Here is a 118,263-nt window from a genome sequence, read left to right on the forward strand (position 1 = left end):
ATATAAAAGGCCTTTTTTTAGTTAATAATCTTTAGGGAAGAAGAGACTTACAGAAAACCAGTGACAGTGACAGTCATCCACGGTCTGCTGATGCCGCCATAAATCCTAATAACCAAAGCTGGTTGAAAACAGTCTATAGCATAAGGTTATAGATATGGTACAAGGGGGCACAAGATGTATCTGACACAAGTTTAGCGCAGTACAAAGTAAGTTTAATTATTTATAGTCAGCAAATAATAATCACAAATACCTTAATAAAACCATTTTTCTATGGTTTTGAACAATGAATTGAACAATGACTATGTTCACATGTCCTCTGGTAAAGTTGAGGTGAGATAAAAGTTGCCACTCTAAGTAATAGCTTTGCTCATACAAGCTGTTTTCTTGCATCTTCATCTGGACAGAAGGTGAAGGACCATAGATAGAAATGGTGGTTGAAGGGGTCTCTGGAGGTGTTTAGTCCAACCTCCCACTAGGAATTAGTGCTGTTGTCTACATGACACTTAGAAACCTTCTGTGATTGAGACCCTTTCTTTCAGTAACTTGTGCCCAGTGCTGGCATACTCGCCTTATGAAAAATTTTCACCTGAGCTTCCAAGGATACAACCTCTATCCATTCTCTCTGCCTTTTTCTGCCCATCTATTACTACCAGGAGTTTCCTTCCACTTTCTTTGTGACTTTCCTACAAATAATTGAAGTCTACAGTTAGACCATCTCCCCTTGGTCTACTCTGAGCTGCATGGAAGGACTCCAGGAACCACAGCATTTCCCTATAGGTATGTGCCCTGGACCCCCACCTTCCTTCACTTTAGCCCTGTTCAGAACCTTGTCTGATTTCAGGTGCTGCCCCACTCTCTCTGCTAAGTCTGGTTTTTGTTACAATTAGGAAGCCAACAGCAAATTGCCCTTAAATCCTAGTTCCTAAATCTGGTACATGCATTAGATCCACTTTTTTTACAGTGTTTCCTAAATTAAGTATTTTTTCCTACCATCTACATCATAATAAAATAAAAGTAGTAGTTTCATGAGGTGCAGAATAAATGAACCATAGTCCCCTATGGATTTTTATTCCTGAAAATTTGAGTTGTCACTGAAGCTTTTCATGCAGATGAGTACTTATATGTGATATTTTCCTATGTGATGTCCCCAGAGTTTAATACATGCACAGTGCACCATTTTCCTGACTCAGGATTTTTATAGGGTCCCTCTCCTCTAACTGGCTACCTACTACCTGCATGAACTTTGTTTGCTGTGAAATGTATCTAATTTAATTAAAATAGATGAACAGGTTTCAAAGTTACTGGAAAGGAATGGAGGACACACTGAGTTTAACACATCCACAAGCCATAAAAACATGCTTTCTTCCTTTAGGAAACCAGTCTCAAGGATACTTTCATGCTCTTAATGCAAGCTGATCTGGACTTCTGGAGCAGGTCCTTCTCTGAAGGATTCTGCTCTTGACATCCCAGAGAGAAGAGAAACAATCTGGAATAACAGAGTCATTTTAGTCCAGTAGGCACAATCCCCATCTGGTTCCTGCAATTATATCACCCCCCCCCTTAGAAGAAGCTGACTGTGCACAGAGACTGAAGTTAATCAGCTAAATGCTTATCTCTCCAAGATGGTAAATAAATCTCTGGAGTACAGCAGGGAGTCAGACCTGATTTTTATTTGAAGCTATGGCTTGTATTCAGATAGGCATAATGGAAAGTACCACTTCCACTGGATCAGGGGTGAAAGAGAGAGGGGATAAAGTCTTGAAAAGACTGTAGTAGCTTTTCCTCTTTTCAGAATAGAGGTGTTTATTCTTCTGGATGAGGAAGCAAAAGCTTTAACCTTGTAGAGACACTTCCCATCTTGATTTTTACTCAGTAGAGATTATTCTGTCTCTGACCTTTTCCTGTGGGGCTGTTGAATGTCTTCTTCCACAATGTCCCCATGTGTAGTGGACTCTCCCCTGAACTTCTCTGTGTAGCCTGACCCTTTCTGTCCATGTAATCATGCATCTCAGCACTGGGGTTGTGCTCTCCTTCACCATCACTCAATGCTTATTCCTTAATTCAAGAGCTCAGTGCTGCTGCCACCTGCCCACACTACAGCTTTTCTAATCTGCTTTGTGATGTCAAAGTTCTTCCAAAGTATAGGTCCAGGACCATTAGACCCTGGAAGTTTAGAAGCAAGGCCAGTTTATAACAAAATGTGGGGAAACTGAAATAGAGGCAATGTGAGGTGGTATTCATACTTATGTGTGGAAACGGTGCTTTGGGACATGGTTTAGTGGTGGACTTGGCTGTCCACTACAGCCAAGGTTAAGGTTTAGGTGTTAGGTTTATGCTTGGACTTGATGATCTTAGGGGTATTTTCCAACTTAAATGATGTTATAAGTCTCTGAGGTACAGTGAAACACTCTCCAAATACTCTTGTTGAACTACGTATAAAGAGTGAGTCAGCCTAGAAGACATAAGAGTCTCTTTCTCCTCTGATGTTAAGAAGTCAGTATTATACATTAACTTTTAGCTTCCTTGTAGGTGAATTTAAAAAACTCACTCTGTATTTACTGAGGAAGGCCAGAAGAATCAATAAAGGCCTTGGCTTTCTAGAGGTGATCATCTCACCAATCATTCCTTCTCTGTTCTGTGCTAAGGGCTTAGATAAGAAGATTTTGTTTTTGTTTTCTTTCTCCTTAATGGATAGGTTTCTTAATTAGGGTGGGGGAAAAATGACTGCAATTTTGTTGTGGCAAATTAAAACCAAAATGAAGTGGCAAAGAGCAGGATCTAAAGGGAAGGGGGGGGCAATCAGAGACAGCTATTGATTTGGAAATGATTGAGTAGCCAAAAAAGAGCACAGAGCCTGAAAAGGAGACTCATCTTTCAAAGCACTGTTCTTGTTGAAAACAATCAGTCCAGGCAGAGGTGTTGGTTGATGCTAAGGCTTTGGAGTTAGATTTGTTTCCAGACAGAATTTAAATTTTGGAAAGACTCACTGGTTCATAAGGGGAAAATTCTTAGACAAATTCTGAGATTACGAGAACTAGGAATCACGAAATAGAGCTGAAAAAAAGTAAAACTGAGTGGAGCATCAAGACATTTTCAGCAGTAACAAAAAAAAGTTTGGAAATAGTTTCTTCCAAGGACAAAGTGTCACTGCTCACCACAGCCTCGGCAGGCAGAGAAATGGAAAAAAAAACAGACACTGAATATGAGACAAGGACTAAAATCTAACACACCCTCACTACCAGATATTGAGTAGCATGTACCATCTTTTCTAAAACAGAGAGAATTTATTTGGCATCATCTTATCTGGTCCCAGTGGCTGAGATACAACTTTCAGCCACTCCAGTCAGTACCTTTTCATTTTCACTGGCCTTTTCCCCCTTTTCAGACAACATTCCTCTAAGATTAGAGTCAGATGTTAGCTGGACCTTTTGTCATATATAACCAGCACCTGGAAAGGCTGTTGGAGAACTGCACCAATCTTGTGATGACTGGTTTGAGTTTGTCAGCTTGTTCTCATTGCTGTGATGAAACCTGACTTGGGAGAATTGTTGATTGTCAAATGTCTATGACAGGTCAGGAAGATTTTAGCAACACTACTGCAAATAATCTGCAGCCATTCTAAACCCTGCTGAAGGCTGCACACAAGTAAGCCTCTTTTCAGTCCACATAGCTGAAAACACACCTCAGGCCTTTTTAAAGTAAGGCTTTTGTTCCACCTTGTAGGAGAACTTCTGTTCTTTGCAATGACATTGTTCCATCCAATCTTCATCACAAGGCAGATGACAAATTGGCATCCCTTTTGCTTTCGGCTTAGCACGTACCTTAGCATGTCTTCTAGGAGGATCTGCTCCATGATCTTCCCAGGCATAAAGGTGAGGCTCACCAGTTCTCTACTCCCTAGACTTGACCTGTCAAATATGAGTATAGGTATACGATTGCTTCCAAGCCTTTTCTGGCCCAACAGTATAATTATGCTCCAGGAGAAATCTGTGTTTGGTATGCTGTTTTGATGGTTCAGCATTTACTTGAGCTGAAAGTGAAACAAGTCTGCAGGTAGGTCCTGGCTTGCTTAGGAGTCTTAAGCACCCAAGCAAGTCTTGCATAGCCTTATTACTACCACTGTCAAATTCACTAGCACTTATTCCCTTGTCCTAGATCAAAATGATAATGAAGAAATTAAAGGAAAGAAATATGCCAGGTGAGCAAGCATAAAGAAGTGAAGATATGGTATGCTATTTCTGTCCCTGTGGCCTACTCAACCCCACCTGCAGCTGCAAGTATCACTGCACATGATTCTGGAAAAGCAGAGGGGCTAAGTGCTGAAGTCTGCAATCTTTGGTTGGACATATGTTTAATACTTCCTTTCCCTGAATTTCACACTAGAAATGCTTTTTTTTTCACATGCATGAAACCTACTGAGAAACCATGGGTCCTATCTGGAGAGAGACTGTGCAAGTATTGTGTGTTTTGATTCCATGAAGATTATTTTCTGCAACAGAAAAGTGGAAGAGAAAGAAGCATTAGTCACAAACATGCTTAATTGAGATCTAATAGCCAAGGTCAATGTTCAGCCCAGAATAGATAGCAGAAGCCTCCTGTGATATATTTTTGTGATGAGAAGTTCATAACACACAGACTGATCTATTATTGGGTTTCACTATGAAAAATTTAGCTATCTCCTGGAATATGCTCAAATCTATTTTGCATCATTTCCTTGCTTTTTCATTTAAAAATATCTTTCCAATGAGACCTCATGACCATGCAAATTAGCAAGTCTGTGCTGTGTGGAAAGATTGCTGAACCTCCACTGAAGTGCAGCTATTTGTTCTCTTGCCAGCCCTCTGCAAGATGACAATACCCGTTTGTCATTGTCTAGAATGCTTTTCCGTGATTTAAACAAAAACCCTTACAGGGAAAAGATAAGTACTCAAGGGAAGATGCTGCAATGGGCACATTAGTGAGGAGAAGCTCTGGACCTTTGCCTTGAGCTGTGTTTTGCATCTCTGCAAAATACCAGTGCAGCAGAAGTGGCACAACTTACTTCCTGGTCTACAGCACCTCCCTGGTTTCTTGTGGTACTTCAGCCTACAGGACCAGCATAACCATCTCCTTGGTTTCTTCTTTCCAGCTTTTTCACATGGGGCTGTGCAAGATGCATCAGTGTTGCTTCCTAAACCAAGCATCTCCAAACATTTTTAGTCCACAAAACCTTTTCTCCTTCAAGTTTTCCTCACAGACCACAAAGTAACTATCTCCCCAAGCCTCTGAGAACACAGGAGAAATATGCTTTATAATGGCCTCACAGATCACTTAGAACTAGAGAACTGATGAAAGAAATGTCTTCTGAAGATGAAAGGAGTAAGGTCTCTGAAGATGAAATACTGAAGTCTTTGAGGAACACACCTTAGTAACTGTGGTACCTGAAAGATGCAGCTGTACTTTCCTTGCCAGGAAGACAGCATAGTACATTATTTGATCCAACTAAGTAAGAGCAGAGAACATGTTCCATGTGGGCACTAAAAGCAAGTGTGAATACACTAGGTGCTAAAAGGCCTTATGTTCTGGTGCACATTTGTCTTTTGTCTGTCCTTGGAGTGAAACATGGATGAAAAATCAAAACTCTACAATTCTAATAAAGATTTGTAGGGACGGTATGTTTTTATTACAGCACTGGATGCATGTGGGGACTCATTGCCCTTCAATGGACATGTGTACCCTTTAGAACTCCTGATCTTTTTTATTACCCTTAACTAATTTCTGTATGTATTGAATTTCACAATAGGTTCATGTATATTCATTCTGCTGATCTTGTGTTACACTTACAGCTAGTTACACTCATTCTCAGTTTTTGTCAGAAAATACAGAAAGAACTCCTGGATCACTCTGCAATGTCTGTTTCAAGGATCGAGGAGTCTTTCTTATCTCTTTAGTGTGGAAATGTGCATTCTTTCTCCCTAGCTGGGGCAAATTTGCTAGTGCTGCAGTTACCAGACTAAACAGCATATTTCACTTCTGTTAGCAATCTCAAAGTGGCACATTTCACCTAAATCTAAATGGATTTCTACCCTGTTAAATTTTTACTCTGTCTCAGGAGTCTTGCAGTACCTGTTGCTGGTGCGCTCCAAGCTCCTGGTGGCAGCAGGATTGGAGTTGTTCACCATGATGCTCCCTGGAGCACCTCTTACAGCACAGGTATGATGTCCTCCAACACACAGCTCTCTCTTCACATGCCTAAGGGCTGGCAGCTGGCTCAGACCTCACTGCTCCTGGGGACACTGAGTAGACACAGTGCAAGAACCACACTGTATCACAGTAATTCGAATCACAGCCCTTCTGCCTATTACTGCAGTAGGCACCAGTGTAGGAGGTGCCCAGACAGTGGCCCCTTCTACTGAAAGAAGGCGTGTGCAGAAACCACTCCATATCCTGATGTTTACCATTCTCCCAGTCTGGAGATGGGGCAGGATGGTCCTCACCCTTTCTGAAAAGAGGGAGAGAGTTTGGGGGTGTTAGAGCAATGCACAAATATTATTGCTGGGAAGCCTGGCATCTGTCTGGGAGAGGAGTGCAGTCACCATCGTAATTCTTCACCTCATTTAACTGCCAAGTGACCTCGTGTGGGTACTTGTAGCCATTCCCAGCACAGCAACCCCCTGCCCACAGCTACACAACACATCCCTGCTGAGCAACACCACTGTCCATAGATCATATACAACATATATGTGCTCAGCAATTCACACTCCTTCAGCTCTCTCCCCCTCATATCACCTATGCCTCTGGATAACAACACTGTACCTGCTCCTACAACTATAGGTTGTTGTATGTCTCTACTGCACAGACATAAGATGTGCAGGGGCTCTCTGGGAGCACAAGATCAGCACATGCTTAGCCAGGCACTAAAAGATGCACCCACCCTGTCTCCCCTAGCCTTGCCACCACACAGCTCTTGTGCAGTTAATTCTTAGATGCATTTTGTTTTCATGCTGTGGCATGAACAAAGAATAAATTCAGCTCTGTCCCATTCATTTTCCTCTGCTTCTGGCTCAGGGGAAAAATCCCAGAGAAGCAGATCTGTAAGGAGAAGCCTGAATGCCTCTCTGCAGAACCAGCTTATGGGAAGCTGGTGCTCCTGAGTGCACCTTGCTGCTCACATTTCTTGGCCAGTAACTACAGGAAATCAATCATAGTAGTTTCTCCCAAAGCACCATGTGGATCCCTGCAGGATCTCCAGCAGCTCCAGCTGGCAGGGTCCATGGGAGTCAGCAGGCACAGACTTGGTGAAGCCTCAAGTTCCCATATTACATGGCGTTAAGTGTAATTTTCTGCCTTGTGCAGTGGTGAGTTTTAACAAGTATGTATCAAAGGCATGCAGTCAGGAATGGCCCATGACTGAGGGTAGCAGTCACCTGAGTCTGACAGGGCTGCTAACGACCAAGACCCATTTGTTACTGCTACACAGCTTGTGTGCTCTATTCACGTTGCCAACAAAATGCTATTAGAAGTGCTTCAGGCAAAATGTCTCCCTTGGAGAGCTAGCAGGGTTGCCTGCCCATATCCTTTTGGACCTTTATTCTTCTTTGTAAATCTTTCAAGCTTGATGACTTCAGCTTTCTTTCTCCTGAGGTCCCCTACGCTTCCTAAAAGCACCTCAGTGTCACCACCCTCAAGCCTGAATGCCCTAATCTGAGTATGATCCAGCTAATACAATCAGACATCTGTGTATGTGTGAGGAGAAAACTGAAATGAGATTTCACCACCTGACTGCCCATCATTTCTGGACAAGATATCTCCAGTTCTCTCAGGACTGCTCACAGTTGCACATCTCATCCTCCCCTATCTCCAGGAAGTGACAATTCACTTTCCACCTTGCTCCCCTCCCATCCCATCCCCATCATCACTACCTGCACACTTGGCTGTGGCTGATCTCACACACTTCCAAAGGCACTGGCCCTGCTTTTAGCCCTGCAAAGGAGGTATGACCCAGGCAGAGCCATGGTGCTTGCAGAGCCCACAGCCAACACAGCTGGGGCTGCTCCAACCCAGAGAAAGCACCTAATGCCTGAGCACACGCTTCCCTCTTATGGCCATGCCTGATACAGCAACCACGCAGGCCAACATTTTCACTGGAGATGTGATTTGCCTATGAATACTTATGAATTTCCTATGAATTTATACCTATGAAACATTTCTCATGGTTTCCTCTCACACTTGTTGGACACAGACATGTCTCCCCTGCAGTCGAGGCTCAAGCACAGAGCAAGCTTTGTAGCCCTGTCTGGCTGCTGCTGAGCAACACACACTGTGAGCAGTGTGAGTGGGGAAGACATGAGTGCTCAGTCCTGCCTGCAGCATCACACTGTCTCTCTGATCAAAGGCCAAGTATCAATCCCTGGTCCTGGTAGGTTTTCCCTCTTGGGAGTGTACAGCCTCGAACATTTTTCATTTCCTCAAGTTAAGTATGTCTTTTACTTCCTTTGACTTTGAAGGGCAAGTTTTTAACTACCTAGCTATGGGTAGTTAAGGGCCCTGTTAAATTTCTCCTTTGCCCCATTTCACTGTATGGCAAAGTCTCTCTCTTATCTATAATAATATGCTTGCCAAAAGGAGAGACAGCAGCCTTCTGTTTTCCTGTATTGACCTTTTTCTCTGAACTGAACTTCAGATCCTTTCTGTGCTCCCATCACCCCTGATATTAGATTTTGTAATTGAAAAGCAGTTTGCTGCACAAATGGGGTAGTTTCCCCTTATATCTAATCTATGGCTACCTTCCTCCAGCAACCAGTTCAGTTCACAAGCTGAAAGAAAATTTTCCATGGGATAATTTTCTATTGGATGACTTGAATTGACTCTCTCTGCAAGTAGAAAGTTTGAGCACTAAAAAAAAAAAGCTCCTTTAGCCATGTCTTTTGCCAACTTGTCCATCTTCTTTCTTCACTAATTTTTTTCTAAAGAGAGGCAAGAAATAAGAACCTGCAAAACTGCACTTGGTACTGGAAAGGTGGCAAATTGCTCCTTTCTTGCTCTCCAAGCTACGGTTTGATCACACTAAGGCTCAGGTAGCAGAGCCTTGTCCTCAATGTCTTTCTTCTCTGCAGTATGCTGTCTTCTCATGTGCCACCTTTGTAATAGCATCAGTATGGATGATATTGAAATGAACAAAAGGATGAAATGAAAACTATTAGAACGTCATTTTCCAGGGAACACCACTTTTAGTTCTGTTGTTCTCCCAGGAAAAGGTGAATAAGGAAGAACCTGTCCAGTCTCCTGCAGTACTAACAGCACAGTCAGAAGCAGCAGCAGTTATGTTGCCCTTGAAGTCAGCCATAGCAGTTTGATCATGCTCTGCTGGGCTCTGGGCTCTTTACCAGAGTTTCACAGAGCACTCTGCAGCCACTGAAAAAGTGAAACCACATCTGCTCTGAACCTGTCAGGGTTGGAAAGAGGGTAACTTCCATAGTCTCAATAAATAGGTCCAGATCCTCAAAAATATTTAAGCACCTAGAAAGTAGTTAGAAATTAAAATACTATGGGCCCTGAGGTCCTAATGAGGATGTAGTTATATTGGTATTCAGTGTTTTTGCTGATATAGCTGATGGGGCTCAGTAAAGTTCTGCTCAAAAAGACCTTCATTCTGCTGACATAAGCTGCCTGCACACAAGGAGGGCTTCACTGCTACAACTCTGCTGCTACAGCGATATCACATGCATTTACATGTAAATTAGGGCTTTGTTGATAATGCACAGATGCAGCCTTTCATTTCATCCTGGATGGGGAGGGGAGGTGGGGACAGTCATGGTCTCGCTACTGTCATTTTATGGACTAAGAAAGCAAGGCACAAACCAAATGAACTCACGAGTTCAATATCACCCAACATGGGTGTCAAACAAGGCAGAGATCCTGGTCATAGTTTACAACCATGGGACTGTTTTACTGCAGAGAGGGGAAGAGAAGTGAGTCGTCACTTGGCTCATAGAAGCCTCACCATTTTGTGAGGTCCAATTCCCAATGTGTTTGTGTTTGAGTTTGAGATGGAGGCATTAGGAATGAATGCACCAGGGAGCCCTGAACATAAGGCATGGATGCTTGTGTAGATGCACCATCAGAAACTAACCTAAAGACCTAAAGCTTCTAGTATGCTGCTCCTCCACTCACCAACCTGAGTGGAACCAGGCATGAGTAACAAAGAATGTCCACGGAGGATGGGCATGAAAGCTGAAGCAGCATGGGTGATTTACTACACACCACAGGAACCAAATATGAGATCAGAAGCTACAGAGGTTACTTTGCTTCCAACTGGTGCCCCAAGTAAATACAGACTGACTGCACCTCCATTCTACTAGTAGTCCTGTATCTTGACATCAGACCCTGTCAGGCCATATTTCCATTTACAAGAGGCAACATAAACCAAGAATGATGAAATAACTGATCACATTTCAGCCAGTCATTCCCAAACATGTCTCTCCAGTCCCAAACACTGCTGTACTAAACTATGTATCTGACATCGATACAAAGTGAATTGCATGGTAGGACCAATTTTTTTTTTTCCTGTCAAGGTTAATTTGTATCAGCTTCTCTCTGTGGCAAGTACAAGGTTCCTGGATATACAGCCTTTGTCAGCCCAATAATGCCAGTAAGCAACATAAAAAGACACAAAACCACAGAGTTCTGGGGTGATGGCATAAACAAATATCAAAAATTCAGGCTCCAGAAAAAGCAGGTGGTGTCATGAGATTGTGTCACATGAAAAGGGGAGATTTCCTCAACCCTTAGTGTTTGTTTGTCTGTCAACACCCCAGGGAAGCCAAGATCTTTGCACCTGACCAGTCTGCCAGAGCCCTGTTATGGGGACCCTTCACTGAACAGTCCTGCTGGATTGTAGGGTGGTTCCACTGACTTAGCCAGGGACACACACACCAACAGCATAAGACCACCCAGTGGGTCTTTCTCTTTGAGTAAATACCCACTGCTGGTGACTTCCAGTGCCTGCAAAGGACTCACGCAGTTTATGGAATAACACCTTATTAATATAAAACTGTGACAGGCTAAAGTTTGATGAGTGCTGGTGATAGTATCTGACTACAAAAACATATTCAAAGCCATGCACAGACAAGCTCTAATCCCCAATAAAATATTCAGCATGCACAGAATTTGATTCTTACCCAATAAATGTCTCTACAGGGGAGAAGACAGGTTCAGCCTATCAACTGATAGTTATGATGGAGTCTTCCCTAACTTCTCCCTCATTCTCCACTTACTTTTATACTACTTTTCTACATTTAGGTGGAGCTTTGGTGACTGCAGTCATACAACACCTTTGTTACCAATTGGTGTAAAATTCTCTCACTTTATTTTTAAACATACAGTCAAAAATACAGAGCACATGCCCAATGAGAGGTGGTTGTACCTTGGGGGCAGGTAACTTTGGGGTGGAGGTCTGTGTTAATGTTACTATTAGGCTATAATGAACCAAATTCATCCAAAGAGAATGATTTCACCACAGCTGTTGGCTCAGCAGCAGGACATCTTCTGCCTACCTCAGCTGACAGGTTTTATGCAGTTTCTCAGCTGCAAACTGCTGTCAAGCTCCCCTCCCTGCAAGGATTTCAACAGAGCCCAAATGAGGTGTCTCCACTCCACCCTCTGCTCCATCCCCCTTAGCAGGTGCAACAACTGTGTTTTACTCATAATTGCTGTACTGCTATAACCTCTATTAGGCTGTGAATATAACCTTTCAGTTTCCTCTGATATTACCCCCAGTCATTTTTCCACAGCTTGGTGAAATGCAGTGAAAGTGGATGGATGTTACTGCTGGTCTTAAGTTGGCTATAAGATAGAGTCTAGTCCATTGCAGAGAAACAGCCATCTCCATTCCACAATATTGCACAAGTCACTGCCCAAAGGAGGGCCAAATATCCAGAAAATTGAACTGACAAGGGTGGGATGGGAACAGCTATGACAGCTTCTAAGTACTGTTTTGTACAGAAGTCTTGGGGACAGGGAACATAACAAAAAGCAGGTAAAGCACAGGAGGATCCAAATAAAGCTAGGACAACCTTGGTAGTCAGCTCTGACTAAAGCCTAGAGAAAAATGGCTCTTTGGAAAGGTCTGAAAAAAGGTCTGGTGGTGTGTGCTCCCTTCCTCTCCACCTCTGGATGCACTGCAATGTAAGAAATGCTTGTCAGGCCTCAGTCTTGATGGACAGCACCTGGGCTCAGCTCTTCTTGAGCTTATCAGAAACACTGTCTGCTCCCAGAAATTCATGCAGTCTAATCAGCTCCTGCATTTAAACAAGCAGCCTTGGAAACTTAATTCTCTTGCCTGAATAACAACCCAAGTGTATCTTTTCTTTGCAAGCTTGATAGCAAAAACAACTGGAATTGCAGGCAGGATTGAAAATTACTGTGGTTAAAGCCAGCTCTCCTGTGACCCTACAAAGGGGAGTCCTAAGTGAGACCCTTAGAGCTCTCCAGGACTGCAGTAGGCTGTGACCAGTAATCTTGCTCTGAGTGGGATCTCTCTCAGAGCTCACAAACTTTCAAGTCTGCTGCCCAAGTTCCTTCCGGAACTTGCCCTTCTTCCATCTTCAAAGTTCACAACTCACTTCTCTGATCCATGTCCTACGTTCAGGGCTCCCTGGTGCATTCATTCCTAATGCCTCCATCTCAAACTCAAACATGAACACATCAGGAATTTGACCTCAAATAACGATGAGGCTTCTATGAGGCAAGTAATGACTCATTTGTCCCCCCTCTCTACAGCAAAAACAGCCCCATGGTTGTAAACTATGATCAGGATCTCTGCCTTGTTTGACACCCATGCTGGGCGATATTGTTCAGTTGGCAGAGTAAGGCAGTTTGCTCTGCCAGTTCACTGGAGTGCCAGTTCACTGGAATAGTATCCTTGAGACTTAAAATGTAATTGAAAACTGGAATTTGCTCTTTAGATTTCTTTTGGTTTCCCTATTTTGCAACTGCCTAGTCCAGAGGCACAAGCTGCAGCCACCTGTGTACACCGGTGCCTTGTGCACTGCACAAAGCCATATCAGAGTTGCCTGCAGGTGTGATTGCAGCAGCTCTGTGGGATTTGTTTGATGCTGCCTATGGCAGTAGCTGTGCCCTGGGATGGCATCCTTATGCTGTGACTTGTTTCCATGGATATCCTGGGCTCTTCTGTCACTGAAGCCCCAGTGTGAGCATGGCCTCCCATGTCCCCTGCACTGTGCTGGAAGGGACCAGATGCCCCTAAAACACCAGGTGATGCTGGCCCCATGCTCAGGGCAGGGTGAGGTCCCTCTGTGCAGGGGAGCACTGCAGCTGCTGTATAAGATTGTACAGTCCTGCATGAGCTAACCATTAGGTCCTTTAATGCTATTTACATTTCCTAAACCAAAACTGAAAAAATCACATTGTAAGGGTTCATGTTAGTTGGGTTCAAGGACAGATGAAGTGACCAGTCTCTAGGTACCTACACGTGAAAAGGGTTTGTGCTTTAATAGAGAACACAGCAGTGAGATTCTGTGCCTGGCAGGTGAAGCAGCTTATCCTCTCTAGAAGTAAAGCATTAGCAGGTGAAACTCATTCCTCTGCAGGTGGGCAGGCAGGAAGTGGAGGGTGCTGCCCTACACATGCCTTGTCAGTGTAGACTGATGGACAATCTGCACCCCATGGCAAAAACTAGTCAGTGTAATTCAATCTGTTCTGTTCAAAGGGAGAGGAGGCAGGAGGAAAATGCTTATAGTTAACTATGGCAACAGGGGAAAAATACTTCAGGAAGTCTACAGTATGTGATCCCCTAATACATTTTTCTTTCTTGTTCATTTTTTTCACTATATTTATTAGCTCCCTCATAGATTACTTCAACTCTGCAAAAGCCCTACCCTGCTCATCCAGAAAGAAATCACATGTGCCTCTTTCCCACCAGTGCTCCTCACTGCACCTACAGCAAAGCAAGTCCACTTGCACAAGTTCTCAAGTGCTAAGCAGGGGTGTTTGCTGCTTTGATCCCAAGGTCCTTCCTAATAACACCAGTCTTCTCCATGGTCCCAGCCTGCAAGACAGGAGATGGGACATGGCCCAGCCCATCTTAGCTGGTGGCTCTCTCTCGCTGCACGTCAAAACCAGGTGAAGAAAGCTTACTGCTGAGGCAAATGTATACCTGCTTCAGCGGTAGTCCACATATGGGAGTGGCCACAGCAAGAAAAGGAACAAGGTCAAAAGCCACCCTGCACTTGTTACTGCTGAGGCTGTGTTTGTACCCTCACCCTCTTTGTCCTCCAAAGGGGACATGGAGACATGAAGCAGACTGGACATGCACTGCTGCCTACAAATAGGCTGAAATCAAGCTGTGAAGCTTTCCTGTCTTCCTGAGGGAAGAAAAAAGACTGTCTTTCACAGAAGCTAATTCACTTGCTAGGCACTGCATGTTCATACCAAATTTGCAATACGATCCATGACAAAGGCTCCAAGATGTGACTATAATACATAAAAGTAACTATCAACAGTAGCAAATCACAGAGAAAAGGATGAGACCATTCTCTTGAGTTTGTATGCTTGAATCTGATAACTCTTCATTTTGGTTTTTCCCTTGTTGCTAAGTGCAAAGAGAAACCACAGCCCTTCCCTGTAAATGACACTGGAGAAATCAAAGGTCACACTCGTCCATCTTTTCAGTGTGATTAAATGTGTCAGGCTGTTTACTTTCTGCCAATTAACACTCCTGCAGTTCGGGAATCGCTCCCTACTCCCTCACCAGGATGCATACAGGTGTTTAATAGTGCACAAATGCAGACACTTTGTGGCTTCCTTCTGCCCGTGTCTGCCTGACGCTTGGTCACTCAAACTGCATTGAGGCTGGTAACTCCCACTCCCGAACTAAATATACTTATTTAGTTTAGCATTTAGTTTACCTGGTCTTTGAACGAAGCACATATCTTCAAATCCTGTCAGAAAACACGTTTGAACACATACCTAGTACGGTTTTTAAGCAGAGCCGTGGGCAGAGCGAACAGCCGGGCAGCTCCAGCTGCCGGGCGCGATACAGCTCAGCAGGGCGGCCAGGCTCACGCCAGGCTTCAGCCCTGTAAGTGTAAATCCTACCGGAATTGAGCTCTGCCCGAGGCTGGCCTGCAGGCTGCCCTGCAAGGGCCTTCGGTGTCCTGGTGGACTCCAGCCAGGATACATCTCTCCCGAGCCGTGGCGAAGGCAGTACAGTAACTACGCCTGATCCCCTAAACGCTTTTCGGAGCTCTCACCCGGATGATTTCATTAGGGCACAGCCCAAGGCGTCCTGGGACAGCCCTCCAGGTCTCGGAGGACCGCTTCATTCATCAGCTCCCTCAACAGGAACCAGCGAGGGGCTGCCCGCTGCCTTACCCACCCCGGCCCGCTCCCCGCTCCAGCCACCAGCGTGCCGCAGGGCTGCCGGTTTCCCGGCGGGGGTGGTGACGGTGGTGACGGCGGCGGCGGCAGCAGCAGCAGCAGCAGCAGCAGCAACCTGCGCCGCGCTGGCTCCGGCCTCCTCCCCACCACGGGCAGGAACGCGCTGATGGGCGCTCCGGTCCCCCCGGAGCGGTACGAGGAGACCGGGGCAGCGCCCCGCTGCCCACTGACCTCGCCCGCCCCAGCAGCCCCGCGCCCCTTCCCTGCCCGCACCCGCGCCCGCCCATTGGCTGCCGCCTCAGCCGCGCCCCACTCCTCTCTCCGCCATTGGACGGACGCTGCCCCTCGCTCGCGCCCCTCCCTCAGCCTCGCTCTGTGATTGGCTAGCTATTCCCGTCCCCTTCGCGCCCCGTCCCGTCCCTGCCAAGTGATTGGGCAATGCTCACCCTCTGTCTCCGCCTCTCCACGGGCGTTTCCCTTCGCCATTGGGGGAGCCCCTCCCTTGCCCTTGCTCCCCTCCCACCCGGGCGCGGCGCGGGCTCCCATTGGGCGCCGGCCGCCCGCCTCGCACGCGCGCCGGCGCGCCCAGGCGGGGCCCGTCCCCTCGCGTGACGCCCGCGCCGGCGATTGGGGGAGCGCGCGGCGCGCTTCCGGTGCGGAGCGGCCCGGCCGGGCGGGGGCGGCGGAGCGGGCGCGGCGGGGCCGGCGCGATGGAGCGGCCCGAGCGGCCCCGCGCCAACGGCTGCGGCGGCGCCCACGGCGCGCTCCGCAACGGCTTCGTGCGCGGCCCGCCCGGCACACAGGTGTGCGCGGGCGACGGGGGCGCGGCGGCGGGCGGCGGGGCCCCGGGAGGCACCGAGGCGGGGCCGTGAGGGGTGTCGGCAGAACCCGATGGTTTGTGTCGTCGGCTCTCGCCCGGGGCGGGCGGGCAGCGCCCGGGGCGGTGCTCGCTCACCGCACTGGTGGCGGCGTGGGCAATGACTGTCCCTCGAGTCACGGCTGTAACTTTACTGCGAGGCTTTTGAACTTAAACCTCGCTGTAGCTCAGTGGGTCTGGGCTTTAGCAGAAAAGGTTCAGCAGTTCTTCGCCACCGTTTCGCTGTTCCAGGCGGACGCGCGGGGCTGTGGGTACGAGGAGCCCTGAGCACGGACTTCCTCTAGAGCAGAGTTGGAGCTTGGTGCAGCGCTTCCCATCTGCCTGTATTAACGCTGGGATGCAAGTGGGTATTTGTGCTTGCGGACTCCAGCTGTTTCTATGCAAAACACTCAAGGTTTGTGTTATAGTGTAAAGAACTTAAAGGTTGTTATGAAGTCAGCCTCAGCAGAAGGCAATAGGTTGTGTTTCCTTGAACACTTCAAGCTGCTTGATAAAAGCCTTCCTCTGTTCTCATCTCTCCTGCTGCTTCTGTTTTTCAGTCCTCTGCTCTCCCTTCTATTTTTTCAGCGTAGGTTGTGGACTCACTGTGTGGACTAGATTGAGAACTGATGCAGGGTAAAACGAAACTTTTTTCCCCCCTGGGTTATCTTTAACTGAGGATACTTATTCTATTTCTTTGACTGGATAGATGCTCGTAGTCTTTCCCTGGCCCTTGGGAGATACAGCACAATATTGGAAGTGAACAAATGGAGGGAGGTACAGTACATTCATTTGGCAGCAGGGTCAGTTTGTACTTGTTTGGGGAGCTGTGGCTTTGGTAGTCTTGCCTTGCAAACAGCAAGCACTGCTAGCTATAAAACCTTACATGTAAATCTTGGTAATAAGATAAAGTATGGTGCTGGAGAGTGTTCTTCTGTGAGAGTTTTTCCCCACCCTATGCTTTCTAAAGAAGAATGTCTGAATACAGTTATATTCTTCCACTTCAGAGGAACAGAAGGTGGGGTCAGGAAGCATTTCCTCAAGGGCTTTGTTTACCTGTGTAGCTGGAGAACATGGGTGATGTAGTGTGTGAATGAGAAAAACCATGCATATCAAACTGAGGAAACTTTAAAAACCTTGCTGATTTATGCGATGTTCTATTCACTTAGTAGCTTGCATATGATACTATGCTCAGATATGTTTTGGGGACCTGAGGCATTTGAGATAACTATTTCTGAAGTGGGTCAGGGTTCACTGGAGAAATGGTCATGAGAAGTCTTACCAAAAATCCAAAGTATAGCAGCAGTGTGAGATTTAAGAGTGTAGGAAAGTTTGGTATCTTTCTGGCAGCTGCTTGATTTATAATTAGGAGTATTAAATTTTTTCAATTTTATGTGGGCTAACTTTATGTTAACTTTCAAAGTAAGGGTCTGAATGTTACAACTGGACTGGAAGAAGCAATTATTTAGGAGAACTAATTATGTCCAGCTTTCTCAGATAGCATCTGTGGTGGTAAGCTGCCAAAAGATGTGTTTGCTGATATATCACAGATTTGGTTAATTGATTGGTATTTTGCCTTTTCAGTTTTGTTTTTTGAACCTTTCTATAGAAGAAAGGAAACGTGAATGCGCACATTGTGTTGTATATATTTGCTGTGTATGTATATGCTATGTACTTACCACATACAGCACTTGAGAATCTGCAACTGTAAGCAAGTACCAAAAAGGAGGCAACTTGCACAAAAGAATGTGATTGTTACTTAGTAGGAAAAAAACAAACAGAAAAGTGAGGATGCGGAAAAGAACTTTTTCAACAAGGCCTTTCACAGGTTTTGTGTGAGAAATAAGAGGTAAAATGAGAACATGAGATCTAGCTGAAATGATGGGAAGTGAAGGGGAAAGGAAAACCATCAGTTTAAATAAATGTTGCAGTCATTGACAGTTTACCTGGAAAAGCATGGAGCTTCTGAGGGGAGAGCTTAGAGACAGGGTAGTGCATTACCATGTCCCCCAGTAGTGCTTGATAGTGCAGAAAAGCTTTACCCACTTTTAACTATGTGAAAAAAAAGGAGTCCTCTTCTACCTAGGACATTTCTGCTCAGACTATCTATGTAAGTTTGGGTTTTTTTTAATTCTTGATTTGTTAGTTTATGTGGTTTTGTAGGGTTTTATCCTAAAAAAATAAAGCTTAAATTCAAATGTTTCCTTATGGTACTCCCTCCACTGAGGGTGGTATTTGACATATAGAGTGGGTTCTTTACTGTTGCTCCAGGATGCACAGAAGAGGGTGAAATTGTTTACTTAATTTTTTAAGAGGTTGTATTTGTCTCCTTCTGAACTGCTAAACCTCTTTGGTAAGAGGAGAGGGGAAACTTGCTGCCTACTAAAACTGTGCAGTAACAGACCCTTGACTACCTTGGAGATTAATAAAATATTATCAGTGATTGGGAAAGTGGCCATTTGAAGCTAGGGATCGAGCATAGCAAAAACATTCTGCTGAAATACTGAGATAAATACAGCTCTTGGCTTTCCTGAGGTATCTTGCGTTCAAATTACTTGGCTCCTGCTTGAAGTTAATCTGTTTAGAGATTGTTACATTCACTGAATTTCAGTCTCATTATGAACACCTTTATTAAAAGAGGCTGAAGTACCAATGGAATGTTGGAGAAAAGTGACTTTTTTTCTGACTGTATACAGTTAAGGGAGTTAATGGTTAGAAAGAATAGTAATTTATGGAAGGGCTTAAAATTTATCTAGAATTCTGGTGTAATACTGCAGTATGTAAGATAAAAGCCTGACATGTCAAAGGGTATTGTCATGACATGAGAAGTTGAACATAGATAGGAGAAAGAGAGAAAATCTTAGAAACAGAGCTGTGAAGTTACCTCTTCAAGTTGTGCATGATTCTGCTTTTTATGCCCTTCTGCTGTTTTGGGGAGAGTGTTGAGTTCAATATAAAAATGGTGTTTAGGAGCTATCAAGACACTTGTGGGAATAATAAATGGGGGGAAATTGCTTTTCCTTTCTGCAATGCAATTTTAAACTGGAATGTATTTCTCCATTGGAATGTTTTGCAAATGACTAATGGTTTTCCAATGCTGCATCTGAAAAGATTTTTCTTGCTTAGAATAGGGATATTGGTACATCTTTAATGGGAGAAGATACCCTTATTTTCCAGGATAATATATTTGAATCCACCTATTATTGCGAACAAATTCTTAGTAATGTGATTTTTTTTTTTTTTTTTGCTCCTTAATTGAGCTTCTTGCATTCTAATAGTTCTGTTGTGCTAGAAGCTAAAGAAGAAGTTGTCTCAACCTAAAAAAAATAAAATTGGGATACAGATTTTAGATATCAAATTCTTAATTTCTGTTTTGTGCAGTATCTCCAAGTCAGTTAGATAGGAACTGGAATTATATAAACAAATGTTAATTTCCCTGGTGTTTCAAGAAGGTTTTCAAACCCCATCCTATAGCAACTTCCAGATGACATACATGCCTTTGTAAACAACGTCTTGTACTGCTTCCTCAGGAAGACAAGGAATAGTTTGGTTGACAAAAGTGGGAGGACTGTGGGATTTGCATTCCTTTAAGACTGTTAGAAGTCCTGAATTCTAACAGCTTTTAAAATGGCCAGCATAGATATTTCTTTCCTAGAAGTTTTGGTGTGGATATACAGAAAACAATTTGTGTAGTCTTGGATTTGTGCTTGCTCTTCTTAAACAACATAAACTGCTTATATAAGTTCATCTTGTGGGATTGCTTCAGGATGCAGGGGAACAATGACTTCATCCTGATTTCTAAGATACTTTTGCTGGAATTCAGGTTAGTGTAGTTTCTTTCAGAGAGCACACTTAAGATTACTTGCAGCAGATACTGCAAGTTCTTTTTGCCACAAGTGATTTAGTGGTAGCAGTGACGTGAATCGTGTTTCAGATGAAAGTTAGGATAAGATAAATGTAATAAATACCCTATCCACTGGTGTAAAAAGGAATTGGAGTACAGAATTGTGAAGTTTTTTCACATCTGTGTGCAAATTTAAAATTCAGGTATTTCTGAAAGGGAAAAAAAAAGATCCTGAGAATCTTAATCTCATTAACTGCTTGAAGAAGTGGTTGTTCCCCTTACTGAGTTTGGGAGACTGCATTTTGCAAATGGTGTCCAGTTTTGAGCTTCTCAGAAAGATGGTGACATAACCACATGAATCTCTGAATCCAGTGGAGGGTCCCCAAGAAATGAAGAGGCTGTGAGAGCTGGCTGTGCTCAACCTTAGGAAGAGAGAAGGCTTAAGTAGCTGTCTGCAGGATATAGAGAAAATGGGGCCAGACTCTTGGAAGCGTGTGACAATAGTAGGAGAGGCAACACATGTAATTGGGAGGAATAGGAAGTTTTGATTGCACATAAGGAAAATAACTTTTCCCAGAAGGGTGGTAAAATACTGGAAGAAGTTTCCCAAAGAGGCTGTGGGATCTGCATCCATGAAAAAGCTCAGGATGGTTGGACATGCTCTTGACAACCTGTTGTAATTAGCCCTGCTTTGAGTTGGGGCTCAGAGACAATGGAGGTGCCTTCCAACCTTAGTTACTCCATGGTTACGGAGATGAACTCATGGACTGCAGGAGAGTCTGTCCAGGTGTAGACATTAGCATTTAATCCCCGAACCCCTGTAAAGATGTGTGCCTTAGGGCTTATAGCAGGTACTCTGAGGCTTACATCAGACCTGAGGAAAGGAATTGCTACTGACTCTTGCTTGGTTTTCTGATTGACTGTATTTATTGTGTCAATAATGTAAAACTGAAGTGAGACGAAAGTTATGTGATCTAGAAAAGACTGCAACCTTGTTCAGATACTTTAATTGACAAAACTCTATCTTTAAAAAAGTGTACTTGTGCACAATGATCTTTTGCTAGTAGCAAATTCAGTTACAGAAGACTGTAAGCCTTTTTGTAAGCAAGAGCTACTCTGCATTCTCCCTGGCTAAGTTAATAGTTGAGATCATATTAAATTAGTAGGTGTAGTGCCAATGTTGTGCTTGTTGAGAATTTGTGTGTCTGAGCTGGTATGAAAACAAATGCCCATGATAGCTATTGATACTATGGGCTTCTCTGAGATTTGAATATGTTGCTACTGAGAAATTAGTTTGGGTGAAGTGTTAAAATCTCTGGATTGTATTTGGACTACCATTTCAAATTTAGCTGGTGATAAGCCCTAAATGCTCTTAAGAAATTGTATACAAGTTATTTTATTTTTACTGTATTTACTTGAGTGATATGTTGCATTTTTTCTGTCTTAATTGTACAACAAAAACAATGTTCTTCTCTAAATTTCATGTGTTCAATTTGTTGGAGAGACAAAAGCCTTATCTAAGTTATCTATTGACTTTAATTTTGCTAGGCAGAACATAAAGCATTGGCCCATCTTCAGTGAGGTTTCCAGTGTTTTGTTTTGCCATCATTAAGAAATAAATCCTAGAAAAAGAACTGGTTTTAATTCAAAAGTATAGTTTTTGAAGAGCACTTATAGTTGAGAAAGGGTTGGAAAGTTTAGGAAGTAATGGGGTTTAATGTCTATAAAAATGAGAGCAGATTATAAAATATGTCAGGAATGCTTTCAGAAGTATATGAGAGCCTGGAGATTGACTTGTTGCGGAAGCAGTGCAGACCTGTTCTGTCTTTGAAAATCTTTATTGTAAATCATATTTGGTATTCTGTGTGCCCGAAATCTACTGAACATAATAGATAAAGTTACATGTAAGATTTAAGGTAATTTAGGGTAAAGAATTTAAAAAATATTTTAAATTAAAATTTTAAAAATTTAAATATTTTCTTAAATTAAAAAATTTAAGAAAAATAGTATTTTATCAGTAGTATTCAAATTGTCACCTGTATGTAGTAAGAAAAAAAACCAAACAAGTTTAATTGCATCCTTTACTTGCTAATGGGGGGCAGGGGAGAACCCAAACAACTTTTAAATGTTACAAAGATTCACACTGTTTTCGTAGATGTGGTAAGTGCATCTTAAACAAACACTGTCAAATTTGTTGTGACTAACTAATTGTAAATAAAAATATTTTATAGTACCTGTCGAGAAGAACAAATCTTTAATTAGAAATGTACTCTAAAGTCTGTTTTATAAAACAAGTTTATCCCCTGTGGGGTTGTTTTAAAGCTTGAAATGTGATTCAAAACAGTTAATTCTAAATTTGGCAGTAAACACTTTGTCTTTTTACCAATGCAACAGTCTGAGATTTGAAGTCTAAGCAAAGCAGTGCAAGGGAAAGGGCTAGAGGTGACAGTAAAATTTCCACAGGGTATCTTACATTTTAGAGCAGCTGCATTCATGGAATTCTCACTGCTGTGATTTCTGTAGTGCTGATTTCCTCAATCCTTTGTGATGAATGTGCCTACTTTTGCATACAGAGGCACACTCGGGGATGTGGTCTTTCAGTGTGTTTCTAAAAATAGAAGCAGCAAGCCTGTTACTAAAATTTCTGCAGCATGTGCTGTATGTGGCAATGGGAAGCTACTAAATTTTAAGAATTTAGCAAAGTTGTGTTCCAGCATAAATAATCTTTTTAATGTGTTTACATAAATTCTGCCAGGTTCATCTCTATTTGTTCTTCCTGTCAGCATGAAATAAAATGGCCTTTTTAATACAGACTGCTGGATCTTTCCTGGGGGTAACAGCAGTGAGCAGTTACTGTGTATGGCTCTTGAACTTGTGCAGCATGAATTGCACTTGTAGCATCACCTCTCCCTAAAGTTCATGCCTGATGTGCAAGGTGTGTACCCAGACTCCTGTGGTAAATCCTGTGTGTTTTCTGCAGTAGCATCTGCAAATTTTCCTGCGTTTGCACATGGCTTTTGTCTTCTCACTCACAAAGGACATAGAGAGCATCCAAAGGAGGGGTACAGAGATGGTGAAAGCATTATGAAGAGTCACTGAAGTCACTTGGAGAAGAGGAGGCTGAGGGCACACCTCACTGCAGTTACAGCATCCTCACCAAGGGAAGAGGAGGGGCAGGCACTGATCTCTTCATTCTACTGACCAGTGTCAGGACCCCAGGGAAGGACATGAAGCTGTTCTGTGGCAGGTTTAGGTGGGATATTAGGAAAATGTTCTTCACCTACTGGGGGGTCAGGCACTGGAGCAGTGACCCTGGGAAGTGACCACAGCACCAAGCCTGACAGAGTTCAAGAAGCTCTTGGACAGCTCCCTCAAATAGGTAGTGTGACTCTTGGAGTCATGCTGTTCAGGGCCAGGAGTTGGACTCGATGGTTCCCTGTAGGTCCAAACTCAGTACATTCTGTGATTATCAACAGACTCTCATGTGTCCTGCTTAGACCAGTGTAGTCCTTTCTAGCAGTAGCTGTGTGATGTTGCTACTGCTCAATCACTGCTACAGTACTGTTTTATGTGGTTTGTTTTGCCAAGAGTTTGGCCCAACACAGGCATTACAGGCATTACCTGTGGCTGGTTCTTTGCTGCCTTTTGTAAGTGGCTGAGTTGTGCTCTGATTCTCCTGCAGCTGAGTTTTTTAATGTGATGGTGCTCTTCTGCATGCATGTACTCTGCACAGTACAGGAAAGAGAATTGTAGGTGAGCATACACGTACTTTTTTTGATCCCTGTGTTTAAGTGAACTCTGACTGTTCTTCATACTTGGATATGCCATATATTCTACTTCAAAGGTCATGGCTCACTTTAAGCTATTTGAAATCATAAAAGTCTTAATCTTCCACGCCTATTTTCTCCTCCTGATAAAAGGAAATTATGCACTGAACTCTAGCCACCTTTTTTCTTGGTCTCTGGAATTGAAATTGCTGTTCTTTTGCAGCAGCTTTGGAGCTTGCAGCATGTATGCCTTCATTTGAAGGCTTATGTGTGGATTTATAAGGCATTCTTAGAAAAACAAATAGACTTGTATTTAATGTCTACAAATGTTTCTTTTGTAGTCAACTTCTAGAGTTTTTTTACAGTCATATGCTTCATGAAGAGTTTGTAGAATTGCATTCAGTCTGTAATTTTTTTGATTCAGTTAGGATAGCACAAGCTTCTTAGCTGATGTCACAGCTGACGCGCAAATTTAAGGATGTGTTAGCACACTGGTGGAAGAAAACTGAGAGGTGAAATTGATTGGAGTATTGGTTGAATCAATACAGGTATTCCTAAAAAGCCTTTTTTAGTGAAATATTGGGATTGACCATAATGAGTAGTTTTTTTAGTTTTAGCATTTGTTACAAGCACAGTCACCTTCAAAGACCTGGAAAAAATTGGTATGTTTTTATTGTGATTAAGTTTGCATATAGATTTGGTTGTCTAAGTTGTTTTTTTGTTGTTGTTGTTTGTTTGTTTGGGTTTTTTTTCAGTAACTTTTTGGTACCCGGTAACCTTAGATCCATTATCTTAACATGTAGCCTTTCATCTCTTCCAGATGAACTTTCAGTTACCTGGGAAAGACATTAGAAGCTTTGATATGATCTCTAGCTATTCAATACTAGGTAATTTGTGAAATAGCCACTACCAGTTTTCTGTCTGCTTATCCAGAAATCAGCTGCTGGTACAGCAGGCAGGCACAGGTGGCAGGTATGTAGTGTGCCTGCTCCTGAACAGCTGCTCTTCACAGCCTGATCTGACAATGTGAGGATGCAAACTTCAACTTGTAATTCCCCAAGCTGTGAAACTGTGGTGGTTGGAGCTTTGGTGCATGATCTCTCTTGCATCTGGATGCAACAAAATTCTATAGTTTTGTGTACAGGAGCCATAATGATACAGTTAAGCAATTCTGAGAGTAATAGAGAAGAGGTAGGTGGCTTTCATGGTTTTTCCTTTGCGGTGTTGGCTCACTGTGATTGTCATGGTGCTGCTGCCCCTCCTCTCTCTCCAAAAGCTGCTGGCTCTTGTTTGCTGAGCTCTATTGAATGACTGTGGAGCAGTGCTGTAAGGACTGTTAAGGTCTAATGAATAACGTTCTGCAAACGATTGTATTTCCAACACGGATGGGTTCAGTGTTGAAGGGATGCAATGCTGATAATCGGATGTAGTTGCTTTAGTTGTACTAGCTGGAGGCTGGTGCAGATGGCTCATAATGGGAGTGAGTGGGGCAGGGGCAGCCCCTTTGACTGGGTTGTTCATTAAGAGAACGGTATGTGAACGTTTGGTCTGCATTAAAGCCTTAAATTGCCAGCACTTAAGCTGCAATGTGGTAAGCAAGTGTTCCTATGCTTGTGCCAAGTGGTAATTTTCTACCTTAAGCCACCGCTGTATGTGGTGTGTTTTTACAATAATACTTCGGTATTAAACCTGGCCTCAAAGCACTGCAAGCTAGTTACCTGCATCTGTCTTTAACTGCTGCTTCTAAAAGAGAAGTTCCTACTCTGTCTTTGCTATTTTGTTTCCATATATAGACCTATTCTTAAATCCCCACAACTATTGTGACCAAATGAAGGATTTACTTTGCTTAAAGCTGTGTCAGAGGAAGGGAAGAGGTAGAAATGGCTATCAGGAGGGAAGGTACTATTGTGGTTTATACTTGGTGACTGCATAGCTATAGCATAATTGTATTGCTAAGAACAGCCCCTTGGCATCTGAAAAATTGTTTCATTATATTAATGACAGACTCGAAATACAGACTTGCTCTGGCAGGTATCACTTTCCAAATAATTCAGTGTCTGCTGATGCCAGCAAGTATGTGTGCCTTATTGATTCAACTGTTGGTTGTAGTGCTTAGTGTGATTCTACATTACTTTCCCATATGATAATATGAATGACATAGGTGAATAACTGGTTTAATTCTGTCTGCTGGCCCACACTCCTCAGGAATTATTTGCCATTGTCTTTTTTTGATTAATTGAGGTTCAATCTCTTTCCTAGGTGTTGAGGTTTCTTTGATTAGTACCTTTTAAGAAATACATTTCTTATTTTTATATATATTTGATGCTACACAAGGGGATTTATGTCTTATAGAGTATATATATGTGTGTGTATATATATATATATATATATACACATATACTATATATGTATATGTAGCTGTTCTACTATTGTGCAGCCATTCTATAACTTAGCTATGCAGATATCCATTTGCCTCTAATGGCTAGATTTCTGTATTTTCATTCATTAACTTACGAGATCTGATCTTTAACTTAACCATTTTAAAAAGTAGTCGAGTTAAAACTAAAATTATCTTTTCCCCCATTTGCCTTGTAACTGTGAAGTTTTTCTGTAATAGTTGCAAATATTGCATATTCTAGTACTTGAGATAGACCTGCTGTATGCACTAGGCAGCTAGTAAATCTCCTACCTTCAGATGACATGTAAGTAGCAAATGACTTTTACCATGGATTTTATGCAGAAAGCCATGCTTTGTTCTGTATGCTGACCTGCTGCGTTGAGACTCTATATACAATGACTTTTTTGTCTGTGGTGTCATGTCCGCCTCATGGATGAGTACAGTGTTTATGTTAGCATCTTTAGGCTAACAGCTACAGAGACACGTGGATTATGATTGTTTTGTTACACTAATATAGGCTTCCAAGACTGAGACGATATTGTTTAGATCAGTAAAACTATTAATTTATATTTTGTTTTTCTCTGTAGTAATCCTGGGACACGTTGCTGTTCTGTTACTTGTACCCTCTTGGTGAAGGCACTTTTTTTATTCTGGTTTGCCTAGACGTAAGCAATGCTCTATATGTAGCTTTGCAAACTAAATAGTTTCAATTGGATGTTGGATTAAACTGCCCTAGATCGGTGACTTTGACTTGTGTTATATCAGCAATTTGGCAACTTCATATATGGAGACTGGCAGTGTTTATCAGTAATGGCTGAACTTAGCTGGCAGCAGTTTTTGCTGAATGGTGGGGGATGCAGAGCTTGCAGCTGACCACAGGGCTGGGAACTCCTTTGAAATGTCTATCTGCCTTTTTTTCAATTAATAACTCAACTGCCTCTCTTTAAATTTTTACTATAGATAAATCATATTGTGCACAATGGAGGATTATACAAAAGGCCTTTCAATGAAGCTTTTGAAGAAACACCAATGCTGGTTGCTGTGCTGACCTATGTAGGCTATGGTGTTCTCACTCTCTTTGGATATCTGCGAGATTTCATGCGGCAGTGGAAGATTGAGAAGTGTCAAAATGCAACAGAAAGAGAAGAACAGAAGGTAACCACTGGGAAATAATATTCTGTGGGAAATGATGTGGCTGAGGCTTGAGTGTTTCTTTGGGAAGAAGTGGTGTTCCATTTTCTGCCATCCTCTGGATGCCCCAATTACTATACAAGTAATGCTGTATCATGAAAAAATAATCTTTCTTTTGAGTTATTTTTCCTTGGAGTAGTTTCCTCATCTGTCTCAGTGCAAAGCTGCATCCACAGTTACATCAATGTACTGAAAGATCCCCCCCAGCTGCAGAAACAAGAGTTTGGGGAAGAGAGACTGCATGTTCCAGCATCAGTACTTAAAGAAAGGCTTCTGGTTTTAGTTTCACACCAATGGGAGGCTTTCTGATGCTGATCTGGTGGCTGAGTTTTGATTTAGAAATGTTATTAATTCTCTTTATCGGAAGCAGTTGCAAAGAGAAGCTTGTGAGTCAGATCCAGAGCACAAGCTATATAACTTTAAATTCTTTTGGAATCCAGAACACAAGCAGGTTAGCTGGTGAGTAATTTGAGGTGCTGACTCGTGGCTCACTGATAGTGATTAGAAAGAATTAATTCATGTTACAACCCATTCACAAAAGCTTCTGTACCAAGTGAAAGGTCTTGCCTGCTTCAGCAGATAGACTAGAATGGATAATTCTGATTTTCAGTACTTATAAATTATTTTTAGTGATCTTTATTCCCCACAGGAGTTAATTGTTTTTAGGAAGCTGCTGTTGAAACATGAAATTCACAAGCTATTTTCTTGCTAACACTTTAGAAGATTGTGACTACCAGTGAGCTGTCTCCAAAGGTCTCTTGCTGATTTGGGTTCTCTCAAACTGTTTTTCCCAACTGCTTTGGAGAGCCAATGTGACTTATAAAATGTTCAGGGAGTTCCTTTTCCAGTTGCTGGTTTCTGGTTCTCTGTGCAGCCACACAAGCAGTTGGCTAGCAGAAAATAGCAGGGGGCAGAAAGGACATCTCAGTAAGGCAAAGAAATAATCAAGGGTATCAGGGAGGAACTAAAAAAGAGAAGGTTCTGTTGGAGCCTTTTTTTGGAGACAGCACTGGAGTAAAGTGCAGTCTTTTTACAGCTGATTAGCTAAGGACCAGTGCCTAAAATTACCTCACAGTAGCTTCTTTCTGTGAACATTGTGAGGTAGAATTAAGCAGATTCCTAGTAGGGCGCTAAATTCCAAAACGGAAGCATTCTTACAGGAGTTGAATGAGTAAAAGGCATTTCATATTGGTTAAAACTACAGGAGTTTAAATTTACACTATTGCCAAAACTGACTTCTGGAATATGAAAGTAAAAATCTTGGATCCCTTTTAACAGTTAAAATATCTGATTAAAAAATGCTGGTTAGGTTTCAACTTAAAACTTGATGTGTTTGTTAATGCCTTTTGAGCTACTTTGTTTTATGACATTTGAGAACATGACACCCTTATATTTTTCTGTACGTAAAGCAGAAGTTGATACAGCAGAGAACAGTCAAAACAGTTGCAGAAAACTACCAAGACATTATAATAAAAGTGTAAATATTGGTATGGATTCATGATGTTGAGGATTATAAAGGAGTAACTGAAGTGTTGGTGCAGTTACTCTATACTGTAATTGTTACATTTCTGTTGCATGTTTGCTGTGAAAGGCTTGTCCTGTCAGTGTGTAACAACTACTTACAGCAGCCCTTTTCTGTGGGAGCAGTCCTTGCTCTTACATGAGTGAGTGAAAAAAGGGGGCAGTAGGTCTAATTCAGTAACACATTATTGATATTAGGCTCTCCATAAAGATTACCACAGAAGACCTTGAAAAACAGAGGTTGTTAGCAACTGGTTATCCTAGTCCTAAAAGAAATGTAGCCTTGAATTTTTTTGTAAAGTAACTCAGCATTGCATCTTACCCCAAAAGACATTTGCTTAACAAGTATGCCTTCTGGACAGCTGCACTGAAACTCTTTCAGTTTCTGTGTTGGCTTCCATGAGGAGATGCACGTATTCTGGTTTTGTTTTGTACATAGGATGTGTGTGGATGGAGCTAATAAGAAGTGCCAGTGAATATTGCATAAGAATGAAAAGTAGGAAATCCTGTTTAAAGTTTTGGTGTTGGAGAAATCTCAGCCTCGTGTACTTCCCCAAATCATGTCTCCAGCACTTAGAATGTAATAGATGCTTCTGATATCAGACAAATAGAAAAGTGATCACGTGAGATCTAGTATATACAGTACTTATTCTCACCCTTTGCTGCTTTAAGCTTTGTTTGCTTGCAAATGAATTGATGAGAGCACGTTGCAGCATGTCTAATGTGGAAGCCAGGAAGTTATTTTGGTGCAGGAGGTGGAGGGGGAAGTGTGTGCTCAATTACTTGTTTTGAAATTATTTTCACCAATATTTCAGTCTCTCTGCTGCATGACAGCCCAGTTACCTTTTGGTAAGGGAATGCAGGTACTAGTGTGTAGAAAAGGCTCAAAATTCACCTTTTTATTGTTATTAATATGTGCAAATCAGAGAACCCCTGTGGTTACACTGGGGTACTTTCTGGCAGATTTGTGCGAATCTTTTCTCTGTGAAGAAAGTAACATTTTTTATTATTGAAATGCTCAGGAGCCAACTGGGTTATTATGATTTTCTTAAGTATCAAGCAAAACGATTAACTTTACCTTTTTGAAATAATTCATAATTGCATAGGTGCAAAATTATGTAGTGTGACAAAGTATTTTGTAAAGGGCTGAATGAGCCTGTTCTGAAAATCATGGAATTGAAGTGTGTGGATTTTCTGTGGTGTGTTTCTGAAGATGTTTACATTTGAATGCATAACATAAACTTAGGTCCAACATAGTATTAAAAACAAACACAAGGAAAAGATTCAGTTTTTCTATGTTATGGATGGCAGTTTATTTCAGTAGAGCAAGTTCTTCATTAAATTGTCACTTAATAGTATAATCTTATTCCGCATCATAACTAGAAAACTGCAAGTGACAAAACAAATTTAAAGAGCAGAGCAGAATTTTGAAAAGGTTTGAATTTCAGCTCTCTCTGATGGCAGGTAAATTCCTTGGAATTTATTAGAGCTATGCATTGATATGAATGATTCCAAGAAAACCTAATGTTCACTCACTGTTGAAACACAGAAGGGTGAAAAGGGGCAGACTTTGCTAGTACTGATTTCCAGGAAATAGTTTCATGGGTTTTGTCTTTGTTTAAAATATATCCACCTCAGCTTTTCCTGGAAACCACTGTTGTGTAGCACATCCTCTCTGAAACATTACTGGTCTGTTTTAGGCATTGGTAAATAGCAAGATTAACAATTTTCAATTACCCTGGAATCAATTTGTGAATACCCAAATTAATGCGTTGTCTGGTCATAAAATATGGTTGATTCTGCAAAATGCTTCCAGGATTTTACAGGCAGGATGAAAATAACTTTTACCTTTCTTCCAGTCTGATTTGCCTTTTGATTACCTTACATGTTTTATGTTTGGGGGTGACTCTAAATGGGGGTGGTAACTCTCTAATATACTGCTTCATGCTCTGTTGCTTGCCCAGCTAGAATGTGTTTCCAGCATGTGAGGTTTTCAAACACATATTCACAAGAGTTCAGCTGTAGGAATATAGAGGCAATAAACTGGAGTTGTTTTAGCATCTGTGTAACTCATCAGGGGCCTCCTGATGATACAAAGGCTACCCACAGTTATTGCTCCACTTTCTTGACTCGCGTAACAGTGAGATTAAACTAGTCTTTCTGCTTCCTTTTTAGAAGCCTAGAATTTGTTGAAATTGTCTGCTGGCTTTCTGTTCAGAGTCAGTTACGTGTTATTAGAGAGCACATTATGTGAATTGAAGATAAGCCCTGCTGGTGCTTATTTGTTAGCATAGGTGCAATACTGTGAAAACTTGGCTCTAAAGAAGTAGCATAATCACTGCATTTGCATGTCCCTGTGCCCTGAGCTAAAGACTACAGAGCTCTCATTATGACCTTCCCTTGTTGCAATATTAATTTAGAGTATGATGAAATAATGGATTCCCAAATCACCTATGCCAAGGTATTGCACCCCAAGGGAGAATTTTATTCTTCCCTTGACTAGCAGTGCTTTTCATTGAAATTGCTGTGCTTTTCAGGCTTCTAGGAGACCCCTAGTACTTCAGTTTCTTCATCAGGCGTCCCCTCAATATGGGATGTTATAGGCTGAAATTGACAGGAATAGAGCTGTTTAGGATTTTTTAGCTCCATAAATGCAAAAAACTTGCTGCTTTTGCTCCCTCTTTTGGGTACGGTGTTGCAGTTGTTTGTCTGTTTGCTCAGAAGATTGCTCAAAGGAGCATTTCCTAGAATATTTTTCCTCTGAATGAAATTGTTTAATCTCAGACTGATATTTTAGGGACCCTTACAGCTAGGAAGAGTGCTGGATCTGAAATAAGATGAGAACTTGATAGAAAAATAACAAGATCTGAAGGCAGTTTAAAGGTGATAGTGGTTGCTTCCAGCTCTAGGACACTGTTGCAGCAGAGCACTGTGGCTGCATGTGTCAAAAATTTGAAATAACAGAATGTGCTAAGTTAGAAGGCACTCGCAGGGATGTTGAATTCCAGCTCTTAGACTTGCATAGGACATCCAAAGAGTCACACCATGTGCCTAAGAGGGTTCCAGACTTCTCAGTCTCTATCTGGCTTGGTGCTGTCTGTGACCACTTCCCCTTGGGAGCCTCTTCCAGTGCCCTATGGGTGAACACTCTCTAGGTGAAAGGTATGGATTGATAGAGTTCATCCCTCCCTTCCTCCCCAAGTATTTATTTTTTATGGTTCAAAGATTGAAAACACTAAATTAGCATGATAATTCAAGTGGTCTTTTTGTTGTACTATCTGTTCTTCATCTGGAATGCCACACTGTAGAAGGATGGAGGAGGTAAACAAACAAACAAACCAGCAGACCATCTGCTCCTGTATGCCAGCTCCAAATGAGGGCTCTGAAACTCCAAAAGACAGTACCAGTTTATAAAGGCACAATATCCTTACCCTTTATTTTTTACATTCTCAGATGTGTGGGTTGTGAGAACCCCTCAGTGGGGTAAGGATCACTGAGGAAAGAGACAATTTGTTTTTGCATTATGCCAAAATAACACTTCCTGCTTGCCCTATGCCAAGGAACTTTCTCATGAGACCTATCTGAGGGTGGTTTGTTGGCAGGAGCAGTACATGTATAGATAACAAAGGAATTGATAGTGTGCTGATACCTACACTTAAAGCCCTTTACTACAATCCTACGACTTGATACTCCAAAAAACTAAAGCTCGTGTCCCATATTAAACCTTAATTCCCTTACCCATAATTTGTTCCTTGAATTCTTGTTGACTTTTAAAACATATTTTTTCTTTGTCATAATCCAGTAGATTCAGAGAACTTCTCTACCTCACAGTAACTTCAAACTTAGTTCTAATGCTGGCTTTTAAGATCATGCTTGTGTTACATATACTGGTGGTGCTAGCCTGTTGCGGATGATTGTCCTTATGTCACCAGTTGAGCTTGTTACTGTTCTGGCTTTGTCAGCTTGGGTTTCAAAAGAAAACTCATCTGATGAGTAATCTGAAGTGGGATTGGGCTGTATCAACCCAGGCATACCTGCTTGACTTGGTGTAATGACTCATTTCCAGCCTCCCCATACTAGCCAAGAACCTTGGCTAAAATACCAGTTGTTTCTTGGCTAACATAGGTGGTGTGCTTGGCTAACTGTTGCAAAATTGAACTCTTGTGTGTAGATGGTTAAGAGGAGTTGAAAATACTTAGCAGCATCACAGTAGATTATAATTAGACTAACAAATCTCTCAGTTTAATGTGCCAGGGTTTCTTTTTGGTCTCACTTCCCCTACCCCCTCTACAAGTAACATAGCAGAGGGTTTGAAACAATTGTAGGTAATTATTTTGATTTTGTGTCATGAATTGGGACAGGAACATGGAAGAAACAATTGCCCTTCTGTGCATCTTAGGACTTAGAAATTTTATTCCCACTGTCTGTCTTTGAGAAAGGACATACTTGTGATTCTCTGAAAGAGTGATTGCTAGCTAAATTTGAGTTGTTTTTCCATAGCTGAAATTATGGAAATTAATATCTTTGTGCCTTTTCGACACGGGCAGATCAGAAGTGGGTTTAGGTGCAGCTGTATCTGCTTAGAAGTTGTCACGTTTGGGCTTGGTCTTTTCTGTGCAGCTGCTGGTAGGAGGATGCAAAGGTGTGGTCCTAAATGTTCCTTTACTGCAAACTGCAAGGACAATGTTGTTAAATCATTAAAATAGGAAGGTAATGAAAAAAGTACTCCTCCTGCAGGAAAGCATTGTAAGTAAGAACTTCTAAGTGCCTGTTTGTGTTTTTATTAAAAATCTGTCATGAATGCTCCCAGTTTTGTTTCAGTGGTACAAATGTCTGACATGATAGTATTTGGTGAGATACTCTGCCTTTCTTATATTGTCACCAAAAATAAAATTCCCATCACAATGTTTGCATTTTTCTTGTGAAAAACAGGAAGAAATGCTTGGCTGGTTCATACCTTTGTAATAAATTCTGCTTTTTCCTTCTGTAAATGATTAAAAAGGTGGTGATTTTTTTTTCCCCAACAGAAGCAAATGAATTATGCATTCTTATCTCTACTAAATGTCAAACTTTCTTTAATTAAATAGTAAAAAGGAAATCTTGTGACTTTGGGGCAAGAAAAAAATGTAGAGTGCTCAGATGTCCTTGCTGCTACTGTTAGTTTGACATTCTTGTGTTATCCATTCAAGGCAGTCACTTACCTTTCCTGGAAAACATTGGAAGGGAAGCTAAAATTCAGGAAAGGCTCATTCATAAAAATCATGTGGGACTTCAGTGTTGATAAGCTGTGCACAGAGAGGTACCATAATGCAGTTTATTAGTTTCTATTGAAAACAAAAAATTGTGGAAGGTTCTAATTGTAATGTGTAAAATAATGCTAGTGGTGCTATATTAAATGCATTCATTATGCACAGAATAAAATATGATAGAGCATCTTAGTTTTCAAAGTCTTTGTGTATTCAGTACAGCAATGCTTAGTGCGAAAAAGCCATTTCATGACCCCATGCTCTGCTTAACTCAAAGGCTAACTATACTTCTCTTGCAAAGATTATATACCCACAATTTAATGAAGGGGGTTATTTTATGTTTGGTGGTTTTTTGAGTTTTTTCATTACACCAGAATGACAGAAAATAATTATTCCTGCTACTCTTATTTTACTGTCACATATACATTCCTTTTACTTAGAGTGCTTTTGATGTGTTTCAGGACTTTGTCCCATTGTACCAGGACTTTGAAAATTTCTACAACAGAAACCTCTACATGCGCATTCGGGACAGCTGGAACCGTCCAATCTGCAGTGTGCCAGGGGCCAAAGTGGACATGATGGAGAGAGTTTCCCATGACTATAACTGGACATTCACGTGAGTCAAAATTGAAGAAAACACTTGCAAGACCTGTTTTGAAATATAGGGTCTCTAAGAGCAAGTTACAGGCTGTGAGGTTAAAGGAGCAGTGAATTATGAGCTTTATTATGAAAGTTTTTGCTTTCTAGCAGCTTGAATCAATGAATTTTGCTCTTCTGAACTGCATTTAGCCACCAAAGTGATGATTTGTATATAATCTTTTGGCTGCTTTACTGTATTAATATTTCCTGGGCATACACCTTTAATAAAATTAATACCTTTGTGCATGATGACAAGTGCCTGGTGTGGATACATTGGATTGCACTGCTGCTTGTGACTTGGTCTTGATTTAGAAGAAGTTCTGCCACTTGAAGTGAATGCTGCTGTCTGAACTGAATTTAACATAATTGTTTTGAGTCAGAACTGAAGTAGCCTGTAGAAACAAAATGAAAAATACAATAAAGCATTTTTACAAATTGGAAATGACATATCACAGGTTTGATGTGAAGAGGTTTGCAGCATAGTACTTGGTGAAACTAGTTATGTCTCTTCTTGGGTTTCAAGGGCAAAAGAATTAAAATGGATTCTTTTCTGCTAAACTGCTTCCCTATTCTCCTTGTCACGTATTGTTAGCACAGAAGTGCCAAATGTGTTTCCTTTCTGAGGTTAGAGGATATCCCGCTTGAGGCACTGCCAAGTTAATTGATCTAGAGATGTCATTTTGTAATTGAAAGAAAAATTGTATGTTTCTGGGATGGAGGGAGAAACATATAAGAGCAACAGATGGTTTGAGAAGCCTCAAGCAGTTTCATGTGTGATAGCAAATTCACCTGTAAATGGAAACTCTTCTGGGAATTAATTTGAGATTGTAAAATAGAGAGAGAATCTTTTTAACTGATTGTTGTAGTTTGATGATGAGAGGCAGTACTGAAATAATTTAATGTCTGGCTCTATTGAGTTTTAATATTTCAGTGTATAGTCTAGGAAAGTGAAATAAAAATCTTCTGGCGTAAATAATGTTTAAAATTTTGGGTGCCCTAACTTGTGCTGTTTTTAAAACACAGATACACAGGGAGAGTGATAAAAGACATCATAAATATGGGTTCCTACAACTACCTTGGGTTTGCACAGAAGACTGGGGCTTGCCAAGAAGCAGCTGCTGAAGTTCTGTCCCAGTATGGAGCTGGGGTGTGCAGCACTAGGCAGGAAATGGGTAAGTTGAGGATGATAATATGTTCCCTGAATGTTTATTTCAAAGTCTGTATCTTATTACAGGTCTTTAAAATATTAGTTGTTTCAGCATTGAACTTTAGTCTAACTGATAAAGCTTTTACTTCAGTGAAGACAAATTTACTTCCTGGATTTAGTTTATGTTGCACAGCAGTTGTCTTACTTATGTGTTCATGTATGGGGTTTTTTTCAGTGCTCCCCTATGGTCCTTTAAATAAAGCACAGCTTAGTTGGTGGAAATTCTCTTTGTAGAATTTAGCAATAGTGAAAGCTTTTCCTTACTCTTGAGTTTCCCATTTGTTTTATGTGCAGGAAACTTGGACAAGCATGAGGAGCTGGAAAAGCTAGTTGCCCGGTTTCTAGGTGTGGAATCTGCAATGGCATATGGAATGGGATTTGCAACCAACTCTATGAACATTCCTGCTTTAGTTGGCAAGGTATGGCTTAAGTCATGGACAAAAGCTCACCTAACAAAGATTCTAGTGGTTCATTTTTTGAAAAGCTACTTGTTTGCATTTGTTTGTTCTCAGTGGCAGCCCCTGCAGATATTCTCTGTGTTGAAACTGTAGGTCACAGTTTGTAGTATGCACCTCTAACCATTGCAAAAGTCTCTTGGGGAAGCAGCATCCATGAGACCAGTAGCAGCCCAGAGCTTTCTCTTGAAAGAAAGCCTGGCATGTTAAGGCTTGCTTCCTCAGGCTACTCCTTGGTGTGTGAAATGGTGGCTGATTAACAGACTGATTGGCTGAAGGTATTTTGGTGCTTTTGAAACGCTAAGAACCAACTGTGTCAGCTACACAGATAAGCTGAATTGCATGTTGCTACATAGAGAATTTATTATCTTTGAGTGACAGCTAAAAATCTTTCCTTTGAAGAAGTAGAAAGGTTGTTTGAGGGAAATAAAGTTAACTGTAAACCATGTATGCATAAAAACAGTAGACAATTAGTCTGAGTGTCCAGTATCTCCAACAGTGCTATCTTAGTTATTAGAAAATTAAATAAAAGTGAAATTTTTCTTTGCCTCTTCTGATGCAAAATACACATTCTCTTAGCTCCTCCTTAGAGTAAGATAGTGCAAGTACTGGAGCAGGTCTTTTTTTTTTGGCACATGATTCACTGTCAGCCTAATACTGCTAGTCTATTGGAATTCTTTGCCCCTGTGTAGTGAATTGTTTTCCTTTAATTTATTTATTTTTTCACTTCCTGAGATTACTTCCTTAATCTTACATATGTGATATCTACAGATGATAAATTTGCTGCTTTGTTCTTCCTGGCAACTTTTCTTCCTGGTGATTGATTCTCTTTTTCCTGCACGTTTGTTTTTGTTTGTTTTTTTTTAAGGAAGTAGCATGGTCTACATAATATGCCTTTTCTTTTGGTCTGTTAAGTTTGAAATATCAAATGCTTTGCATATTAAAAAAAAACGTTTGGGTCTGATGCTAGAGAGAAATTCAGTGCTCCAAATCTAATCTTTCTTGAGTCAAATACTTCTGCAGTGCTATGAATCTGAGCAACATATGTTACTTCTGAAATATCTTTTACCTGCATTTTTTGCTCTTTGTTTTTCCATATCTCTCCTGTTTTATGTTCAGCGGAAAAATGTTTCATGATTTCTGCGAGACCTTTCAGATTCAGTACACGCTGTCAGGTACATTTAAGCAGATTGCTCATTGTCACTACAAATTACTCATTCCTACAAATTTACTCAATCTTTTTTTTTGTGTGAAGCCCACTGTATATCTTCAATGATATGAGAGAATACCCTTATGAGAATACCCTTGAGATACTTTACTCAGATCCTGAGTTTTCACCTTTGAACTTCAACAGCTTTTACAACCATTGAGAGAGTCTGAACAGTAAATTTCAAGGCGTGTAACATACCTTTTTTATGCTGCTCACGTTAGTAAGCCAACTCTTGTCATAAATGGGTACAGCAATCCCTACTGGGTTAGTCATGAAGATACGTAGTTTCTTGGGCACTTGAAATAAAGTACTAAGAATCTTTTGCCTCATAACAATACAAGTGCCCTTATACTCAAGTGAATACTCCAAACAGAAATTGTGCTCTGGTAAAGAAGAGCGTGCTTGTAAAATGAACCATTTTGCAGTTCAGAATGTTCATTAAATTTTTTTTTTTTTTGCTGTCTGCAGTTGCTTATCACTGCGTTTGATTTCTTCATTGTCTGCAAATAAAGACACATAAATCCTGAATTTTGGCACCACCCAGTACACAATTAATTGCATGTGCACTACCTGTTTGGTAGTGCTTTGATAGTCCTCAGTAAAGGAAAGGGTTTTTTTTTTTTTTTAATGACTGTCTCTTTTTGCGTGTCTTACTTATATTTTCAACTGTAAATCTGCTTGGAACACAAGATATCTTCCAAGTTAATAGTATTTGGGCTCCTGGATTGCTACTTAATTAGCTAAAAACAAGCTACTGAGTATAGTTGCTCACATATACTGGACCACCTGTTCTTTTTCAGCTCTGTGGAATCCTGAAGCACATAGTTTATGTTCCTACTGATTTGTCTTTCAATAACAACATACACAGTCTGACTAGATCCATGTCTATGCCATAATTTGATCAGTATTAGTCAGCAAAAGGAATTCAAAAGCTTCATCATTATTTAGTTTATCTTTATTCACTATGCCTTGTTAACAGCAGCCTCTACTAAGCAGGTGCTGAAAATAAGTATAGTTGATGTAAACTGAAAGTTGTACTTCAGCAGTTAAAGTTAAAAGACGCAATTAAAGCATCACTAAAATCACGTCTTTCTGCATCTGGTGGTTTTCAGCAGCAGAGACCCTCTGTTTGCAGCCAAGCTGTCATGTGCCTGATATAGTCACTGCCAAGTATGTTGAGTCTAGACCACAGATAATGTGATTTTGAGGGTTACGTAGTCAGAAGTTGCTAGACCATTTGAGGCTAAGCTAGACTCTCAAACTTGCCTGCTTTGGATTAACTATCATTACTATAGTCAGTATAACTAGGTAATAACACCATTCTGTACTGCCTTTAGCACAAAGCTTTTCATCATAGCTCTGGATGGAGAGAGACTAGACAACTGAGTTAGAACAATGATGCTTGAAGGATATTTTTTTGTTATAAGAAAGCACATTAATTTCCACATACAGGTGAATTGTAAAATTAAGTGCTTAGGACTGAATTACACAATTCATGTACGTAGCACTCCAGTAAAATGTGTCATTCACTTCAATTGGTCTTGCAGGATGTGGTGGTAAGCCTGAACTTCCCTGACATATTTTTCTAGAGCCCAAGTAATGTTATCTCCAGTTCCTGTTAGCCTTGTCCTGGATGCTTTCTCAAATGTAAATTTGCTGATAAATGCAAATGAAATCTTATAACTGTAGTAGTATAGTATCACCCAGTTTTACCTAGAATCATCAGTGATTGCTGTACTGTGCCAGTGCTTCTTTCTAGTGGCAATCAGTACTAGACTAGTTAGTACTTCTTCAGTTTCAAATTAATTTATTTCTAATTGAATGTCCTGTTAGCAGAGGGTGAAAAGAGGCTGCTGCTGCTCATTAGTTTGTTAAATCTACTTTCTCCACCAAAAGCTCATCCTTGTTTATATGGAAAATATTTGCCTTTTTCTAGGCAATTAATATTTCTTTTTTTTTTTTTTTAATCTATCACTTTTTGTGCTTTCTACTATTCAAGAAGGAAACTAGTACTGGATTATTATTTTTTGATACAGTACTGTTTAACAGCAATGTCCTCTGATGTATACATACTCTGTCTGATATCGTGGTTCCAAACAGCAAACACTAGTTGGAAATTTCCAGCTAGTAGGAAGTTTCTAGTAGGAAATTTAATATGCCAAAGTCTATGAAACATGTAGTGTGAATGTTTGTAGCAGCAGTATTAACACATGACATTTGTTGCAGTTTCTGGGAAAAACCAGTCTCTAGCTTTCTCAGAATCTAGAATGTTTCTACATGCATTGCAGTTCTAGTGTAGACTCTCATTTGTTCTGGAGAAACTACTCCTGTTGTCTGTGACACTCCTTGTATAACTACAGTCAATGCTTTTCACAGTCCTTTCTAGTAATTGCCGTTGCAGAGAAGAAATCCTTTGATTCCTCCCTCCATCAGCTGTTATTAGAGAAGCATGGAATGAGCATGTTTCAGTTTTAGATCTTCAGCATCTTGACACACTTTCTAGATTTTTAACTGAGCAAAGTCACTTCTAAAGTTGCAGCACGTTTGCATAGTAACTGTAGTGGGCCAAGGTTATTTAGAGATATTGTCGCTTCCTTATATATTAATCCCCCAATATACATACATTCCTGTAGTCCACAGTGATAATGCTGTGACTGAATGTTTAGCATATCAGTTATTGATCTGCAATCATCACTGCTCTCAAAACATACTTATCCTGTTTTAATGTTTGTCCAAGGATTTATCTTCTGGGGTTTTTTTTGCAAAAGCATATTAATTCAGTATCATGTTTAATGACTTCAGAAAACTTAGCCAGTTCACCATGCAATTCTGGTTTTCCACTTTCTCTCTCTTGTATATTACCTCCATCTGCACATGGGTTTAGTCAGTGGTTACCTCCTTATGAAAACAATAGTGCAGCATTGATAAGGCCTTTAACCTAGGTCTTCAGTGTCCTGTTTCTTAGCAGCACTGTCAGCTTGCTGACTGAACTGTGGAAGCTGCTCTGCTACCTGTTTTACCTGATCGCATAGGAGGATGAGTACTCATCAACAACATGAGTTATTCAGGCAGATTCAGCTGTAGGACTCCTAGGAAAAATGAAACTTGAGTGTTTGTTTCAGTTAAGAGCAGTTCTGTATTTTTATTTGACATCCTAAGGCTGCAAATTGGATTTTAGCAAGTCGTGCCTGGACTAGCTGGAATTTGCAAGTAGTTGGAGTTGCCTGCATTTATGTTGGATTTTTTTTTCTTAAATGATCTTGAAGCACTTCAGAGCTGAAAGGTGTTGTTACATGCTTGGTTGTGAAGCATAACCTTTCCAATATATTCCTCTTTCTCCTTCTAATTCAGGGGTGTCTGATTCTGAGTGATGAGCTGAATCATGCATCACTAGTGCTTGGAGCAAGACTGTCAGGAGCAACTATTCGAATCTTTAAGCACAACAGTAAGTATCAGGTGGTGGACTCTGCTTTTCTGCAGATGCTATAGATCAGATGCAATATTTTCTATCTTCTAATAGCTGAAAATCCAATTTCATGCAAGGAAATAAATTGCTACTTATGTAAAAGGTCAGAAGACTGCTGCTACTGGAAGTTGAATCATCCTGAGTCAGATTTTTTTAATGTGTTTAGTCCCAAATAATAACACATTTATCCTGAAGCTGTTCTGGCCTACATCTTCTGCATGTGGAGGAGAACATGCTACCCTTTGGCAAGTCTAGGGACACTGGTGTTTTAACATGGTTTCTTATTCTACTATCCTTGGGTAGCTCAGCATGATTAGACTAGTCCAACAGTATGTAACATAATGATGCATTCTTATAGGGGTCTAAGTTACAATTTGGGGGATAAGGAAGTTTAATTTTAGAACTAGATGCTAACATGCTTGTACAGTAACAAAAGCTTATGATTGCAGATGTCCTAGCTAAACTTGACAGTCATAAATTTGTACAATGTAGTACTAAAAGAATTTTTGGGACACGAAGCATAGGTTAAGGTAAATGAATTACTTGATTTAAGTATTTGTTTCCAAAATACACAGATTTTTTAATTTCCTAGTTTCATCTTCTTCCAAAGGAGGTATTTTTAATAACTTTCATGTTAAAACTACCTAGGATTTCCTTCTCTTACTCTTGATGAAAGAAGCATGTGGTTGTTCTTGATTAGTAAGAACTACCTTAATTCTTCAGGTACTCCTAATACTCTTTATAGTGTTAGTTTCTGAGATCACGATGACTCTTGATTTCTTTGAAGTGTATAGTGATAACAGCAAAACTTGGACGACTGTAATTATTTTTCTTTCTTTGTCCTACTTGATAGTGTGGATTCTCTCTTCTGTGCTTACTGTTTCTTTTGTGTTCACTCTTTCTTGTTTTCTGTCATTTGAATAATTTGTTTTACAAAACAGTAGAGCATTTGATAACATTCATTTTTTCTTTTTAATTATTTTAAATTTTGGTTGCTGGGTAAGATCACAAAAGCTTCAACTTCTTGCATTTGTATGGACATACTTCTGAACATTGCATCAGTTGCAGAATTTCAGAGAACATTGGCAACAAACATAGTTCTGGCTATGAGGAGAAGGACTAAGAAGCTGCTGTGATGAAAAATAGATGATTTGTTGGAATGGCTACAATAGATGATTTATAGGAATGTGCTTTCCCCTGGATATTCTAGAAACATTTTAGATAGTGGGTTTTTGTGGAAGAGAATGTAGTGGCAAATTAGAATCAAGGCAAAATGTAAATAATGGTCTTGGCCTGTCAAGATGATGTTCAGTTCATATATCTGTACGTGTTCTCAGTCCTACTCTTGTTATACTCTATGCTGCCTTTTTAATGTGATTTTCTTGAGATGTTAATGGCTTCATTCACAGTCAGATTTTTAGAAAATTGGGGGGCAGGGAATGAAAGCTTCCCCTGAAATCCTTGTTCAATGTTTTTATTTATATCCTGCCTTAATTTGTAGTTTGTCCTTTTTATTAAGCTCAGACTCAAGTTCCCCTCCTTAAAAAATTAGAGTAGAAGTTTATTTTCCATATTTTCCTTTGACTGCACTAACTTTGTCTTTCCTTCGTTGAGAGACCTGTTAGAGACAGGGACTACACTGCAGATTTCTTTATCATTGACTTTCTCAATGTAGGCAGTCTTTTAACAGTACATTAACTGACCTACTTTGCTGTTTAGGTTTTAGTCTAGATCTAATTCACAAGCTCCTCTTGCTGCTACAACTGCACTAGTCTACCAGTTCTCTTTCCATGATTAATTTGTTTTCTTTTTCATGCCCTAATGTTTATATCTATCTCTTGCTCAGCACTTGGCTTTTATGCTTTGATTAATCCCATCTTCACTCCTTTCCTTGGAGGTTTTTTTTTTTCAGGCTTGATTCCACGTGTATGTATTTGTTCACATTAAGTAGATCTCTAAGGATCACATTAAGTGTTTAAAACCAAAGCTTGTAAGATTTCAGAATAAGTTTCTACTAACAGTTTCATCTGTCTGGTTTCTGATATGCTGAACATTGTCCTTTTTCCTGCACTGGTGATTCTCTTTTTTTCCTTTTCTCCTTTGGTTTAGAAGCTTCCTGTTCCCACTTCCAATCCCTTCAATTTTAAACAAAGAAGTAAAAAAGTACACTTGCCCTGCTTATTTTCCTGCACTTTGGTCTATCTTCTACTTATCTTTAATTGATTATCCTTGAACTTATTTTATTCTGAATTATTTCTATCTGCAAGGACATTTTTACTACTAAATTCCCTTCTCTTTTCATCAGAATGAGATACCTTACTTTTTTAATTCCCCCCTCCCCCCACCCCCACTTTCTTTCTATGTGCCTAATGCTTTAACTTGTGTTTTTAGTTTAGAATGATGAAATTCTTCCTTGGAGTTCATACAGTCACCTATTCCCTTCAGTCTCATCCATGGGCCTGTAGGTAGATGAAGCCTGTGCTTACTGAGTTGTATATGGTCTGTCCTCCATGCTGGAGCAATTTATGCCTGTTGCTGTCTTTAGTCATGTCAAAGTTCAAGCTAGTAGCCGTTTTTAACAGTAATTTCTGGTGCAGATATGCAAAGCCTGGAGAAGCTGCTCAAAGATGCTATTGTGCATGGGCAACCTCGTACACGGAGGCCCTGGAAAAAAATTCTTATCTTGGTGGAAGGAATATACAGGTACAAACTATTCTTTATATTCCTAAGACCCTCCACGTGAGATCTAAATGCTTAGTGCTTGGATATCTTTGCCAAATCAAATTACGAGTATTGTCACTTCATAGTTATTTCATTAGTCTCATCTGTTGATTACATTACACTGTGTATGTCTCACATCCTGGGCTCTCTGTTGCTAGAACTGTAGCTGCACCAGGTGTTATCACAATGTTTTCCACATCCTGATTATATTGTAGAGATTAATTAATCAAAACTGATTACTTATATCAGAGCTGAGGTCTTAAGTTGCTTGTCCATTCCATTCAATTCCATTCCATTCTTTCTGTGCTTACTGGATTATGCTAGTGCGATTGGAATTGCACAAATTTAATATTTTTGCTAACAGTGAGTAGAAGCAGTAGGCATAGCTGTGTTAGGCATTCAAATCCTAGTGACTTTCAGTACAAAATGTAGTGTTTTGGAGTGTTACTAAAGAAAGCCTAGTCAGTTCTTAGAAACATCAGGTAAGTAGTTGTTAAATCAGAATACTGACATTAGGGTGGAATTAAAACTGAGATAATTTTATAAATGAATTATCACTGAACACATTCCTGTGCCCTAGCTTCCTGTTGCTGCTACTGTTAGTCTGTGTGTCAGCATCCCATGGATGCTGAGCAGGTATAAAGGAGAGATCTGGGCCCCAGGTGCAAGGAGGAGATGTGCATCTCTGCAGACTGTGATGGGTCTAGCAAATTTTAAGTGTTTGTAATTACTGAAAGAGTGAAGAAATGAAAGGTTAGTGATTTTAGTCTCTATTAGGTGGTCCCAACAATTAAATCAACTTATACTGAATTTTTGTTTCTCAACAGTATGGAGGGATCCATAGTCCGTTTGCCTGAAGTCATTGCCCTTAAGAAGAAGTACAAATCCTATCTGTACCTTGATGAAGCTCATAGTATAGGTGCCCTGGGTCCCAGTGGCCGGGGTGTAGTGGATTATTTTGGACTCGATCCTGAAGATGTGGATGTTATGATGGGAACATTCACAAAAAGCTTTGGAGCTGCAGGAGGATACATTGGGGGCAAGAAGGTAAAAAGCTGAGAATGTCATGGCTGTTGGTAAAGTCCATTTCAGGCAGGTGGTGGAATTCTTCATTAATCATTTCAAATTTAATCTACTCCTGAAGTACCCTATTGTCCATTTGTTTCATAATTTTACATGTTAATACTGTGAAAGTCTACAGTGAAGAGCCTAGTCTAGTAAAATATCTCATAATTATGTAGCTCTCACATGGTTGGTGATGATCTGAGATTGCACAATGTACAGTAGTGATGTAATATCTTTATAGAAAGGGATAGGAGTCAGGAAGCCGGGATTTCTTGATGTTACTTTTAATGAGACTTGAAGGAAAAATGCAAAAAGTTTAAGTTTTTTACCTAAGAGGAAAATCCTCTTAGGTTCATCTGGTAGAATTGATTTCCCCCAGGTGCAAGCAGTTTGTTTTCTGAAAAGACACTTCTTCCCTTTTTCTTTTTTGGCTGGTTGATTGCTTTGGTTTTTGTTTGGCATTTTATTTGTTTGAGGTTTTGGGGTTTTTGGGGGTATTTTTTTGGTTACTGTCTCTTTCTATTGGAAAGTACAGCTAGAAAGTGTTGCACTTGCCAAACATCTAATTCTCAGAAGGATGGTGTAGACAATGCTCTGTGTCACCTTTCTCATATCATAAAATATCTGATCTCACAAATCAGGCTTCTTCAGCTTTACTGGAGGGTTATATAAGCTTTATTGTACCATTTTCTTACCAGGATAATAATTTTTATGTATTAATTGTGATAATTACTTCCACCCATAAATGGAGGTGGAACTTGGAGATATTCCTTGTAGGGTGTTTATTACAGTGAGATTAAAATTACTTCAACAACTTCCCCAGAAAAAAAAAAATTATATAAGTCTTTTTCCAAAGGCAGTGAGCTAGTGGTATTGACTCCATGGCATAAGGTAAAGCAGCTAAGAGGCCTTTGCACCTGTTTTAGCTACTGATTGAGGGATTGCTTCATGGATAAGAGGCCCTAAATCTTCTTACCTAGTTTATTTCAAAGTCCCTTTGCAACTTCCTTTCCTTCAACTCTGACCCTAGGCAGACAGTACAGAACACTTCCAGAGGTTTTTATAATACATTTGCAGCTTCTGATAGCTACAGAGCTGCCATTATTCATTTTATAGTAGCAAAGGACAGAATCTCTCCTGGCATTCGGACTGATGTTTCTAATATTTTAGCATGGTTTTGTTACAGTTAACAGCCTAGATGTGAGCTGTGTTGGTCCTTTGTTCCTATATGAGCTGCTTTTGCCCTCTAAGAGATGTGTTGAAGTGGGAAATGCAGAAGGATTATTCATTCTCAAATGACACCTACTGCTTTATTTATATTGTGCTGATGAACGAGAGAGATTTTGTAACCTGTTCCTTTGTTTAGTGGTTTTGGTGGGGGAAAAAGTATATTGATCATGATCTATAAACACCTATAAATCCTGCTCCCCACTATTTCATTTTCTTTATAGTTGTACTGTTGTAATAAACACTTTTGAAACTCACCCTGGGCACAGGTCAAGTATTGCTAACATAATGCAAACCCTTGTTGCAATGCACTGTTGATGGTATTAGCTAAACAAGTCTGTCATAGACATTTGTCTCTGACCAACACGTTCTTGTACTGTGACATTATTATGAGTTGTCATGTCCCTGCTGTTTCTTGTACTGTAAAATTAATTAATGAGATACTTGTTCTCTTATGGGGCATTCTGAAAGAGGTTTTTTCATGGTGCCCCGTTTTATTGTGATTGAAGATATGACAGCAGCATTTCTCTGAGTGTTGGGAAGGCTATGTTTGATACCTCTTGTTGTGTGTTTTTCTAGGAATTGATTGATTACCTCAGGACATACTCTCACAGTGCTGCGTATGCAACATCAATGTCACCTCCTGTTGTGGAGCAAATCATCACCTCCGTGAAGTGCATTATGGGTGAAGATGGTACAACTATTGGTGAGTCTTTCTAGCAGTAAACATGTAGAAAGGGGAAGCAAGAAACAGCCTCTATCACTTTGACAGATAACACATTCAGTGGACACTTTCATAATTACCTGTTAGTAATTCTGCAGTTGGAATTTCTGGGTCAGTAAACCAGTTTACAATTCTGCTTGGCAGATCAGCCTAATAACAGCATAAAGACTTTTCAGCTAGAGGTAAGTCATCTTAGTCTTGTCTAAGACACACTGTTTTCTTGTACCGATTTTTGTTTTCTGTCAAGCTATTCTAGCTACCTTCTTTTTCTTTCCATTGTTTGTCCTTTGTTATTTGCCCCACTTTAAAAATTGTTTCAGAGTGCTTTGCTGTTGTGTCTTTTACAGTTGTGTGCTGGTTTATTGCAGAGACAGTACTTTCAATTTTCATCTCAACTAAAGTGAATGTGTAAATGTTTCTGAGATCCCTTTTTACTTGGGGAGCTGGAGGCATTTTTCAAAATCAGTGAACTTAATGGAGTAGAAGAAATTTAGCATATTTGTCTTTATTGTCTTAGTTTTCCTGTTTCATTATAGATGTAAAAAAGGTAAAAATTTTACTACTCTCTGGGCATTCAAAGTCATAATGACAGATTCTTGTGTCCTATTTGCCTATGAGTAGCAGCCTCCTTCAGTTACAGCATGAATTAAGTAGCCCTTTAAGCTGCCTTGAAGCTGAAATGGTACAGTTTGCATGTAGGTTACTTTTCCCTCTTCACAGGTTGTGAGCAGCTCACACAGGATGCTGATGTAGTTTGTTGAGGATCATTAAATGCTAACAGATTTAGTTTGGAGGCTCTTAGAATTCTAACTGCAGATGGATATTGAATTCTTGGAGCTTGAGGCATCTGGCCACGAGGTGGTGGTGGTGTATGCTGAAGAAATGAACTGGCTTTTGAACATGCATCATCGGACCAACCAACCTGTTTGATAACTTAGAGTGAAAAAACTCACTGGAGATATGACTTGAGAATTTTCCTGTTATAACAGTTTTCATTTAGTTTGCTTATATTATCTGAGAACAGACTTAAGTGCCAGCAGTTGGTATTGGTGGTTACTCAGTAGAGACATCATCAGTGAGGCAAGTACAGCTGGGCAGCAGCCTGTGTCTGTGCTAGCTTTGAGTGCTACCAAGTGGTCCATGTGAGAGACCTGTACCAAGATATAGGAGGTGACTCCCTGCTCTCAAGTACAGGTATTAAGCAAGCTTCACACTGCACAAAAAGTGTTGATTTGCTGTAGTCTTAAAAGTAATTGTTTGAGGTTTTTATAGCTGGTGAATTACCAACAATCTGTGGTCTGCTTAGGCATTGCTTGTTTTGGGTTTCTTCCGCTATCTATTCTGCTTAATGAAGCGGGAAGCAAGGAATGTGTAACTGATTTCTGTTTACAGTATTTAAACTCAGGCATTTTTACCTCTTTCTGAAGCTACTGTGTGGAATTTGTTCAAGCCAGGAGAATAGAAGTAACTTCCACACTGTTCTCCTGTCGTGCCAGCAAGATCTATTCAAGTTGAAAGGCAAACCAGATTAGGAACCAATATGGCTAAAAAATAAACTCATGTTGCTTAAAATGCATGTTGAGCTACATCCTGCTAATTTGGTGCCAAGAAGTACCGGAATTCCTAGGCATTTTAACAAGAAAACGAGTGGTTTTGGTGTTTGATAGGTGTCTTGTTTCCAAGAAGTCTCTGTATGTCCACTTTCTGGATAAGCTGCATAAGTGATGGTTGTAACAGCTGGACAGTCACAACCCTGTCAAATCTCAAAGGATTTCTCTGCTGCAGGTCTTGTGAAAGTGTTACTGGCTTTTTAAGCATCTAGGTAAACTTTGAGTTAAGACAAGCACCTCATAGGATGATTTCTGCATAAAAGTGCTTTTCTATTTATTTTTTGCAGTGTGTTGTTTCCCAGTCATGCATTTTTAAAATTGCCTTCAGGCTTTAGAGATAATATTTTTCTTTGTTTAAGGGCTTTGACTGAAAAACTTCTGATTGGAGTCTGTGGAATTACAAGTGGGGCTCTGGAGGACCACTGCCTGCAGTGCCTGGTTTGACCACTGCCTGGTTTGACTATGAATAAATAAGGAGTAGATGAGTGCTGGTAATAGTTAACTGTGAAAGACAAGTGGAGAAATAGTGTTAAATGGGGTCACTGGCAAGCACCTCTGAATTGACTGTGTACTACAAAAATTTCGTTGCTTTTAAGTTAGTCAAGCTGAATGAATTGGTAAAGGAAACTGAGATAGGGCAATGGTTTTACAACAGCACAGGATTTGGAGCTGGAATATGAACAGTAGATGGCTAGCTCCCAACCTTATGTTTTGGACCACAGCTAAATAATTTAATAGCTTCAAGAGTGCTTTCTTGAAAAGAGCCTTTGTGGCTTCTTTGTCTGCCTGCTTCTGTTTACCACATGCTATTTGTAAAACCTTCTGTCCTCCATGTCTTCAAATCTTTGTGGAAATTGTCATGTCAGATTGAGATAGTCTGTAGCTGAGGAATAAGTAATAGGAACCAAGTAGTTTTTGAAGATGAAAGGGTTTTTGTAAATAATTTTGCAAGAATATGTTAATGGTCTAGGTTATTTCTAAATCTAAAGAAGCATCTGAAGACTCTAAACTCACAATATAAGGTGTTGTAATTACTAAAACTTTACATAACTAAAAAAGCGAATGTCTCAGATTTTTTCAGCAAGTTGCCAGTGACTAAATAGGATATTGGTAGGAGGCAGCACAGACAAAATTCAGATGTTATAAAAAAACTTTTCTTTGAGAATGTTAGATGTGCTTATGTGTAAATGTGCTGCCTTAGTTGGCACAGTAATTTTCTTGTGTCTTGATTTCTATTCAAATTAATCTGTTAATTCTTTGTAAGGTGAATGCATGTAAGTGACTAGCAGACTTCAGTCACCCTGAAGACAGTTACAGCAGTATAATTATATACAAATATATTGCTTGTTCCTTCATCAAGATTGTAAAAACTATGCTAACAGCTAAAGCAATGGCAGAGCCACCTTACAGGTTCTTAGTAGTGGCACTTCCAGTACTGCAGCTCCTCTACATTACCAGAGCAATGTCTTATTTTACTTTGCATTACTTGTCTTATACTGTAATTGGCTAGAAGACCATCACGGGTTCTTAAACAAAACACACTTGATCTGTGATCCCTTTGAGAATTTCTTCAAAGGAGCAGTCAACCTCAAGAGTGACTATTACATATAGACATATAGGACTCTCTTCAGAGAACTCAGGTGATAATGTATATGAATATCTTGTATGCCATCACATTTGGCTTTAATATATATATAATAGGGCAAGGTGAGCAAGATAGAGAAGTCTTCTTTCTACAAAAACGAACTTTTGGAACTGTTTTCCAATTCAAAGTCTCAATGGTTTAATGAGAAAGTGTTGCAGATACTTGTCAGCAGTTTAGTGAATGTTGCTCTTGCTATGTTCAGCCACAAAATGAATGAATGTCAAATAGTTTTGTAGATAAAGGAGCTTTTTAAACAATTATAATAAAAAGACACAATAATCAGACTTTTCAAGGTCATAGTATACATACATAAAGATGACAAATTGATTCTTGGAATGGCGTTCTGGAAAGCTGTAGCATAGAGCCACTTGATTCTTGCTGTTATTTAAATGGACTGTAGGGAAAATGAGACAGCTTGGTTCTTGTCATGGTAAATGAGACATTGTTATGATTTATGATGTTAAGTACTTGACCTCTCTTGGTGAATTTTTCAGCATCAATGATTTGGTTTGAGTTAAAAGCTAGATTTTTTGCTGCTACAGTTTCACTAGGACTAGGAATCCAGCTGACTCCTTTATGTTATTTACATAAGAGCCAGTGATGCATCCTGTATAGCTGGAGTTCTCTTAGCCTTGTAGCTGTTCAGGACCCACCCTATTTGTTGCCCCGATAACATTGCTGGGGGCAAGTGGAAGAAAATCGTAAATAACCCAGGAGAGATACAGGCAAATCAAAACATGCAAGTGAAACCAGTCTAGGGACTGGTTAACCACCTTCAGAGGTGAAACTTAGTTTGCTCTCCTATTGAAAACTGAAGATGAGCCTTAAATCCAGGTGTGTTTTAAGTTTCAGCTAAAGTTGGCAATACTAATGGCTTGTAAAAGAGATGAACTATTGCTTTCCACAGACCTTAACTCAGTAGTAGTAATTATAACTCTTGACATTTGTAACAAGTTTGACTGACTTCCATGGGAGTTTTGAGAGGCAAATATCCCACACCTAATAACACAGCAATACATAGCATGTTCAGAATAAGTAGTGGATAGATCTTGCCCTAGATGGCTCTTAAATTTTGACTGAATGTTGTCTTGAGCACTGTATAGAAATGAAGGATTATTATCTAGCATGGTTCAATTGAGATAGCAGTTGCATTGGCCATCCCAGCTGCTAAACTATTGGAAACAAATAACTGCTCTTTGAAGTCTGGTCAGTCAGTTAGCAGCACAGAGTCACATATTGGTGTTTGTCTCAGCACCTCAGTTATAAAGAGTCAGTAATTAATTCCATCTCATCAGTGAAAATAGTTTTTTAATTTTTTTTTTAAATTTCTACTCTTGCCATTGCTATGTGCAACAATATTGAGTGAGTTAAATCGGAGAAGGCAGTTAAATCAATTATAACCAGAAGTAATAAGAATGTACATCTGTCTTGGCAGAGAATTGAATATAACTGAGCTGTTCAGAATTCAGGACCATTGTTACACTCTTAATATGCCCAGGGAGAAGCATGCTGGGAAAAACAACAAAAAAAACAAACCAAACTAAGCTTAGATGGTCTGCTTAAATTCTGGAGGAAGAATACTGCAATTAGTATTTTAACTTCCATGTGGTTAATCAGGCCCTCAGGTGAAGATAGGATCTCAGCAATTCAATCATCTGCCTAATCAGAGGTTTCTTGAAGTTGGACATTTTGTAACATTAACTTTTTCTTTCCAAAGATAAACCAGAATTATATGCAACTGCAAACATAAGCAGCAGTGAAGGAATAGCCCATGTTTCAGCACCTGGAACTGAATTTTAAGTAACTTATGGTATATTTATAAATAAAGTTAACACTTTGCCATTCACTGCCAGCAGTCAATCCACAAATGGAAGCAGTGACTGCTCTTGTACTCCAAGGGGGAAATACTCCTTCTGCAGGCTGAGGCTGAAAACCTTCAATTATCATTAAAACCTGTTCATTTGAATTTCCTCCAATAATGCACTTGTTAATGAGGTGTTAAATTATCACCTTGGGAACCTGGGGACCAGTCAAAACTAATTTGAGCAAAGTGAATTTTTTTGTTGTTGCTGCCCTTGAGAATATCAAGCTGAGCTGGGAAACTGTTAGAAAAACAAATACTCTGGGGGTCATAAAGAGAGTTTCCTGCTTCTCTCCAGGGGTCTAACAGTTTTAAACATCATTCTCTGTATTTGTACTTCCAGCTGAGGATCTTTTAAATGCAGCTTGTTGCTGCATCCCTATCTCCCTCCCACAGAGCAAGGCAAGCTTCCAGAAAAACTGCTTTAACCTGGACTGAGCAGGAGAAATCTTTCAGCCTCTGATGCTTTGAAGAGTGTTTACATACATTAACAGAGTTGTACCCTTTGTGTTGTACATTGAAACATGAGAATTCTTCAATGCCTCTTCTTTCGGCCTTTATTCAACATCATAGTGTTTGTATAGAGCTTATAAATCTTTATAAGTGTACACCTGCTTTGTACTTACAACATTCTGGTTCTTTCTGTTTCTGTTATGGTAGGAGCTATCATCCTATGTCTTTAAAGACTAAACACTGATTTGTCATAGCAGAAATACAACTAGAAATGTTGTTTTGTTGGAGTAATTTAATTTTTCTTAATTTCTTGTACTATATTTGATTTAAAATGCATGTCTCACTTTTTACTCTCAATAGCATGAGATGCCAGGTTTCTACAGAATGCTGGAGTGCTGCTCATACAGGAAAAGGAGAAAATACTGGTAGCAGGTTACTAGTATATATAGTATATATTGTTAGCAACAGCACAACTAAATGTTTCTAAATAAGTAACATTAAAGTTAAGCATTTCAACAGCAGTAGTCACACATGAGGTGATGTGCAGTCTTTCTCTGGATTAGTGTGTAATAGCGTTCATGATTCCTGATGGTGGTACACAATTTACTAGAGCAGAGTTTTTAGAAAATACCTGAATGACCCACACAAGCACTACCTCCTATCATGAGTCCTGGTGGCTGCACCAATCTTCTACGTAGAAAAAATAATACTAGTATTGCAATAGTGTCTGCAGCACAGAGACTTTGATGAAGACTATGTAGTATTTGTTTCTATCTTCTTTGGAAACAGGCAGTAGTCAGTAATGAAGCCTTTCTGTGGGCTGTCTTAGAGGCTATGTGGGACTTGCAGGCCAGCTGATCTACTGTCCATGCTTACTTTAGTGAGTTCTGATTGAAAATATGTTTGGCACAAGATCAACTCATGCTATTTTACATCAATGCAGTTGACCTACCACAAATTTCCAAACACAGACAATCCTAACAATCTACAGTGTGTACTTTTGTCCTGCTAGAGTGCAGATGTTTGTTAATGTTTCAGAATTAATAAACTTTCTTAGATAGTACAGATTTAAGTTTTAAAGGAAGAAGATGTCTGAAAAACCTGCATGCCAGTTAATGTGTTTTAAGAGCATATGGCCAGAGGAGAGATTTGAAATTACTTTAAATAAGATTGAATGGATTCTTGATTTCAGTATTGGGGTTTAGTTCAAGACAAATTGACTTGTCAAGGACAGGATAAACCAACCTGTAGGGCTTCTTTCTGCCACAAGAAGCTAAGCTTCTGTTAATGCTCAGGTTATTGCCTAATTGTTGCATAGTGGAAAAGTTGTGGTTACAATACTGCCTACATGGGGGAAAATGTGTTACAGAGTATGCATGCTTCTCAAATTTATGTTGGCTAGCAGCTCTTAAGATTTCTTAACTGTTTGTCCATGGACACTGGGATTGCAAAAAATAAAGAAGAAAAAAGGCGCCAGTACAATACTTCTGAAGATTTTTAAGGCTTTCAAGCATGCCTTCCAGCTGGTCAGCTTAATGTTGTATCATATAAGTGTGTTGGCAAACTCAGGCTCTAAATGGGTGGTGGAGAACTCATTTGTCCTGCAACTAGCATCTCTAAAACTAAGTACTCTGTACAAACAGATGTGTCACTCTTATAGAATAAATATACCAGGAGCTGGAAGCAAAATGTTCAGTACCTCCAATCTGAAATATAGCTTGTCTTTTCCAGGATTACAGCTATATTCCTGACAAGTATATTTTTATTCAGGACATGGCAGCATAGAGGCAATTGTGGGTTTAATATGCACAGCTTTGATCTTTCCAGGATCCTTGGAAAACAGAGTTGTTCAGGAAAAACAAGTCTGTAAATGTCAAAGGAGAGACAAGGTCCCCAGGGTTTGGACCTTTTCAGGCACAAAGCCTGCTCTTCCACCTCACTGCAGTTCCAGGTGGCAGGATACCAGAAGCTTCTTGCCAAATACAACTTACTGACATGGGAAAACTCCATACCATTGCTGTTGAAATTATTGCAAAGTTTTAGGGTAAATCTGAGAGCACACTGTAGGACAAATATGGCTATTATAACAGATATACAGACAGATGTGGGCAACTCTGACTTAGTGGGAAATTTGCAGGCTATAGTTATTATCATAAGCTGAACTTAGCTAGAAGCATCTTTGATGTCAAAGGAGAAACTTGCAGTGTTGTAAAGGACCTCTTACTGAATGGATCAGAGTCCTCACAGAAAGATGTATGAAGATGTGTTTTGTGAAAGTTTCAGAGGAGATGCATTCTCAATTATTTCATACAAAAGCTTCCTATTGCAAAAAATCCAAATAACCAAACCAACTCATTTGGTGAAAGACCTTAATTTTACGACACATTGGTAAAGAGCACATGCACACTTGCAGTATCCTGTCTCTCCCATTGTGCCTTGTGTTAGGTGAAATCTGTTGCAATATTATATTGGGAGGTTCTGTTGTTTCATTCCAGAAGACCCCATTTAGTACTACTGATGAAAGTAGGTATTGAGGACTATTCTGTTTACTTTCTTTAGCCTTTAAAGGATTCTTCTACGAAAAGACACAATAGTCTGTCTGCCAGGCAGGTTTTCTGGATTTTTAGACTAACACGGAAATAAATACTTCTCATAGTACCTTACAGTATCAGTTTCTGGTCAAAGCATACTTCTGTGTAGGATCTCATTATTATCTCAAGCTCATGGAGCCTGTTTCATAGCACTCTTGGCATCATTTCTTTATAGAGCTGGCTTGTGTTCAGTGTGGCCAGAAGATGGTACTTCAGTGTTTATGGCTGCCACCTCCCAAAGGGGTTGCCAAAGAGTACAGTAGTCAAACACATCCCATCCCTGAGGTGGTACCCCCTCAGGGATACTTCACTATCCAAGTGAGAGAATGGATGCCCTAGCTCTATATCTTGCTTTCTAGATGAAGCTGATTATTTCTAAGCAAAACTGGCTATTTCCAACCAAAGGTGGACACTTTATAGGTGGCTGGTGTGTCTTTTCCAGTGGATGACAAGCCTTGCTGTGCTAGAACTTGCTAGTCCAGCCGCTTTTGCAGCAATGCTGTTAGAAGCTTTTAAGGTGTTGACATGGATTGTGACCAATCAGCCAACTTTTGCTGAATGCTGTTTCTTGCACTTAGAGCGTTCCTATGTGATTTTAAATTTAAGAGCAGCACTTCAGTGGCTAATGTGGCTAATGCAGCTGAGGGAATGAGGGAGAAGACTGTTGCTAGTCATCTGCAGTTAATTTGCACTCTTTCTTAGTCTACCTTATTGCCTGTGATTTATGTAACATACAAATCCCTCTATTTTGCTCAACTGGCTTAGAATTTTAGAAGAAGATTAAAACCTATGGATGTTATAAAACCTTGTGCTTTTATACTGATTTAATGTAAAATTCAAAAAAATAATGTAGAAAAAAAAATCTAATTTTTATGACCAGCTAGCAAGAGTTCCATAGGGAAGATACTGTATTAAAACTCAGTCAGAAGAGCTACTGAATTTCTACTCTAAAGCTGAGTACTTGGTTATCTTGTCCAGTCTATGGATTCTATTGTGAATTTAAAAGATGTGCCTAATGGCAGGACAAATATACTGACTAAATGTTAGTACTATTAATAAATAATAACTTTACCATAAAACTGCACAGACTACACTATGTTTCACTTTGCTACATTCTCAAATACACTATTCTAGTATTTGAGAATTTATGGGGAAAATTGTTTTGCTTTTTTTTCTGAACACAACAGAGCTAATTATTTTTTTTCAGGTTTGGTTTTGGGAGGTGTTTCCTGTAAACACAGGTCATTCGGTGACATTGGATATAGTTGTCAGACTCTTAATCTTTTCCAACCCTATAGCTTTGGCTATAAACTGTGTTTTATGCAGTCATTTTTATAGGATTTTAATACTTTTCATTTTTATAGTACTTCATGCTTGTACCTTCTTTCTTCATTATATTTTGAGAGAAGTGAGAACAGTTTGGGATAGAAGAAGGCTGCATAGCCACTTTGGGGTTTTTGGTTGGTGTCTCTTTTTTTGTGGATTTTTTTGTTGCTTTTTGGGGTTTTTTTGTTTGGGTTCTTTTTGTTTGTTTTGGTTTTGTGGTTTTTGTGGGGTTTTTGTTTGGTTTTTTGGATTTTTTTTGTTTTGTTTTTTCTTTGGTTTTGAGGTGCATTTTTTTTGTCTTGGTGTTTTGGGGGGTTTTTTTTGGTGTTTTTTTTTTGGTTGGTTGGGTTTTTTTGGGTTAGTTTTGTTTGATTGTTTTTGGGTTTTTTTTGGTGGGATTTTCTCCATTAGGAAGAAGGTGTTGGTAGCTCGTAGACTGTTGATTATGGATATAATGTCCTAATGTCCTGATTGAGTCCATAGGTTTTGGTACTTAATTAACTCGGAAATTTTAGTACCAAGGTAAACCTTTGGAAAGTGTTATGTAGATAAAAAAATCCACAAGTGTTTGTCTTGTGTAGGGATTAGTTCTTTTGACAATTCATCATGAAGTGAAGGATTTGCATAATGGTGTCTTCATGCAAGCTCTGTAGATACCTGGTAACCATGGGGAATTACACTGGGTTCCTGGAGTAGATGTGTAGGGTGTTTTGATAGTTCTGTTGTAATGGCATTTATTGGAGTGGTAGGAGACACTGCTGCTGCTCAGGCATGGTCTTGGATCCATGTGGTGGTCTTCATAAAATACCTTAAGTTTTTGGATTTGATATGTTCAGTGGGATTGAAGGCTCATGTGGGGGACTTCAGGAATATTTTTCACAGCAGGATTTTTTCTAACACAGGGTATAAATGTTCAATGACTTCCCTGTAGATTTGAGAGTAGTCTAACATGTGGCCACAAGGGCTGTATATTCCATACACATTTGTTTTTCTAACATAATAGTAGTAATGTACTGTGGAGTGTTTCAAGTGCCTTTTCTTTTAAAGTGTTGTCTGTACAGATCACATCTATTACACTTAAGCATTGTGCTTTTTCTTGGAAAAGCTGGTGTGCACTGTGGTTTTTTGTGTTCTGGGAAAAGAAAAACAGTTTTCTACAATATTTCCTGTGGTCTGTGCATGGAGAGAACAGCTATGCCATATAACATAGGGTGAACTCCAGCCTAACAGTGGCAGAATGGCAGAACTCAGACTAATAATATATGAGTACAATAGATGCTTTTTGTTATTTATCTGTTTTAATATGGGTAGATTCAGAAGAAATTTTATGCTATCACTGTAAATGAACTTTGGAGATGGAAGAAGTACTTCCAATACTGGTGGTTTTGTTTTCCTCTAGAAGAAGTACTTACAGTGTTGTCCTTTTTGTTCTCCTCATGCTTGACCTAAAGCTGAGGTCATGTTTTGTACTGACTGTGTCTTTCCACTTTTGATTATAGCTCTCTTAAAATGTGGAAAGGGGCTCCTTTGCTGTTCTTATTGCACATGTTCAACTGAAGGTGATGATCTGTCCAGTTCTGTAAAGTTTTTTAATATCTGTATGATAATTTACAATTAATAAACAGTAATATTAGCTGAAACTAGGTGATTACTACATGATGTGTAACACCTCCTGCTTGAAACAAGATATCTTCATGACATATTTTTATATATATTTAATAGCCATTCATGTCCTCCATCTTCTTTAGTACTGTGTAGGAAAAGATTTCTTTATCCCTTTGTGTTGCTGTTTAAAATCCCAAGGAACAATTAGCTTTGATACTGACTTCCATTGTCAAAAAAGTCTGCACAAAACAGATGGAAAATATAGTTCACGCTCTTTGTTGCTATGTTGTAAAGCTACTGAACTGTCTCCATGGAAGTAAAGTATAAACATCCTTAATATAATATGCTTTGTCAAAGCTTGCACATTCCTTAGTTTCTAAAGAAGTGTGGTGTTTGTATGTGTTCCTGATGTTTTTGCTCTCTGTGGCTTCAATCTGTCATAAAGGCACGCCAACCTATTTGTACTATACAAAGGTTAAAGTCTTTTTTTTGTTGCCTCTTCTTCACTAATGCTTTCTCTTGAGATTTTTAAGAGCAAAGATGTGATTTTTAAATTTCAGTGCCCATAGTATCATAATGAAAAGAAAACACTAGTTTTAAATGCTTGCTTTTTTCATCAGTTCAGTTAAGTTGGCAAGGTAAGTTTTATTGAAACTACATAATTTTTTTCATGGTTCTCACTTCATAGTGAAGGTGCTATAACTAGTTTGGAAGAGCTGCCTGACGAGCACACATTTCTTTTCTTTCTTCTCAGCAAGACACAAGAATAGCTGTCAAATAGGATATGTACAGCTGTCTTTTTAATGATTATGAATGCTGTTATGATATTACAAAATCTGTATGAGCTAATGTGTAAGTAGTGTTAATGAAATCCCACAAATCCTCCCAGTGATTAATATGTACAGTTAGATAATACATTTACCCAGGCAACACAAACTTAAATTCTTTGTTCTGGAGGGATAGCCCTCATCTCATTCCTTAAAATTACCTGTTGATCTGAAACAATGCTTTATAAGTTCAGTGACTGTAAATCATAATTGTTAGGCTGCAGGGCATTTTAGTCATGTGACAACAGTACAACCAGATACAGTGAATAAGGTATAAACAAACAGGAACAGCTATTTTGAGTTACATTTCATAAATTGCTTTCTGGATTCACTAGGAAGGCCAGGGTGGGGAATTCTTGCAGGCAGTACTGCTATTCTTCAACACATCCTTCAGCTAGCGTCAGAGTGAAGTTGGCTGGTAATTGGTGCTTTTGTTCTCACTTTGTCTCACAGTAGATTTTGTTTGTATGGCTAACCTGTTCAGCTGTGATAACTCTATAGAGAACTTAAACTGCTTTCAGTAGAAATTCAGCATCTAGAAAAGTTCTATATCAAAAAATACAGTGGTGCATGTAAGGTTGGAGGTAGGGAACCCTTCTGGGTCTCATGAGCCTAGGCTCTCAGTGCAACAGGGCTTAAAGCATATCAGAGGAGATGAGTGCAATGTGACCCTGAAACGTAATTCTTCTTCCTATGCAATTCTTTGAATAAAAAATAATTTTGTGTTTGACCAGTCTTAATTTTTAGATACACAGGCACATGCTATTGCCTTCTTGTTCTTTTTTTTTAAATGGTAGAATAGAGTTCATGGATAATTTTATCAACTTGGTCAACTAGGCATTATCTTGAATTCTTCTTTAAGTGGAAAGGGCTTGTGTGTTTCTGATAGCCTTCTGACAAGAGACAGTGTTTTGGTTTGGTTTTGTTTGTTGTTGCATTGGACAAGATCCACTCTTCATCAAACACATCAAATCCTGCCTCTGTCTAGGTGAATTTCCTATGAAAAGTCTCACTAAACACAAAACCAGAGCATGGGATCTTTTGTTCTGTGTGGTGTGAACTTTAAAGTAGAAAGTTCACACTTTAAAGTTGCTGTTTCTGCAGTGTCTGGTATACCTTTGGATTAGTACCAAGGGAAAAAATTTAAAAGCAAATTACCACATACACGTGATTCTAGTAGTCATGAAGGAATCCAATGGTACCAGTAACCAACTTTTAGACTTTCCTAAGTGTTTAAAAAAGCAGGCCTCTGTAACTGAAAGGGTATTTTAACTGAAGAGAAGAGGCAAGAGATGGTATTATGACTACCCATCTCTTGAAACTGAGTTATTACGATTAAATTGCAAGTTGACATTACGTTTGAGGATGTGGTTGTCTCTTACATGGAAAACTCCAATAGATAAATTGTACCATGTGGATCTACTATTTTATCGTTTCTGTATCTTTTAAATCAAGAGACTGCTGAAGCTAAACAAGGAGAGCAATTTCATTTTACTTTGCATGCTGTCTAGCATATGATAAAAGCCTGCAAATAGATGTAAATTGGAATTGTGGTTGCATTTAGGGCCTGTTTATGGAAGGGATTGGATTTTTTTTTGGTTGGTCTTTTTTTTTTCCCAATGCTAAAACTTCTTAGTAATTCAGACCTAAAGAAATCAATGCTTGCTGCATGACAGTTTTTGCATGTTCGGCTTACATAAAACACTGATACACAAAGTCTGTTTCATAGCAATCTTTAAACATGCTTTATAACCACAAGTTTTCTGGCAGCCCACATTTTTTTTTAGGTTTAGAAAGAACCACTAGTCCAGCAGAGCTTTTGGAGAGGCAGGCCTACAGGGATGCATGTCCTACTAAATAGTCCTTCCCTCTTCTTTAGGTAATGTTTGTGCAGACTTCAAAGACTGCTTGAGGTCAGCAGATCATTTCCTCTGATTATCACACAGGGATTCTGAGATGGTAATGACTCCATATTCCTGTTGTGTGTCATTTTCTTATCTATACAAAGGGAAAGGGCAGTGTTTAAAATTAGGGTAAAAAGCACTGCAGCTCAAGTGTTAAACCTTGTGAAGGTTGCTGCTACAATCTCAGTGGTTCTTAAGATCTCTTTTAAAAGTTGACAAATGTAAAGAAATGCATTTTGTTGAATTACAGCCAGATGAGGCTGTTGGGATCCCTTTTGCTGTGAATTCCTGAGGGCTGGATGTGTCTTACAGAACAAATAAATAGTCAGATGAAAAACTCCGGTTTCAGAGAGCTGATCTCTTCAGCAACCTGAATGTGTGGGAGGGGGTTCTGTTATGGCCAAGGAATCAACTGATGAACCTCACATAACAGCACAAAACTTCACACACTTCAGTGACAAATATGTAGCATGTCTCAAATGCCAGACTTGCATAGGAATTATGCTGGTATTAAGACAACTGAAATGTTTCCATATTAAATTACAAATAATCCTGTCTTTTGGATGTACCAAAGAGTTGTGTGTTGTCCCTGTTGTGGAGCAATATTTTAAACAGAGGGATTTGAAAGTTCATCTGTTGAAATAGTGGTGTATTCTATTGGCTATATTTTTATCAGAATGCTAAAAATATCTGGTATTTAAAAGAATGCTAGTCAATATGGAAGCCGTGATGTTGCATACCAGTGGAGCCTTTAAAAATCTGTATTCCCCAGAACTGTACTGAAATTCACTTCATTACAGATCACACAAAGTTCAGCAAAATTGATCATTGGTGCCTTGTGTATTTTATTAGTTGTGGGCTTTTCTAGGGTGTTTTATTTAATTACTTCTCAGTGTAGATACCAGTTCATCAGTTCGTTATGGGTGTCAGGAGGGACTAAGGTGTTTCAGTTAATAAAAGAGGCTAATTCAATTGCTGGCTCTAGAAAATCTGGATTAATTAGGTAATCTAAATTGCAGACTAGAAGGAAGAGTCTTAAAACCTACATGAAAACTGTTCAGACATGTTTATCCTCAGAGCTGTATTACGTGATTTTAATATGCTATTAATTAGAAGGTGATATCACATCTTCAGTCACTTACTGGAGCAGGAGAGTGATAAAGAGGAAGATTCTGAACATGCCTCAGTCTGGTTCTGCCTTGGTGTAAGTGCTGACATAATTAGCAGTTGATTATCTGTCTTGTGGTGTAGCCTATGTTCTTTGGCTTTATTTTTCCAAATACTGTGTATCAGTTGATACTGATGATTCTGAATGTATTTTCTTCATGTAAAGACAAATGCCTTCAGTTGCCTTTAGCTTGGTTGGGGATTGACTGGTTTCTGTTTGCTCTACTTTTCTACTAACTTTGCTTTAATAGTAGTGTCAACATTAATGCTTTATAGCTGTCGGGGAACAGCTATAAACTCTGTGTAATATGGCAGAGTTGTGTATACTCTGTGTAATATGGCAGAGTTGGAGATAACAGTATTATACAAAAAAACAGTAAAAATGTTTTGTTATCTAGGTGAGACTAATTGTCATGTGTTGGAAAGCAAGCAAAAGCCTCCAACTTGGGAAGAGCATTGAGCTTTTTCTTTTGTGCATCTTTGCACACTGAGTATGAGTTGCTGCACACGTGTGTCTGGACTTTGGAAAAGCCTGCAAAATCTCCTTTAAGGCTACTGCATAGGTGTAAGAAATGCTTAATAAAAATAGATCTGTATCTGCGTGTCTGTGGAAGTTTATTGGTTGCTGTCTCCACTGTGTTATGCCCCCACTGCATGTGCTTATTTAGAGTGAATAACAAAGAGATTTTGCAGTGATACTTTTAAGTTCTGGTGGGACTGGGCCTGGTATCCTAAGGTAAGAACTACCCTTGCTCATTCAAACAACTTACTCTTTCTCTGTGAAGCTTTTTGTTAATGCATAAAACTTTATGCATTATCATGCTTTATCTTATACCCTTTTTTAAATGAGTTGTGGTCTTCTGGATGGTAAGTCATCAGCTACTTACTGCAGCTTCTGGAGGTGATGAGCAGAAATTTCTCAGCTGAAATTTTTGTAAAGTTTTAGATCCTGTTTAGTTGTTGTGGTTTGGGGTTTGTTTTTTTGTTTTTGTTTTTTTGTTTTGTTTCCTATCATGTTTTGCTTCAATATATTTTGCTTCTAGGGCTGTAAATCACATATAAGATATAAGAGTATCTATAGTAGCATCCTTTAGGCAACTGCTACATGAAGAGATGAATATACTGATTTGATCTTAGCTAGAGAGAAGGTCATTTGAAAGTAAACTGAGCTAAGACATCTTTTAATACATTTGTTACCACTGTGGAACTGAAAGTGCAGGAATATTTCTATTCTGTTAGATGTAATTCTTGGAAATGGTCACACTTGAACTTCCAGCTCATGTTTAATTTCCCAAGCTATACAGTTATTCTACTTCTTCGAGGTGAACAAAATGTTCTGGTGTTATGAAAAAAGGATGTGTTTCTTAACCACTTCATTAAATATGTACTGTTGAAAGAAGGACAAGTTCAGAGTCAGTTTTTGGCATGGAAGTAGGCTCAGAAAATGCTTTGAGTGTTCAAATAATTACTGCTTTTTATTTGGTGAGGACTGAAACTCAAGGGGAGAGTTAGTATACAGTGAAATTCATCCAGTTTTTGGCATTGCTCAAAGTGAAGGTACCGTTTGGTTGCATTGTAACTTGTTTAATTACCCTGCAAGGTCCAGTCCTCTGAATTACTCTGATTGCCATGTGTTTCCAGATGTCAGAGGAGTGTCAACCTAGTAGTATTTTGGTGTGTGACACAGCTGTCTTTAGGATTTCTTGCTAGTAAATTTTAATTCTCTGTGCTTTACAACCTTTCCTCCCAGAATAAATGTCACTACTCCAACTTTTGAGATACAAACATGCAAAGCAGAAGAGGTGCATAGTAGAGCAATGAATATTTTCTATAGTTTACCTAAAAGGCCTGCGGCAGAGGTGGCATTTTAATGAAATACAGCTACTTTTGCTGTAAAAATTTTGATGAAAATAGTCTATGCAAAAAGTTTTGAAGATGATTCAAAATATCTTTACTGTTTGGGGGATTTTTTAACTGTGTGTTATCAATGTCCTCGGAGACACTTCTGCTATGTTTTTAACAAATGGTCTCCTTCACTTCTGTGAGTCTAATGAATCCTGGAGCTGCACAGTGGGAGTCTTAACAGACTGGAAGTTGCATTAAACAGCTTTGGGTTTTTATTGAAAACATTGTCCTTGGTTCAAAGGAAAGGTAATTATTCTGCCCTGGAATGATAGCAGCCCCTCCTTTATTGACAGCACACCATCTGGTTGTGATAAATTACATGGCTCTGGCAAGGCTGCAGCTTTTTGGTACCTATGGGTGACGTAAAAGCTTTATGTCCAGATGGTAGAAAATAAGAAATAAAGATTGTTTGTATAAATGACACACTTCCCTGTGTTTGGTGTCATGGTTTAACCTTCAATGAGTCACTAAGTTTTTGGGGTTTTTGAATGTCTTTTAGATACATCTTTAAAGGAAGATTTCAGAAAGCAAGGTGGTATATAGGATTTTTTAGGAACTAATTCTTGCTACAAGGTAAATTCCACTAATCTCTTGAGGGTGAACTTGAAAAAATGATGATGGAAATCTTGAGTATTTGGCACCATTTATTTTACTTTACCACCCAAGGACTGTTAATGTAGTTCTCACCTAGCAGTAAGAACAGTGAAGATTATTAAAGGGTTTTTCTCAAGAACTGGTTGTACTTAAACTTGTTTGTTGCTGTAGCTTCAGGGTGGTAGGTTCTTTTTCTGAAAGCTTGCCAAGTAGTCAGTTCACATCTATAAGTAAAAGTTCAGAGTGCTGTTAGGTAGTTGCTAGCAAATTTGTTCTCCTGGCAGCTACTTCTTTTTCTTGCTGTTCTAGCCAAAGTATTATTTCTTCTTCTAACTTGTTTAATTTTATAATGCCATTTAAAGATATGATACATTCAGGCTCAGTTCTTGTGCCCTGTCAAAAATAAACATCTGAGCCAATAGTTATTATTAAACAGAAATGTCTGCAAGAATCTTAGAGGATAGAAGGAGTTTTCATTCTCATAATGCTTGAATTAGAACTATAAGACAGGTTTAAATGTTTATGAGTAAAACATACTGCATGTGACTTCCTATAGTGTCTGATTTGTTGAGAATGTTGTCTGATACCTCCTTCCAGACTTTATTTCAGAATGCAATTTTAAATTCTCCTGACACATATTACTGTTTAGGGTTTAGAAATGTCTTCCATTTCTTGTTTTCATTTGTTTTAAAAACATAATCACAGCACACTATGATGAAGCTTATTCTTGACTGTTCTTTGGATATCTTTTGTGAGGCTAATTACTGCAGAGGAAAGTGTCATCAACTAACTCTGCAAAGCATTTCAGTCTCTTTTATCTGGGCTAAGGTAGCGATAATACCACTCATTGCAAGTTCTTCCTACTACTGCTGGTTTTGGAGTTGGATCCTTGCAGTTACATTTGCACAATGTGGCATGAATAACATTTATCTTAGATTTAGACATAAAGAGGAAACACTTTGAACCTGACATTGCTATGCTTGTTATTTCTGTGGCTAGGCAGTTTGGATGTGCATGTGGGGATTGGCTACAGGTTAAAATAACTCTAAAGCCACACTGAGTTGTTACTAATATTCAGTCAAGAATTCTATGTATAATGAGCAAAGTGCCCTGGCAAGTTTGACGCACTGTTTAGCTGCCAGGGTACATAAGAAGCGGATGTGTATTATCCTGGGGTTTGGCAGCTTAGACCTTCACCTTTTGTGGGCAAAATGCCTCAGCAGCTTCAAGCTATTTAGGTTAATGCCTCTATGCACAGTTCATGGATGAACAAAAGTTATAAAATGCTCATTATTATTAGTCTCTCAACCAATAGACTTGAAATTTTATCCTCTATTGTGGAACACAGCTTAAAGTACAAGGTAGAACTAAATGTATGTAATTGTAGTTTGTATTAATTAATGTGTGTAATGAATTGTGAGTCTTTGATAATTTTAGGATTTACCAAAAAGGGAAGGACTTCCTGAAAATGCAAACTTATGAGGGTGCTCAAGCATTGGAACACGCTGCTCATGGAGGTTGTAGAGTCTACATCTGTGTAGAGTCTACATCAGCTTGACACAGTTCTGGGCAATCTACTCTCTCAACCTACCTCCTACAACCTGTACACCTACATCCTACTCTAGGTGATTGTTCTTGAGCAGGCAGATTAGATTGACTGATTTCAAGACATTCCAACCTAAAGAATTTGTGAAAAGTGAGAGTGGTACCTTCCATGTCAGTAACAGCTCTTTTCACCACTTGGGACATTTTATATTTTTACACAGAGAATAATAAATCTGCAGAGCTTCTAAAGCCTTTTTCATGGCCACAGGAAAGGTGCAGAGCAGATGTTTCTAGAGTCATTGTCTGTGTAAGATACATCCTAAAATGACCTCATTGTATTGACATTTGTAATTATACCGATTCCTGGTGCTTCCTAAGTAATTTATATTTGTTTGCTTATGGGCAGTTCCAGCCTATGGTCAGAGAAGCTGACTTGTCCTCTGATGAGATTCCTTCTGATGGTCTTTGACACACCAATATAACATGTCAGTTAGCCCATCCTACTAGACTTGGCCAGGTGAAGATAATTCTAGCATCTCATTTCTTGGACAGACCCTAGATATATTACATACTCTCAGATCTGATTGAGCAGATTCACATCAGAACATCATCAAAGCATTTGGAACCTCTGTCTGGAGTTGAATGATGCCCATGTGTAGAACACTGTCACACTTAAAAAGGATGTGCTAGTTGGTAAGTAGGCAAGACCCAAGGGGACATTTTTACCATGCCAAGTAGGCTGTTTTGTGCCGTATACAAGCTGTTACGTGTCCCTTGCTCAGCAGTTCTGGAGTAGCTGTTTGATTTCTGTCTTTCAAATTAGCCCATTGTTTAGATGGGTTTCGTGCATTTGCCTTATCCACTTATGTCTTTGGGATGCCATTTTCTCTATTTAGTCACCCTGTAGTCCTGAAGTACCAAAGCACTATAAAGGTGTTACCTTCAGTAAAAAAATTTATCTAAGACATAACTCATGAGGGTCACAGTCAGTTTCTCTTCCTTCCCTGAGGATTACTATTTTGGTGATCTTGCTGCAAAGGAATGACTGACAGCTTCTAGGTTTTTTTTTTGGGTTTTTTTTTTTTTTTTTTTTTTTTTTTTTTTTTTTTTTTTTAGTTTTTCTTTCTAATAATTTACTTTCATCCAAATCTTCTTGCATTTGTAGTTTATTTAAGCTTTGTATTTCAGGACTGAAACTTCCAATTATAGAGAGCAATCAAGTCTTGTTAAAGGCTTCAGTTTATCAGTGGCTGCAGTCACTCCACAAACTGTTAGGATTGGTTACAGAAGTCTTCTCTAGTAGTGGAAGCATGCTCTGCTAAAATATTGTAACATAGCCCAAAATAACTTAAAATGCCTTTCAGACACCTGCAGGTTCATCAGTCTTACATTTCAGTTGTGGCTTTGTCAGAATCCCTGCCACTGGTACAGCAGATGATAGTGATGCTGCATTTGATAAAGTAGTCCTCTATTCATATATGTTTTAAAGACTTGGACCCATTGTTGGCTATTTGTAATGATAGGGACTGACTGGAGTCTTCTATCCTGATTTTTAGATTTACCTTTCTTAACACTTGGTATGTTATTTTCATGTAGAAAACCTTCCTCTGAGTTCTAGTAGGTTCCTGAATTCTGTAGTTGAGAGACTGTGGAGGACACATGTAAGGCTGAATATTAGCCTTGTCTCAGTCATATGGGGGAAGATGCAGGTTGCTATACAATTGTGCCAACTACAAATGCAAAAAGTATAGAGGTCGATTACTAATGATGTATGTGCACCTGGAAGATTAAACCTACATGCATACAAGATAATTAAAGAATCGGGTTTTCAAGAAGTAATTTTCTTTCCACTTTAATGACTATGAATTAATAATTTCCAAGTTTCAGTTGTCCATATTTCCAATGGAATTTATTCATTTTATGTATTTGCAACTCTTACTAAATGTTTGATATGTGCTTGTTTTAGGAACCAAGGTTGCCTAGATTTGAGGCAGGATGAACTGTTTACCCGGTTTTTGTTTTTTTTTTTTTTCTTTCTGTAGGATCAATAGAATTCTACTGTTTTAATTTCTTTCAAGCTTGAATTTTCAGGATCTTATAAAAAGTATTTTTGTTGTAGAAAAACTGACTCCTGTAGTTCGATAAACATTGTCTCAGTTTACATCAATTGGTTTTAATACTGCCTTTACTAACTCCTTAATGTTTATTCATGCTTGTCTCTTTAGCACATGTATCTTATTTCAAAGTCTTTCTGCTCACTTGATGAAGCCTGCTATTTGAGACAGATTATGACTAATCAAATAATACTGTCGTGGTTGTGCACAGAGGATCGGCCATTTTAGCTGATTTTATTACAGCGTCATTTTGTAACATCTTTGTGTCCCCATACTGCAGAAACCTTTTGACATGAGCTAAGACTGTTGTGCTCACTGCTGTACACATATTGTCACTGTTCTAGAGAAGTTGAAATGATACAGAGCAGGACAGTATGAAGAAACCAGGCTTGCAGATACTGCTTCATTGGCTACAGCAAGGTTGGGCAATGCTACTACTGTGATATTTGAAGTGCATATGCAGCCAGATCCTTCAAGTTCTTTCATTGTCACCAACACAGATATTCTATTAATAGAATAATAAACTGTGAAATGTGCTATTTTGAACAATTAGTAGGATCCTCTGGCAAAGTGCCTCTGTTGTGGTCTTTCCGTAGGTAAAGGGAGCTTTTGTGAAAGATGAGGACAAACATTTTGGTAGGACCTGTTGCAGTAGGCCAACAGGAGGCTATGTTTTTTAACTAAAAGAAGGTAAATTCAGACTAGATAAAAGAAGGAATTTTTGGTTTTTTTGCAAGAGAGGTGGAACACAGGTCTCAGGTTCCCCAGAGAAGTGGTGGATGTCCCATCCCCGGAATCATTCCAGGCCAGGCTGGATGGGACTCTGAGCAATCGGGTCTAGTGTTAGGTGCCCCTGCTTATGGCAGTGGTGCTGGAACTAGATGATCTTTAAGATCCCTTCCAACCCAAACTGTTCTGGGAGTCTAACAGATTGCATCTTTCCAGTCACATCAAGCAATATGATCTCCTCTTGGTGAGAGCTGCATCTTTTTATGAAGTTCATGGGGAGAGCAGGCTGCCTTGGAGTTCTCTAAATGCAGCTGGTAGTTGAAAACAAAATCAGAAAGTGCAAATATAAAAATACTCCTCTGGGCTCTAGAATATGCCAAAGGCTTCAATCTCACCAGTATATATAAACTCAGTGAATACACAGTACATGCACCCAGCTGTTTTTTGGCATGCCTTTAGACTCCACTGGAACTATTTAGTTTGATAGCAAATGCAATGACGGATACTTTATATTAGCATAAATTTTGTTTCTCTGAGACATTTTAATGCCAAAAATATCAGCCATAATTTTTCTTTCCTCCTTCTTCCGTTTCTGATTCTTTTTGGCTTTACCATTGCCAATTTTTAAAATCAGATTTAGCTGTTTTCCTCCCTCCTTTAAAACACTGAGGATTTTTACCATCACCTCTACAGTGTCTCCATACTGAGTACCCACATAATCCAGACAAATCCCCTGCACACAGTGTTGTTAAAAGCCACAGTTATGGGGTTAATTCAGAATGGTCACGAGCCTAGCCATCCTGCTTCTCCTAAAATAAATTGTTACTTATGCTGCTGCCATATGGCCAATGAACACGAGCTTGTAGCAGTCTCTTGATTTCCTCATCCGCGCTTTCAAGCGTGCTGACTCTTAAACCAAGTCTTCTCCCCCCGTGTTATTTGTAGCTTCTCTCCTAAGGGAAGAACTCGGGAAGCATGCAAGTATGTCAGAAGAATAAATGACTTGACTCGGCTGTCCCGTTAGCATCTCCTGGGTGAATTAAGCAGGGCCTTCCCGTGCTTCAGTGCATCCCATCAGCCGGGGACTCCTGGCGTGCAGCGCTGGCCTCTAGTGGAAGGTGTCTGCTCCTTCTGGGGACCTCGGCTTGAGACATACAGCCCAAAGACTCTTCCCGTTCCCAAAGTTGCTTTAAACCTGGACTCCTCATCAGCCCTGTGAAAAAACCCAGTGACTTGATTCTGTCTTCAGACTGGTTTGCTGAATGCTACAGTTTGAGCTATTAAACAGTAATATAAAGGCACTGAATTAAGGAATTACTCTATTTACTTTCTTTTTGCTTCCCATTGTGCTTGGAGGTTCTCTTGGAATTTGCTGTGAGCACGTTCTTTCTAATATAAAACTGGGGCAATACAGTATTCTGGTCCATACATCTTAATATCTCTCTCTGCAATCTCAGGTTACATTGTTTAATTGTATATAATACTTTTCTGAAGCTCTGTAATGAAAATTTGCAGACAGCATGTGAAGGGCAGGATGTAAAATTCTTACTGCAAATATTGGCAGCGATGCAGTGTTCAATAACCAAACTTGGAAGAAGCAGACTAAAACATGGAGTTACCTTGTCACTGGAACTTAAATAGGGAAGAGAAAAATAAGATAAGAAATCTATAGGTAATGTACAATAAAATTTTATTTATTGTCTTTTATAGAGGGATCTCTCAGAAGAAACCAGCAAAATTTTGCTTTACATCTCGATCTTGTTTATGAGCTGTTGTAAATTAATTTTTTCAGCTTAGCAGAATAGGCTACTGTAGGAGGTCAGCTCTCCCTTACTGTGTGGGTGAGTGATGCTTTTGGGTGGATTGTGCAGGGGAATCACTGTTGATCCCTCTTTCTGCCTTGGGGTGTGAATTCATGTCATGAGTTTGCCTTCTGACAGGTGATGTTACAAGTGTCTTAAAATCAGCTAGAAATCAGTACCTGCTTGGTCCTTAAACATCCATTATAGCATTTTTAGCAACAATGTGCTTTCCCTGTCTCTTAGTTCAACTTTTCCTTAAAAGGTAAAAGTTTTGGCATTTAATCACTGTTGAAGTGGAATTTTGTTTAGTGTTCTTTCATGGTTAAAATCTCACTCTAATTTCTCTGGTTTTAAGTTACTCACTGTAGTCCCTAATAGGTACTACTTGGTTTCTAATCTGACCCTTGCTTACAGTTAGAAATTCATAAGCTGCACTTGTCCTTTCTGCTAGTTGGCAAATCCAAAAATATTTTGCTATTTTTTTTCATCATGCATATATTATTAGAAGTCATGCTTGACTTGTGTTTTCAGGAGAAGCCTTCAAGAGGAGAGTTTTCTATATCTTCTATGAAAAACATGTTCATGGCAGTGAAAGGGTAGTAGTGCTTTTATGTCTTCTCAAAAAAAAAAAAAGACATTGGCTGTTGTGTTGGTTTTTTTTTAATGTTGAGGTATTTACAAGTATAATGTCCAGAAAACAGCTTGTCTTATTATGTTAACATTGCAAAAGATCTTCATAAGCCCTTGGGAGGCAACTTAGCTTCTGAAAGATTAGTGGAGAATCTGTTAAATCAGCAGAAGAATATTGAATTCCTGGTTGAGATTTGAAAAATGCTTGTTTCCAAAACAGAATATGCTGAATTATGTCTTTCACTGAAACAGCCAGCCAAAAGATGGAAATGTAGGAATAATAAACAGAATGAAAGTATAAGCCTTTGCAAAAACAAGGGGGTTTTAATGTGGAAAAATTTACAAGCCTGATTGTATAATAGCATTGCTCTGACTTGAAGAAATAAACTTTTAGAGAATGATATATGTAACTGAGTTTTCGTAGCCAGTTTACTTTGATTTAAGCACTTCACAATGTCTGAAAATACAGACTTTTTGAAGAAGAAATTTTATCTTACTTTCTTTTTTTTGGCCCTTTGATACCAAGGTATATGGAGAAAAAGCACTATCCATGTTAATGAAATTGTGCTTTATCTTCTCTGTGATTGATGCTGGTGCTCTCAGAAAAGCAACCACAGGGTATTGCAGCCTGGTCCATATTCTTACTGTGTAGGTTGTATGTTGCCATTGTTTGTCTGTTTGGGGAAACAGGACACAATGGCATCACATTGTTCTCTGTGCCATTGAAGTGGATTGTGATTTCCTTCTCTTTCTTTTGTTTGTTTGTTTTCTGTGATGGAGGACTTTTAATTGTATACATGTCTGCCAAAAATTTGTAGTAAGCTTACATGGTCCAGGATTTCTGTAAAATTGGGTTATAGATTGGTAATTTAATTTGGGAACAGTGGTGGATGCTACAGAACTTACCCTTTACACAAGCTCTTTTTATTCCACACAACAGTCAGTAAACATTAATGCTTAGGTTATAAAATCCCTTTCAGCATTATTTCCTGAAAAAGTAGGTTGAGATCTGCTGCTTTGATCTCCTTTCACACCATATGCATTCTGCTTTCCATCAGGGCTGACCTACTGGGCAGTAGCTCAGTGGAGAAGGACCTGGGGGTCCTGGTGGACAACAAGTTGTCCATGAGCCAGCAGTGTGCCCTTCCTTGTGGCCAGGAAAGCCAATGGTGTCCTGGGTGCATCAGGAGGAGCACTGCCACTGGTGAAGCCACAGCTGGCATGCTGTGTCCAGTCCTGGGCTCCTCAGTCCAAGAGAGACTGGGAGCTCCTGACACAGGTCCAGTGGAGAGCAACAAAGATGATTAAAGGACTGGAGCATCTCTCTCACAAGGAAAGGTTCAAGGAGCTGGGCCTGCTCAGCTTTGAGAAGAGACAATTGAGAGGGGAATTTGCCAATGTACACGAGTACCTGAAGGGAGAGTGCTAAGAGGAAGAATCCAGGCTTTTCTTGGTGGTGCTAAGGAACAAGGAAAGGGATAATGGGCAGAAACTGATGCACAGGAAATTCCAGCTGAATATGAGGAAGTAATTCTTTATTGTGCAGATGACTGAGCATTGTAACAGATTTCCCAGAGAGGTTGTGGTGTCTCTCTCACCAGCATCACAGAATGATCTAGGTTGGAAAAGACCTTTGAGATCATCAAATCTAACCTATTGCATAATCTAACACCTCCCCATCAACTAAACCATGGCACCGAGTACCATGTCCAGTCTTTTTTTAAACACGTTCAGGGATGGTGACTCGACCACCTTACTGGGCAGATGATTCCAGTGTCCAATCACTCTTCCAGTGAAGTTTTTTTTCTGATGCCTAAACTAAATATCCCCTGGTGCAGCTTAAGACTGCCTAGGATAAGAAACCAACCCCCATCTGCCTACAGACATCCTTCAAGTAGTTGTAGAGAATGACAAAGTGTCCCCTGAGCCTCTTTTTTTCAAGGCCAAACATCCCCAGCTTCCTCAGCTGCTATTCACAGGGTTTATGTTCCAGACCCTTCACCAGCCTTGTTGCCCTCCTCTGGATGCATTCAAGCAACTCAATGTCCTTCCTAAACTGTGGGGCCCAGATATTAAAGAAATGTCTGGATACAATCCTGTGCAAAATGTTCAATGGCAACCCTGCTTGAGCAGGATGGTTGGACTGAATGACCCATGGTGAATCCCCCCAACCTAACCCAGTGTGAGATTCTGTTAGTACATAAGAGATATTTAAACACATTTCTTCTTGAAGTAGGAATTAACAGTCCAGATACTTAAGGATTCTCATACAACTGATATTTATAAAATTATGTTTATTAATAAATAAACAACAATTGCTCAGCAATTAAAAATTTTTGCAAAGCCAGGATGAACTTAGCCTTTAGAAAAAAAAAAAAAAGACCGTTCTTAGAGCTAATGTCCATGTAACTCCTCAATTCCATGTTAAAAAAAATCATCTCTACAAAGAACCAAAGAATTTGTAGAAGTTACTCTCTTACAAAAATCTAGTATTTATAACATTTCTGTCATCTATTAAGGTTCATAAATAAGCTATTATAGATGGTACTGGACACAAAAGAAAATTCAGTTCAACCAGGATGTACTTGTTTCCCTCCCCCTGCCTTGATCTCTATGCAGTAGTTGGAGAGCAATCACAAATATGTTCTAAACAGTGCAACACTTCATCAGCACGGCTTCTTGAGAAATAAAAAGCATGTTGTATTATACACAAACAGACTGCCCTCTGACACTGAACTCAAAGGGGCAAACCAACTTCAGATAGACAAAACCACACACAGACAGGATTTTATCTGCTTGTCACACTAGGGATCACTGCCTCCTGGATCTAAAACAAAGATACTTACTGCAATATAAAGACATCAAATGCAAAATAGGACACAACTCGAAAAATTACCCCTCATCAGTGAAACTGTAAGTTGTATGCAGAAGCTCTTGGTCAACAAATACCAGTTCACATTAGGCAGCTATGATGAAGTCACTCTATATTCTTTCATTAACCAATCTTGTAGACGCTCAACACTAATACTAGAGTTTTATTATTGCAGCCTTAATTTAACCTATTTACTTCACTGTCAACATGGAAGGTGAGGCTAAACTAAGGAACTTCATGCCTTTGCCTTATGTACTGATTGAAAACTAACATATTTGTTTTTAATGATAAAATGAAAAAGGTAGAATAAAAAAAAACCCTCTTGATATAAGAAGATTGGAATTCAGTACATGCAGAATCATTCCACTTGTGATACATATTTACTGGCCCAATTACTCAGTCCTTCAATAACAGCTCATGCTGTAACGCAATCAGACACCTTCAAGTTCAGTTTTCATCATGTGATCAAGGGAATAAAAACATTTATTTGTAGAGATTTGGAAGAATTTTGTAAGAACTTGGGAAGATGTAGTCTGGCAGTAGCACACAGCTTCTGGTAAGACTCAGTATGTGTCTAAAAAGGAATAGATTTTGTTAACAAGATTGTTGGAAGCATATTTTTAAAGATGTTTTATATCACTCTAAGAAAATTACAGCAAGCTAATATCAGATCCATAAGGCACCTTTAAGATGAAAATAATCTATTGATTCTTTGTGGAAAAGTTGCTTTTGGCCTCTATTGTAGTTCACTTCACTCTGTTTTTCAAGCTGGTCCCATCTTATGAATTCTTGCCAGGTGTTGGAGGTGAGAAGCTTTATATTAACTATTGATAGATGTGCCATCCTTAATTTGTGGCAGAATCATTTACCTTAGTAGAGCTTATTTAAGTCAAGGAAGGGATGTATCCGGCAATCAGTTTACCTTGCCAAATACCACAACTTTACTGATGTTAGCATGACCTCTGCAGATACACTTTGCTACGATGGCTATGAATTTTTTAGGACTGCTTACCTTGGCAGGTTTCTTGTCTTCTCCTCTCCTGATAGCCACAATCCAGGGAACACAATAAAACTTTTCCCTTCTTTGTACAAAAGCTTTCCCAGAACTAAACAAGTTTTGGTCTTTCTTAGAACTAAAAATAAAAATCAAGCTAACTAAAAGAAGGTACATGGTCAACTAAATGCTTATGGGGACTATAGCAGCTCTGAGTGCATGTATGCACAAAATGGGTAAGGAAGCAACCAAGATGGGTCATTCCATTAAACCTCCCTGCTCAGACAGGGTCAGTCTAAAGCACTTTGAACAGGACTGTATTCAGACATTTCTGTAGTATCTCCAGTGAGGGAGACACCACAACCTCTCTGGAAAATCTGTTACAATGCTCAGTCATCTGCACAATAAAGAATTACTTCCTCATATTCAGCTGGAATTTCCTGTGCATCAGTTTCTGCCCATTATCCCTTTCCTTGTTCCTTAGCACCACCAAGAAAAGCCTGGATTCTTCCTCTTGGCACTCTCCCTTCAGGTACTTGTGTACATTGGCAAATTCCCCTCTCAATTGTCTCTTCTCAAAGCTGAGCAGGCCCAGCTCCTTGAACCTTTCCTTGTGAGAGAGATGCTCCAGTCTTTTAATCATCTTTGTTGCTCTCCACTGGACCTTTGTCAGGAGCTCCCAGTCTCTCTTGGACTGAGGAGCCCAAGACTGGACACAGCACTCCAGCTGTGGCCTCACCAGGGCTGAGCAGAGGGGCAGGATCACCTCCCCTCACCTGCTGGCAGTGCTCCTCCTGATGCACCCAGGACACCATTGGCTTTCCTGGCCACAAGGAAGGGCACACTGCTGGCTCATGGACAACTTGTTGTCCACCAGGACCCCCAGGTCCTTCTCCACTGAGCTACTGCCCATCACATTGGCCCTTAGTCTGTACCAGTACATGGGGTTATTCTTCCTCACGTGCAGGACCCTGCATTTGCCTTTGTTCAATTTCAGATGGTTCTTCTCTGCCCATCCCAACATGTTGAGGTCCTTCTGAAGGGCTCCACAGCCCTCTGTGATGTTGGCCACTCTTTCATGTAATCAGTGAACTTGCTGAGGTGGTATCTTAATGTCTTCCATCCAAGTCATTGATGAACAAGTTAAGCAATACTGTGCCCAGTATTGGACCCTGGGGGACACCACTAGTGACAGGTTTCCAACTAGACCTTCTGCCACTGATTACAACCGTCTGGGGTTTGCCATTCAGCCAGTTCTCAATCTATCTCACTGTCCACGCATCCATCCACACTTCCTGAATTTGCCTGTGAGGATATTGTGAGAGATGGTGTCAAAAGTCTTGCTGAAGTCTAGATAGACAATATCCATTCTCTCCCTGCATCCATCCAGGTATTTGATTCATCACAGAAGTCTATCAGGTTCATCAAATGTGATTTACCTTTAGTGAATCCATGCTGACTATTCCTGATCACCTTCTTGTCATCCATGTGGAAGATGGTCTCCAAAATGAGGTGCTCCATCACCTCTCCTGGGATTGAGGTGAGGCTGACTAGCTGGCAATTTCCTGGGCTCGCTTTCTTGCCCTTTTGAAGTTCAGGGTGACATTTGCTTTCTTCCAGTCTTCAGGCACCTCTCCTGATCAACAGGACCTTTCAAAGATGATCACGAGCTGCCTTGCTGTGGTGTCCACCAGCTCTCTCAACAGTTGTGAATGCATCCTCTCGGGGCCCATGGACTTGTGTATGTCAAGTCTGCTTAGGTTTTTTCTAACCCAGTCCTCCTTTACCAGGGGAGAGTCATCTTTACAATAATCATTTACCCTTCCTGGTCTTCAGACCTGGGTCAGAGTTCCTGAGGAACAGGCTTGTCAGTGAAGACCAATGTGAAGAAGGCATTCAGTAACTCTGCCTTCTCTGCTTTGGGTTTCATTATAACTTCTGCCTTTCTGAGCATTATGACTTCTAAAGCAGAAACCTTCACAAGTGATGAAGAATTATTCACAGAACCACTGTATATCCTGAGTTGGGAGGGACCCACAAGGATTGTGAAGTCCAGCTCTTACATGAATGGCCCATACAGATATTGGACCCACAACCATGGCATTATTGGTACCATACTCTAATCATCTGAGCTAATCTCAGGGTCATTGTTTCAGCCCGTAGGAACCTGTTCTGGCAAAGATACTAATTTACTTCCAGTGGTTGCAAGGAATATGCATCTCATGTGCTTTCAGTTTCATAATGGAGTACTTTCTCTAGGGTGTTGAATTTTTTTTTAAGGATATGCTAGCTACATTTTAAAAATAATATTTCTTACATTGTTTATTTGTGACAGGAGAGTTTCTCCCCTTTAGATGGCATGTGACCTTTACTTCTGATACAATGGCAGCATGTTCTTTAGGAGATATATGCGCACTTGAGACTAAATGACACCTAGGCTACTACAAGCAAGAAATTATTTTACTAAACCATAAGAGCAATCTTGATATGACTGTAGTAAATTTGCAAAAGGGTATAGAAGTACAGGAAAAGTGATTAGTTATCCTCTAATTTCAATGTTGTTCTGTCAGAAGCTGGTTTAAGCCGTTTACAGGACCCATGAGGGACTTAAGATGAGTTGATCTGATAAACAGTTCCAGTTTTTTTAATCTTTTGAAGAACTCAGTTCCAGTAATCATCCCTTTTTTTCCCCCCTTTCCTTCCTTTGCTGAAGGTCATTACATTCCAGTTTCCTAGATGAAAGGACATTACCAGAATCATTGCACAATTTCTATGCAAGAAGAATTGGCAGGGTGGTGTCTGATCTGGCCTTTTTGCATGGTTTTAAAAATGTAGCTGCATACTGCCAAAAAATCCAGTTACTGGAGAATTTATGCAGTCCTGACAGTTTTTCTAGGCCTACAGTTGAGCAGATGTGGACAAAGCTCTAACCTTCAGGAGCTGCTTGGGCTTGGAAGGAATTTATAAGTCCTGTTTTCAGTGCACTGCTTGGGTTGTGAGTGGGATTAGCAATGATACCTACTGACTGCTATTTCCAGCACTGCTTGGTTTGTCTTTGGGGTCCCAGAAAACATGGTGGAACTGTACTAGCAATTAACAGCCTGCTACACCAAACACTGGATATATGCTTGTTGCATAATATAGCCAACCCTATTCAGTTAGCATGTAGAATCACTCTTCCAAGTGTAAGATTTTATAGTGGAGTAGGAGACTAAACATGTTGAAGTACAGAGAAGAGTACTTGCACCGAATGCAGGGAGAAAGGCAAGCAGAGGACAAGGAACCTGTGCTCAATTTTTGTTCAATTCCTGGTGCTTTGCTTCACCACAACTACAGTTCTCTTCAGATGGTAATGACATGTGATGGGTAGTGAGCCATTGGGTAGAGATGCCACTGAAGATATTTTCAAGTTCTTGGTAATATTATTGTAAGTTTTTAAATAAGTAATAATTTCATTAAATTACTTGCTAGCTCTAGAGTGAAGTAAAAGCTGATAGACTTTTGAGACCTGCAAACCTAAAGAAGGCAACATCTTCCAAATCTGTCAGTTGCTTTTAATAGGTGATTACATCTCTGTAGAGAACTGAAAGACTCGTTCTTGAGACTTGTTTACATCGCAAAGCATTCTTCAATCTATAAGGACAAATCTAGAATCATAACCTGTTTTTATTGGTAGGAGTTTAGGGAAGGCTGTGAAGCAGTTGCCAACTACAAATTAAGATGGCTCTTTAATCTTTAGTCTGGAAGGCTCCCAAGAACATGGAAAAGGGTGTGAATGCATAGAGGGGAAAACCATACAGGTGATGAAATTCCTTCTGCTTCAACACTGTAAACTCCGTGCTTCATGGGAGCACAGAGAAGATGTATACATGGCAAAAGCTGCATTCCTTGTCCTGCGAGAGGGGCTGATCATAGCAGTTGTGTATGTTACCTTACTACTTGTGAAAACTGATTTGTATTTTGTACAATTGTACATCACTGACCTGACATATCAGAAATTGTTGCATTTCTGTGTAGGAGATGTGCAGATGGAGCTTTCTCAGAAGATACCAAAATAGCTTTTTTCCTGCATGTAGTTTGCTGTGGACACTTGTGTATTTATTGATTGGCTCAATATTAGAAATGCAAGTAGTGGCCTTTGGCCCACTATTTTTAGTATCTTGCAGTAAGTTTGGTTCTTTTAGTTTTATTGAGTTTGTTTCTTCTTCTCAATTTAATTTTGCAGTCTGGGTTATTTAAAATTACCGAATAATTGGTCTGAAAACATAAGAGTAAGCTGGGTCTACAGCAGAGGATCTGATCTGATGTGAATAAATTAAAAATGTAGTTTCATAAGTTCAAGAAGCCTTTGTGTTCTACTGAAATCTTACTGCTTTTTGGGGAAGAGGAATTAAGCTTCTGGAGAAATTCTAGGGGAGAAAATATTAAGAAATAATACTGTTAATTAAGAAGAGATGTCTTAAGTGGCAGTCAGTGCTATTAAAAATACCAGCTTCTACCTACTAATGATAGGCCAAGTTTTACAAACTTAACAGGTTTCACTTTTTTTTCTTATGCTATGCCTTTGATAAGGTTTTTCTTTTGATTGCCTGTTTGTGGGTGGAATGTCTGATACTCTTGGCACCAAATATTACATAGGTTCTTAAAATTACATTTGTTCTGGCCTGGAGCAGAGCTGTGTGGGTGTTGGATGTTTCTTTGAGACCTGGCATTCCTGTTAGTTAATCACCTTACGTTATCTACAACTTTAAAGGCAGACGATGAATGTCTGGCAGCCAGCTTCACTATGTGGCACAGATATGCATGCTGTACATTTAATGGTTCTGTTTATGAATCACCTGCCTGGGCAAGGTAGTGTTTGGGTAATCAGTTATCCAGAAATATACACTGTGGACAAGAGACAAGTAAGTTAAGTGTTACTTATAATAGTCTCATCAAAGGCATAGTGCTTAATCTCGTAAGCACATTAGAGTATTAGCTGATAAGAAATGTATTATGATCTGCTTAAGTGAGATGATGTGAACCTTTTTCTGGGCAATCCAGGAATATAGTGCAGTGTGCTAGACTAGAATTTAATTAACTGATAAATAGGTTGTTCTGTACATGTATCTGAACATTTGAAATATTTAAATTGTACTAGCTGTCTAATGTCCTGTGTACTAATTTTGACAAATATCAAAGAATCCCTACAGAAATGGCTGAATACATGAAACATTGGCTGCTGCCACTTAACTGAAGCGAGCTGGATTATCAGAAGTAATCAGTTTAATTTAAATCCAGCTCATTTTAACTGAAAAAGGTTAGAGAGCAGCCACGTGATAGTTCAGCAAAGAGATCTAAAGAGGAAAGTAGTAATTTACAATAATGCAGACAAGCAGGATAAAACATGGTGAACAACACCAGCTAATTCAATAGGTTTTCCATTAATTATTCAAAGTGTAAACAAACTCTTCTTCAATATGCAGTTACAAGTGAATTCTGAGAAAACTTTGAATCTCGTTTAAAAGCAGGTAACTGCCTTTTTTTTTGCCAGGTACCTCTTGATTGAAAGAAAACCTGATATGGAAAAACTAGACAGTGCTTGGACTTGATAGTTACGCCATTTAATGGTCCATTCAGACTTGTCAGAAAATGCTTGATTATCCTTGGTTACATGAAGGAGAAGAAAATACAAATCCCAATTTGCATTTATTTTTAACACTTCCATAACTACAAGCAGGACATTAATGTCTTGTAGTTTAATTTGAGGGTTTGTATTGCAGTTATGAACGTGACTTATGATAACTGAGTTCAGTCTCACCGTCAATTCTTTCCTAGGGAGAGCACGTGTGCAGCAGCTAGCAGAGAACACAAGATATTTCAGGAGACGACTGAAAGAGATGGGCTTTATCATCTATGGAAATGAAGATTCTCCTGTTGTGCCTCTGATGCTGTACATGCCAGCAAAAATTGGGTATGAGAGCATAACTTCTTACATGTTCTTTAAAGCTAGATTGGTGTAAGAATATGAAGAGTTTTCTAAATATAAGAAAATATTTGATTTTGGCTTTTGTGATCATTACTGAGTCCTATAAAATACGGAAACTTCTATAAGTGATCTTGAGAAGATCAAGGCTTGTAGCTTGGGGCATCAAGAAAGCACTTTGCGGAAGCAATTTTGCCTCTCTGTGTCATGTTTTAAAGGTTGGGTTGTGTGTTTCCATTTAATATATATGTAAAGTGTATAAATGTGCTAAAGAGGAGCTGAAATTGAATGGAAATTAATATTAAAAGTCACTGGAGGAAGTCTTACAACTAGCTCCTGGATCAGAAGGAGCCAACATTTTTATTGGTGAACTCTGGAAATTTGAAAAGGAAAAACAGCGGGGATGGGACATGGTGGGACACAACAACATGTATTTAATGAATCCAGAGTTTTTAAGAGGTCTAGATATAATCACTCAGGTATTGGTATAGTAAATACTAAAACAACTGTAGCACATAGGTTTATAAATTCTTGCCAGTTTATGGAGTGCTGTGTGGATAATTAAGGCTAAAATTCTACAAAGAAGATACATAAAGTATATACTAAAATTTTTTTCAACATAAACAAAAACCTTTGATTGCCAAAGCCATCCTTTTCAGGGTCTGCATAATACAGTGCTCAATCAACACTTTCAAATTTGGAAAACATAATTTCATTTTACACTGTACTGAACATCTCTATTGCTTGACTAGCTCAGGCGTCAGTCTGGCACTTTTTTGAACCTAGATACCCTTGTTCTTCACCCTTCTCAGTGTAACAGAGTTTTAAAAGGCCTGTTACCTTTATGGGTGCAGCAGACTACAGGTCCAGCACACAAAGGCAGCTGCTTCCACTGCCCAGCTTCTCTACCAGTAAATACAATCTTTTCCTTGGAAATGTTCATGGAAATATTTATTAGCTGAGCAGTTGGGCCAGTATCTTACTTAAAATGAGCAAGGAACAGAGAGCTGTGATGAGAGCTGGCCCTCAGGATCTGCATTGCATTGACTTGATCTTTTCTTTGTCTCTTGTAGCCTGTTTTTAAAATAGTTTGAGAGTAATAAAATGGATACAAAATAAAGTGTATCAGGATGCACCTATTTATAAGGAAAACATTGGTGGCAGAAAATATAAAGACCTAGTAAAATAATGTTATTTTTATATGTCCTTATAAACCTCTTCAGTTCATTGCTACTTCTCACAACAAGGTCTGGTCAAAAGGGATTAACCATTTCCTGTGGCCTGTAGAAACACCCCCAACTGCACTTCCATTACAGATCTGATCAAGATCTTTGTGTCTCTCATTGTCTAAGTCACAGCCACTACTTTCTTTAATCTCCTTAAGAATTTGTTTTGTTGAAGATCGTGTGTGACAGTTGCATGATATTTTTACACTTTCCTTAAGCATATTAGGTATCATATTATTATATATTATCTCAATTTACTGTGTCGATTCAGCACTTCCCGTGATACTTATAAAGTGGTGCATTCTGTGATACAATAATGTACTTTAATAATAAATTCATGAAAACAAAACATCTTGAAATTACAGAAACATCTGCTTTTGGGGTATTGCAGCATGAGTATAGTCAAACTTCTGAGCCAAAATCTCTCTTTCCTTTTGGAAAGATTTTCAAGCTTAGGTTACAAATCCATTTAGAAACAGCCTGCTAAAAGACCAGTCTCTGCCACATATAATCTTTCATCTTTGTTAGAACTTAATACACTGAAACCTTTTGAGAAGGACCACCTTGGGATTGAATTTAAAAAAGGCTTTTGTGAGCAGGCTTTTCTGCCTCTAAAAAGAAAGCACTGGAAGCTCCAAACTGTGATGTGACAGCCTTGCTGCAACAAGGCCTGTGTGGGTTACCATACTGAGTTCTTCATGCTCCTGCTTTACCACCACTGGAATAACTTGACGTGATGATCTTGTTCCCTCTGCAGCGCATTCGGCCGTGAGATGCTGAAGCGGAACATCGGTGTTGTGGTTGTGGGCTTCCCTGCCACCCCCATCATCGAGTCCAGAGCCAGATTCTGTTTGTCTGCAGCTCATACCAAAGAGATGCTTGATACAGTAAGTGTCTCATCTTGTTTTCCTTCTGCTCGTGCCTGCTAATAAACAGATACAACAATTGTCTGGTTTTGTACACTGGGTCAATGTTTGGTACATTACATAGTTTAACCTAATCTTCAAAGCCCTTTGCAATAGAGCTGGCAGTGACTCCATCTCTTTCCTTGTTTTAACAGTGTAGAATGGCTGTTTAGAGTAAATCTCAGGACTTTTCTTGTTCTGTTCTAAAAGGATACAGTCTCATTCCTGTGAGACAATGCTTTTTACTCTCTTCAAAGGCCATACCTTGCATTGAACTGGTTAGAAGGAAGCATTTTGCATCTTCTGACCCTAGATGCTAATGGCCTGAGAACCTCCAAAACATTTATATTCCTCTCAAAAGGAAGCACATGATTGCTAGTGAGAATTTTTATTCCAGAGATTACTATTACTGTTCTTGTTTAAAGCTTCAGAGCACTGTATCTTAAATGACCGTGTCCTAGTGAGTCTGTATAGATGCAATGCCTTACTTATTCCTGCCAGCACTTGCAGAGGGAGTGGAGGTCTCTTTGAAGGAGGCCGGCATCAGTTAGGAGATGCTGCCTTCAGAAAGTAAGGATGGTGGTTACTCTCTGACTAACAGAGTTCAAAGAGGATGTAAACTAGGTTGAGTAATGAATTCAGACTTTGTGAGAGTAGACTGTCCTAGTCAGAGACCTACATGAAAGTATCCCATAGGATGCAGTCTCAAAGAGCAGAGGTGGCCAGGACAGCTGACTGATTTTCCCTCCCCACTTCTTCCCTGAAGAATGATCTGTCCTGACTTAAAGGAGAGGAAATGTGGTGGGAAGCCTGCATGAATGAACAAACCAACAAAACTTTATCATGAAAGTGTATAAGAGGTGCAGGCACAGACAGGTGACCAAGGAAGAGTAAAGAGACAGTCCAGAGCATGCAGAGATGGGGTCAGGAAAAAAAAGCCCATCTGAACCTCAGTCTGTCAAAGGACATCAAATGTAGCAGGCAGAGCTTTTATGGGGCATTAGTAGCAAGAGAAAGAGTAGAGAAAATGTGGAGGACTGCTGCTGAATGGCACAGGGAATCAGGTGAGAAATTTGTGCAAGAGGTAAGGGTACTCAGTGTCTTTGTTGTCTCAGTCTACTGGTGAGACTTAGGAATCCTGAGAGCATGAGATTAGTGGAAAAGTATGGAGCAGTAAAGACAACTTTGGTGCGAAGGAGGCTCCAATAAGGGAACATTTAAACAAAATCAACAAGAACAAGTCCATGGGACCTGATGAGCTGGATCCACAAGCATTGAGGGAGTTGACTGTCGCTCCAAGGCCACTCTTGATTATCATCTTTGGAGGAAGAGTTCATGGTGGCTAGGAGAGGCTCCTGAAGACTGGAAGAAAGCCAATGTCACCTTCTCCTTGAAGAAGGGCAAAAAAGTGTAAGGAGCTGGAGGTTGAAAAGCCTTGCCTTTATCTTGAGAAGATTATGGAGAAAAAAAATCTTGAAACTATTTTTGAACATTTTGTGGACAAGGTGATTGGGAGTAGTCACTGGGTTAGAAAGGGAAAATCATGCCTCATGTCCAAATATGATCAGGTGGTAACACTTCAATATGTGAATAGCAAATAGGACACATAACAGATATTTACTAATGTCTTATAAAAAAAATAGATTCAACCTTTTCACACTTGACTGCTACAGAACTCACATAAAAATCAACAACTTAAAATTGCAAGCTTTTTATATTTAATTTCTGTTTAAAAAATAGTAAGGTAGTGTGTGATGTAAGCAGTTTTGTAATGTATGTGTAGTGTCATTGAGTAGTATCACCCTGCTGTGTATCTGTGATGCTGTACATGCTGCTCCTGAGTTATTTCTGCCTGTGAGAGATTCTCTAACACTCCAGCAACAGACTGCTTAAGGAATCCCTTCCCAACTACTTGACCCGCTACTCTTCCCTTAACTATCTCAATTTAGTTGTTTCTGTTTCAAATAAAGGTTTGGAACCAGTACATTCAGAGAAGACCTTCTCCTTTGCTTCTCTTTGCCCTGTGTACAATAAATAGTACCAGACTTGGCTCAGTGTGGTAATAGACCTTAGTTCATTGTCACAAATGAGGGAGCAGTAACTGCTGGGACAGGTGGGCATGGAGTAGGGATGAATAAGTAAGAGATGGGAGGAAGGAAAATAAAGAAAACTGAAGTCTCTGAAATAATACTGCTGCAAATTGAGCTAAAACTGAAACTGTACAAACTTGATGTGCAGGCACTACCTGAGCAATTGTGCAATTTTACAGTTGGTTAGGTTCTTGGTCTTCTCTTTTAGTGACTAGCTGGGGCCTTTGCCATAATAAGCTGCTTTAGTAGGGTCTGTATAAATACCACATTTGCGCTCTTCCAAAATCTATCTGTAGCTTTTATTACTCTGGTTTAAAAACCTCTTTTCCTGTCAATTCTTTCTGCATTTTCCAAAAAACATTTCAAATTTTGTGCACTTAACATAAGACTCATTGCTAGACTACCTCTATAAGTGTTAAATGTACTAAATTAGGAAATGCTTGTTCAATATATTAGAGCTTGTCTGCTAAGAAAATTAATCCAGAGCAAAATGAGGTGTGAGTTTTGAAGTGAATGAAGAAATCCTGATTTAGCTCAGTATGTGGAGGCTTTTTTCCAAGTCAGTGTAACCCCCTTTATGGTTCAAAATAGCTGCATGCTCAGAACCCAGAATATTGGCAAGAGGAGTTAATAAGGAGCAAGTTTTCGTGTCAGTGACTTTGTGCAGTGTTTCCTTGTGATGCAGTGAAAAGGGATTGATTTCAGGCAGCTAATCATTAAGGCAGACCTCAGGTCTAATCCCTTTTGCTAACTGTGGCAACAATATCCAGCAGGAGGAAGAACTAAAATGAATGGACTTGGGGAGAGCTGGCAGACATCTTCTTTAAGTCACTGAAAGAGGAGACAACTTGGTATCCCATCTGTGTATTCATGGATGCTAACTAGGGCTCTTGTGGTATTTTTTTAAACAAAACTTATTCATGTTTGAAGCATAAGGAAGAGAAGCTTGTCTTGCAAATAGTGATATTTGTAATGCTTCCTTGTTCTTATTAAATACACCCACATGGTGAGGAACAGTTCTTAGTTAAAATTTTAACTGTTTTATGTAAATAAAACTTCCTTGCCTAAAAATATTTGGCTTAGGATCAGAGTGAAGTCCCTCATAACCTGCATCGCTGTGGGCTGTGCTTTCTTTTCAGTGATGAAAAATATATTACACTCTCCTAAAGTCAGAGTACACCATTGCCATTTCCTTTGTAGTCTTTGCTGGTCACATGGTCCTTTTTGTTTTAAATTAATAAAATCCTAAATCTGCATTCAAGAATAACAGTTAACATACTCTTTCAACAGAAATTCAGCTTTAAATTGTTTCCATATGGGATCTTTACTTAAGGCTCTGGCAGACTGTGCCCACACTTTTGTTTTGTTTTGTTTTTACTGAGGTCCAACTTCTGGGTTTGTCGTTTCCCCAGATTTTAGAGTGCAGAGGTTTTTGCTGCCAGATACAACAAGCATGAAGGGCCATTGTTTAAAGAAACAAAAACTTGAACTATCCATCTAGGAAGAGAAAACATGTAGAGCTATTAACCCCATCTTCCAGCTGTCCTCAAGAGACAAGCATTTGACGCAGATTGGAGCATCAGTGTTGAATTGGTGACATTCTGAAGCAATGCTGAATGTACCTATCTCAATACATTTACAATTCAGGGCAGTGAAGAATGCCAACCTTTGAATTAAAAAAAATCATATTGGACTTGGAAGTGATCTTCTGAATTAATTTTTCTCTTCTGCCTATAAAAAATAACTAGCATCACGTGCTATCATAGATTTGTCTGCAACAACTGATTTATTTTGTACTTTGCTTCTAGGAGTGTTCTGTAGAGAAATGAAGCTTAGGATTTGACTTTTAATAAGACCCTATTGTGTGTGGACCAATGTCTTATCAGAGATTGCAATATAATGGAAGTATGATTAACTGCACTGGGACTTCCCTCATTTCTTACGCAAGCAGATGTTTGATCTCTGGTAAACTTCATAATATTTGAGTTCAGGTCAAAATGGTGAAAGGCTGTGCTAATTCAGTAGAATGTTCTGGGTCATCAGTTGCTTGAGTGCAGCCTTTGTGGCAACCTCAGTGGGACTTGCTTTCCAAGGGGAAAATGCTTAGGGTCCTACCCAGAATAACTTTTTATTTCCTTGAATTGCCTGGCAAAAATCTCCTGTGCCATGTTGTTTATGACACAGCTTTAATCTGTAGTTGTATATGGATAATGCAAATTAATCAAATGTAAATATAACAAAGGCATCTATAGAACTTGTTAGCTCACTATTGTAGTTTGTCTTTGCTATTTTGCAGTTTAAAAAATACAATAGATCAGGTTTGGTAACACAGGTTGTTTTCAAACTGAATGATGCATAAGGAGGAGTCAAACCTCAAACAAAATGTACATTTTTTTTCTATTTCAGCTTTATTACCTCCAGGACGGGAAAAGCATTATTCTGTTTTTCTGTCTATGAATAGTCATGGGGTTTGCTGGATATTATAATCCTAATCTGGAACTGGAATAGTCAGGTGGATGCATAGGCACTCTCAGTTAAGTGACCAGTGCTGTTTATGTGGTCTCAAAATTTCTGAACACTAAAAAAAAAAAATCCTGTGCACTTCTGAAGGTACTGGCTTCTAGCACAGTAAAATCTCAGGTAAAATGGCTGTCAGAGTAGTGTGCAGGCATGCATAAAGGAAGATGTGTGGATAACTTGCATCTGTCTCCTCTGCTGATCTACTGTGGTCTCTTTGTCAGGCTTTAAAAGAAATCAATGAAGTTGGGGACCTTTTGCAACTGAAATATTCCCGTCGCCGTTTGGTACCACTCTTGGACCGGCCGTTTGACGAGACAACATATGAAGAAACAGAAGACTGAACGACTGAACTCCCTCCATGTGCCTCAGTGGGAGGACACAGCCCATGGGACACTCCATGGCACACAGGCCACAGCATCCGTGAACAACACACTTATGACTGTTTAGTATAAGAGACATTTCCTCACAATACTGAAGTGGCCACATCGGCTCTAAATGGCATTTTGTAAATAGGGAGAGGAGAAAAAAATTCTTTGATTTCTCTGTTTCAGGGTCTGGCCCTAGAGGTGCTTGGCTTTATTTTTTTCTTCTTGCTTTTTTTTTATTTATTTGTCTCAGTGAGTTCACAGCAACCTAAGTTGGCTGTGGCTGATTAGTTCAGACTTTGTATGCACCATTGCCCTCCCAAATGCTGGCTGAGATGTTGTGAGCATGTGTGACGCTGGCATGGCAGCATTATCAGTGTCACTGCTAGGTGTCTGATCTTCCCAATAAGGAATGAGCTGACCTGTATGTTTCTGGAGACTTCCTAGAGAAACTGTTGATTCCTAACTTTGACATATTTAACAAGATGGATAATCAACCAAAGTTGTTTTTTTCATTTGCAGTTACTTATGTTTAAAACTTGAATTTACCCTTTTTAAAATAAATGTGTTGTTGACATGTCGCTGACAGGACCATTGTTCCCAAACATTATTTAGTTTTGTAAGCCATAGGCAGAAGGACTTCTGGAACTGTAGCCTCTTTTCCTTCACAGTATGGATACCAGATTGTCTCCTGGTGTTGACACTAATTATCCCTTTGATAGAGGGTAAGTGATGGAGAAGGTTTTGTTTTGTTTTGTTTTTAATACTTCTGTTTAAAAAAAAGAAAAAAATATAAAAGTTGTGTATGTGTTACTTTCTCATCTTCAGGTTAGTTTCTCTTGCTTTAGAATTATCATAAAGTCATGAACAAGTCAGCAACTCCTAGAAGGGAGCCTTAGGGTTTAAACAAACTAGAGCAAGTCTCATGCTTAGTCTTAAGGCTAAGCCCCCCCTCAATAAGCAGGCCTGTACAAGGAATGACTATTTGGAGAACCATCTATTCCACGCAGATCTGTGAAAGACTGCTGCCCTTTGCTATGCTAACTCACTGTTTCTTGTCATCTGTGAGGTGGTCTTCACTGGCCCTGTTATGAATATGGATAGCTTGAATCTTGTAGTCATACATTACATTTTGACTGGCCAGCAAAGTCCCCATTGGCAGCTGCATATCTGTAGGTCTTCCCTGAAGAGAGAGAATGTCCTCACAATTGCATTTAGTTTGATATCTTTATTCTTTTGTACTTCTGTTACTGATCAACACTGCTCACATGAGTGTTCACTGAGCCAGTTGCTGTTTGGAGTCTTTATCTTCAAGTTTCATACTGTCCCTCTGTTTCAAATAGATGCTCTCATACACCTTAGAACTGGTCTGCTACTTAGTCTTTACATCTTGAATTCTTTCAATGTGGATCAACAAAAAGGTACCAAAAGTTTTAAATATGAGTCAATTGCGGTATAGTTTGTTTCTGTATTTTATATTTAGACATACATGATTTCTGCAAAGATAGTAAAATGATAACATTGTGTCAATTGGGTTGGGCCAGCTCTTCCATTTGGGTTAGGAAGATACTTTTTGGAGGTTACTGGGTTTTAGAAGCAGACCGATGGTCATAATACTAAAGCAGAGAGCAACTCAAAGCTCTTTGTGTGGTGCTGAAAAAAAATTCATTCTTTTAAAGTTATTTAATGTTCACTCTGCAACTAACAGGGAGGGAGTGTTTTGGCCACTAGAACCAAGCAATTCTGCAAATACATGTGGTGAGTTAAAGCAGAATTGGCTTCTATTTTATTGACTATCTAACTTCATGCATTTATAGATCTTGTTACATTTTTGTAATGGAACTTCAAAACACTGGTTCATTTTTTTACCATTGAATTTCAGAAACTTAATTATATGAGAAGAACTGAAATTGACTGTTTGAAAATAGGTCCAGTTAACTGTTTCTGTCTTAGTCCATTAATGTTGGTTGGCTCTTCTTCCGAAGCTGAGTGAGTGCAGAGTCTGAGAAGTCTGTATGTGCAGCTTGGATAGCTATGAAATAGTCTCATGTTTTCAGGCAGAGTCAATAACCAGCAGTTAGTTGAGTTTACTTTCTCACTCATGTTCTGCCCAGGACTAGCTCTAACATTCCAGTAGACTACCTGCTTTCTGATTTCAAGAAGCTTTACTGATTTTTTTTTCTCTCTCTGGATTGTACTAGGGAACAAGAGGAGGTTAGTACAGGAATCCCTGACATGAGCCCTGATCCTATTAACTTGATCATGAAATGGTTCAAGAGCAGACAAAATGGATCAATTTAAAGGCTTGGATCATTAGGTAGCTGTTTTTAAGCATTCACAAATACACAGTGTGTTTGTCTGCTGTGTAGCAGTTCGGAAACTGTGATGTATTAAGTTAGAAGTAGGTTATCATAGATTCTACAAGTATTGAATCTTAACCTTGTCTCTGGGAATCAGTTTTAGAGCAGCTTGTCTTTGCAAGGGAGAAAAGCATCTGTGAAAATCTGCATAATATAGGTAAATCCTGTGTAATACTTCTGAAATAGTGTTCAAAAATTACTAGTGTTCATTTGGTTTCTAGTTGCACTTGTTGAAGAAACTGTTCAAGCTTCTGCCTTTTAGTATCTTTCTGCCGAGTCACAATGTCTGTATATAACTTTGAATTTTGAGTTGCAAAGGCACTTCAGAAATAACTCTGGCAGTTAGCATTTGCAAAGTGCTTGGTTACATTTCATCCTTGCCATATCCTTTTTGGAAAGCAAATCCCCCCATTCCTTTCTGAGGCCTTTTGTTCAAGAGAACCTGTTTTGCCAAAGTTTGGTAAAAAATTAGGAAACCTGTTAAAACTGCTTCTGAAAAAGTAAGAGTTACAAATCCAAGACTGACACTTTTAATTCAGTTATTCACTGAGCTTGAAAGCCAAGAAAACCTTTTCGCATCTACTAAAAAAACTCCAGTAAGGGTTTGTGCTAGACAAACCTACAGCATGTATGCTGTCATAGTATGTGTAGGATGGATTGCTGCTTTGATATTTATGTACTGACCAGAAATCTGTCTCCCTTTTCTCCTGGCAGTAGAAATGAATGAAAGAACCAATCTTGAGAGATCACAAAGGAAGAAAAGCTGCTTAAGAAATAAAACTTCAGTCCCTGCCAACTTTTCAAAGACATTATAATTGAAAATGACTCCTGGTATTTCTTAAGAGATGCAAAATTGGAAAGAAAATTAAGGCTGCTTTTGAACAAAGGATTTTGCTCAGTACTGTATATTGGCTAAATTTACTCATAAATATACAATAGTTACCTTCCCAGTACCTCTCTGAAGAACTAAGCAAGCAAGTTATTTCTTCTCTTTAGCAGAGTGAAGAGTTTAAAACCATTACTGTTTTTAAGGCTAATGGCCATATTCTTTCACTCGTAAGAAAATTGAGAAGCTCCTATTACCAAGCATCAGCAAAGAGTGGGAGATCTGCTTCTTGTTAGAAACTGGCTTTCCCAAGTAGATCTTTGTCTTGAGGAACCTGATTCATAGTTTTCCTTTAGTTCTTTGGCAGAAAAGAAACCAGGTTTTTTTTATGTCAGAATATTCAGGGCCTTCATTTTTGTTTTTTTACGACACAAACTTTTGTATAGTATGTATATGGTTTATTTAACTCTCTAGTTGCTATATCTTTTTTAAGTGGCATCCTTAGTGAACAGTTCTGGTTCTTGAGTTATGGGTGTAGTATGCTTCTGCTTTAGGCAAAGACTCAGGAGCGAGTTGACCAAACACCTGAAGGAATTGCATTATCCATCCTCCTCTTGCTGTTACCTCTAAGAGTGCAGATGTGATACTCACTGTCAAAGCTGCACCTTCACAAAGAACAGGCAAGGGAAGTGTGCCCATAAAATCAGCAGTTCTGTGCTGTGTGGAGGAAGGACTGATACTGCAGAGATGGAGAAAAGGGGTAGTCAATCATTGCATATTTTCAGCTGTACAGGGAGCTTTCAAGTGTACTTGAACAAGTATCCCTAAATCAGGAGTGCAGTTTTTAGTGCCTGAATAGACACTCCTCTAAAAGTTTTCCATACCAAGTAAGTCGTCTTCTCCTTCTGTGCAAATTTTGATTTGTTTTCATCTGAAAAGCATTTGGCTTACAGCTATTTGCTTGTTCAGAAGCCATGTTATCCATTCAGGGAGATCATAGGAGAGGTTGGAAGAAAGTATGAGCATGATTCTTCATCTAAGAGAACACCTTGCAGCACTGGATCTGGAGCACTATGCATGAGCCCCGTTGCTACATCACAGAGAAGGAAACTTGTGGAAATGTATCCCAATATACAATGCTCAGTCAGAATGTATGTCGTTTATATACATTATTTTTATAGTTTATATTCAGCCTATGAAAGTGTCAAGCATGCTGGGATCTGTATGGATGGCACCTTCTGCATGGAGATTTGGGGCACCTGAAGTCTGTTCTATTTTAGCACTAGTAAAGTGCTGAGCTGTTCAGGAATGCTTAGTATGACCCCTCGGCAGATGCATTGTTGGCTTTGGTGCTGGACCTGACACCCAAGTGACATTGGACCACTATTTGGGAAAAGCACGAGTCATTTGACCTGCATAACCTGAACATGGTTTTAAAAGAAAAAAAAAAAAAATCAGTGCCATTCTGATTGCTCTGTATTCCTGTAAACATTCCCAGCCTTGCATTTGTTCAAGGATTCAGACGTAGTACTAGAGCACAAATGTAAAGTGTTTGTATGAAGTATTGTGCTTTATCTTTCACTAAAAAAAGAAGCATTTGTTGCAGACATTGGAGCTGTTGTGCTTATATCCCCAAATGGGGTTGGGTGAAGCAAATGATGGTGTGTGTTGAAGGCCTTAAACTGTGATTCTTGGTATGAAGAATTAAAATTAAGACTGACCTTGAAGAATGCAGTGGATTTTAACCCACAGAAGAATACTCAGCGCTCTTAGTTAAGCAGTATGGACTGCTGTTTTCTTGGGAGGGAGAGGTTCAAAACTCAGTTTGTGTGTGATTGAGAGATCTGTACGTGGGAGCCAAAAGTAGTGCAGTTCTCTGCACCGATGGTGCTGTGCAGCTTTCGTAGTTCCTGTGTAGTTCCATGGGTAGCTTGTTCCTGGGCTGCTGAAAAGTGGGAGACTTACTAAGACAGTCAGGGACTTCAGAACCAGTGGCAGCTAGCAAATTCATTTCCTCAACGGTAGGTGAACAGGTCTCACGTGAATATGCCAAGGGTTGGTGCCATTCCAAAAATACCCACAGTGAGGTGAAACATGCACCAAACCACGTGACCTTCGTAAACATTCTGATGTTTTTTGCCAAAGCTCATCCTATTCAGACAGTATTTCTGCTACCCTCTAATGGTATATTAAGCTTAATGCATCTCTAGCCTCCCAATATTAAATTCAGACCCACTTGAGACAGAACTGAGGAATGCTGGAGCCTGAGGCTTTAGGCTAGCAGCCCCAAAGCCAATGGTGGCCCACATTTCCACAAGCCCTGGGCAGAATTACCAAGTCACAGCACTTCATCTTAAATTGCACTGTATTCTTATGCCTCTGTGTTGCTATAATGTACATATATATTGGATTTTTTTGTAGATAAGACATTTTAGATAAAATTTTTAAATGGGCTCCCCCCCAAAATATTTTATGCCAGATGTCTAATTTTTTTTACACTTGTGATTAACATAAATATGGATGCTCTGTGGGCAGGGAAAAAGATAAATGGATGGTACATTGGCTTTAAAAAGGTAACAATGCATGTTTAAAAAAAAAGCACTGGAGAAAAAAAATGCTTGGGAAAAAATCATTCAAATATATTCTATGTTCTGCATAATAAAGACTTTAAAAAAAACACTATATCATTATTTTGGCACTTTTTTTCCTTAGTGAGGCTTTTCCCTATTTAGGAGACTGAACTCTCTTTTTCTTCCTTCCCAGTTCCTCTCCCACTCACCCCCAAAATAAAAACCTCAAAAAAATTCAACACATGAGTTTTATACTGGAGTGACTGGGTAAAACCATAGCCTGTTTGAGAGCTCAGACAGATCATTGTTTCCCTCTAAGCTTGTACTCTAGAGCCAGGAAACCTTGCATGAGAGATGGATGCTTAGCTGGTTTTTGGCAGTCTCTGGTCTATCGTACAGCAAGAGCTTTGATGTGCAGTCTAGAAAAGCCGCTGCTGTTGTGGAAAGACGCCTGCAGTCGTAGCTGCTGTTGCTGATGTGCAGCACTCCCACGACGAGTGCCTGTGCTGGCCCCAAAAAGCTGCTGTGCTTGAAAGCTAGGCTGCTACCCTTGGGTGCTGTTAGGAGTGTCGGGCTGCTCTCAGCTGCTGCGCTGCTAATGAGATGTTTGAAAGGGCTTCTTGATCCATCTCACATGGGATTCTTGACCTCACATCTGTCTTGCAGTTTGTGTCTTGTTTTAAACATTTCCTTCCATTCATCTCAGTCCTAAGTCTGCATAAACCAGATGTCAGTATTTGAAAAGGAGGTGCAGGTCCTGATTTTAGCTGTGGGTACACAAATGGGCCCAGGTGATTTGCAGCTTTGTGCTAAGGCTGCTGTAGAAATGTTGGGTTGTACCTTCTAGGTCTCCATTTCTGGGACTGTGCCAGCACTGGCACTTCTCAGTGGGCTGCAAAACCTCCTTTCAGTGTCCTTCCTTCATAATTTTTTCATAGTCCTTTCCCTAATTTCCTTCACAGGCTCATGAATGCCTGTGGAAAGGCTGGAAAAGATACTCTCTACACCCCAAGTAAATAGCCACTACATACTTCCAACAGGCTTCGAGGGTTGGGTAAGATGCTGCCGGCGCAGAAGACAGCAGATCATGAAATAAAGACTTCTTTTGAGTGGTAGAAACTTTTCTCCAGCAATTCGGGAACAGCCGGAGCTTTCACCGGGGAGCACAGAGCCCCGTTTCTGCCCGTCGGGGACCGGCTCCGGAGCGGGGGGGCCCGTCCCCCCTTTCCGCAGACCGGCCCCAGCCCTGGCGCTCGGAGAAGGAGGAAAAGGTGCGGCTTCTGCAAGCTCTTTTCCCCGGGGCCGCGGCGGGAGGCTGTGAGCTCCCTGCCCGGCCGCCTCCATCCTCCCGCCTCGTGCGGCCGGGCCGGAGCCGCCGGGCCCGCGGCCGCCCCGCCCCGCCGGGAGGCGCAGCGGCGGCGGGGCTGCCCCGCCGGGAAGCGCCCGGTGCCGCGGGGCTTGCGGAGGCCGGCGCCGCCGAGGCGCGGAACAAAGAGCCCCGGGCCGGGCCGGCCCCGCCGCGGGGGCAGCGCCCCGCGGGCACCGCCGGGCGGAGCGGCGGCCGCCCCGGCCATGCAGCTGCCGGGAGGGGAGGAGCGGAGCGGGCGGTGGCGCCCCGGAGGGAGCTGCGTCCGGAGGGAGAGGGGGGAGGTCTGGCAGTGCCGGCAGCCTCCGAGCGGGGCAGGGGCGCGGCGGGGCCGTGCCCGGGGCAGGCAGCCGCGGCGCTCGCCCGGGAGGGGCTGGACCGCGCTTTATGCGAGCCGGAGCCTCGCCCCGCCGAGCGGCCTCCCGCCCGCCCTCCGGTGCCCGGCGTCGCCTGCAGAGCTGCGGCAGCACCGGGGAGTGACTCGGGGAGGGGAGGAGAAGAGGAGGAAAAGAAATCGGATTGCCGAAAGGATTAGGAAGTGGGGTGGGGAGCCGAAGCTCTCTCCCTCCCTCTCTCCCCGCACACATTTGTGAAGCTTTTCGGGGTTATCCTTCAGCATCAGTACCGGCTGGCGACTCGGGGGAGCCGCGACAGCGGAAGGTGCTCGGCAAACTGCAAGAGCGATCAGAGGGAGCTGAGTGGCCCGGGCCGGCAGACCCTACCCCGGCCCCTGCCTGTCCGGACACCGCACTTCCCGGCTCCGGTGGTTTATATATATATAAAAGATATATAATTTTTTTTACGTTTTTACTGCTCCTCTCGGAGGACAGGATTTGGAGCATTAAGGGCGGGCGTGCTGCCAGACCGCCTGCCCTGGACGTGCGAGGTGGGAAGAGAGGAAGGGAGAGATGCCTCTGATTAGAGGGAAAGTCGTGCTCATCCTCGGATTCGTCTTCCTGACAACTTTCCTGGCTGCGGTGAGAGGGCTACCCGTGAGGGGGAAACAGCGCAGCAATACCCCGAAGGAGAGGAGCTCCAAGCTGGCGGAGGTAGGGCGATATTTGGGGAAATACGGAGAGCCGGGAGGGTGCTAGGGCGAGCCCTTCCTCAGCCTCTGCACCCCATCCCGCGCCCAGGAAAGCTGAGGGGGGCGGCCGGGCACCTGGGCGGTCACTGGGGCTCCCTCCCTCGGAGGCAGTTGTGCATCTCGGACGGGAGCAGCATCCAACACGTGTCCCGCGGCTCGGCCGCCCGGGGCTCCGGGGAGAGAAGCAGCAGCGGGGAGACGCAACCCCCGCCCCTTATGGGATGTTTCCTTGCTCCTTGAGGGGCAGAGCCCATTCCTGGCCTGCGGGATTCTCGGGAAGCCTCAGGTCTTCGCGCTCCGCAGAGGCTGAAGGAAAGGGGATGCTTTAAGCTTCCCGAGTTCGGGGCCGAGTGCCGTGACCCAGTGCCTGGGAAGATTCTTTGCCTCCGGCGGCAAGCATCCCAGATAGGGGAGAGGGGTCCGGCTGCAGTTAAATTAGCAACTGGTGCCCTGCCAGGAATGCCAAATCTCCTCTACCAGAAACCTAAAACACTATGGATTTCAGCCACCATCTCTCCTTCCCTCCCCGCCGAAACGCTCCCGGGGCAGGTCCCGGAGCGGCCATGCTCCCTTCTCATGCCGGCAACCTGCGCCCTCGCAGCGTCCCCCGGGACAGGCGGCCTTGGAGCCCCTCGGCCGGGAGGAGGGGATGTCCCGGGACATCCTCTCGCCTCTCGCCCCTCTGAGTGCCGGGTCCTGGCCCGCGCTGAGTGCCGAGCGCGGATTGTGGAAGGGGAAGCGTCAGCAGGCAATGAGGGACTGGTCAGACTGGGAACCAGCTGGTGGGACCTGATGGGAAGGAATCCACCAGGAGAGAGGGTAGTAAGGAAGACTACTGGATGGTTAAAAGAAGCTGTTTTCCATCTTGAAATTGTTTCCTGGAGGAACAGTCATCCAGGCAGCAGAGCTGTGTTTAAAAAGAATGCTGCTAAAAGTAGGTGAAATGAATGATTGAGAAAAGCGATGATAGGAGGATTTTGAGCAGGACGGTAAGAGCAGCTCAGTCCTCGCTGGTGATACGCAGCAGTATGGAAAGCAGATTTGATCTCCAGTGTCAGTCAGACTGGGAGAGGAGGTACAAAGTGATGGGAATATACCGTATTGCAATTTAATGCCGAAACCGGGTCTGATCTGTGGCAGAGTCATGCTGGCAGCTCCTGTTGGGTGCACTAAACTCCCTTCCAGCACGAAATCCAGGGCACAAGTGTGAGGAGGGAATCTGCCACATGAATGCTTGGCCGACGGGCAAGAGAGGGCACAGGCTGCATCCAGCCAAGTACCACTATCAAGCCTGGTGATGATTTTGAGTGCAGAGTGGACTGAGCAGATGCAAAGAGAACTGCTGGGGATGATGTGCTGTACTGGTAATATGTTAGTGCTGCACTTTGCTACTGAAACTTCAGCTACAGACGTAGATGCTGCTTCAATTGCCAGACAGATGTCAGGCAGAGTGACCTCAGACTCCAGCTGCAGGAGTAGGGATTTACACTTGAAATCCAGGAAAGTATTGCAGCCCTGTGACAGGGACCAAGGATAGGGACAAGCTGTCTGTTAGGAAGTTGTGCATGCCCTCACTACAAAACCCTGCAGCGAAGTCTCAGGCTCCTTTTTATCTGACATCTAAAATACATGGGAGAGGTGTGAGCTGCTGTGAGTCGCGGTTTGTGAATGGCTGTGAATGGGGAGCGTTGTGCGGCCAGCCAAAGATCACACACGGCACTTACACAGCGCGGCCTCTGTCCCCGGGACCTTTGCTTCTTGCAGAAATACAAACATGCAAGAAGGGTATAGGCAAAGGTTTGAGGGTAGAGGTTAGGAGCAAGGAGGAAGTTGAAGAATGAATTCTTCTGGCAGTCTGTTGGTGCACCCTGCATCCCTCAGAGTACTGGGGCACAGTTTTCATGGCAGGGAGGAAGCAGTAGGTATTGGCATGTGTCTCCTGGCTGCCTTTTGCGATGAAATCCTCTGTTTCTGGTGCATGCAGGGGACAAAGTATTCATGCCCAGCTGTTTGAACTAAAGCAGAGAACACAAGCACAGCAGCATGGTGGTTAAAAAAAATCCAGAGTGATTTTGGGTCATACATACAGATGGTTCGTGTTGCAGCGCTGATACGTCCTGTCTCTATGGCAGCAGGGCAGCCACAGCTGGAGTATTGGTTACACTATGGGTAATACCCTACAGATGTGGGTAGAATGAAGGGGGCTGTGAGGAGAAAAATAGAAATGACAGAGCAGAGCAGATAGACAATCAAAATCATTAAACAATTACATTACTTGGACTTTTTAAAATATAAGAACTTTGTTTAAAGCAAACATTTTTCCTTGGTTTAGAATTGAATGGGATTTTTTGTAATCTGTGCTGAGACTTAGAGTTGCACTTCTACACTAAAATAGTTTAGAAAAATCAAATAAATAACTTTTTCAGTAATTTTTTTTTTAAACAGAAAGTGTTCTTATTGTTGTAGGAAGGATATAGGGAACACATGCTTTATTTTTGGGTCTTAGCCTTATGAGGATGTCCAAAATCCTGTACCTCAGTCAGGATTCAGTATTTCCAGCCATTACCAAAGGAGCAAGTACTTGTGTTTACATGATCTTAGCAATGACACAGGTCAGCAAAGCTTTGCCCAAATTATACTGTGCTCAGCATAAACAACAGATGTAGTGAGAATATTTTGTTATTTCTTCAGTCTATTTGACTAGAAGTTGAAAAGGCAGGATGGAAAAGTTGAAAGGCAGTTTTCTTTCCAAACTGTGACTTGACTCTAACAAGAGAAGATACCTGCTCCTTGATGATATTTGGGAAGGCAGGTGGGTTCAGAAACAGCAGATGGGCATACAGCAGGAGTTTAAGAAGCACTTTTGCAGGTTGGATGTGTTGTACTTTGATGTGGGCAGAAATGTGGCAGGATGGAGCACTGACCATTAAGTGGCTCTTCAGATTTGGAAAAGCTTGTGTCTCTTGTGGAGACAAGGTACAGCTCATCACAGCACTTAATGGTTTATTTATTTATAAAGTCAAGAGGTATAAATGAAAAATATGTTTTGGTAAACTGATTGGATTTCAAAATACTGGCCCTGAACACTGTTAATAGATGTTTGGATTCTTTACAGCTGATATCAATCGATGACAGTGCTCTTCTGGTAAACAGAAAAGAGCCACAGTACTAACATGCTACAAATGTAAATGTTCAATGATTAAATCAGTGTGAACTGACACAAGAGTTTCAATAGTTGCACACAGGAATAACCGAGAATGGTGATGGGCATGTTGGAACACCCCAGCAATGCTGGGGTGAGGCAGAGCAAGCCAACAGTGTTTTATGGAGGGTCCAGGCCACCCAGTCCAGCTCTGGTGGGCTTGGTGAGTGCTCTTTTGCAGGAGAAAACCACTCTTGGGAGAAGAGCCCAAGAGCAATATCGTCAAAGTCCCTAAATGTTACTTCAGGGCTGGGACAGGGGCAGATCCAGGCTAGAACTTGCTGTTGTATTTCCCCTGGTCTGAGGCTGTGAGCAAAGTAAATCTGGCATCTGTGATAAGAGATAATGGAAGGCAACAAAGGCAATATCAAGCATAGCATAAAGGCTGAGTTGGCTGCAAATCAGTGGGTTTGTGCAGCACCTGATATGACTGGCTCCTGGCCCCTGAGAAATAAGGAAACAAGTAACAACACTAACATTATTCACATACTAAACCAGGCAGTGAGAAAAGTGATGGGAAGCTACTTGTAAAACTGAAGGTCTACACCTGATTAAAAATCATTTAAGAATTAAATGTATAGCAGAGATGTGATGCCTGGCCAGAGATACCAGCAGAAGATGAAGGAGCTCCAAGATGATGTGGTGTGGTTGTTCTAGATTTAAAGTGTTAAAGGGAAAGAAATCTCAACTGGGCTTGAGTGGAGTTTGTCAGGAGGCTGTAAGTTGGGGTAGCCCTGTCATTTGGAAGCCCTAATGAGCCTAGACACATTGGTTTGGGGAGACCATTGGGGAGATGGGCTGCACAGGCACAGAGGTCTGCGGGGGCCTGCCCTATGCCTCCCGCCCAGCTCTTGCTCCGTCTTGACTCCTCTAGGGCTCTGGCCAAGAAGAGCATCTCCGTTTCCCCGGAGCCGTCTGGCCGTGCCGTGGGTGTCCAGCTTGTGTCACCCTGCGGGAGCACCCTGCCGGCTGCGCCTCCTCGGAGAGCCCAGCTGCGGTACGAGCGGGCAGCTGGCTCGGTGCTGGCTGCCTGCACAGCCCGATCCCCGCCGCCACTGCGGGCTGTGTCAGTAGCAGAGTCATTCTGCCTGAGGATGTGCTTTTTACCTTTTCATTTCTTCAGCAATTAAGCGTTCTTGTCCCTGGCTTTGTCCTTGGCGGAGGTCGGATTTGTGGGTACAAAACGTTCACTGAAGCATCCTTCCGCTCTGAAAGGGGCTCTTTGTGCGCAGGGAGGTACTTCGCCTTTTGTAGCAAATTCCCTTTTGAGAAGTGCCAAATTATCTTAGTCAACACAGTTGAAAACCCTCCCGCCCTGGGGCTGAGACAGCAGCAGAAACAAAGGAGAGCCGGGTGTAGGGAAGCTGCCCAAAAAGGGGGCTTCTTCCATTTTCACTGCACAAATAGGTCTGCTGCGTTCCCATTGTTATAATCAAAGGGGTTCCTGTAAAAGGCACATGTAAGGGGAAGAGATTAGGCATAAATCACCCCACAGGGTATTACCCTGCACTCTCTCGAGGTTCCCAAAATTGTCCAACTCGTGCAGAATCTTTCCTCAAAGACAGTCACACTGGAGGATCATCCTGCCTCCAGCCATGATCCTTCACAGTGGGGTGATAGAGGGACTGTGCTGGAGAGTGATTCCTGCTTTCCTCTTGTCAGTTTTTTAGGGGTAGGGAGTGAAAACTAGCCCACAATAGCACTAAGTACCCTTCCTCTCAGAATAATCCTCAAAACAAGAAGTCTGATACTTCCCTTAGGGAAGCCTGAGGACAGTCTGAGCTGCAGGCAGGCCAGCAAGGTGTACCTGTGCTGTCCAGCTCCTTCAAAGCAAATGTTATCAGCCAGAGGCTCAGGTTTTGTATAATATACTGGAGCAAGGAAGAGATTGCGGCATATTTCTGTGTTAGATCAGATTTGTTTCAGAAAGAAGCTTGCAAAAGTGCAGTGTAAGGACTATTTTTTGTTTGTTTGTTTTGGTAGAATATTTTTTCAAGGAATGTTCATTGGGCAGTCTGATGCTTTTATGTGGCCAGGTATAAAAGTCAGCCTGCATGGTGTTGCTTCCAAGCAATTCAGTTTCTCCATGTTCATTCTGTGTAGGGACTCTGGGGGGTTGTCTGAGAAGCTGTTTGAGATGTACTTTCATCTCAGTACTTATGAGATGAAGACACCAAAAATATGGTGACCTGCCTGCCTCTGGGTCCTAGGTGGGCCTTGGCATGAAGGCCACCAATGCCTCTTGGGGTTCAGGTTGGTTTAGTCTCTAGGGCAAGGATACATCTTCAAAGAGAATAAAATGCACTCCCTCCTGCTTGTGATTCCCTCCCCACCTCTTCTAGCCGGCAGAGGGAGGCCGGCGTTGATCGGGTCCTGTCAGTTTCTACACTTGCTTTGCGATATTTGGGGTTTTCTTCCTTTTACAGTTCTGCCTGGGCTGTGGCAGGCAAGGAAGCAGCAGCTGGAGCAGTGGGAGAGTTACGGTGTGCAGACTAGCAAATGCAGATCATTAGCTGGAACAAGTTAATGGTTACTGAAGCACATGGGGTTTAGAACTGGAACAAGTTAGCAGCTACTCCCTCTGATGCCTTGGGAGCTTATTTGTATTACTGCTCAACTGTGTTAGCAGAAACCATGTGCCCTAGCAGGAGCGTTTGCCAGCGAGCACCAGAGGATGTGGATGTGTGTCTGTTCATCTCTCGGGGAACCTCTCTGTGCAGTCCCTGTGGGGGCCTTGCTCCCATACCCATCCTGAAGTCTCAGGATCTTCAGGTAATGGGTGCCTTGCCACCAGCTGGTGTCCTTGCAGCAGGCACCACCTGTCAAGAATTGGCCCCTGGGACCTGTGTGCTTGGGCACAGTCTCTGGTGCGGGGACAGCCCCATCTGCTGTGCTGGGACGTATCAGCGGTGCCAAGGACATGCTCCAGCTTCTCCATGTCGAGGCCTGTGTGCTTCATCTGTGTGGAAAGCAGCCCAGTTCCCCCTTCGGGGCAGGTGGGGAGAAGGAACTGAGCTGGGGTGAACCTTCTCAAGAGTCTTCTCCAAGAATGACATGGGAGACCCACATGTATGCCTGGCCTGGCCGCAGGCTGCCTGAGGAACATGTCATTTTCTTTGCAAAATGGGAGCCTTGCAGACAAAGAAATTTGTCTCAGTGTTGAACAGAGAGAAGACATTTATGGCAGAGAAACATCTGCCAGTGAAACAAGCATGCTCTGTATGAGGAGGTCAGCACCTTGGCATGGTGAGGTGAAAGGCCACAAGGCTGCTGCTTTTCCTCCTTGTGTCACAAGTGATCAGGGGAGTGAGGATGCCATGAGCACACCCACAGGAGAGGCGACTGGTGAGAGGAGCTGGGTTGTGCCAGTGGGATACATGGTGAGAAGCATTCTGAGTAGCCTGGACAACCTCCTCATTTTTGGTCTTGCACAAAGTCAGCTATGCTGTGTCCTTGCTCCTCATGGCTGTGCGTGCTTCTGCTTCTCCGTGCTGTGGTGTCTTCTGCTCCAGGGCTGGCTCCGCCTCAGGGGCAACTGAGTCACCGACCTTGGAAAGAGTTCTGAGATTACAGTTGTTGCAACTCTGAGACATGAAAATAAATGTGAAACATGAGGAAGCCTTTGATGCTGCCTCCTGCAGATCCCTACCCAAGACAGTTGGAATGAAGCTAGTTTAGAAAAGAAAGTGATACCATATGATCTGAAGTATTTTGATAACTGAATGAAAATTATAATCATGAGGGCGTAATAATTATCTGCACAGCCCACAGTTTGCTGCTGGCTCCTGCTGGTCTGTCATAAACAGGGTCTGCCCACGTAAGCATGATAACCAAGTGCCTTGTCTGTTCCATGAGCACTTGTAGAACTCTCCTAAAACCTAAAGGGAGTCTTTATTAAAAGAAAAGAACAAACCAACAAAACCAACCAAACAAACCAATACCCCCCCTCACAGCACCCATGTAAGTTGATCCTGAGGTGGATAGGATATTACAGCATTTGGGAAGTCTCATTTCTGCTCTTCACCTGTGTCACAGCCCCTTTGCGGGCAGGAATATAACCCAGAGCACAAGAAGAGGGAGGCAACTGGAGGTGTTAACTTCTTGAAATTACCTCTGGCAGATATACCAGAGCTCACATGTCAAAATCCTGAGTGACAGCTGCTGCTAAGCCACCTGTCTGTAAGCCTAAATGTGTTGGATCTGATGGCTGGGATTGTGGCTCAGAAGGTCATGCAGACAGTGACAGGAACTGAGCGGCATGTTTGCCTTCCCTGTTATCTGGTAGGTACCCACCCAGATCTTGACACTTCTGAAGATGCTGTGCTCTGTCACAGCTCTGGGAAATCCCTTAAGTGGGTGATGAGCTGATGGGTGGCAGAGGTCACTTGCCTGATGTGTGTCCCATGGATTTTCCATCTGGCTGAAAGCCTGCCAATAGATAGGTTATGTGCTGATGGACGGGTGGATGGGTTATGAACCAGGAGGATCAAACTACAGCCCTCAGGAGGCCATGGCGATTTCAGCTGGATGGAGTAAAAAAGCCCTTTATTTGGGCAGTGCCTCATAGAGGAGAAAATATGTTCTATGGGAGGGAGGCATCATGGCACACTGCATTTGTTCCTGCTGATCACCCTGCTGTTCAACTTTATTTTAAAGAGACAGCAGTGTTACCTATTAGCACTAGAAAAACCTCCCTTTCTCCCCATCCCACCAGCAAAAATTGTCATGAGCCTTTCTGCAAACTGCAACCCCAGAGCTAACCCCAGACATGCTGGGCTTCCTTCTAATGCAACCAACCAGCCTTCTCTACTTCCATAGCTTTATAGTATGGCTTTATAGTAAAATCCTACTCTGGAGTTGTTCCTACCCAGTTCAGTCCAAAGATAATTTTTTTTTAATACTTTCTCCAGATCCTTGCAGCTCATTTAGGTAAATATAAAAGGAAAAGTTTTATGGTTAAAAAAAAAAAAGTACTTGACTAATTCATAAGTGGGCAAGAATTTGCAACAGACAGATTTTAAAATAATGTTGGAAAGCTTAGGGGAAAGAGAAGGAAGGTCTATTCAGGAAAAGATCAATAGTTCTTCTGGTGGTTTCTTGTTTCAATACAGCATGGTAAAACTGTTCAAAGGAAACCTAACACAAGCAGTAATGATTAAGCAACAAAAGCCCCCATTCCTTATAATTATAGCTCAGTGTGATACCAGCCTTTAGCAAATACGTCATTTTCTTCACTGCAGTGTTAACAAGCCCAAAGCACAGCCTGAATGTTGCCTCTGATCTGACTGCCGTGTGCACAGGTTTCTGTGGTTCAAGTTGAATGAGTTTATGTGCTCGATAATTGGCTGGGATAGGTGTGGGTACAAGCTGCATCCTCTGAGCTTGTCCTGTGCTGGTGACTTGCTTGCTCCACTGGCTGCTGATGCACAAGCTCTAGCAGTGCTTCACTGCCAGGAGAGTTCTCTCAAATGTGCTTGGATTGGTTTAACTCCATGATGAGGGGCAGCTCTGCTCCAGCAGTCTATGTGGTTACAAAGAGCACTGCTGTTGGGTGCTCTGGCAGCTTGCAACTCCTACAGAAATGCTGAGGAATGTGCTGGAGGGACAAGTACCTGTGGTTGTGTAAGTGGCAGTGTGGTGGTGTCCCTGGTTGCCAAAGTGCAGTACAGCACAGGAACTAATCTGATAATGTTTTCAGGTTTAAAACTGCCGTAGGATCTGAAATGTCATGTCTCTAATGGTAAGAGCTGCAGCACATGAACATTGGTCATTTGCTTCCTTAACCCAGATTTAGTTCAAAGCCTTACAGACATTTCTAGCAAAATCACAAATTTTAAGAGCAGAAGAAATTACTAGAGCCTGGAATTTCTTCCCTAGTGCAGTTGCAGTACTCATGTATTGAGCCCAGTGATGTGGGTTTGGCAGTCTCCACAAGAAAAATTGTCACTTTTCTTTTTAATTGTTCCTGTGGTTAATTACCTATGGCATTAAAAGTATGATCCTTATTCCTCAGTTAAATTTGTTTGGCTTTGACTTGGGCACATTGCTTCCTATTATGTGTTTCTGTTCTGGATTACAGTCTCTGGTGCCTGATGGATTACTGCCTTAAAGAACTGGAAAACTGAGTAATTGCTTTCTTTTTTCAGCATGAGAAACAAATTGAATTGTACAAGTCTTTCACTGGAGAAGTCTTTCCATCCCTTGAAATGTTTTTGTGGCTGCTCTCTTCATCATCTCCAGATTTTTGAGCAATTCTTATAGAGGTGTATGGACTAGAAATGGAAAAATGTCAGCTTTTGGTCTCTAGAGCAATGATGTGTGGCCTTTTCCACAAACCTTGTTGCCCGTGTTATGTACAAAGTAGGCGTGACACTGCAGTGAATTGCTAATGAGTTATTTCCCCTTCCAAACATCTCTTCTAAGCTTGTGCCTCAAGATGTTTCAGTGGTCAGCCCTACACGTGGGACAGCCTGGACTATGTGGGAAGGGCTCCTGGGCTGGTAGGTAGGCAGCTATGATCCTGCTTACAGCCTTCAGTCAACACTTGATCTTCACAAATGGAAAGTCCATGTTCTTTCCTGAGTGCTGCCCCAGAGTTTCCCTCAGGTTCCTGCCCTGGGAACCCTTACTCCCAGCCAGGTAGGATATGCCAAATGTAAACAGGAATAGCTGTGGCAATTCCTTGTTCAGCTTTTTCCTTTGCTTGGTGCTGGCTGGTTGCAGGAGAAGGTTGGAACTCGGCTGGAAGACACTGATGGCTTCCCAGCACTGCACTCTGGTTGCATGGTGGTAGAAGGAGAAGGGAGCTGCTGATGACCAGCTCTCCAATGGTTTTCAGGCTTTCTCCTGGGCTCTATAGAGAGCAGAGGAATAGTGTTCCCTCTGGATAAGCAAAGTCTTCTCTTCCCTTAGCCCGCTGCAGTGGCTGACCTCCACCCTTGATGGCTTTATCCAGCTGCTCCTTGGGCAGTGCAGAGGAGAGGATGGGTGTCATGCAGCAGGAGTGCAAACCTCAAGGGCAGCTGCTTGTGTGGCTGTCAGGGGACCCTTGATGACTTGGAGAAGACACATCTGATGCCATGGATGCTGTGACCTGGAGGGAGCACTGGCTTTCTAAGAGCTTGTTAAATCCATTGATTGATTGCCTGGGGCAGGGCACTGAGCTGTAGATGGGAGGACATCTGATGCAGGGACAGATTTTAACCCAGCAAAGCTTCAGAGTGATGCAGATGCCAACAGGAGGGAGCATTGGGTGGTACATTGTAGTGACCATTGCTGAAGGGCTCTTGGCCATCCAGGGTGGCAACCTCTGTCATGCTTATGCCTCCAGAGTATCTGGGAGCTGAGGGAGTTCTGTTTGCGCTGCAACACTTTTGCAGCCAGTTCCCCTGGAGCAGTCTTACATTTTCCCTGTGGGAACAGTACTCTGAATTTCTTGAGCTTGTTTGGGCGTAAAATCTGAATTAGGCACTGAGTGTAAATTTGGAGACTTTGAGTCTGTTCCTGGCTTGCTTCCTTTGGTGTCCTTGGGTGAGCTCAGATCTTGTTGCTAGAGGAGACCTCACTTTCCATGTGTATTAAATTTGGGTTGTGTGTGACATGAGCTTACCCAGCCCAATAAGCTCTTTGCAAATTAGGCAGGAACGCCAGCCTTCCAGGGCTGTTGTCATTCTCTTGTGCAGGGGTTGTGTTGGGCATGTGCAGCTGGCAGCAAACCCAGCACCAGCAGGCAGTGTTGTGCAGCCAGCACTGGGACATGGCCCAGCCTGCTCAGCCCCCTTTGCTGTTTTTGTTCCACCTGGGCTCCTTACTTCTTGTCAAGGGCTCCTGGGACATGAGACTCAGCAAGGGGTTCAGGCACTGGGAAATGGGCTGAGGCAGAGCCAGGCATCATTCCCATGCATTCTTCCCAAAGCCATTATGGTTTGGACGGGGACAGAGGGAGCTGGGATGGGAAGGTGTATCCAGGGGTATCTTTCTGCTCAGGCTTGCTACCAGCAGTGCCCCAGGAGTCCTCCAGGCCAGGGAGAGGAACAAGCCCCAAACACTCTCTCTGGGCAGCACAGGTTCTGTCCTCTCTGCAGCCCTCTCTCCTCTGGGCCCATCTGGTGGAGTCTGTCACCGGCCCTTCCCTGCGTTCAGCCTGCCCTGGGCAGCAGCCAAGGGACCAGCAGCGTCCCTGCTGCTCTTTTCCCTCCCCCGGGGATGGAGGGATCGCGGGCTTTGATGTACAGGGACAGGGCTGGGGACGGGCTGTGTGCGCTCATGAGAGTCTGGCTAGGCTCCAGCTGCCTTTGAAGTGCTCCAGTGATCAGGATGAAAGGGAGGGGAGTCCTTCCCCAAACCATCTGGCTCTAATTGCAGGTAGAAATGCCTCTCTCGTCCCCCCCGCCCGGCGCTGTGGGGAGGGGGCACTCCATGCTCTTCGTTAATCCCACGGCTCTCGACTGGGCTGACGCGAAGGGTGAGAGCTTGGGAACAAAAGGGGGTTTCAGCTGGGCAGCCAGAAAAAGGCAGACACTGGCAGAGATGCTGGGAGTTCGGGCACCTCTGCTCTCAGCCTTGAGCCGCGGGGCCCTTCCCAAGGACGCCCGTGCCTCGGGGGGGCTTTGCCAGTTGTTCCCGTCTCGGGTTTCTCGGGCACCCGGAGCCTGCTGGCCCCTGCAGTCACGCTCGTCGCTCTCTGGTGCCAGCGCGCCCGGGCTGCGGGACAGGGAACGTGGGAACTCGCCAAGCGCAGTCCTTTGGCAGCACTTGCCGGCCGCCTCTCGGGCAAGGCTCCCTGTCTGCTACCCCTGCTCCTCCTGGGACTGGAGGGTTAGCCGTGTGCCCCTGGAGTGGCAGCAGCACTTAGAGCCATTGGCAGCACTCGCAAGTGAGTTTTGTTGACTTGTTTGGCTGGGTATCTTCCCTTTCCCAAAGAGCTAAAGGTAGCTGCATTATATCTGCCAGCAGTTTCTTTGTGTCTTTGTGGTGGCCTTTGGGCACCATCAGAAATTTCAATTAAACCTGTGCAGCTTGAAGTCATCTGCCCTAATACCAATACCACAGAACAATGTATTTGGGTGAGGTTTTCCCCTTTGTCATAAAGCCCTGGTTGTAAACTTTTTATATAAATGTATGAAAGTATTAAACATGACTTGTGGTAACTCTGACCAGAAGCAACCCTTGTTAACCCATTTCCAGGGCCTGAGAAATAGATAAAAAGGGAGAGTGAGAAGTGGAAAGCCAGATGAGATGGGCAATAGGACAGCAGAGGGGTGCAGGGAGGTGGTCATGGGATTGGGAAGTACCAGTCTGAATAGACCTGTAGGTTCAGATGCAGCAGAACTGAGCACTGGCTCAGCACAGGACACTTGGTATTGACTTGATTGATTAACATGTTAATTGCTATCCTGATGCTGCAATAAGATGGGGTGGAGGAACTGTTTGGGGCAGGAGACCAGACTTCTCTTTGCTGGGTAGTGGTTTGCTCCCTGTCCTGCACCACCACCATCAGGAGATGTTCTCTCTGACTCTTCCCTCGCCAGGTATCAGCATCATCCAGCCCCCGTTCAGCAGGGGACGAGGAGCTGCCGCCGTCGGGCAAGGCACGGGGGCTGAGGCGGAGTGGGCAGGCTGGCCCGCGGCGGCACAGGCGCAGGGGGGTGGCTCAGCAGGCTGCCAGGAGCCCAGCACTGCCCCAGCCCAGTGGTGCTGGCCAGGAGGAGAGCCTGCCCTTCATGCTGGACCTGCAGAACTTGCCAGGACTGGCCAATGTGGACCTGAGTGCCCAGAACCCCAACATCCAGGTGGGGAGTGGGTCTGGGAGGGCCAAGGGGGAAGTGGGTGAGTGCTGTGGGGTAAGTGGTGCTCTCCAACCTCATTTGGTTCCTTAAGAGAAGAGATCTTATGAGCAGGGTCTGTATGGCTGCTGTCATGTGTTTTCTTGGTGACTGCTAGCTGCAGATAGCAGACATGGAGGAGGTCCCCAGCTGAGGAATTTGCTCACAGTCTTTCCCCTGCCCCGCTCTACCCCACCTGCTCTTCACAGGGAAGGAGTAAACCATCCTTACATGGGGGACCTCTCAATTTCTGAGGGTGGTGTTGGCCCCTGTGGGTGACCACAAGCCACCCTGTGCTTCCCACTCTGTTCCTGCTCAGTCCCTCTGGATGAGGAGATACCATTTGTGCTCCTCATACGGTCCTGCAGCCCTGAGTGCCTGTGGCCACTTGGGCTGGGAGCCAGTGCATGGTCTGGTAGGTCTGTCCAAGGGCTGTGCCCCAGCTCACTGCCTTGCCTCACCTCATATCTGCCTGCCAGGTGACCATTGAAGTGGTGGATGATCCTCAGGCTGAGATGGAGATGGACTTGTTGAAGGAGACAAGCAATGACTGGTCTCTGACATCCTCTGAGTGGTTGTCTCACAAGGACCTATTCTGGCCCCTCTTCTGGGAATACACTGACCCTGCTGAAGGGGAAGAGGAGGAGGAAGATGAAGAGGAGGAAGAAGAGGAAGAAGAGGATGACAACCTGGATGTAGAGGACAGAGAGGAAGAAGAAGAGGATGATGATGAAGAGGAAGATTACCCAACAGAATATGAGGGGGAGGAGTCCATGCTTAGTGGAGTAGGTGGTAACTGGGACCAGCGATGGCCTGGGCAGAAAAACTGGATCTTTAAGGAGAAATATAATTATGGTGAGTTCTCTTGGCATGTGCAGCTACCATGCAGACCAGCCATGCCCTCCCCTGTCCTGCCGGGCCTGCAGCCCTCCACCAGGGATCACAGCACACTAGTGCTCAGCTCCTACATACAAAATAAGCAGGCATGCCAAGGAGCAAGGCCAGCACACTCAGCTGGGGCTGCCAGCAGTCAGTCATACCAGTGTCCCAGCAGGAATTGTCCTTGCATGTAATCACTGGAGCATGGGCTCTGGCAAGGGCATGCTCAGATGAGACATACAGTATAGATGTTTAATGATGAGTGCTGCTGCCGTTGACTCAGGTCCCTATAGTGACATTAGTGCCAGAAGCCTTTTCCACAGGCCTGGGTTCCCCCCAAGAGAGGGGCTGCAGAGAACTGGATGACAGATTCTAGTGGGCAGATGGGCCAGGGCACCACAGCAGCTCCCGCCTGCAGCTTCCTGACCATGACCCCAAAACCAGCCAGCCTTTGCTGATACATGATGTTCAGCATCATGGCCAGTGTGCTAGGCCATGTGGGGGTGGGCAGTGGTATGGTTGGTATGACTGGAGCAAAGCTGTGAGAATAAGAGCCTTTGTTCAGGGCTGCTTCCCTGAGGTTGACAGTGAAGATGGAGTTGGTCCTTGGCATTGTGTGGCTGGGCATCTCTGTGTGCCCCAGGCAGCACTGTCCCTGTCCAGGGATAGAGGCAGAGCTGAGGTAGGTCCCAGGTGGCTGCTGTCTCCCCTCCTGCTAAAGCTTTGCTGCGGTCCATCACTCTTTGCCTCTTCCCTGCTGTGCACAGACTATGAAGATGAGGAGGAGTGGAGCCCATGGTCCCCTTGCAGCAGCACCTGTGGCAGTGGCAACCAGAAGAGGACCCGATCCTGTGGCTATGCATGCACAGCAACAGAGTCGAGGACCTGTGATCTGACACACTGCCCTGGTGAGCCCCTGGCCAGAACAGTCCTTGGGTACTGTCTAACTTTGATGTGGGCTCATCCCCCACTGCTGCAGGCTGGGCATTGCTCATGCTTACTTATGTTTAATGTGATCAGGGCTAATGACCATGGGACTTTGTTTCCGCAAAGAAGCTGTGATTTGGCTTCATGGCTCCCGAGGCAGTTGTGTGGGGCCCAGGGGTGGTAGAGCTGGCATTGAGTTTGGTGTGTGACTTCTTGCACCTCTCTCACATTGGGAGCTTGAAATCCTCTCCTGAGACATATTGAGAGTCAGCTCTATCCACTGTGATTTACATAACTAACAGCTTCTGTTGGGCCAGTTTTGATGCTGGCCCTTTCTTCCAAACACAGGGCATTTTACCAAAGAGGCAGGAGAGGGGTTGGGAGATAGGTGGTGTCTGGTGCACATACAGAAGGAAAAAACCACCTTTCCTCCAGTGTTCAGCTGGGCTCTTTGTTTTGGGGTTTTTTTCTGTCTCAAGGAGCAGAAGGAGAGATGGTCTTCCCCACAGAGGAGACACCTTTGAAAAGCGACAACACCACAGAGCTGTTCAACTCAGGTCAGCCTCTGCCTCTGCTTTGCACTGGGGCTTCAGTGACAGACCTGGGGAGGGTCGTAGCTGGATGGGGGGGAGGGTTCAGGGTTCAGCCAAGGGATTCTGTGTCTGGTATCCAGACCTGCCTGGCTGCTCCTGCCTGGTGGTTGCAGGCTCCACTGGTGGTGTTGGCATGGCCTCAGGCAAACGGCCGCTGGGTAAAGTGGGGTGCAGAGCGTGCATGCCCTCATTCTTTTGGTATTCTCCCCCAGAGGTGGACAGCTGTGAGAAGTGGCTGAACTGCAAGAGCGACTTCCTCACCAAGTACCTGAGCAAGGTGCTGACGGACCTGCCCAGCTGCCCCTGCTCATACCCGCTGGAGGCCGTCTACAGTGCCGTCAACCTGCGGGACGAGCAGCAGGGCAAGAGCTTCCGATGGCGGGATGCCAGCGGGCCCAAGGAGCGCCTGGACATCTACAAGCCAACGGCGCGCTTCTGCCTGCGCTCCATGCTGTCCCTGGACAGCACCACCCTGGCCGCCCAGCACTGCTGCTACGACGAGCACACCCGCCTCATCACCCGCGGCAAGGGGGCCGGTGTCCCCAACCTCATCAGCACCGAGTTCTCTCCGGAGCTGCACTACAAGGTGGACATGCTGCCCTGGATCCTCTGCAAGGGTGACTGGAGCCGGTATCACGCCGTCCGGCCCCCCAACAATGGGCAGCGTTGTGCTGACAACCCCACTGAGGAGGAGTACCTGTCCCAGCTGCAGGAGGCCAAGGAGTACTAGCCACAGCAGCTCTCAGAGGTGCCACGACCACCACTGGCTTGCGTCCCTGCACAGCCTGGCCAGCCCTGACCCCGCTCATGGGCTCCTCAGTGGTGCCAGGCAAAATGGGGAGGATGCACTGTCCATCTCACCCCCTCAGAGGAGGGTCTCCTCTGATTTCTGAGGGTGCTGGCGGTCATCGTGGTGCAGTCCCTGCCGTGCCACCCAGGGCAGTCCTGCAGTCCAGGGCTCCTGGCCTGGCATGTGGAGAGCAGCAGGGGCTGGGAGGTATAAAGGGAACAAGGGGCTGCTCCTGTCTGCTTTTATTCTCTATGACCTTTCAATGCAGCCTGAAAGCTGAGCACAGGGCGAAGTGGACTCAGCTCCTGTTGGCTTCACACGACATCTGAGGAGCTGCTGCAGGCATAGCTGCCTGCTCTTGTCTGTACACCTGCCCTGGCACACGCTGGTTTATGTCTGAAACTGGGGGTAGGTCTTCCTAGAGAGTGCAGGGCTGTTCCAGCCACGCATACAGAGCAGAGCCCCCATCCTGGGTTTGTGCATGCACAGTTGGGAAGGAGCAGGGAAAGGCTTATGGATCTGTAGGTCTGGGGGAGTGGGCTGTGGGGCAGGAGGAGACTGGCTGCCTGGGCTTCCTTGCCAAGGTTGCCTAGCCACCAGGGTTTTGGCTGCCAAAGCTACATGGGTGTGTTATGTGACCTCAGAGGAGGTCAGCGTGGGGACACACCACCTTGTGTGCATTTCAGCCCCACTGCCCTGGTGTGCGGGGGAGCAGGGTGGTAGCATCTGTACAAGTCACAGCACTAACCCTTCACCAGACTTTGGCCCCTTGGCAGTCCCCAGAGGGTTTCAGGAGCACCTGTGACACAGCCCTAAAAAAAGTTCTGTGTTTCCCACTCACGGTCCTTCCAGGGGCAGGAGGCACCTTGGCCGCTGCTTGTGCCATTGCTGGTGAGGAGCAAAAAGCACTGAGCCAAGCTTGGCCCAGCTCCCTGCTGATTCTGCCCATGTCCCCAGCTGCTCCATTCTGTGTCTGCCCAAGTCCCCACCTGGAGGCAGTCCAGACAAACCAAGCCATGGACCCCTCAGGCTCGCTTCCAGGCCAGGCTCACAAATGTGGCTCCGGAGGAGGAAGACACACGTGCTAATAATATCAATACCTGGTGTCCACAGATCAAGGATTGTGATGCTCTCTGTTGGCACTTTGATCTTGTCTGGGTTTTATTCAGCTTTTCACAGGTCCATGGCAGTGTCTCCCAGCATATTTTGGAAGCTTTTCTGCAGAGAAACTAGGCTGAGCACCTTTGTCGCTGGACATTCAGTTGCTGAACTGGCAGAAAATTTATAGCTTTTATTTAAGAAGTTTTATGCATCAGGGGAAATAAAAGTCAAGCACATATAAAGAAGAATGGAGTAATTTATAATCTAGACGTTTCATACAAGGCTGCTAGCTACTCCATGTACTTCTGCAGGGTACTGTTGAGCCAAAAAACTGGTTGCAGTGGTCCTTAGTGGACCATCCTGTACTGTCTGTCGCTTTTACAGGAGCTATCTCCAGCCTCAGTGAATATTCTGAAAGCTCTTTGGAGATTCTTTCTGGGGGTGTCTTTGTATCTGTTGTGTGTATGTTGATCCATTTGCCTTGGTTACTGATAGAATATTGCATCCCTGGTCATCCATACCTAAGACTTCATAGCTGGTAAAACAAAAGTATTAATGAAGTTATTGCTGAATTATTCTTACTCAACTATTTTTACACCCTTGTATCCCTAGACTGTGGATATGGGTTCTATCAAAATACTTGCAGCTATCATCCATTTCCCAACAGACATGCAGTCTGAGACAACCAGTGTTCTGTAAATGGTGAGAAGGAAGAGACCCAAATAAGCATGGATGGAGACCTAGACCTTGGAACATTTTCATGATCACTACATGTTCTCTAGCCCAGATGGTCATTCATTTGCTTTCTGGCAAGGAGGTAGGTCATATAGAGGTGGTCAAGAGGGGGGTGACAGTGATCTGGTGGCTTGATTCTGAGAGCCAGGGAGACTCAGCAAGAGACATGGAAGCAAATGCATCTGAAGCCGTGGAAGGATGAGCTTGTGAACTGCAGTCATTCAGCAGAGCATATTTCTACTCCCATACCATAAGCCATCATTAACATGATCCGTGAAATTTATTTAGCATCAGTGCAGACTTCTTTAAAACAACCTCCTGTTGAACGTGCCTAGTGTTCAGTATTGGACCCATGCATGGAAGCAGGACTTCTACAAACAGTCTTTCTTGAAGAACACTTGCAAAAGCTCAGCCATTTTGTTTGTTAGATTGGCTGCTCTCTAAGGAAGTGCTCTAACAGTAAGAGTGTTACCCAGGATTTTTACTCTCCTTTTTACTCTGACTATGTCAGCCAGTCTAACGCCCAGAAAAAAAAAAGTGTAATTCCTGTAAGAACTGGAGTTCCTGTCCAAGGGCAAGTAAAAAAATTTCCTGCATTGATACTCCCCTGTTCCTCAACATCCCCACAAAAGCTAGTTGAGAGCCAAGTAGCTGTTCTGCTTTGCTGCCTCTGTGGTTTGGACAATACAGGCACAAACTGGAGCATGAGAAACAAGCACCGTTGTTCCTTATACAAGCACCTTATGCACTGTGAGGCTTTGCAGAGCATCATGAGAAAAGCAGACATTAAGCAAGTGTTTTATTTTTATATCCTGTCAAAGATTCTGTCCAGCCCACTGCTATTTAAGTAATGAATCTCTAAGCTTTCACTCCTTAAGTTTATTGGGGTTTTTATATATATAATATATATATAAAATGTCTTTTATTCCTACAAAATTTCACAGAGAATAATTCTTTAATCTGATGCTGCAATAAAGCACTTTATATATGTATATAATCATGCTGATGTCATTCGGTTGTGACTGAAGCATGTGTTGCTATTTATTTTCATTGGGAGGGATGATACTATGTTTTATGCTGTATGTCTTGGGTTCCTTCCCTTAACATTTGCATTTGAAGTTGTCTGGCTGCAAAAGTCACAGGTAAGAAAGACTATCTGGAGCCCATGGGATATGTGAAGTTCTGCCTACAGGGAAGGAAGCCTCCTACAAGAAGACCCTCAGGGTCAGTGCTGAGAAGTAAATGTTTTACCTGTGCCCCAGCCCTGACCTTGGCCTTTATTCTATGGTCAGCCTGGCCAGAGCTGGGTACTAGCTGATGGTCAAGCACACCACAGCAGGGGGAAAAAACCCCAGCATCATCCCAGCTAAAAAATTGTTTTGGCAAACCACCTCCAGAGCCAACAGCTAATTATAGCAGGGCGATTTGCAAAGCTTTCCAGGGATCACAACTTCTTGTTGCTGTTAATTTAGTGTGTAAATCATAAACACTTCCAAGCTCTTGCTGTTTCCAGCTCTTTCCCCTCCTCTGTTTTGCCTTTTGCTTTGTGCTGGCTGCACATCTGCCAAGGGTTAATCTGCTTCTCCAGCATGAGACACTGCTTCACAGCTGCCTGGCACCATTGCTGGCCTCTGCCTGGGGGGAGCTGGTGACTCCTGTCAGGGAAGGATGCTGGGGGCTTCCTGCTGGCATTCTGCAACATCAAAAACATTGTTGCATGGAGCCGAAGCCAGGGGTAGCAGGCTGAGCTCCACTCTGCTCAAAGAAAATCACTTTCCCTGGAGGGGCAGTCAGCAGTTACTGCTATGCATATAACATGCCTAATGTGCTTTTATCCTCTGCAACAAGGTCCTTGCTGTGTTGGATGATGGGCCCTGCTGTGAAACTCCTGGGATATAGAAATCCCACAGCCAGAGGATGGAAGCAGGAAGAATTCCTGCCCTAATTCTGCAGGTGCTGAAGACCTGGAGATGTCACCTGAAATCATAGAGTGAGTCTGTGGCAGTCTTAAACTGCGCTTTTGCCTGCTGCTTTGAGCACAGAACTTCTGACTGGTTACTGTTGAGTTGTCTCAGTCTGCCAGCCTGGACTAGAGCTGAGCTGGACCAGTCCCCTGTCATCCAGTGTGTCTGCACACAGAAGGAGCCATGCCCAGATTTTGCTGGGGCACAGGTGCAGTGAGGAAAGGCCATCTCTCAGGGATGAGCGTGAGATTATGTAGGAACATGTTTACAGCATGGAGATCCCATTATCTGATTTTTTTTTCAGGGCTTCAGCTCCAAGAATCCACTTCTTAGAAAGCACACAAAAAGCCCAGCTGGGCCCAGAAGGATCTCCTCTGGAAGGAGAAAAGAGAATAATAATGCCAGGAGAGTTTAGCGAAAGCCTGTGCAGCAGGCCTGAACTGCAATGCCTGGTATTAACCTAGGAAAGAGTAAGGTGTGGTTGTGGTCTGTGGATCTTGAGCCTGTGGATCTCTAGAACTGAAACAAACTCTAGCTCTAGAAAATAAACAAACCTTTCAGACACCCCTGTTCTGGCTTGTGAAGGGACATACTTCACTGTGTGGCCACATTAGTCTTCTATGCTGGTGGCACATCTCTGGAGCAGAAAACTAGAAAAAAAAAATAAACCCCAGCACACTGCAGGTTTTCAGCTGTAGTCCTGCTGACCTCATTTTCCAATTGGTCAAGATAATTTTTGATTCTAAACTTGTCTCCTAAACTTGTATTTTACAGCACCAATGGTAATGTAATTTTTTAAAGTTACCAAGTATATTATCTTCTATACCAAAATGTACTGGATTCATTACAGGTTTATTAGGCCTTCCCTTATGTACTAATAAAACTATTATACAGAGCATTGCCTACAGTCTGTAAAAAGTTCAAAGACCCCTTTTGGTTTATTGTTTGATGGTTGCTTATTACTCATCTCTATGTGCATCATAACAGCACAGTCAGTGAGGAGCCACCTCTGACTTCCATCAATGTGAAAAATTCACTTCTGTTTTCTGTTTTTTTAACCTTTGTTTTTTTTTAATTGACAGGACTTTCCCTCTGTATCAGATTCTTAAAGAGCCTTTGGGTCAGACTATACTGAACCTTGCTTTTTTCCCTAACCTTATATATCCTTCCCTTCCCCAAATAGCTGAAGGACTAAACTGTGACTGTTTTCCAATACTTCCAAATAAAGCAGAGGTCTGGGGTTTCTCATTAGCATCATGTAGCTGCACTGGAGGTCAGCTGTAGCTGCAGGAGTGTGTGTATGCTGGCAGTAGGCAGATGTACTGCAGTGACCTTCTCTAGCATGACTTAAGGCTCAGATCTCTTCACCAAGTAAATGTCTGAAGTGGTGTAAGGCCTTAATTACCACTGCTGTGCCCCATTAGAGCTGGCACAGCCTGGCACACTCTGCCTGAGTGCACAGCCTGGCCTTTTAGCACAAGCTTTCTTCACTGCTGGGTTAGTCCAAGGGATTCACGTGTGAACAGCAGCCAAGGCATGGCTACATTACAGAGCCTGTTCTGCTGCTGTGGGGATGGTGATTTCCAGCCTGCGGTGCAGGGAGCCAGCTGGGGAAGAACCAGCATAACTCAGGGTAGTCAGTTTTGCTGGAAGAGCCCTCAAATGGCCTCCGAGCAAAGCGCTGAGTCCATGAGCCCTATGCATGTGGGTTGCTGGCTGGGGCCAAAGTGTGCCCTATTAGAGTAGCAGCAGGATGCCTGAAGTAAACCCTGTTCGTGATGAAAGGAAGGCAATTAAAATTCCACTTCAGTTGCCTTCCTGTCCCACTTCCTAACCTTCCAGCAGCAGGTGATTAGCAGGGCCTGCCTTCTCCTGTCCT

The 118,263-nt window shown here is 41.9% G+C and overlaps 2 protein-coding genes across 2 annotated transcripts; both read left to right on the plus strand.

The window, feature by feature from the left end:
* Positions 1-16,085: 16,085 nt before the first annotated feature.
* Positions 16,086-94,028, plus strand: SPTLC2 (serine palmitoyltransferase long chain base subunit 2). The gene is made up of 12 exons (XM_021542830.2): positions 16,086-16,181; positions 27,204-27,398; positions 34,663-34,817; positions 35,864-36,012; positions 36,342-36,466; positions 41,064-41,157; positions 43,776-43,881; positions 44,727-44,946; positions 46,771-46,897; positions 80,907-81,042; positions 83,038-83,167; positions 88,017-94,028. The coding sequence occupies exons 1-12, from the start codon at positions 16,089-16,091 to the stop codon at positions 88,134-88,136; spliced, it is 1,650 nt and encodes a 549-aa protein (XP_021398505.1). The 5' UTR covers positions 16,086-16,088; the 3' UTR covers positions 88,137-94,028.
* Positions 94,029-95,910: 1,882 nt separating this feature from the next.
* Positions 95,911-112,524, plus strand: ISM2 (isthmin 2). Its single transcript, XM_031504849.2, has 6 exons — positions 95,911-96,331; positions 109,102-109,362; positions 109,875-110,250; positions 111,042-111,182; positions 111,681-111,758; positions 112,007-112,524. Exons 1-6 carry the CDS (start codon positions 96,191-96,193, stop codon positions 112,522-112,524), a joined length of 1,515 nt encoding a protein of 504 aa, XP_031360709.1. The 5' UTR covers positions 95,911-96,190.
* The last annotated feature ends 5,739 nt before the right edge of the window (positions 112,525-118,263 follow it).

This window comes from Lonchura striata, chromosome 6 (genome assembly GCF_046129695.1).
Source record: "Lonchura striata isolate bLonStr1 chromosome 6, bLonStr1.mat, whole genome shotgun sequence".
In the NCBI taxonomy this organism is placed as follows: Eukaryota; Metazoa; Chordata; class Aves; order Passeriformes; family Estrildidae; genus Lonchura; species Lonchura striata.

What these genes read in the sequence shown, in the direction of transcription:
- ISM2 (XM_031504849.2), top strand. Translation starts at nt 96,191, where the DNA reads ATGCCTCTGATTAGAGGGAAAGTCGTGCTCATCCTCGGATTCGTCTTC. An exon ending in TAAGGAGAAATATAATTATG is followed by an intron (nt 110,251 to 111,041) that starts GTGAGTTCTCTT and finishes TGCTGTGCACAG; the next exon opens with ACTATGAAGATGAGGAGGAG. An exon ending in CACAGAGCTGTTCAACTCAG is followed by an intron (nt 111,759 to 112,006) that starts GTCAGCCTCTGC and finishes ATTCTCCCCCAG; the next exon opens with AGGTGGACAGCTGTGAGAAG.
- SPTLC2 (XM_021542830.2), top strand. Translation starts at nt 16,089, where the DNA reads ATGGAGCGGCCCGAGCGGCCCCGCGCCAACGGCTGCGGCGGCGCCCAC. An exon ending in CAGCACTAGGCAGGAAATGG is followed by an intron (nt 36,013 to 36,341) that starts GTAAGTTGAGGA and finishes TTTTATGTGCAG; the next exon opens with GAAACTTGGACAAGCATGAG. An exon ending in TTCCTGCTTTAGTTGGCAAG is followed by an intron (nt 36,467 to 41,063) that starts GTATGGCTTAAG and finishes CTTCTAATTCAG; the next exon opens with GGGTGTCTGATTCTGAGTGA.